Source organism: Melitaea cinxia, chromosome 4 (genome assembly GCF_905220565.1).
Source record: "Melitaea cinxia chromosome 4, ilMelCinx1.1, whole genome shotgun sequence".
Classification (NCBI taxonomy): Eukaryota; Metazoa; Arthropoda; class Insecta; order Lepidoptera; family Nymphalidae; genus Melitaea; species Melitaea cinxia.
Window position 1 is genome coordinate 15858463 of NC_059397.1, and position 121896 is coordinate 15980358.

The window sequence follows — 121896 nt, forward strand, 5'->3', positions numbered from 1 at the left end:
GTTATTGACCAATTTCAAACGAGTGACACATGTTTTATTTAAAAATGTTCTCGGCCTTTTGGCTAAGATAAAAAGTGTATATCTAATTTAAAAAACTCTAATATGGAAAATAAAACGGCGTAAGTAAATGAATTTAATTATATATGTAAAACAATATGCTCGTGTTGTGCTTTATATCTTGTCGCACATTAGATAATTGTAATTCTATCACGCATTGTTTGTTTGTTTTTTTTTTTTTTTTAATTTTTAAAATTTTTTGAAATTTGAATTTTTTTTTTTTTTTTGATTATTGATTTTACTTTTATTCTATTTAATTTTATTTTTAGTTATTGATTTTTTTAATTTAATTTTGTTTTGTTTTTTATTCTGAATGTTGTCTTGTCTTGTTGTACTAACCCAATATGGACTTATACTTTGGTCTAAAATAAAGTATTATTATTATTATTATTATTTAGAATAAGAAGCAACAGGGCGCAAATACGTTTTTTGTGTCATTATATGGCACACTTCACTCGACTTTTCGCATTTCCCGCTCTTCGTATACCGAAATTATATAATTATAATAGGGAAACGCCATGGTATAAAAAAATAGGCACCCGGTTTTATTTATTTTTTATTTATCGTCTTTCTCGTCGATAATATTGAAGACGAGAAGTTTCTCTTCCTAAAACGACAAAATTCGACAAAATTACGATGTCATGTTAGCTTCCGTAGAGATAAATATCACAGATCACTAAAATTTAATGATTATCTCTTCTTGACGTAACGAGAAGAGTATCGCGTGCACGCATGTTAGCTACTGTAGACATAGAGAGATAATACGAGAAAAGGGGTCGACAAAATTTTGTCGTGGCGTGCATGCTAGGCCTGCTGGTTTCCTTTTACATACGCCTTAACAGACAATGTTCGCTCTATTTTAATTATATTACTTTCTGTTACAGGATACAATAAACTATGATATTTTTCTATAGAAGAAAATATGTAAAGCAATTCATTAGAATTAATTATTGATTGGTGTAGCACAGAAATTTTACTAAAGGCTAAGGCTGTCTCAATTTCACTGAGTGTTATATATATTGAACGGAAATTATTAATAAACGTACTATATATACTCAAAACATAAGTGGAATATATTGAGTTTTCTTCTTTTGTCACCATGTCTTTCAACATACTTTCTACGCGTTTTAAACGTTCACTAATAATTAAAGAATTGTTATATAAAATTTCTGTACTATTAATAGAATAATCCAACATTTTGGAAACCAGGGTAATTTTATTATCGATTAAATTTTGTTTGTTATATAATTTGTTAATAAGATTATCATAGTAAAGCGCGTCTTCGTGATCTAAGTTACCAGTTATCGATTTTATAATAGAACTTACGGGATTAAGCAAACCTCATCGAAATCTTTTTGTTGGTGCTATCTGTTTTGCCTTTTCTATAGTTATATATTTTAAATATTCTACTTGCATTTTCATATTACTAAATTCATACATATAAGGTTTATCTATATTAATTACTCTATTAAAATCACTATACTTATTTATATTAAACTCTAAATCGACAAATATAGAACTTAAATCTAATACTTTTATAATTAACTACTTATTTTCTTGTTTATAGGCCTGACCTTGTTTGACAGGCAACAGGCCTGGGTTACCTTCAATCTTTTGAAGTTGAAGGGATTGGGTCTCCTTCATCATAGCCAGGGCGATTAAGCATCACCTGTGGATGTCGTTTTATATTTTTTAATGGAACCTTAGTTCTCCGCTTTCTAATCTTTACCGGCACTAAATTACGATTAATTATACGTTTGATACATTCTTTTATATTAATAGTGCCTTTCTTAAATAAGGAAATTATTATATTTGCAAAATCTTTCCTATGTTCCTGGTGTTCAAAATATATAAAATATTTAATTTTGGGCCGGATATACTCTTTAAGGGATTGTTTTATTAATTGTAAATTATTTAAGGGTAAGAAAACTTCAAGGATTTTCTGTTTTGACCTTATTAAATCTTTAACCTGAATTTCGTTTTTAAGCCACGAAAATACTAATATCTGATTAGGCTTAGTATTGATAGCTTCATGTAAAATTGGAATACTAGAAGAATCACGTTCTACATTTGAGTGGACTGTCTCAATACTAGTGCTAGAATCAGAATGATCTGGAGGTTCGATTTCAGATAAATCTCTAGGACTTGCTGATATTGTCGCCTCCGAGTCAGTTACAGTTAAAGTTCTAGAATCGTCTGTATTACATTTTGGGGATAATTCTAACATTGTGTCTATCTTTGTCACGTCACGTAAGTGTTCTTGGAGTTGAGATTCTCTATCATCAACATTTACTGACAAAGAAGTATTATCATCTGACTCTATAGCATTTAATTTTATACATATGGAAAAATTTTCTTCCTGTTCATCATTATCAAGGTCACTAGAATTTCCTTCGTCAGTCAGCTCGTCTGTTTGTTCTATATTGTATGTTACGTCATACATGTTGTAGTTATAATCATGAATATATGTTTTATTAATCGGGAAACTCGGTTTATTATTAGTTACCGTTCTCATTGAAACGTCATTTTGTCCTTGTCCGTCTGGTCTAAAATTATGCTTATAACCACATTGTGTCGGGGGTTTATAATGATTATTATTAAATGAAGGACGATACCCTAATTGTTGTACAGGACGATGTCCGTACTGAGGATTAACTCTTGGTGTTAGTATATGTGGTCCTTTCGGAATTTCATCTTTAAATTGATAAAAATTTGGACTAAAGCCTGTAAGCATTGGCATATGTGCCTTTTGATTTCCTTGAGGTATTCCAAATTTATATTGAGGTTGTTGATTGTATGAATTAAATGGCATAGGTATATTAGGTTTAGTAGAAAAATTTAATTTTGAATTTAATAAATTTGAAAATTCGTTACGTTGATTATACTGTTCGTAAAAGTTTAATTCTTCTAAAACAATACTTAATGCAGATTCTAACGATGTCGGTGATTTTAATCTAACTATTCTAACCATATTTTCGGGTAAATTATAAAGAAAAACGTTAAGGGATGTATTATTGTAAATGACTATTTTACTTTGCCTAATATCCTCGTTTAATATTTGACTAACCTTAGATAATAAAACAGAACGCACTGATTGAATTCTATTACAAAAATCAAGGTAACTTTCTCCTGATTTTATTTTTAAATTTTCTAATTCCATTGCGATACATTCTTCGCTTCGCGGATCTCCAAAATGTTGTATTAGTAAATCTTTAAATTCACTCCATGAAATAATATCCTCACGCTCACTGATAAGCGCGGCAGCGTCATCGACTAAGCGACTCGTGATACTATGCATAATATAGACATTTTGCTCCTCACTGCCTTGAAATTTATTGATTACATATTCACATTTTCTTATAAATAAGTTTAATTGACGTTTATCGCCACCAAAAAGAGGAATTAATTTTAATATTTCGTTTGGAATCAGAGTTATTTGTTCCATTTTTTTTTTATTGTTAATAAAAAGTTTTATAACTAAAATTATTAATTTTACACACAAATTATGTTAATAATATTTTAATGATTTTGAATTGAAATATTAAATTAATATATTAAACAATTTATTCAAATTATTTTTATCATTAGTACAATGTTTAATATTTAAATTAATTATTAACAAAAATACGTAAGAAAACCAGAAAACGTTATAATAGGAGAAGTCTTATCCCAAAATAACAAGAGACAGAAGGAAGGTGAAAAGTTCTACTCACCAACCGGTCACCAGCATCGCCAGCTCCTGGACTCCTCGATCACTGTCTTATTTATTTGGTTCGGGATTGTTTCTTACAGACCTTCGAAAGCCCAATTATTCGCTGATTTTGAAGACGAATTCTTAAGAACGAAGGCTGTAATTATTTTGAAACAATCCTACCGGCTGCGCCAGACAAGTTTACGGGAGCGCGAAAGGGCTTTTTAAAAAAATATTACATTAATTAAACTAAAACTATTTAATTAAAAATTAATTAAAATTACAGTGGACACGTCCGAACAGAATTACATGCTCTGGATTAATCGGCGATTTAATTCTAATAAAAGTTTCTCAAGACATATGATCCCAAAGCATGAGACAACGTGAGAAATCATTTGTTATTCCTATTCCGCTGATTAAGCATTTACTTGTATTGTTCTCATGCTTTGGTCCAACATAACTAGAAATAAAATAAACAAGCAACATTAACAATAATAATGTGAAACAACTCTATAGACATACATACATTCCTATATAGATAGATACATTATAAATTAACTATTTCATTACTTAATATAAAATAATCTGACACGCTCGTTAGGGCTTCGTAAACACTCGCACACATCTGCTGTGGCAGAAATATACATTAGTACCAACAAGAATGTAAAAAATGTAATTAACCTATTAATTTTGTTTTCCATTCTAAACAAAAAAAGCGTAGAACCTTTTTGGTTGAAACTTAATTTAAGTACATACATTTTTATCACTTCACAGCAAAAATCTCAAAATTATTTCCATTAAATGAAAATGTCAATTAAGCTCACTGCTGTGCAACGTTATCTTCTTCACGTAGGAAAAGGTTTGGTGCCTTATCCATCGCGGCTTGGCGGATAATTTCTTTCTAATGAGTGACGATCACTATGTAAGTGTCTATGATAATTGATAACAGCTGAAAGGCTAATATACATGAACACATTTACTCTGAGCGGATATCGAAGCCACGACCATCAGTGTGAACTCGGAACCTACCAGCGTATAGCATAAAATGTAGTATAAATATAAGTAGGTATATAAAACGTAAGCGTAGTAAGCGTAGCGTCACTACATCATAGCGGTTGGCATGTGCTTGTAGCTGGTTTTTTGTTATAAAATAATAATGATATTAAAAAATCAAAATCGAACACACATTTAATTGTAGTGCAACTTCTTTAGAGTTTGTTGTGTTGTCGTTGTGATTTAAAACTCGATAAAACGAAAATTACGCCACAATAAAGAAACAAACATAAATGTATAGGAGACAATGAGATAGTAGAATACATTACTTCTCAAAACGCGCAAGCGACGCGTTTTGAATGCCACTTACAACATTTTCACGAGATCATCGTCGATAGAAAAAAATCGCAACAACCTACCTTTATACGACTTTTAAGAAGTTTCACATCTGCCGTGTGTGAATTGCGCACACTTTTTAAAGAGCCGACGCCTATAAATTGATAAGTTCAAATTGTACTTCAGAGTCGACCGACCGACTTATTACGTCTTCTGAGCGTTACAGAAGAAAAATTAACATATAAAAACACATATTATACATAAATGTACATGAATTTGTTAAAACCATTTTCAATTACCATTTCAACAATAATGAATTTTCATATTATAATATATTTAATAGACTTACGTTCTAAATTTATTTGCGCCGAGTGCCTAGTTGTTGAGTTAAATTATTTTATAGAATCAAAATTTTCACGGGATTATTTGTACGAAATCACAATTAATAATGTATTAGTTATATAACGATACAATTTGGATTTTTTTTAGTTTGTTTATTGTAATTTCCTTTCATTCAGAGTAAGTAATAAAATATTACATAAATAAATAAAATATACGTTTTTTTGTGAGTTCGCGAATCTTTTAATAAATGAGGACAGGAACAACGAACATATAAACGTATGAAAAATTTAAAGCAGGTTTGACTTATTTGAATATAAATTCTATAGGAATGGATCCCGTCTGTTTCCGACTATTATTGCTCTCGTGCTACACTAGAAGCGAATTGCTACTGTGTTTTAAGGTACTATTTTTAGAGGCTTTATTTGTTTTCGAATTATTTTTGGAGCTTACTCCTTAAAAAAACAAATGATAAATTAGTAAAATCTACTGAACGAATAACCTCGTTATGTTTCTTATAACGCCATCTATCGCGTAAAGTCTAAAGGCGTAACAACGTTTTCTATTAATGCCATCTCGTCGTAACGTATTATCGATAGATGGCGTTATTTGATTCGTTTATTTACTATTTGATATGGTATTAATCTTTTTCTTAGACTAATAAGCCTTTTTGGTGTCTATTTAGAGAGTTGCCCTGAAGGAGTAAACTCCAGTCGTGCGTCGGAGCTGACACACACACTTTTTTTTACTAGGTAAGCGGATACTGTAGCTTTTGAAATTCAACAACACTAGAAGCATTGCAAGTGCTTTGCGAAACCTACCCCCGACACTCCCCATGAACTCTGAGAGAAGTGTTATTTGGCCATGATCTTCTGTAAGGTCTCTGAGGTACCTCAGACGGGCTGCTGCGAAAATATATTCTGCTGTGCTTTATTTTAATAAAGTTGTCGAAAGCCTTTGTTAAAATAAAATTAAAATATATCGGTTCATAAACGACGAAGTTATCTCTGAACATACATAATATATATATATATATATATATATATATATATATATATATATATATATATATATATATATATATAGTCGAATTCAGTCACCTCCTACTTTTTTGAAGTCGGTTAGTCAGATATACGATTTTTGTGAGTTGGCAACTGACATTGTGGTTGGTAAACTATTAATTTTATAAAGATTTTCAACCTACTATAAATAGTAATCCAGAAATGAGGTAGTAAAAGTGAAAAAAAAAATTAAAAGTCCTCTCCTGTAAAATTAAGAAATGAGCTGTTTCGACTTTGTTGCACCGAAGGTGCGATATATATATATCACTACATAGTATAAAACAAAGTCGCTTTCTCTGTCCCTATGTCCCTATGTATGCTTAAATCTTTAAAACTACGCAACGGATTTTGATGCGATTTTTTTTAAATAGATAGAGTGATCAAAGAGGAAGGTTTATATATATAAAACCATCCATTATCTCTCTAATCGCTACCAGGTAGTACAAATTTCAAAATATAAAAGTAGCCAAAAAATAATAACGTGCGGTGTGCCACAAGGGTCAGTTTTGGGCCTGTTGCTCTTTCTAATTTATATTAACTCCCTAAGTAGATTGAGACTCAACGGTGATCTATCACTATATGCGGATGATACAAGCCTGTTTTATTTCGGTGGCGAAATTGAACCAATCATTCAAGACGCGCAAGGTGATCTTAATATATTAAAAACGTGGTTTCAGTCTAACCTACTAACAATAAACCTATCGAAAACAAACTATGTCATTTTTACAGCAAAAAATAAAATAATACCTAATTTCGCACCTTTGAAAATTGATGATTTTGAAATAAAAAGAGTTACTAGTGAAAAGTATCTAGGGCTAATTTTGGATAATCAGCTGACTTGGAAATTACAATTGGAAAAAGTAAAATCAAAGTTAACATCACTTACTGGAGCACTACGCGGAATTGTTCACTGTCTACCACAAAAAGTACGCCACTTTATTTATAACTCTTTGGCAAAGCCACACATAGACTATTTGATAGAGATCTGGGGATCAGCTGCTAAAACTAATCTTAACACTCTTCAAGTCGCTCAAAACAAACTGGTTAAATTACTATTTCATTACGATTTCCTAACACCTTCAACTAAAATATATAAAGATACGAAAATACTTAACATTGAACAATCATACAAATACTATTCTTGCATACTTATAAGAAAAATTATAAATAAAGATGTACGTAGCACTTTAACTTTTACTAAAAAGAAAACTATACAAACAAAAATGTTGAGAAGTTCTAATGACCTAGTTCTACGCCCACCGAGAACAAATTACGGGAAAAGGAACATTACATATGAAAGTGTACAAATATATAATAAAATACCCACAGTTATTAAAGAAGCTAAAAGCATCCTGAAGTTTAAAAAATTGCTAAAAAATTATTTACAAAATCTAAAAATATAATAAAAACAATTATCACAACTACAAACAAAAATTATCATCTAAAATAATGAGTGGAAGTAATAACGTAAATGAAATAAATAAATAAATAATAATAATTAAGAAATAGGTTGCAAAACAATAAAAAAAAAAAACTACAAATTTATACATAAAAAAAATATACCTACAAAATATCAAAATAAAATTCTTAGTCTGCAAAAAAAATATTATTAAAAAACAAAGTCAATTTAATATTATTTACATATGTATATGTTTAAAAGACTCTCACTTTAAATCAAAGTAATAACGTTAAAATAACTAGGAAATAGGTTACAAAATCTCAATAAAAAATAAAGTAATTAATAAATAAAAACCTTAATTATATAATTTTAAAATCACACACATACGAGTAAATATATATTTCGCCTGGCCGCATCTAGTTTAACATTTGAAGATCTGTGTATTTGTTTTGTGTTTCGTCGCTTGCTGCTTTTGTTGCTTTTTTTTTACCACATAGTGACCGGTCTTACCATTGATGTAATGCGTTTCTACCCACTTTTTAACCGACTTCCAAAAAAGGAGGAGGTTCTCAATTCGACTGTATTTTTTTTTTTTTTTTTTTTATGTATGTTACATCAGAACTTTTGACTGGGTGGAGCGATTTCGACAAATTTTCTTTTAATCGAAAGGTGGTGTGTGCCAATTGGTCCCATTTAAATTTATTTGAGATCTAACAACTACTTTTCGAGCTATATCTAATAATGCGTTTTTACTTGACGCTTTTTTCGTCGACCTGCGTTGTATTATACCGCATAACTTTCTACTGGATGTACCGATTTGAATAATTCTTTTTTTGTTAGAAAGGGGATATACCTAGTTTAGTACCATGATATGGAAACCAGGATCTGATGATGGGATCCCAGAGAAATCGAGGGAAACTCTTGAAAATCCGCAATAACTTTTTACTGGGTGTACCGATTATGATAATTCTTTTTTAGTTGGAAAGGGGATATCCCTAGTTTGGTACCATGATAAGGAAAACAGGATCTGATGATGGGATCTCAGAGAAATCGAGGGAAACTCTCGAAAATCCGCAATAACTTTTTACTGGGTGTACCGATTTTAATAATTTTTAATTTAATCGAAAGCTGATGTTTGTCATGTCACATATAAATTTCATTGAGATCTGATAACTACTTTTTGAGTAATCTTTGATAACGCGCAGTTACTTGAGTATTTTTCCGTCGATCTACGTTGTATTACTCGTCGATGTAATTGAAGTCGGTTTTTTTTTTTGTTTGCGAGCAAACACAATTATTGGTTTTTGTGACGATATTGTATAATGAACTTTGTTTATTACCGACACGCTCGGCTAGAATTATTGTAAACTTGTAGATATTTAAAAATGTATTCTTTCTAATGTATTGTAGTATAGTAGTATACGTATAAGTAAGTTGTATACGTTCTAAGTATGTAGTATAGGTATGTTGTATACCTTATAAGCCTTATATTTAAATGTCAGTAATAAACATGCAGTTTTGCTATGAACACGTCTTTTTAAATTAACACTCCTCAGTCCCATCCGTACATGGCGACCCTGCAAGTTGACGCGGCGCGTTTTCTCTAAGTGTATCAAATAACCGAGAACAATGGAATTGCGGCGGCGAACTTTTATTAAAAAATAATAAAATGTGAACGGTGGACAGTATGATTCTAAAAACACGTGAGACTTAAGTTGTGGCGTGATGATAAAATCCAGTTATTTCATTAATTTTTTTTTATGAGAAGCTAGTGTGTTTACCTATACAAGTCCGTCATCATGTGCCACTCAAAAGTTGAGACATTTACAGCATATCAAGGCGCACATATCCTCTATGAATGTGTTGTTGATCGTTTCTACAAAAAATGTCACGAGAGCTGGATGAACAGCACTTTGCGAGATGAAATCATTCGCCAATCTGTGAGCCGTCGGTTCCGTGAAGCACGTGAACGAGGAGCCCGTCAATATGAGTCTGGAGCTGGACCGAACGTCTAATCGTCGATCGTCGAATCGTGAGTGTAATTGTGTGAGTAACTATAGTGAAGTGAAAGGTCATTAAAGTGTTTTTTTTTTTAACGCTAATAGTACCGCGTATACAGTGTGTATATCGAAATACCACTATATTTTTATTAATACTTTATGTTATTATTATTATTATTAATTTAGAAGAATATATTTCGTATCCTAAAGTCTTTAAGTTATTAATTTAGATATTATAATAAGGAGTTTAATTTGTTAAATTGTTTCGAACTTATAGAATAAATAAATGGATATTTTAGTTAAGTAATGGCTAATAGGTTAAAAGAAATATATGCAGAATTACAAATATTGGACTATCACTTGTTGGCCACAAGTGGACATGCTGGAATTCGACGTATGATTAATAATATTAGACAGAAATATTTTTGGACAGGATTAGTAAAGGATGTGACAGAGTTTGTACGAAAATGTGATCAATGCCAACGGCAAAAGCATTTTAAGTACATTAAAGAACCCATGGTGATTACCGAAACTAGCGGGTCATCATTTGATCGTATACTTGTAGATTTAGTAGGTCCTTTAGATAGAGATTTATATAACTATACTTATATACTTACTGTTCAGTGCAATTTAACGAAATTTATACAGGCTTATCCGCTCGAAAACAAGGAATCAAACACCGTTGCATCAACATTGGTAAGTAAATTTATTTTACAGCATGGCATACCTCGAGAAATTTTAAGTGACAGAGGCACCGAGTTCGTTTCGCAAACAATGCGTGAGGTTTGTAAAATTTTAAATATCAAACCTATGTTTTCCACCCCTTATCACCACGAAACAATAGGATCTTTAGAAAATAATCACAAACATTTAATATCATTTCTCAGAATTCAGACTAAAAATGAACCACGCGAGTGGAGCACATGGCTACCATATTGGTGTTTTGCCTATAACACTACAGTACATAGTGAAACCAAATATACTCCATATGAATTAGTTTATGGAAAACCTTGTAACATCCCTAGTAACTTAGTAAACTCTTTAGAGCCATTATATAATTATTCAAGTTATCCTCACGAACTTAAGTTTCGCTTACAAAAGTCTCAAATGCAAGCGAGAGAAAATTTATCTAAATCTAAGGATATGCGAAAATTAAGATATGATGGTTATGTTAATCCTATCTCATACAAAAAAGGAGATTTTGTTTTAATAAGAAATGAAAATAGAAAAAAAAATTTTTGATCCTCTTTATATCTGACCATATTTAGTTAAGGAAATTAACCCTAATGTAATAATCTTATACAAAGGTGCAGAGAAAACTGTACATAAAAACAACACTAAGTTGTATTATAATTAAGCATATATTATATTTCTTTCCTTTACTTAGTACTTATTTAGATAAGTAGTATAAGTTAATCAACCTATGTACCGACGCTTTTTATTAAAAAAAAAAATACTAATGTAATCTTACTGATTTTTTTTTTTGTTTCTCATTGAAGCTTTTATTTGTTTAAAACTAAAAAAAAATACAATTATTGTATTATTGCATTTTTTTTTCTTTTTTGGTTGGGCGTGTAGTATAGTAGTATACGTATAAGTAAGTTGTATACGTTCTAAGTATGTAGTATAGGTATGTTGTATACCTTATAAGCCTTATATTTAAATGTCAGTAATAAACATGCAGTTTTGCTATGAACACGTCTTTTTAAATTAACACTCCTCAGTCCCATCCGTACAGTATTTCTCATATAAGTGAATTGTTAATTCTTATGAGAATAAATATCTTTGACCTGAAAACCATCCATTAAATAGTGGAGAAACACTGTTGTTTTTGAGATTTCTAATGTGATGTCGTAAATAATTACATTTTTTTCGCTTACATTGCAAACGCAGGCTGAACCCTACGAGATTTATCAAAATAATGTACTAAGTATTGAACACATTAAAAAGGTCTACAGAAAACTTCGCTATGGTATCTGTCTATCTCTTATGGATATCCCACAAAAACATTTTTTCCCATTTACTTTTTACGACAAATAATGGCTAATTTTCGAAGCGATTTTAACCAATACAGCATTAATCCTTATCTAATTAAATACCTTAAATACATTGTTGATTTAATATAGATCTATATAGCCCTTTACAGCATATGATTTAAATGAATGTTTTTGAAGATATTATAGATTGAAAAATTGCGATACGTAGCGTTTGCGGCAGTTCCGGCCGGCTTTTACTCTAAAGTTAACGCGTGCGGGCCATGGGAAGTAATGAATAAATCAAAACTACTGGATCGATTTTAATCATTTTTTCAGTGACTGACATAGGCTATAATTATATTTTATACCCGTGCGAAGCCGGAGCGAGTCGCTAGTATATATATATTTTAATGTGTGCTCAGGGATAACTTCGTCGTTGATGAAAATATTTGATAATTCTTTTTTTGGTGGAAAGGAGATATCCCTGGTGTGGTAGCATGATAAGGAAACCAGGATCTGATGATGGGATCCTAGAGAAATCAAGGGAAACTCTCGAAAATCCGCATAACTTTACATTAACAACGTAATACTCAACATACTACTGGGTGTACTGATTTTGATGATTTTTAACTTAATCGAAAGCCGATGTTTATCATGTGGTCATATTTCATCGAGATCTGATTACAACTTTTGGAGTAATCTTTAATAATGCGTATTTCTTGACAATTTTTTCGTATACCTACGTTGTATTACTTGTCGATATAATTGAAGTCGTTTTTTTCGTTTGCCTGCAAATACAATTATTAATAATTAATTAACGCAAAATAAAAAAAAAAAAAAAAACGATAAATTAAAAATTGATACAAAATACACAATTACAACGCTTCAGCCTGTAATATCCCACTACTGGGCATAGGCCTCTTTCTCCATGTAGGTAAAGGATCAAAGCTTAATCCACCACGCTGCTCCAATGCGGGTTGGCGGATATATTCCCTACTAAGCGAGTAACGATCGCTATCAGATGTACATGATAACAACCGGGGCCGACGGCTTAAGGTGCTCTCCGAGGCACGGTGGGGAGACCCACAAGGACTGTACAAACACCCAGACCACGGCCAATACAAATGTTTGTCACGTGCGGGGATCGAACCCGCAACTGCCAGCGCAACAGGTATAATTCATGGCGTAACCGTTGCGCCAACGCGTGTCACACACAATTACAAGATTGAGAGTAATTGCTTCTCAAAAACTGACAGGCGCTCCAACAAATCATGTTTTTTTTTCTGAAAATCGTATTTAAATACGAATTACATTATTTATATAATATGAATGATATTTTTTTTACCGACAATAATAAAAAATAGAAATGAATATAAAAAATCAATAATAAAAAATAATTAAAAAATAATAATGATAAAATATGAATAATATTTTTCGATTTTACCGACACACACAATTACAAGATTGAGAGTAATTGCTTCTCAAAAACTGACAGGCGCTCCAACAAATCATGTTTTTTTTTCTGAAAATCGTATTTAAATACGAATTACATTATTTATATAATATGAATGATATTTTTTTTACCGACAATAATAAAAAATAGAAATGAATATAAAAAATCAATAATAAAAAATAATTAAAAAATAATAATGATAAAATATGAATAATATTTTTCGATTTTACCGACATAATAATAAAAAATAAGAACAGCCTATTTAAATAAAAAATAACGAGTGCAATTAGAAAAAGAAAAAGAAAAAATAATTGATCAGAGACATGGGGATTTGAACCATGATCTTCTCGGTTGATCCCGACTGGCCGATTTCCCACCGAGCTATTGCAACTAAATTGACAAATGCGAAATTTACCTTCGTATTCTAACGATATTTTTTTTCACTCCCTAAAAACAATGATAAAACGACATTTTCTAAAAATGAATCCTAGCTAGATAGATTTTTCTCCCCCGAAACCCCCTATATACTAAATTTTATGAAAATCGTTGGAGCCGTTTCCGAGATTCAGATTATATATATACATATATATATACAAGAATTGCTCGTTTAATAGTATAAGATTCTTATCTATTATTAGCAATAGTGTTTTGTGCCAGTTCACGGGTACTGTCCCATCAATGGATCATATAGAATGAAGCAATATAATTATGTAGATAAGTACGTGTTATTTTATAAGATTCTATTACAAAGTTGCGACAATACCATGTCTCACAATTGCTTAACAGAACACAATACATCTTTGTTTTATTCCTGTCTGTGGGTTTATAGCGTAGTTATCTATACTATAGTATTATAAAGCTAAAGATCTAAAATATTTTTTATCTCTATACTCGTTGCCTAATCTCTGAAATATCAGGACCAATTTCGACCGAACTTTTAGTTATCAATAGTGCTAATTAACCCTAAAAAGATGAAGTTGTTTTTTAGTACGGAAAAGATACACATGCGCCTAAGAGGTGCACAATTTTTTATGAATTTTTGTCAGTCTCGGAAACAAAAATAGTTATTTTTGGTCCACGGTTATTTAAATATGACGTATTTAATTTATCAACGATCTTTGATTTGTTTAAAGATTTTTAAATTTTTTTCAGGACAATTACATTTTCTTAGAACTTGTTTACAATTTTTTTCAACACAATAACTTTATATAATTCTGCTATAATTGAGTTTGAACCATCCTTTGAGTTTATACGGTAGACATCTCGAATATTCCCGTCATGCAGATCAACCTTTAATATTTTCTCGATATCTTTTAATGTATCGACCAAAATTTCTTTTATTTCTCCAATACTTTTTGAAATATTACGTGTTCCTAGTCCTGTGGCACGCATTTTCCTTTCTAGTCTTTCTATATTTTTTTTACAAGCTCGCTGATAGTTATTTTGTCTTGTTTCCTTTGCGATTCAAGGGTTGACATACGGGATACGAACTCACAATATTTAGTAGATAAAGTATCAACAGTTTTTACGTGCTCCTTAATATTTAAATCTTGAAAAGCTTAGGTATCTTGTTGATGAGAAAAAGAGACGAACATATCAGCACTGTTGCACGGAGTACTTAAATCGGCGCAGACATTCTTACGTTTTTTGCGCTCGCTAATATTTATACCAAACACAAGAAAATCGGGTGCGGAATCGCAATGTTGAAGCTTCGTTCCTGTAGTCGTACAACCTAAGCTAGTATATGTAAGTTGCATGCGTCTGCTCACCGTCATTGGTCGTACGGTAGATCGGTACGGTAGGTACGATCGATTGACATAATAATGAAGCGTATTGCGGGTAGGAGGTGCGTAGTAGGAGATTACATCGCGCGTTCAAATAATATTTGCAGAAAGCCTCTTAGTCGTGGACTTTGTGAAAATGAAAACTAAAAGTTAATTGCAAATAGAAGTATTTTTTTAATACGCTTATAATTGAAATGAACATCTACAAGTCTGGATTGATATTTAATTTACTTTTGGCTGTTTTATTGTAAAAAAATCCTATTTATATACCAAATATTCAAAAGTCAATTCAACCTATTAATAAAAAAATAAAACTAGATAAGAGTAAAAACGGATTGCATTGTTTATGACAACTGGTTGACGTAGTTTTCACAATGACACTGTTACACAAACGGTCGGGTTTTCCAACCCCTCTCGAAACTAATGTTTACATGGGCCATATAAACATTTTTACATGTATGGCTATATTTCATGTTAATGTTTTGTATGCATACTCTTAAAATTACAATAAAATTTTATTTACCTCATAAAACTTCCAGCTTTCCTCTTATTTTTATTTAAATTTACATATTAATTTATCTTGTTGTTTTAAGATAAACATTATTTTGTTTCTGATCCCATCAGTTTTTAAAGGTTCTTTCCCGATATTTTCCTCATTGAAGTATAATAAACAGAATGATTCATACTGTGTTATCTTTATATATTTCATGTTTAATGTTTATAACCACGGATAAGAGGTATATAAAGCAAGCCAGGGTATCGCAAGTTGCATTCAGTCTGAAAATATCATTTACTCGTACAATTGTTATTCATTTAAAAAATTAAGATGAAAGGATTTTTATTTATTTTCGCTATTGTAATGGCGCTGTTGTCTTTAACTTCGACAGTAATGTCTGAGGGTAAGTCTTTTAATTGTTTGTTTGTGAAATAGCATCGAAATAAATTTAAAAATCATATTGTTCTTAATAAATGTTATTAAAATTTATATAAATTGAAACAATTAAACAAAACTAAAATAAATTTGTTTATAGCAAATAGGTACGTCTCAAGCAAAAATTTACTATTTTATTTTTTTGTAATTGTTTTTGAATTGCTATTCAAACTTAAAAAATCTAAAGATAACTTTATTTTTCATACCTTATTAAATATAAAAACACTTAAAATTATAATATAATACATTAATATCTGTTTTTAATGATTAATAAACAGAGTATATACGTGTCTTAAGTGAATAATTCGAATATAGCTTCTTTTATTTATGTCATTTATCCATACTAATATTATAAATGCGAAAGTAACTATGTCTGTCTGTCTGTCTTTTGGGCTTCGCCAAAACTACTGAACCGCTTTAAATGAAATTTGGTACATAGATAGTCTAGAGCTTTATAAAGGACATAGGTTTTTATTGCGAAAAAAGGATGTAAAGGGTTGAAAGGTGGGGATGAAAAGCTGTATGGTAGTATCATCATTTTTAGAGCTAGAAGCTTGAAACTTGTTTTTGAGACTGTTAATTCGATATAAATAAATATGAAATTCAAAGTTTGTAAAAGTTTTTCACTTGAGGGTGTAAAATAACAATAGGGAATAGAGGATGAAAGTTTGTATGGAATGTGGAAGGTTTATGTGAGTGTTTTATAAGTTTGCCACAAGAGACAAAATATTAGAGCAGTTCTGATGTACCAAATAATTCAAAAGATATATACAAAAGATGCTTTCTAAATTCACTATTTCACGCGGACAAAGTCGCGATTACAACTAGTATAAAATGACTGGAATAAATGTTTAATTCACAATCTTGCAATTTCTTACTGGTTAGATACGTAATACTTAAGCACTATCTGGAATTATAATACAAATTAGATCACCATTAAATAAACACAGAGATACACACACAATCAAACACATACAAACACGATAAAATCATAAATATAAACGATAAATACAATAGAATTTATCTTATGATTACCGCATTATTACTAACAGCAAGGTCACGGTCCCTGTAATCTTGAATTACGGATAATGCGTAAGATCTCATATTTTTGTGTCAATATAAAATTGTATAACAACTCAATCTACACAATGGTCTGCGACAACTGATTAAGATAATATAAAATAAGAATTCATATTTATTTTTAGGTGTTTATTCGTAACATTAATAATAAAACAATAATTATATTTGCTATTTAATATAACTCATAACTACGGTCTTTTTAAAAAAAAAATTAATAAAAATATTTAAATGCAAGTGTTATGGAGTGTGTTTAGTCAAATCAAAATAATATACTATTAGTAAATCGTTTATTAATTCCCCTGACTACGAATAATTTAAGGTAAATTTTGCATAAATGTTATATAATACATATAAAGCGACAGTATTCGATTAGTTCGGATTGTAATAGCTTCACCCCGTAATATCCCACTACTGGACATAGGCCTCTTTCCCAATGTAGGAGAGGGATCAGAGCTTAATCCACCAGGCTGCTCCAATGCGGGTTGGAGAATGATAACAACCGGGACCGACGGCTCAGCGTTGCCGTGCCTAGAGGCACAGACCCACAAGGACTGCACAAAAACCCACACTACGGCAAACATCTGTATGGCCAATACAAATGTTTCTCATAGTAATAGATAATAATAACACAAAATAATATTTCTTTTTATTTACAGACTTAGAAGCCGGTCCTGTACTTCAAAGGTTGAAACGTGAAAATAAATGTGATTATTGGGAGTGCGATCGCCTCTGTCGCAGGCTGGAATTCCCCGGCGGAGCATGTGTTGGGAATAAGTGTGATTGTGATAAATTTTAGTTAACATCCTACAATTTCAATAATAAAATCGATTCACGTTAATGTTTATCTTTATTATATACATAAAGCTCAACACATTATATATGTATTAAAAGCTGTCTTAGATATAAATATGTAATTTCGTTACGATTCCATTGATTAAATTTAATTCAGAATAGACTCGTTAGCAGTTTTTGCTCTCTCGCACAGAAAATACCATCGGGATATTTAAAATGATTTTTAAACCTTTAAAACAACGCAAATACTCTCAAATTAAAAAGATTTTAGTATAATAATTAATCATAATAAATATCTCTTCATTTGCAATATAAACAAAAAGAAAAGTAAATATTTAATTATCTCGTATATTTTAACCTCTCATAAAACATTCTATATTTGTACGTGATTTTTTTTAAATATTAAGAGTTTGCAAGCTCTTCTGAACGACTAACGTTCAAAGACTTTATAATGTTTGTAATAGTTAGTAAAAAAGCAAAGTTTTCATAGTAAAAGTTATGTACAACAGACCGCGCTCTTGAAGTTCGAAGCTTAATAGAGCGAAAATATACTAAGAAAATGTCACAGTTCTAAAAATTATAAATCTTATTAAAAGTAAAATCAGAGTGAAATGTGTTTGATTACTATATTGGTAAATTGTCAAATATATTTACACATATATATATATATATATACCTATATACTTTATTAAATCTTGAAACATATTAATGGTACATATTAGGTACATATTAATGGTATTTTCTTTATACATACACACAGCAAACTATATACATACATTTACTTATTGTATCCTAGCCTCAAGAAATCATAAATATAATTTTAACACACAGTTTCATAAAATAACACACCGATTTATGTAAATGTTATTAAAAATGTCGAAAAGGACAAAAAAAAATATGTTCACCTTGACTGAATTCTCAACAAAATAACCGACGAGATGAGGTGGATGGAGTCTTTTTTACCCTTTTAGAAGGCACTTGCACCACCTGTGTTGCTTAAATTATGTAAATATTTTTAATTCAGAGTCGCGGGCTTTCATGTTTTAGCAAAACGAAATTTCTGGGTCAAATTGAAAGGGAGCCCTGATATAAGTAAATAATTCAGATGTTTTGTTATGATGGCATTCGAGGTGTAAACATAGACAATGTATTGTTTGAATCTTTAAACAGGGTTTAATTATTTACTGTTTGTATTTAAAAAGTTTATTTTGAATACATAATTGTAACTTTCTGCTTATTTCATAATAGTATTTTAAAAATAAAGATTAAAATATCGATTCATAATTTTATATAACCCTTATATAGATAGAGAAAGGGGATTTTGCCCAACAGTTGGATATTAAATTTATTATAATTCAGGTTAAATCAATTGAAAGTCAAACAAATACAAAATTTTAATTAAATTGTAAGGAAACTAAATTTCATGCGATCTCTTGAGTATTTACTCGTTTCATATACAGACAAAATTGCATTTGTATTATATTCACTTGAGCCACGATAGAAATGTTGTATTACTAAAGAATTCGTCATCTGCTCTTAATATTGCAGCAACATCGCCCGCCTCGGATTCCCTCTTACTTTATCATAAACATACCTGAAAACGTAGCGAATACGCCTAGAATGTAATATTCTTCGAATGGAATGAGATGGTCTACTATTTCATAAAAAAAAAAACTGACAATTTCAACGTATGATAGAGTGATTGACGTTTTGTTAAAATATCGAATACGTTCGATTCAGAACAGGTCAACGATGACAGATTTTTTTTTGTTTCCATTTGCACGTTAATTTATTTAACAAAGTGGAAAAAAATATTTTATATAAAATATTGCTAGGTTTTTAAAACTCGGTCTATGAATCTATATGAGAAGCTCTTTATGCATGTGTTTATAAAATTTGTTTTAACATTTTATGTGGATTTAATTTTCTTTAAAATGTTAATAAAGAAACATTTTGTTCATGTAATGTCGATTTAATAGGCTTAAGAAAACAGTCTTGACAGTCAGTCTCTTCAGTGACTTGTCTCTAAAAGATTCCTGCCTCAGTCAACATTTTAATTACAGTCATAATATATAACAATATCACATACAAAATCGTTATTATATTACACTTATACTAAAGGCAAAGATTTTATTTATTTAATATATATATATATATATATATATATATATATATATATATATATATATATACTTACTCTTGTATTCAAATTGCTTCAAGCTTGTACCGTAGTCACCGTGACGAACGAACAACCTAATACAATAACTCACTTCATACTGCGGGAAATTTATTATTCCTTTCCCGAATAACTATTTTTCGACTTTGTTTGAAAATGTGCGAATTTTATATGTATACGCGGATGTAGAATGTTAATTTTGTTTGGTTAATGTTACGAAAAATTTATAAAGTTAAAAATTAAGTGTTATTTAGATGTTTTAAATATTTTTAATGAAATGATTACAAACTCGTGCACTAACTTAAGTCTTTATGTCTTAAGATTGTTCCATAATATCCTTTTTTACTATCAAAGTAGAGGCTCGTTGTTTCCAAGTAGGTTTTATTTATAGTTTTAATTATACAGATATACGTTGACAAGTCATATTCAAATATGTGTAAATATATATTTGACAATTTACCAATATAGTAATCAAACACATTTCACTCTGATTTAACTTTTAATAAGATTTATAATTATTAGAACTGTGACATTTTCTATACAAATATTAATCAGTAGGTAAATTAAAAAAAATATTACATACGAAAGAGATTAATGATGATTATGTTTGCTCGCAAACGAAAAAAAAACGACTTCAATTACATCGGCAAGTAATACAACTTAAGTAGACGACAAAATAGTCAAGTAAATACACACTATCAAAGATTATATTAGATTAGAGACTAAATGACAAGAATTAGCTTTCAATTAAAGTAATAATCATCAAAATCGGTCCACCCAGTGAAACTTCTGAGGTAACATACATAAAAAAATACAATCGAATTGAGAACCTTTTCCTTTTTCGGAAGTCGATTAAAAAGAAGCAAAATAGTAAAGATGTAACCGGAAGTTAAGCCCAAAACTTATATCATTACAATTAGCTACTGCTTTAATTAATTATACTAAAAAAACGTAAAATATGATTTATTTTAAAAATAAATCAGGGACGAGTTTGGCTCGTCTTTAACACGACTCCTTAGATGGACGATAAAACGGAAGACTTGTAAGTTTAGTCAAGATAAGGTTTTACGCGGTCCTCTCTCGAGCCAATGCAAATTCCCCGCACTCCCTCCGCTATTCTCCTATCTAAAACCTATTCTTAAAACATTTGTCGTTTTGAATTTTTTTATTAATTTTGGCACTTCTTCGTGTTCTTTTTTCTTTCTATTTTAGCAAATTACTACTTTTAATTATTGCATCACATTTTTTTAAAATTTTCATTTAGATCAGTGAAATTTTGGTGTCAATATAAAAGTTTTTCAGTGTCATTCGAAATTTGATAGTTTAAAGAATAGCAAATATTTTTAAAAATTTAGCTGTCATATTTGAAGAGAAACCCGCATTGGAGCATCGTAGTGGATTAAGCTTTGATCCTTCCCCTACACGGAGCAAGAGGTCTATGCCCAGCAGTGGGATGTTACAGGAAGCGTAATTTGAATAGTATATTAATTTATATGAAATAAATGAAATAATGACAAAATATCTTATAAAAGTATTCACAACAAGCTATACGAACGAATCGAAAAAAAAAACATTTTAATCAATATTCTGTCTGAGGTATGCGACTGCTCTCTATATAGTATTTTAATAGCTTAAATAGTTAAATTAGCCATTCGTAGTTTGGGACATCAACATATAAATTCTACTAAAGTCATAGTATAAATAAATATGTGCAGGATAAACAGAACTGTTACTTTCTCGTATTGTAGAAAAATGTACTAGATCAACTTAACTTTGTCTTGCAGAATTTAGATACTACTAATAAATTCAAATATATGGTGTTCGTTAAAAGCAGCAGCTCAAAGAATTCAGTACATTTAATGTCATTAATCGTGGTAGGACTAAAAGGAAGATCAAACTGTCACACCCTCACTTGGAATGTCCCAATCAAAAGACATTACTATTACTGTCTAGTCCAGTGTCTAGTCAGCTGTCTTTCTCTGGATAGTTTTAGCTAAAAGTATCGATTTATTGGTGATAGTCGATTTATAGAACAGTCTTTAGACCACGCCTTAACTAATGATAACTCAGCTACGCGTTCTAAATTTAAAAAAATATCTATTATATAAAATAAATTCACAAAAATATCGTAATTTTTTAATTTTTAATATTAAAAGCATTTCTATTTATAATCAAAATAACCACCGTACTAGGTTACTCTAATTTAACGTTATTTTACTAAAAGCCTTTTTGTTAAACCTACTTAATCCATAGATTGGTCATTGTAATAATTATCTTAATAATTATATTATATACTTATATAAGTCTCAAAGTTCATTACAAATGTTGATACAAATACACTTCTTAAAATCACAGATGTGGGGTAATAAGCTTCATAGATTACATCGTAAAGAAAACTCTTAAGCACAAAGCTCACGAAGGGTTAGACCATTTCTAGCTAGCAATTATTTTTTTTAATTTGTAACTTTACTACTATTTCAACAGCACGTGTTTGAAAAAAACAAAGTATTCATCTAGAACTTGATAAAAAGTACCTTACCATTCATGATTTTTCAAAACAAACTTTCTAGAACTGAAAATAACAATAAATTCACATTTTTACTATTTTTAGAAATATTTATCTTTCTTATTACTTCTCATAATATACGCCACAGCTAAAATACATTTTTTAATCAACATTCCTATCAAAAAATGTACAATTATGTAGCATTTACTATTTGTTTTATCACAATAAGTTTAGGGTACTGCAACAGACTTGTTTGCTAGCTCTTTCAATGACAAAGGAACACATAAAACAAAACAGAAAAAAGGGTATTACACGTTAATTTAATATACGTTCACATTTTCGTTTCGTTCGGTCCCAAGTTGTGTACGAGAATAAAGAGTGATGTAATATTCACATCACTACATGCTTACTGCACGACTGTTTGTTCTCTTACTTATGTTGCTGCGGCTATACATAAACCCTTTGTTCTAAAGATATTTTCTTGACCCTGCACGTATGACAAGAATAACGTGTGTAAACTTGTAGATGTTTGAATAGGCGTATTTGGTTTAACTTAATACTACGTAAACCGTATGGTGTAAGCTTTTACACAATATAAACATCCACATTTCAGACGACATTCTCTGTTTTTACAGATTAGAGCGCTCGCAACTTATCTAGATTTGAAACATTTCCAACGCTCAAAGGACCACTGTCTGTGTACATTACACGACGCCTGTGTCAGATATGTATGCATGCTGCAAACTACGTATATATATTGATTTAGAATTAAGAATATTTAAAAATGTGTTTTTGTACTAAGCCAATTTTTTTAATAGAAAGGTAAAATATAAAATACGTTTGGTATTTTCGAACAATATTTTTCTATATTTAACTAGATTAAGTTTGTCATCATTATTATTATAATTCTGTTCTAAGCAGCTATAAATAAAAATGTTAATGTTCTCTCATAAACGAAAAAACTGTCTAGTCTATATTTTTTAAATAACATGTTACAATTTAACAGCAAGACCTATCTATAAATCACTACACGTTACCTGATAATACTTAGAAATGTACAAAAAGACATAATAACACAAACTCGTGAACGTGCTTACCACATCTGCAACCACAATATTAATATACTTAAAAAGATCTCTACATTTAAATACAAACAAAAAAAAACAAATGTACAAACAATTGTGAAATTTCGCTAGCCACGTTAAACTTATGAAATTAAACAAGCGTGTTTTCAAAACGTCCACACTAAATCTCATACGTATTATATGTGTTGTAAACCTCTGAATATATGAGTAATAAAGAGAATGCATCGAGTACTAAGCCGGCTCACGCTACGGAAACTCCCATCCGAAAACGTGCTTGCTTAAATACAATCCAACACATTAGGTTGTTAAGCTACTTAACAAACGGCGCAACACAGCGCTATAAAATGTACCTATTGTATACTGTTTCATGTCAAAAAAACGCTCTTTTGTTTATATTTTCTTCCAGTTATTATACCTAGCGACCCACCTCGGCTTCGCACAGATGCAATGCTGATACTAAATATAAAATAAATATTTCCAATGTAAGCGCAAAAAAATATGTTTATTTACGACATCACATTAGAAACCTCTAAAACTGTCAGTGTTTCTCTACTATATTATGCATGTATTATAAATATAAACCTTCCTCTATAATTACTCTATTTACTAAAGAAATCCGCATCAAAATCCGTTGCGTAGTTTTAAAGATCTAAGAATACAGACAGCGGGAAGCGACTTTGTTTTTTATACTACGGAATGATTAATCAAAAAGCCAAATGCTTCATAGATACTATTTAAAATGTACATATATATATATATATATAGACGAGACTTTGGATTATCACTACACAGTTGTTACGAGTAACTGAGATTACAAATGATTATTACTTTCTTATTTCTAATATAGCATCAATATTGGTATACATCGCTACATGTAGACGATAAGTCTTATAGAAATTTCCTGAATATTTGACGGTTGCACCTAAATAGTATAAGTTAAGCAGTAATTGAAAATTGTCTAACTTATGCTCGCCACTTGGGAACGTTTGCTTAAGACGTATATTAGTTTTGACTATACGTATTCCTTCCAGAAGCATTCACTGTTTATAAACTTAGACAATAGGTGTGCATATATAATAGGTGTATATATTATTTTGAATATTTAGAAAGGAATGCATGCTTGAGTTTAGCAAATGCAGATAGGGGGCCCAGCTCTATTATTAAGCTCCTATCATAGAGATAGTTTGTTATCTCCAAATCGGTTATTTCTGAAAATTTATGTAGCCTTCTGTTATATGGAGTCTGTCATGTCTGTAATATCAGTAACTCTGTACTTTATAAGAAGTCAGTAACTTATCTGCTACTCAATGTTTTGAGAGTTCTTAATACGATGAACTTTAGTACTTCAAATCGAAGTTTAGTTTGAAGCTGTTTTTAGTAAAATCAACTTCTTTTTTCAATTTAATCCATAGTTATAATACGAAATTAAATTGATAATTTAAATGAAAGCCATGAAATTCAAAAAGTTCTTCTTCATTTTCTTCTATAGTAGAAGTTCACTTACGTATTCAAATATTATATTAATAATACTCAATAAAATCAAACTTATATTATTATTCATCCATACAAATAAATATAGTTGTATTTGCTCGCAAACGCATCGCATCGACAAGTAATACAACGTAGGTAGACGAAAAAATAGTCAAGTAAATACGCGTTATCAAAGATTACTCAAAAATTTATTATCAAAACCCGATAAAATTTAAACGTGACCACATGATAAACATCAACTTTCGATTAAATTAAAAATCATCAAAAACGTAGATCGACGAAAAAATAATCGAATAAAAAACAACTTCAATTACATAGTATAATACGTAGATCGACGATAAAATTTTAGTTATCAAAGATTTCTCAAAAATTAATTATCAGATCTCGATAAAATTTATATTTGACCACATGATAAACATCAGCTTTCGATTAAATTAAAAATTATCAAAATAGTACACCCAATAAAACGTTATACGGATTTTCGAGAGTTTATCTCGATTTCTCTGGGATTTCATCATCAGATCCTAGTTTCCGTATCATGGTACCAAATTAGGGATATCTCCTTTCCAACAAAAAAAAATCAAAATTGGTACATCCAGTAAAAAGTTATGCAATATAATACAACGTAGGTCGACGAAAATAGCGTCAAGTAAAAACGCATTATTAGATATAACTCAAAAAATAGTTAATAGATCTCAAATAAATTTTAATGGGACCAAATGACACACGTCACTTTTCGATTAAAAAAAATTGTCGAAATCGGTCCACCCAGTCAAAAGTTCTGAAGTAACATACATAAAAAAAGTACAGTCGAATTGAAAACCTCCTCTTTTTTGGAAAGCGGTTCAAAATGGGAACTCCCACTCTGTTTGTAATATTAAAATAACCGCTTTTCACTAAATGCATATTAACCGCTTTTACTAGATGTTTACACGGTACATATACAAAAATAACATTTTTTACAATTTTTGTCTGTCTGTCTTTCTGTCTGTCTGTATGTCTGTCTGTCTGTCTGTTTGTTTGTTCCGGCTAATCTCTGAAACGTCTGGACCGACTTTGACGGGACTTTCACTGGCAGATAGCTGATGTAATAAGAAGTAACTTTACTACTACTTTTATTTAAGTTTATTTTTATAACTCTGCGAATTGAACATTAATTTTTTTTTTTAATATTACGCGGACGAAGTATAATATTTTGACCGCATTAAAATTTATTCAATAAGCTTTAATAAATTTCAAAATTCAAATTATATCGCTTCAGCCTGTAATATCCCACTACTGAGCATAGACCTCTTTCCCCATGTAGGAGAAGGATCAGAGCTTAATCCACCACGCTGCTCCAATGCGGCTTGGCGGATATATTCCCTACTATGAGTAATGATCGCTATCAGGCGTACATGATAACACCTGGGACCGACGGCTTAACGTGCTCTCCGAGGTACGGTGGGGAGACCCACAAGGACTGCACAAACACCCAGACCACGGCAAACATCACACACCATACATGGCCAATACAAATGTTTGTCACGTGCGGGATCGAACCCGCAACCGCCAGCGCAACAGGTTACAATCCATGGCTGTAACCGTTGCGCCAACGCGGCGTCAATTATATATTTCTTATAAATAATTCTTTGATTTTATATTATAACGAACCTTGATTAAATTTGAATAATTATTTCACTCTTAATTAAAATATATTTTGTTATTAATTACCTCATGTAATGTAATGTAATTTAAATTAATGTAAAACACTTATTGAAACATCTCATCCTTCACTTTACTAGATAACCACATATGAAGAATTATTTGAAAAGGAAATATTTACACAGTGCACCATGCAATGTTAACTAGGTGAGAATTTTTCGCAAATAAAATTAATAATACAATTGTAATTCAATTTCATTTATCGTTATTCAAACCAATTCACTGACATTTCAGTTCATCATTACAGCCTATACAGTCCACTGCTGGACATAGGCCTCCACAAGTTTACGTCAAAAATAACGTGTGTTTTGCCCATAGTCACCACGCTGGGCAGGCGGGTTGGTGACCGCAGTACTGGCTTTGTCGCACCAAAGACGCTGCTGCCCGTCTTCGGCCTGTGTATTTCAAAGCCAGCAGTTGGATGGCTATCCCGCCATCGGTCGGCTTCTTAAGTTCCAAGTGGAACCTTGTTATCCCTTAGTCGCCTCTTACGACACCCACGGGAAGAGAGGGGGTGGCTAAATTCTTTAGTGCCGTAGCCACACAGCACATTTCAGTTAATTTATTGTAACTATAGTTTAAATTTTTAATGAATGTAATTCAAGTAAATATATAATTATAAGAATATTTGTGATACCTGCTATCCGCAACTATGTATATTTAAAAAAAAAATGTGAAATAAAATTGAAATGAATTAAAAAATTAACATTGCATGCCTTGCAAAAGTTCAATTTCTAATTTATTAATAAAATGAACCGACTATAGAAAAGCATCGTAAATGTTGAAATGCTTCTCCAAGATTAGTGTTTTCAATCAGGTATAGTTTTTGTAACTTCGAGAAAAAAGTAAAAAAGTTCTTTCTATACAAATTTACTCCAATCTACACTTTACCTTGCTATTCTTTTCTTTGGAGTGCTATTTAGAGTTATAACACACTAGCTGTGCACCGCGGTTTCACCCGCGTTAATATGAGGAAAGTAGTTGCCTACAACCTTCCATACTATATCTCTATATCTTCTAATGATTGTCCCATAAAAATTCAACAAAATTATCAAAAAGAATTTGATCGCAAAAAATTGTCGTATTTAATAAAAAAATGTTTGGGTATTTCATATCTATCTGGGCGTTAGGTACTCGGACTCGGTAAACATGATTTTTCCCGCGTAAAACCCCGATTTAGCGGAAATTTCGGGATAAAAATGAGCCTATGTTTTGCCCCCCAACCTTTTTTGTTTTCTAATGACTATCCCATAAAAATCGGTTTAGCCGCTCCGAAGATAAGCCAACAGAAAGACAGACAGACAGGCAAAAATTAGAGACTGCGGTACGGTACGTGAATTGATGATTATAATAACAATAGTAACTACGAAAATGAAAAGAACGGATCGTCAGAGAATGTGTAGCATGTAAAACGTGCATTTCAAGACGTGCAATAAATGGGATTTGGTCCTAAATACAGCTCGACATTTCGAAATAGATAATATAGTGGCCCTGCGACTTGTCAAATCAAAGGGTTTGACGGTGCACACAATTTTTCATGTAAAGCTAGAACGTCAAGTTTGAATTTACGATCTAAATGACCAGTAAATACAGGCACCACGCGTGCCCAAAGAAATTTGTTCGTATACTGGAGCTAGTAAAAACCTGTATTCTTTAAGTAATTCCAAACACCTGTGTCTAATTTTTTTATTAGGTATACCTAATAAAAAAAGGAGAGGCAGAAACGAAAAAACGCAGAGGCGCGCGCAATACTTGATCATTATTTTACTGCGATGTTATTTTAAAACTGCGATATCTCCTGAGATACTCATTGAAATCGAATTATGTAAAAGGCTATTATGTTTTAAATTAAATCCTTATGATGAATAACGTATTTATTTAGATAAGGATTAATATCATGTTTATAAAAACATCTTCGCAAATAATGCATTATTTTAGAACAAACTTGGTTACCATAAAAAAGGTTATAGTGAGCCAGCCTTAAAAGATAGATATTTGCTGTCGCGGACTTGTTTTTAGAACTTTTAAAGAGGATCAATTCTGTTATACATGATTTTTGCGAAACTTTAACTGTTTTCACAGCGCACGCTGCGGAAGCTCTCAAAAGGAAAAAAGAACCCCCGATTTTGCAACATTCTTCATTGGTGCTCCGCTCCTTTTGGTCTTAGCGTGATGATATATAGCCTATAACCTTCCTCGATAAATGGGCTACCTAACACAAAAATAATTTTTCAATTCGGACCAGTGGTTTCTAAGATTAGCGCGTTCAAACAAACAAATAAACAAACTCTTCAATAATATAACTAGCTGTACGCTGCGCGCGTTGCTACGCTTTTTTTTGGTCGGACCAACTCATTTGTGGGCTCATGCACAACACTTTACTGAAGATCGTGATATGATCATATGCATAGTTTACGATTCTATAAAGGACAAACAGACAAACATTCATTTATATATATATATATATATATATATATATATATAGATTGGAGAATTAGAAATAAAATTCCTTACAAAGTCATATTTGTAAAATTTATTACAAAATTTAGAAAATATAGCTTTATTTCGTTTTAAAATACATTGAGCAAAAAACTACAAACACATATATAACAAAATTATAATATATTTTTTTTGTTTATTGTATATCATTGTGTGAATATTATTCTAATGGAAGTACTACTTACATACTTATTATACAAGTAATAATAAAAGCGTCTCGATGTGGTAACTACTACCATAAAAATCTGACAGAGTTATATGTTATTCGTTTATAAAATGCAATTACGAAATAAATACATCATGAAGATTAATTAAAAATGAATAAAAATATTACTCGTATTCAATTAATGATTTTAAAAATGTTTTATATTTATTCCATATTTGCATACATAATTTCCTAAACATCAATATGCAATATCGACGTCCAATAAGGTAGAAATAGATACTTTAAATTTTTCCCCTCATTTTCAATTATTCCGTAAAACTCCTATAACTTTATTTCCCTGAAACCTCATGATTTACGATCGTTACCACAATGTGCCCAATCACCCTAGCCCTTCTTTAGTTACAAATTTACCGACAACAGTATGAATAATTTATTTAAATTTATTTATCACTTCATAATTGTAAAACATAAAATTAGATATACATATGTATGTCATAACATTTTGGACTGAGATTTTGGATTACAATAATTTTCTTACCTAGTATCATCCAAAAATGGACTGCTGGAAGGTACAATTGAACACAATGAGAAAACACATTTAATTTGTACTGAATATTTTAATTACAATAGTTTTTTGTGATTGCTTAAGCGGTAGAGCGTTTTCGGTTAATTTTCTAACAAAACACGTATTAAATTTACGTTAACCTGTAGTTACTTAACTGATTTTAAAAAAAAGAAGATTTTTAGTTTTACTGTATATCACTCATAAAAATCCGATTTAAAGGGAAATGATAACGGTCAAGTTTAATACAAATAAAATTGCCTAGTACCTGATAAAATGATTGTATACAAACTTTTAACCTACTTATATTTACTTACAAATATAATTAACGTACAAAATGATATACATTATATTTAATAAAATACATATAGATTACCATATTTACAAAAAAAACATGACCAACTAAAAATTAACTTTGTACAAAGTAAAACTTCAAAAATATATTTACAATCGATATCATATTGATTTATTTAAAGCAATATTACAGCTGCTAACCTATGTCTTTTATCGGCGATTATGAAACTGCTACGTATCAAGTTTACTTTGACTACTAATTCGGGATGTTTCGCGGGATCCATCTTGTTTTAATCCATTGTCGCTAAGTACTGGTCGACCTGAAAAATATAAATATAAGTATAAGTTCGAGATATGTATGTCCTTAAAAAGATAATTATTTAACAATTTTGTTTTTGCAAGCGCGATTCCAAAAACTGTAGCTAACATTTTTATAAAGCAAGTGGATTAAATTAATCTCGCACCTGTAGGTAAAATTTTTACTAAAACACAGTTTATATATTATTTTTCAAAAGAGTAACTGCGGAGTTTCTTGCCGATTCTTCTCTGCAGAATCTACATTCCGAATCGATGTTAGCTTCACTTCGAAAATAACAATCATTTTACAATTTAAATTTGTAAAATTACGATTCAAAGGTGCTTTTTCAAGCCTATTTGCATAAAATTATTTTCGATTTGATTTGATAACGCACGCCAAAGACAAATGGTAGTAAAATATTCGAGATTGTATTCGAAAATCTTTTCAACGACATGTTTTTTTTTTTAAATATTTTTACTTTTACTATTTTAAAGTTAACTGATTTAAAAAAGGGAATATTTTATTTTACTTTAAACATTACATTACCTGAAATTTAGCACTTATGTATATCTCTCGAAAATGAAAAATTTAAGTAACATGACTTACTTATCATTCTGACTAGTATCTTTTCAATTCCATGCAGAGGAGACTCGAATAGAATACATAAAAATATGCCAAGAATGAATGTTAGGATTACATGCGAAATTGCATTGGCTGCCTGAAATTAACATAATAAAATACATTATTCAACACGTCAATTAAATAATGATAAGACTTCATAAATGAACTTCGAATTTTCCATTCTAATTTTAATTCCGGACCCCCAACACAGGAGAAAATCCAACTGGGGGCCGTTGAGGGTGAAGCGTTTATTTATAAAAAAAAATATCCATAATATTATAAATTTAAGTAATCCACCTCTTTAGTAATCGTATAAATACTTTCTTTTAAAAGTTCAAATATTGTAATTAAATATTATTAAAAAAAAAAAAAAAAACATAGATTAAATATTACATGACTGACAAAAAGAAGCGTTACTTTTAGTTAAATAACAAAAAAGGATTCCTTAGAAAATTACCATACAATAAGACTAATTACTTACTACTGTAAAGTAATTTGTGTGAAGGGGATGTCTCAATTGACCCACATAATACAACTCGATGATCCCGTTAACCAGATATGAACAGAAAGTCAATCTTGATATAGGCACGAGAAATTTCCATGACAGCAGTTTCCCTAAAATACCTGCAATCATTAAAAATTCATCATCATCATCATCATTTCAGCCTATTGCAGTCCACTGCTGGACATAGGCCTCCACAAGTTCGCGCTAAATATGGTGCGAACTCGTGTGTTTTGCCCATAGTCACCACGCTGGACAGCCGGGTTGACATTAAAAATTGCCTTGTATATATTGCTATACATTTATATATACTGAGTTAGTTTCGTTTAAATCAGACGTGTATTTCCAAAAGAACTTTATATTGTCTTTAAGAGACATTTCTACGTTGATTATAGCAGTTCCTAAGTAGTAGTATGACTAGCTTACGTAGTAAATTAAATTCTTGATAGTCTCGTAATGAACTGTAAGTTTTCTATCGCATCCACATCTTAGTTTTTCGCCTAGATCTAGAAATTAGACTTTTGGAAAACCACATTGGATAGCGAGGAGATTTTGATTTTGTCAGGGGCACATATTTCTCAATTTGTCGTTTAAGAGATTGTAAAATTTGTCAACAGCAAATTCGGAAGACGGATTGTCGAGTTCCGATGTCAAGTCTATATTACAAACATCCTAAATCTATAAAAATATATATTTACTAGCTGCTGCCCGTGACGTCGTCTGCGTGAACGCTATACAGCACCAAAAATACCTACGATTATACCTTTTAAAATAACATTCATTTACCCGTTTCTTTACATTTCATATCTACAGAAAAATCTCATAGATGTCGCTGCTTTAAAATTGTCTTGTCTACTTATATTCATTTAATTATGTTTATCGGCTTAGTTACTTATATTGCGTGATTTTTATAGTGTGAAGCTAGCTTATATAGCATGCTTATTAACATAATAACAACAACATTCAAATATGCGTCGTTATAATCCACGTTGTTACAGAATGCGTTGAGGAAATAAAGGTTCACTGCTCGTTCCGGTAGGTGATAATATGTAGCCTATATGTTGACCCGACTTCTTAATAATATTCGTGCCAAATTTAAAGTAAATCCATGCGGCACTTTTTGAGTTTATCCCGGACATACATACAGACAAACAGACAAACAGACAAAAATTCTAAAAACTATATTTTTGGCTTCGGTATCGATTGTAGATCACACCCCAAGTATTCTTTTAAAAAAATATTCGATGTACAGTTTTGACTTTCCTACCATTTTATTATATGTATAGATTCATTGTATTGGATCGTTATAATTATTTTTTGGACTATACAAAAACCATTAGCCTAAACCAAAATTGACATCATTTATAGACAAAATCTAAGATTGGTTATCAAACAATGACACAACTAATGATAAATACAATGTTAAAAACATTATTTTATTTTAATATTAACTATGGCATAGAAATCTATTGTATAATTTGATTAATGGCATTGTTTAATAATTTAAATACTTTAGTATATTATTAATATTCTTTCGCTAATAAAATCATTTAAAAAATAATATGAGTTTGATATTGCTATAAATACTTTACTGAGTATGCAAGGAGAATGAAACAAAACTAAATATTCCACTGAACTTTTCGTATATTTTTTTATTATCCTTTCCAAAATATATAGTTTGAAAATAAACTATTTTTTATCCTACGTTTTAATAAAAGTTATTTACTTATAAAAAATATGCACGTTAAAATTGCTACACGTGCTTTTCCCGCCGGCGATTTCAAATTAAAATGATTTATGGAATCCATTTATTTTAATATAGATTCTTAAAAAGATTTTTTTTAATCTGTGCAATGCGTCCGCATCCAGGTACATTATTAAAATATGATTGTTAGCTGGAAATTTGGTATGAGTTTTATATTTTATGTAAACTATTTGCAATTATTTTATTTTATTTTTTATATTTATAGCTAATTCTAATAATCGACATGGCGGTTATAATTTTAATCTTCTACGCGAAGATATTTAATTAAAAATAGTACCGTAATTCCTTTCTTTTCATAATATATAACCCGAAACGAATTAGAAACTGCCAAACAAAAAAATCGTAGAACTAGGGTTCCATCACGCGATAAAATAAATTAAACTATTTTAGTAATAAATGTTTCATTCTCCACCGTTTACAGACTTAAAAATTCTTGGCGCAGGTATCATGAATTATGTTAGTTTCTGTACTTCTCTTGCGAATTTCCTACGTGTCTTAGTTTTCAAACGTTATCCTGAGAACACTATCAATTTACACTACTGCTACTGTAGTTTTAAACATTATTATTATTTCTTTTATTCAGTATATTTTCTTAGGATTACATTTTTAAATATATTTATAAAAAAGACAAATAAAAATATTTAAAAATATAAAAATAGTAGTCCTCCGATGGCAGGTTGAGGCCCAGGCCACCGGTAGTTAAGGTTCCAGGCTGAGGAACCTCCTCACAATGCGGGCCGTTTCAAGCAACACTGCCTTTTGTATCTGACCCTTGATCCAACAGTCAAGTGAGAGTTTCTTAAGGTGTTGGTCGAAACTCTTCGCTAATAGACCATTAACCGATACAACAATAGGAACAATTATTGTTGAGTCTACATTCCACATGCCGGTAATCTCGTGGGCAAGGTCTAAATATTTACTTAATTTTTCTTTTTCGGCCTTTACGAGATTATCGTCATGTGGAACTGTAATGTCAACAATAATTGCTCGGCGCGCTGATCGGTCTACTAGCACTATATCAGGTTTATTGGCTGCAATAAACCTGTCAGTGACAATAGATCGATCCCAGTAGAGCAATGCACGACCATTCTCAAGAAATGGCGTTGGGCTATACCTATAATAAGGCAACTCATTTTCAACGAGGCCGTACCGAATTGCAAGTTGTTGGTGTATAATCCTGGCTACTTGGTTATGTCTATGCAAGTACTCACCGTTAGCAAGATGACTACAACCGGAAACAACATGTCTAATGGATTCTCCAGGCTTATGGCAAGCTCGGCATATGTCTGGAGTTCCATCTTTCATGATATGTTTCCGGTAGTTATTCGTCTTAATAACTTCGTCCATAATTGCACAGACAAAACCTTCGGTTTCTCCGAAGAGGTTCCCGTGTTGTAACCAGGATATAGAGCTGGGCTGGTCTACATCTGGGTCTGTCAGAACTTTGTAGAACCGGCCATGTAATTCCTTGCTCTTCCATACGGCCACGCGGTCAACGGTACGCATTACTATAGGCTTACGCCATTTCTCTTTGCCTAAGGACAGCGGAGTAAAGCCCCTATCAACTGCAACAACGTCCATGTGCATATCGTTTTTCATATTTAAAAAATACTCTCTGAGATAACACACCTCACGATTGTGGAGATTTTTAGCGTTTAAAAAGCCACGACCCCCACATTTTCGTGGGATGTATAATCTCATCACAGACGATCGAGGATGGTGTATTCGGTACGCTGTTAACAGTTTACGGACTTGGCGATCAAGGGTATCTAATTCCGTTTGAGTCCATCTCAAAATGCCAAAGGTATAGACGATTAAGGGCATAACCCAACTGTTAAAGGCACGCACCTTGTTACCGCCCGAAAGAAAGCTGTGGAGAACTTTCTTCAGCCGGCCAAAGAATCTTTCCTTTACCAGTTGTTTCATGGCTCCGTCATCAATGCCCAATGCCTCTGACATTCCGAGATATTTATAGGTTTCACCTTCGTTGAGAGATCTAAAAGACAAAGAGTTGTTAAGTTGTAAATTTTCTGATGATACAATTCTACCTCTTTCTACATGGATGACAGCGCATTTATCCACACCAAACTCTATTCTTATACAAGTGCTAAAGGTTTCTGTTATTTTTAACAACTTGTATAAGTCTGGTAGTTTGGATGCGAAAAGCTTCAAATCATCCATATAAAGTAGGTGAGAGATTGCTTTGCTTCCTCTACGAAGGTGAAAGCCCAACCTTGAATCCTCCAATAAAGTGCTTTTATTACATACATAATATATTTAATATACTATACATTAGATTTTATTTATTTATTTATCAAATAAACAATAATGTAGCTTATTTATTATAAATAACATTAAAAATCACGAAGGTTTATGACAATACTATTTAATAACTAATGAGACAATAAATTTAAATTAATCACACATTTATCCACCCTCCTATTAGAAGCAATTAATATAATAATAATAATGCCAATATAATAAACTTGCAACTTGCAATAATTAATATAATAAACTTGCGTTGTTGATTGCGCACTATTACCGACATATTTTTCATATACTACTTGTTAAAGGTTGCCTGGAAGAGATCACTATTATCGATAAGGCGGCCTTTGCATACATTACTTGTTTTTGTATCTAATCGTTCTGAAATATATTTTGTGTGTGTGTGTGTGTGCAATATAGTTTGATAAATAAATAAAAATAAATAAATAATAATTAAATAATACAGTAATTAAACACAAGTTACTTAGACCATGATCCGAGAATTAAAGGACAATATTGATATGAGGTATGCAGAAAAATATATCTTTGTGTTAATTGCAATATTGTATATTTTAATTGTAATGAAACAACTTTTTTCTGATTTTATCGCGGTTTTATTAAATTTAAAATTCCTGACGTTTTGGATACTTTAGAGCAACCATGGTCACGGACTATATTTTACTTTTTATTTTTTGATGTAACTAAAATTTTAAATACACATTAAAAATTAACTTCAAAAACTACTTCTTCAATTATTACTATTACTTCACCAATTCACGCAGAAATTCTGAATGATATTTTTTATATGTTTATTAAAATTCGTATCGATCAAAAGTATACAACGGTAACTTGACAGCATTATCATTCATTGTATGAAAATCATCAGGTTTCTCAACATCTGTTGATGATTTCTTAGGTTTAATTATTTACCTTTCATTTATATGTGTAGTGTATAAAATTTCATTAAAAATAATATTCAAATCGCATCAAACCATAACGAAGTACCTTAAATATTAATAACTTACCTCCATTTCCAGTGGCACAGGCCACAATCAACCAGCCGTTTGCGATACCCCAAGCGAATTTGTGTAATGATATATACGCAGCGGCTTCGATCCTACTGTACTGATACCAGTCTTGAAAGAAAACGGTAATAGAAAATGCTGTCACAGTTCCCAAGATGATACTCGTCAACCAACCGAAGATTTTTAGAACATTTGAAAGTTCGTATCTAGAAAAAAGACAACATTAATTTCGGTATCTTAGACTATGTCAATTTTTTTTAAGTCTAAAACCTTTTTTTTTTAATTAAGTTTGGTTCTGTGTCAGAAGCCTCCAGAAAATGAAGAGTTTCAATTGCTTAAAAGAGTTATATTTTGTTTAAGTAATTTTTATCGTTTATTATAAAATTATTTGACAACATTATAAGTCAATGAAATTACAACAAAGCATAAAATGAATGGCAATAAGCAGAGAGTTTTAAAGGGAAGATAAAATTTCAGTGGCAATAGATATAATTAAGTATGAAATCAGTTAAGTCACAACTAATTACTTAATGATGTTAAAAGAACACTAAAAATAGGTGTAACTAAAGTAATATAATCGAGACGCCGCGTTGGCGCAACGGTCACAGCCATGGATCGTACCTGTTGCGCTGGCGGTTTCGGGTTCGATCCCCGCAAATGACAACCATCTGTATTGGACATACAGGTGTTTTCCGTGGTCTGGGTGTTTGTGCAGTCCTTGTGGATCTCCCCACCGTGTCTCGGAGAGCACGTTAAGCCGTCCGTCCCGGTTTTTATCATGTACACCTGATAGCGATCGTTACTCATAGTAGGCAATATATCCGCCAATCCGCATTGAAGCAGTGTGGTGGACTAAGCTCTGATAACTTCTCCTACATGGGGAAAGAGGCCTATGCCCAGTAGTGGGATATTACAGGCTGATGCAGAAGCAGAAAGTAATATAAAGGTATTATAATAATAAATTAGCACACTTACTTTTCTGTTTGAATCCTATGCAATATATACCCTGTCAGTAAGCCCATGAAATATGGAGTCATCTTCATATGAGTTTTTACATAAGCATTGACAAAGTAAAAATTCGTAGCAAAGTCCCCGCACTCTCTGAAAAAAATATGTACAGGGTTAATGACCTAGTTATCCTTCATAATTTATTTACTTAGGAATGTACTTTTGATATGTATAGATAAGTTTACATTTTAGTTGTAGTTTTCAGTATTTCAAATAAATATAGGGAATACTTTGTTAGTAAATAAATTTGCTTAAAAATCAAAAAAAAAAACGTAACACTTTCATAAGCGGCACTTCAAATCAGCTAAAGCTAGACTATTTGTATTAAAATGTAATGTAAAAAATAATCTAAGGCTATCGAAAGCTGGAACTATAAAGATATTATAAAGAGGAATAATGAGGTCCTTAATCAAAAGTTTTATGATGTTCATGAAATATGTACCTTATGGCGCAATAAACATTTGCAATTAATTTCATTTTTAACCGACTTCAAAAAAGGAGGAGGTTACTCAATTCGACCGTATATATACTTATATATATGTATGTTCGAAGATAGCTTCGTCGTTTATGAACCGATTTTGATAAAATTTGTTTTTTGTTAGAAAGGAGATATCCTTGGTGTGGTACCATGATAAGGAAACCGGGATCTGATGATGGGATCCCAGATAAATCAAGGGAAACACGAAAATCCGCATAACTTTTTACTGGGTGTACCGATTTTAATGATTTTTAATTTAATCAAAAGCCGATGGTTACATTTAAATTTAATCGAGATCTGATTACAACTTTTGGAGTAATCTTTGATAATGCGTATTTACTTAACTAATTTTTCGTCTACCTACGTTGTAGTACTTGTTGATATAATTGAAGTCGATTTTTTTTTCGTTTTCCTGCAAACACAATCATATCACTAATATTACTTTTACAATTTAAAGCAAGACTAAAAATAAGCGACCAATATTTATATGTCATAACATTCAATCGCAAGTAAGACCGAAAGTAAAATCTATATGATAATATAACGAAAAACTAAGACAAAACATAGCCACATAATAGATTTGAAACCGCCGCGGGGAGAATCTAATATTTCGATACACGAACAAAAACTCAAATAGTAGCTTCAGGCTTTTAAAAACAACGTACTTAGCGAAAAGCAGCATCGTAGGGTCCAGACTATCTCTATATGTGATAACAGCTGGGATGATAAGGGAAACGATAGTTGCCAGCGCCGTGAGAATAGGACCGAATCGTCTCCAGTGCCACAGAGTGTAGATAAAGAACGGTGCCATGAAGAACATCTGCGTATCCACCGCTAAATACCAGGCTTGAAACATACACTGTGAAATAATGGTATAATGATAAGGTGAAATAACTTATATTTTACTATATAATGATAGTTTTGAAACACTTATTAAGTTTACAAATATGTATATGTAACTATTAAATGTGTATTTATTAAAATAAATGAGAGGGATAAATTCAAGGCCGACTAGTATTTCCTTGAAGAATTTTCCTAAATATGTATTTAGTATCGTAAAAAATTTCACATATCAAATTGGAACAAAAGTGCAATTTCCTCCAATGCGCTAATAGAGCAGAATGTAGTTCGTTACTTAATAACATAACGAGAGGTATTCGCCAAGCGTTGAAATATTCAATCAAAGTAAATATTTCCTTTCTAGACAAAAGGTTTTATGTATAAATGTAAAGATTTGTAGGCTTGTAACGGCTTCTACGCAAGACATGTGACTACATAATATGTAATATATTATACTATTATTAGATAAAGCTATGCGAATAACTCTTGAAGCTACGACCGATGCTTGTCAACAGAAAACATTCATAGAAACATTCCAAATCGATAGATTTATTTTAATTATAATTAAATTACTAAGCGATAAATAAATGTGCTGTCAACATCGAATCTGAAGTACTTTTGAGGCCTTATTAAATTATGCGAATCTTCAATTTTGAATTTATTAGTTATTGTTATATATTTGTTAGTTTTTTTATACTACTAAGTCGGGAAACCGATTAGCGATTACCGTAGCTTATAGGCGCCTGCAACAATAGAAGTATCAAACAAGCGTTGTCGACCCTATCTCCATTGCCCCTCAGGAGCTCCGGTCACCTTACTCACCATAGAAATACAACATTGCTTGAAAGCTTTGATACTTATCTGTGGTCTTCATAATGGTAAGGTCGAGGTACATCTCCAATCAAGCTGTTCCACATTTTGAATAGGATATGTTCTGCTATGCCCTACCAATCTTACGTAATTAGTGCATAATTATAATATAATTACCATCCTGTCGGTGTTTACGTAGTTATTAACAAATAATATATTAGCCCACCAGCTGTCGATGCATCTATCTTGCTCCAGTTTTAGTTTAGCGTCCCATAGCGGTCCTTCCCCGATTTTTGGTAACCACGTCATATAAAACAATAAAACTACCATGTAGGCTGGTGCTACCCTTGAAAAGAAAAAGAAATTATAAACACAGGTTATAATTATAGATATTTTGTTTCTATAATTCTCGTGAAAATTTTATACATTACACAATAAATAGGTTTTCTCAATTCAAAACACTGCTGTGTTGTTACGACAGTAAAGAATACAGCCCATCGCCTCTCTTTCCGTGGGTGTCGTAAGAGGTGACCGAGGGATAACATAGATCCACTACCACCTTGGAACTTAAAAAACCGACGGATAGCGGTTAACCATCCAACTACTAGCTTTGAAATACACAGGTCGAAAACGGGCAGCAGCCTCTTCGCTGAGACAAAACCAGCCCTGCAGTCACCAACCCGCCTGCCCAGCGTGGTGTCTATGGGCAAAACATATAAGTTCACCCCATTTTGCCACATCTTAGGGAGGCCTATGTCCAGCAGTGGACTGCGATAGGATGAAGTGAATTTAAAAACATATACGAGTATATTTCACACAACATATTTACCACAATTACTAAAATACAATAATTTGAATATAGAACAACATTTCGTAATAAAAGTCGAATGAACAGTAAATTCTCACCTAATATAGCGGAAAATCAATATTGGCAATACGTTCAAACGGCCTCTTCGTTTGTCCAGCTCAATAAGCAAGAGCCGGCAAAAGAGAAATGCACTCAGGAATAGAAAACTATCCACTATCAACGGGTTGTTCACAAGGAAAGCGTTCATCGGATCACGGACGAGCTGGAAATATAAAACAAATTTAAGATTTCGTATGTAACATGATGAAAGTTTAATCATAAAATAAAATTATTGTAACAATTTTAGCGTCAATATTGATAATTCCAATTGGCGCTACGATTTGTGGTAAAATTTGTTTGGTTCGAGTGATCATGTTATGTCACTCTGCTCATAGTGATTATCTGGGGGTCGGTTGCTATCATAAGTAGTGTATAAAGTTCATTATTCCTTTTAGAGAAGTTATCTGCCAAGCCGCAGTGGAGTTTTATACTAAATTACGTCCCATCCCTACTCCTGTATACAGGAGGATTGATGAGATACGTGATAAAGTGATTGATATAGTATAGATAAGAGAATTACAGTTCTAAGTACTAATTGATTGATTGAATGCGATTGCATGAATAAAAGAAGTTAAACCATCAATTAATTAATTAGTTAACTGGAGTTTCTGGGTCTAGAAATTCTAAAAGAATTTCAAACAAAAGGTGAAACATATTTCGTTGAGAACTTTGAATATATAAATAAATCAATCAATCGCATTAATCATTACTAAAGCGTATTTTGAAAAATACTTACTTGATCCCATGAATCGGCGTCCATGACAGGGCCGCTTCCAATGAACGCACAGGCATGACCCGCTACTATAAATAGCATTGCTAAACCTCTGATTCCATTGACACATTCTAACCCGAGGAGGTTGTTATGTTTCGTTGATAATATCTTCTTAAAATTGTTGATAAGTGAAAACGAAATGATCAGATCACGGACTGGGCTGCTGTTTTTTGTACCACAGTGAAACGTGTATATTTCGAAGATTGTAGTTACTACGAGGACCATCAAGAAGAATACAATTATGCCTCTGAAAGCAAAAACAAATAAACGAATAAAATAAAGCTAAATGTCTTTACAAACAGCGCTCCTTGGTTACATCCGCGTAGTTTCCAATTAGTAGGAACATTGTCATGAAAAGCAGACCATGTGTATTATCACAGGATGTCCAGTTATCAACGTTCCAATTTCATCATATTCAGTTTACTAATTTCACCAACTTTCCAAATTTGTTTTTCACCAACTTTCGCATATACAATACTATCAGATTTAGCAAGAGATATCAATAACATACTTGAAAAAATATGTAAATAATAGATAAAAATTTTCAACTACAAATCTGTATTACAGAAATATAACGTAATTTCATAACATGTCCAACTGCCATTACCTACGAAAAACTTTCCTTAGGAAAAACATCTGTAACAGACATGAAAATAATAAGTTTTTTATAAAGAACGCTAAGTCTTACATAAAGAAAATTCTTTTTATAAAACAATAAAAGCCAAAAAACGATATTATTTAAACATTTATCAATTAGCTTGCATAGTTCATTGTCTAAACTATTTTTTAATTTAAAATACATTAGTGGGACTTTGCCAATCGTTTTAATGTATTTCAGTAACATAAAAAAATTAAAAATGTTTCTAGTTATCAAATATTTTCAATTAACTCTTTCGATCTCATTTTCATTCTTAAAAAAATTAAATTCAAATTTATAATAAAGTTATTCCAGTTGATAATATTCTGCATAAAATACAATTTGAAAGACTGGCAGTTAATTTTTCAATCTAAGTCTTCGAAAGAATTTACAAAGTAAAAAAAAAAAACAAAAATGCTGTTAAATATGATGAAAACATAGGCATTGGAAACAAATGAATGTGTATTTATTGGACGTAAAAAAATATCCTAATAATTGGCGTAATATCTTGAATCTCTCAGAAGCGTTTGAGATTAAACTAATTCAGTTACTAAAACTTCTTCTTCCAGATTAATAGCTTCCACTAATTTTAAAAAAGGAGCTATGCTCGTCAATGCTAGAATGGAGAATACAGGTAGGAGATTTATAGATATTAGTAAGACTTACATAAAAACAATATCAAGTTTGTCAACTGTCAGAGGTTTTCTAGTGTAGCAGTCCCTCTCGGTAACAACAACACCAGTAGAGTTGCCCACAGTATGAGAGAGCACGTCACTAACAAAACCCTCTACTGCACTCGCGTCACATGCGCTTGGGACGCACACGGCCCACCGAAGTGTTTCACCCCTTCCAGTTCTGATCTAAAAATAATATATATCAATTAATGTGTACGCTTGAGCCTGTAATATCTACTGGGCATAGGCCTCTTTTTCCATGTAGGAGAAGGATCAGAGCTTAATCCACCACGCTGCTTCAATGCGGGTTGGCCGATATATTCCCTACTATAATGATCGCTATTAGGTGATACATGTGATTACATGATAACAAACGGGACCGACGGCTTTACGTGCTCTCCGAGGCACGGTGGGGAGACCCACAAGGACTGCACAAACACCCAAACCACGGCAAATACCTGTATGGCCAATAATAACTTAAATATAAGCTCAACCATTCTTTTATTTGTATCAGTAATATTATTTTTTTTTTCTAGGTGTACGTTCGTGTGTGTGACCCAAGTAAAGCTATAATTTAATTTAGTTCGTCTATGTAGTTATATGAATGGATTAGTTTTACATTTGTAAATCTCATCGATTATACGTTAGAAGAAACAATGCTTAATTCCCATAGCAGGTTTATGTTTTAACACTATAAATATTAAAATACAGATTTTCATAAATTAAGACACAATTTAGCTATATCCTAAATAATATTAGGTATAAACCATATAAACATTTAACTTATAAAATCAGAACGTAACTTTACTCGAAACGGGACCAGGGGCGGAATGCACATCACTCATTTTATAAGCCACAAGAAGAAGGAAGGAACCAAACACACCTAACCAAAATAAAGCCTTTTTTACTGTAATTGTTTGAAATTTTTATACATTTTTCGTTAATAAAAACCATTTCATGCGTTAGTACTTACAACTTCGATCTCCGCACATGACACTGTTTGGGCAATTGGGTATATGTAATGTGTGTGCTTTGATACTAAGTACAGAATTCACGTACTACTCGAGACATTGAGTGCGAAACGCTTATTAGATTATTTATTTACAAACCAAAATTAACACATGTATCTCTTTTAAAGGAAAGAAAAATATTGAAAATATTTTTTGTGTAGAAGTCACTAACGAGGTGAAGATTAAGTTATTTTTTTTTTGGGTGCACATTCATTATAATAATGTTCTGAGAATTCTGGTTATCGTCGTCATAAAATTTGGCAATGGTTTTGCAAATATATGGTTAACAAATAACCAATTATTTTGTTATATAACTCACTTGACACAGTTAAAAAAAAAACATCAACATCAATTCGTCTATAATCGACACACAATTGTCTTAAACTCTTCAAGCACGATCTCGTCCTTTCGTCCCAAGTAAAAAAGTGGTTTCAGTCAATGAGACATTCAAATTTTACTTTGACAAAAAAAATCTACCTACAAAATTTTATATAATTATATTTTTAAATTATCATTATTTTAAAATTTCGTTTGTTACGAGTAACTAGTCACTGTTATAAAGAACAATCATTTATTTGTGGCATCGATCATTTAAAATTGTCGAAAAGCAATAAGCGCACAAATGTTGCGTTCCGAAAATAAAATCCTAAAAAATTAACAAACTTGTTCAACCCCAGAACAAATCACTATTTTTTAATTGGATACACATAACAATTTATTGGACAAATGATATACTATCGTATTCTAAATTTGAAATAGTTTAGTAATTAATTAACAATATAATAAATTAATAAATTCAATAACTGTAACAATGATAACGCATCATTAGATATGTTAGCCAATTTATTAATTAATCTGCAAACATGATCAGTTAATAATTTATATATTTTACGTACTTATTTGCTTTTACCCACATTTGTTATTACTTCCCTCCGCTATTAGTTTTGTAATTTTATAAGCTAAAATTAAAAAAAAGGTTTTTCAAAACAGACCAACTGATTCTGGACATCGCATAATCGAACAGTCTCTTCGATAGATAATTTAAGTATTATAAAAGATCTGATTGATCCATCAAGATCCAATCGTTATCATATAACTTTGCATAAATACTTACCAAATACTCATTTAGTTCAAGAAAATATAGTTTTACTTTATAAAATGAAGATAGAGTTTTATAAAACTCACGAAGTATAATATTAGAAAAGCATTGTCCGGAACCTTAATTTAGGTAGCAAGCAATAAGCTTTCCAGCCTCGCAGTACTCAAAGGAAACGGTGTCGGTCATAGTCGAGAGACGCTTCAGAGCTTGTAGCTTTGTGTCCATTCAGCTTATTATGTGGAAAACAACGCACGAACTATTTGTTCTCAGTTCTGTGACCGAGTGGTGTTTATGAGCCATTTTAGCCCGACGTTAGTACGGTAAAAAATTACAGCACAACAGTCGGGTTAGGTCTAGGAGACCCGAATTAAAAGTAATCGTAATTTCAATATTAAAAAAGATTTTTGTTTAATATTGCAATGATTGAATAGAACGAATTTTAGAGAAAAATAAATACGTTAAACTCTTAGTATTATTTTAATGGCAAAGCTATGAAAGAATGGCAATAGCGAAACAAAATAGACACCACATAAGACACGTGATGTGATGTGATTTGATAGAAATAAAATCTAAATAAAACATAAACTTGCTGCAACATGTTACCTAATATGATACTTGTGAATAATATCTATAGTTTGGCTAAGAATAATATACCGTATTAATTTTTATAAGTCAATATTATCACCCTGACTATTTGCACTGTCTTTGCAGAATAATATTGCGTGCTCGTATTTTATACAATTCTTACATATATTACTAACTTTCCTGTTGTTTTGTTTTGTTGTTCATGAAAATATGACTGATGACATAGATTAATCAGAGGTTTATTGTGACTATCATCAGATACATTTCGATCGGCGTCTCTTTCTTGGCTGCGAAAACTCAGGTGATTTTCGTCGTCTTCATGTTCTGACAAAAATAATCTTTGTATTTCGAGTCGGATTGTTGGAATGTATATTTCGCCGCCCTTCGCGTTTTTATTTGTCTATAACTTTAAAAAGTAAAAAATTCGTTTGTTCTAAAGGAATTAAATAAATCAGTCGAAACATATTAAGTATGGCGCGAAATTCCGACATCGACTAACCATCGCTGCAGGTGCAATAAAATTAAATGGGAATGTGTAGAGAGGAGTAGGGACCGCTAGCTCTGTAGACTGAGAAGTATGGTAAGCTCACATAGAAATTTCATGAAATACAGACACTTTAAAATATCGCGGGTCTAATTGACCCAACTGTGCGGTCGCTAGGTTAAAACTAATGGACGTTTAGCGACCTATTTGAAAAGCCTCTACTGCTTCAAATTGCTCCTGCATCCAGGTTACAATTTAGAGCATCTATTTGAACCGTACTACGTTTCTTTGTTGCAATTTATATCAAAAAGTTGGATATAGGTTTCTTTTTGTTGTCATGGAAAGCAATCCAAGTTTTTTTTTTATATATTTAATTTATTTCTACTATGTATTGGAAAAATACCTACATTTATATAATAAGCGCTCGTGGAAAAAAGAACATATCATATATGCAGGCGCTTATATTAAAGTTTTTTTTTTAAAAGAATAACACGAATTTTAAATAATATTGCTTACAATGCGAAACGGTCTTATATCTTAACGGTAATTAATCATGTTTCCTTATTTTAAAAACAAGACGAAAGTATACACAATTCCAAATTTTATTTCAATATAGCGGTATAATAATTAAATCACCTATTTAACTCATATTGAAAATGTTGTGTACAAGTTTTTTCTCGTCGACTATAGTCATCGTCTCTCAACTCAAGCTATCCTCATTTGTCCAAGATTTTAACTATTTCATTATTCCACTAAAAATTCCCTCATTTGACAAATTTTTTGAAATAAGTTCTTAAAAAATTATTACTAATTTTTGTTATATACATTTTTTGTCTTATTTTTATTAAAATAGAAATCAAGCTATTTATTTATTTTCATATTGCTTTATAACTACAACAAATATGCGAATCAATTCTTAGTCTTTTTTATAAGCGTGTGTACTTAACATTATCGATTCAGACGGTAAGCCATTATAATTCTCGACGGCGCTTCATCGCGTCATAGATTCATGACAGCCTTTTTTGTTTCCGGTAAGTCGTTTACATCTAGAACATTCAAATACCGTATCAGAATATTTTAATAAATTGATCTTTGTTACTTTGTATCTTTGTTCTTTATTATTCAGATTAGAACAACACAGAACAAAGGCTGTGTCCACATTCTTCTAACAATGTCTCCTTCTCAGAGCCACATCTTCATATTTAAGAATTTTTCCCAAGATTATTTTTACCATTGCCTATTTTTATATGCTTGGTCTAAGTAAAAAAGTATTTATTATTGAAAGTATTAAAATTATACACATCGATAATAATAAAAAAAAATTACTTTACTATTTACTTTTGGTTTTTCACAAAAAGGACACCAAAACCTTCATAATTAAACAGCTACTATAGGCGTGTTTGTATTTAGTGACATATCAAGAAACCGTACTGGATTAGTACTGTTCAACAATAATTAAAAAAAAATGTTTCGCTTTTTGAGAATAAAATGAAACTAATTTGATATAGAACTTCCATCGTAGCTTAATAGCTTGTTAAAAGTAATTATGACAACGTAATGGGAGAAATAATGGCCGGCCCAGCCGCTTTCATTCCGAACTTTAGCAAAACTATTACAGGTACGCCAACGCCAATTAATATGAGAAAATCGTAGTTGATTCTAAAAACAGTAAATATATAATACATACGTATAATTATTTGATGGTGATAAAAGCAATTACTTTTTAAGAAGATAAGACTTTTAAAATGAAGGTTCTAGTTATATTTCAAGCATCTTTAAAACCAATCACTGTTGATTTTACTCTTTATTCATAGAATGGAAATAATTGAAGAAATTAACATGACGTGTTGAGTTTAGTTAATTTTAAAAGAAAATTCGTACACTTTTTGTAACATTATCTTAATATTATGTACTTCAGGTTTATCATAGATCCGATTTTTAATTAATAAATCTGATATAACCGAAAAAAACGAAACCCACAATTTTAGCTTTTGACTTAGTAATGTTATTCGTTTTACATTTTGACATTTCGGTAATTTTCATTATAATAAAACATAACAAAGTTAAATTTGTCATCATTAGGTATTAGATTAACTAACATTAAGTGTTAGTTGTAACGTTAATCGTTACGCTAAATGCCTTTTTGAATTTCACCCCAGTCGGGTAAAATTAATGGAACTAAAGTCCGCTTAACTCATCTTGGCACGCAGCTCTACGTTTGCGTGTACTTGTAAATTTAGATTTGTGTGTCAGTCAATCGTTGTGTGAGCAACACGTGTTTTATTGTTTTGTATACATGACAGCCATTTTGTCTTAAAAATGTTTTTATTTTAAGTTTAGATAAAAATTTAACTGAAATGTGCATTATGGAAAATGTATTTGTTTTTATCTATAGGAATTTGGAGCATATATAGGGAAATGCACCAAGACAAATTGACCAATAATTAAATCTTCTTATGTACATCTTTATTTAGTTAAGCGACGTCTCTTTTCTTTTTTCATAAAATAACAGCTAAATATTATTATCCTCAAGTAGTGTGTGTTGGTGCTTAGACTAGTCTGAGCTACTACAGAAAGGGTAGGGTTGGCAACGAGTTTGTAGTGCTCGTAATGCTTAGCGTTCGATCGGTCACGGTATCCTCTCACCATCACGCAGATCGTAAGCTGGTTTATCATCCATTAGTATAAAAAACTTACTTTTTTGGATTCTTCACTCCGACGCCATTTGATTGTCGCTAAGCAATACTGTCCTTCTATATTCACCCCCTCCCCTGACTCTTTGATACCAACACACTCATCGAAGTTACCCATGTGGTAGGAAGAGCCGAAGAGTAGTCCTTGGGGTGACTTGGCTGACGCATCGAACACTAGAACAAATAATTTCTACATAAATAACTAAACGATCTGCGCTAATTTTGCACTATTACTTATATCGTATGATGCATACATTTTTATCTTTTTAATAGCTTATGCTGTATTTTTTATTTTAAAATAATTTATTATTTTTACTTTATTTTCTTTTTAATAAGTAAAATATTTTTTATAGCCAGAATTCAATTTCATATATTTATTTGTACATAAACTCATGTCTTTGTAACGACAACAACAAACTGTAATATAAAAGTTATGAAGTTATATTCTATCCTTTTATTTTTAAATCATAAAAGAAATACATTTAATCTAAATATATTATAATATATATTCATCTAATATAATGTTTTAATAACTTTAAAAGATATTACAATATTATATCATGTTCTTCTATAAGCAATTTAAGTTTTGTCAGAACAAACAAAAGGATTATTTATAAAATTATAAGAAAAGCTTATCAACAGAAGGGAAAAATGATCCTGTTTTACCACAACTTATAAACAACGCTTTTTCAATTCACAGGTCGAGAATGATTATACATATCAAAGACACAAAGCAGATCTTCATGATGACTGAGAGAAAATATGTCACAAAATGATTTAGTATATCAGATAGTCCTATCAGAAACCTGTGAAACAGACCGTAAATTAATATTTTTTGCAGTTATGTTATAGAATAGATTTTTTTGAATACGGGCGCAAAAAGACAACAGATTATTAATTGCTTTTCTCAAGAAAAATATACATCGGAATCATTGTTGATTTATCCTACAAACAAATGAAATCGAAGTTGTTAGTTCAAACCCAAGCTTATTTAATCACTGAGCCCTGACGTCTCGCCAGTTTGCAAATAATCTAAAATAACAACGGCAAATATGGCAACGTTATATGCACATATAAAGATATTACAAATGTTTGTTTAACGATTTATCTGCAATAACATTTGCAAAACCAAATTGCAATTACCTGACCATCGTTTAAGATTCAGCCTGTAATATCACATTGCTAGGCATAACCGTACTGTGTGGCTACGGTACTAAAGAATATAGCCACCCCCTCTCTTCCCGTGGGTGTCGTAAGAGGCGACTAAGGGATAACACAGTTCCGCTACCACCTTGGAACTTAAAAAGCCGACCGGTGGCGGGATAACCATCCAACTGCTGGCTTTGAAATACACAGGCCGAAGACGGGTAGCAGCGTCTTCGGTGCGACAAAGCCAGCCCTGCGGTCACCAACCCGCCTGCCCAGCGTGGTGACTATGGGCAAAACACATGAGTTCACGTTATTTTTGGCGTAAACTTGTGGAGGTCTATGTCTAGCAGTGGACTGTATAGGCTGTAATGATGAGGCATAACCCCTTTTACCCATATAAGAGAAAGATTAGAACTTAATCCACCAAGCTGCTCAGGTATGTTTGATAACAACCGGAACCGACAGCTTAACATGTTCTCCGAGGCACCGTAAGGACCCACAAGGACATACAAAGAGACCGGAAATAAATATTTGTATAAACACATTAACCAATATTTCCACAGATACAATACACTTAAATACTGCGGAACATTTTATTTTTCACCAATTTGGTATTGCACCAAAAAAAATGTTATGAGTTGTAATGTATAATTAGTGTTTAGATATATCTTATTACTTGAAAATGAGTTAATTGTTCACTACACAACTCGCAAAGGTACAAACTTAAACAACAAATGCATTTACGTTAGAAAATTCTCTTTTCGGTACAAATAAAGTATTGATTTTTACCAATGTTGGTTGAAAGCAAGGCCTTAACACTGGAGAACTTCGCATGGATATAGTATAATATGTAATGTAATCCACTCATACAAAATTGATAACTTCTCAAAATCGATCAGCTTTAGCTTCGGGTGCCTCCGGCTACTATCAAATGAATATTCGAGTAACCTACTCTGTAAAGCACGAGCCTAAGCTTCAATTGGTTGTGTCACACGAAAAAGAAAAGTAAACAATACGTTAGTATTTTTGACACATTATTATTTTTTTGTGATAAAACCAACTTCGAACAAAACTTTGACGGGTTGCGATTGCCATTACTACCATAAAATTATTATAACAAAGTATTACTTAATTTTTTTCACAATAAAAATTAAAACTTCTATCGTAATTTTTTTTCGCTAACAGGCTTGTAAAAAAGAAGAATAAGATACACTTAGGCGAATTCAGAAGTTGAAAATACTTCATCGCTAACAAACAGAGACTTATACCGTCTGGTTAGAAAACATATGTCCATCTTTGATTCAAAATAAATTTTAGTTCTCAAGTAGATCTCATTAATATAAACTATCAAAACGCATATTAATTAAGAATTTAATCGGCTAAACATTACCTACGTTAACTTCTCTATTATTATGTTGTAAGGTTAGCTGAGGGTCGAGTTATGTATATTAGCATACCTTAATTACGTAACTAAGATATTCCATGACAATCCCATATTAAAAGATGTTTAATACGTAAAACTCCTTAGTTTTTGAATATTGTAAGGACGCGATACAAACTACTATTATTATAAGCTGAAGAGTTCGTATGTTTATTTTAGCGCGCTAATCTCTGGAACTTTTTTATATATACAACTAGGTAGGTAAACAAGCATACGGCTCACCTGATGGTAAGCGATCACCGTAGCCTATAGACGCTTGCAACACCATAAACATCGCAAGCGCATTATTTCAATAAATCTTTTAGAATATAACATTGCAACGAACTTATGATCACAAAAAATTAAAAGTTGATTTTGTTGCCTTAGTATTAGCTAAGTTTATGAATCATTACGAAATAAAAATACATTATCTCTAAGGCAATTTTATAAAGATAAACTTTGTATTTAACAGCATTTAATTTCAACGCATAATTTAGGAGATAATGTAAATTCAAATCTAATGTCGTTGAGTCGCGCCGTGCGTGTTAGTAGTCTGAGTTTGTGAAAAATATTTAAGTAATTTTTTTCTTCAAACTAACGCGGGTGAAACCGCAGAACAAAGCAAGTCTATAAATGTAATATATGTGTACAAATATATAGTACCAACATAGTACATACACATAGAAGTATATTATGTACTGCCGAAGCGAGTACGAAATATACATAGATAAAGTACTGTACGTTTTGTTATTATTACCAGAAGCTTCCTCCACTTTTATGAATTCATACATTTTGTGTCTGAAAATTGTGTTTTAATTTGTACAAGAAGTACAAAAATCTGCACAGTTCGATGTTCTTGGAAAAACCTATTGATATAAAACAAAATTAATTATTCATTAATTATACTTGATTGTACATCACAAAGAGTTTTTTTTGTTGTTTATTTTTATTACTGCGGTAAAAATATGTTACAAACTAAAATGTATACAATTTAATACATAGTGTAATGCTACGATGGTTAAAACTATACATATAAAAATTCCATTATTACATCTGTAGTCTTAACAAATACAAATCATACTTAACTGTAACTGAAAAGAAAGAGTGGAACACGTTTAAATAAACAGCAATTAAAAAATAATACAGATATTTACTAGTAATAATTGTTTTTACTAATAACTAATACAGACATTTATTTTGACAACTTTAAAAATTAATTGTCCATTTTAGTATATTTCCATTTAGGAACAAATCAATAATTTTTTGGCTTAACCCAAATGGTCACACATAGGCTTAAAATAACATGTGCACTTTGATTTAAGCTTACCTCAAACTCCAGTTGCTAAATCAATCGGTGCGGAGTTACCAAAAAACCTATTAAGTAAAATAGGATAAAACCCTGTCTTAAGATACACTGCCGTACTCAATGCTCTTTCTTTAAATCCGCAAAAGTCGGTAGCAATAAAAATAAAGATTTTATTTAACAGGAAAAAAGAAAAAAACTGCTTCAAGTGTATGTTGGGATCACACTGTAAGACTCATCATAGCATAGATACAGTGTTTAATATTACAGTTGTTAAGCTCAAATCAAAATTACGTTTCTTTCACTTAATTATCAACTTTATTCCATATTTTATTTATAAATTATTTATCGTAATTTCACGTCCACTTACGATATCACGAAAACCTAAGCCCCGGGAGAGAGTGATGAGCAGTGGAATTCTAATAATGGACCCGATGATGCCCTTTCAGTGCGGTACCCTATAAACGTTCAAAAAATATCGCCTGCCATTAGATGGTCATAAAATGGAAGTAAAAGTTCACGTGATGGCGTGGACAGGCAAACGTAGGCTTTTTATGAATAGATATTTTGCCTGCTTTTGACAAGCCCGCTGACCCCGTTTTGTAGTTTCTTTCTGCTCTGAGGTTGTGGGTTCGATTACCACCCCGAGTCTGGGTGTATGTATTTATATGTATGTCTATCGAAAAAAAAATAATATATATATATATATATATATGTAAGCTATACCAGTCGGCTGTTACCTATAACACTTTTAATTATACGCCACGTTCACAGACGACTGCAATGCTTTTACTTTTAGCCTTAGTGGCTTCTGCAACGTCACATAAATATCAGAGATCTCAGAAAGAAAGCCCCATGTATTAAAAAGTGTTAAAACTGATTGTGAACCCTTATAAATTATAATTAAGTACATAAATATTTATGACTTTAATGTTTTTACTCGCGCCTAACTACTCGGCTCAGGCTTCCTTTTTTAACTACAAATTTAGGTACAATATATAAGATACATACCGTTTGACGTTAAGCGGATACCATAGTTTACGCCTACAATACCAGAAGCGTCCTAGCCACAATCCTCTCCAGGAGCTCTGGCTATCTTACTAACCGCAGAACAACAACACTGCGTGAAAGCAGTTTTACAGCTGTGATCTTCTTTAATATTGAGGTACTTGTACAATCAGTAAGCACAAAATTATAAGCAAGATATTTCCGGCTGTCCTCAATGTTACGCTATATGATCGTATCTTGTTCATTAAAAAGAACACAATTCAAGATTAATGTTACACAGTGAATTAATTAACAATTATGCCTCAACAACTTCATCCTTCACAATGACGAAACGATAAATATATTTTTACTAGCAGGTGCCCGCGGCTTCTGCCTCGTGGACGACGCATTTTTTTTTTAATATTCATATTTTTAACCGACTTCAAAAAAGGAGGAGGTTACTCAATTCGACCGTACATATATATATATATATATATATATATATATATATATATGTGTGTGTGTGTGTGTGTGTGTGTGTGTGTTCGGGGATAACTTCGTTGTTTACGGAACGTTTATGAACCGTCGTTTATAATTCTTTTTTTTTTTGAAAAAGGAGATAGCCCAAGTGGTTCCATGATGAGAAAACCAGGATCCGATGATGGGAACCCAGAGAAATCGAGGGATACCCTCGAAAACCGTAGTGATGACTACTGCTTTTGTAAAAAAAAAATTATGTCTACTTTCGTTATATTCGATTAATTATATTTAATTATAGTCGATGTAATTGAAGTCAGTTTTTCGTTTGCGAGCAAACACAATTTTAACCCTTATGACGTTCTACAAAGTATCAGAAACCTTAAACAATATGAATGAATCGGTAAAATCGTTCTCAAGCTATGGTGTGACCAAAGGAAATAAGGATTACTTTTTATATATAGACTAGCTGACCTGGCGAACTTCGTACCGCCCAATTTTTTTTTCTTAAATATTACAATCACATATATCTAAATAAAATATAGTCTATCTTTCAAGTTGGATCAAATGGCACACGGTGTGCAAATTTGATTAAAATCGGTTAAGTAGCTTAGGAGTCCATCGCGGGCAAACAACGTGACGCATAATTTATATGTTAAGATAACACTTAACATGTGTATGTAAATCAAAATTATGTTTTACAAAACTTTTCAAAAGCTTTGTTTACAAATTCTCGTTAAATATTATTGTTTGTTTTAAATTAATGATTGTTTTATCGCCACTAAACAACTGCCTATTCATAATTCAGATTTGAGAAAATTTATATTCAAATATTTTATTACAATTTGTTGGCAATAAACTAATGACGAATGTTATAAACAACTATCGTAACATTTATGTAAATAAATGTCTCATGACAAGCATTATATTTAGATAAACTTCAATTTATACTAGAAACCATATATCGGTCAAATATTCGGGTTTTGCTATTTACTAAGAAAACTTAATTGCCTCTCTAACTTCGAGATAACTGATGTCCTTAACAAACATGAGTACACGCATACATTTAAGTTAGCTATTACTTTTATAAGTTTTTCCTGGTTAACTAAGACATACACCTATACGATAACATGAAAAATATATCTTTTGTTTGACCATTTTTTAATTAAATTATACACATTAATTGTACTTGCTTGTTTTACTTGATTGTACAGCTATGCTTTGTACTAAATATTTGAAACTATCCATGTTACTATTAGAACAAAGGAATAAATTATCTATTAACATTAGCATAATGCGTTTATAAGTGTATACTAAACAAGTTAATATCAAGGTTTACAAAGGCAAATATATTGTCTGTCTCTTGTATTATATAAATAAATTCTTTGAAGCTTTTTGTCAAACAAAGATGTTAAATCCTTCAATGAATTGCGGAAAACGTAATCCCTCACTTTAACCTCATTATTAATGCTTTCCGATTGACATTGATGGCTTGGGTACAACTTATAGGGATAAATATAATTTTATTTGTTTCTCTGATTTTAAGTATTTTTATATCTTACAAAATATTTGCCTGTCATCTATTAGCTTGATCAGTAGTGATTTCAAGAAACAAGAACTTTGTATTGGAAACTTAATACTAAGATTATTTTTCAATATTAATTTAGCATTGTGTTCTATTTATGGAAAAAATAATCAAATAAATATGTTTAACGTTCATAATTTTTTTAAACACACGCGATCGTCAGTTTCTAAAGTACTAAGGTAAAAAGTAAGGTTTCTAAAGCAGAAACCTTACACCTGTAGCTAGTACAGGTAACTTTGGGTTTTTGATAAATCTATATTTATTAACCTACAGCCTTACACCACACAGAATTTTTCACGTAAGTATTCCTTCCCATACTAAAAGTGTACGCGTTTACCTGCGCACGGTCTGTGGGACCGAAAGTATTAAAGCTATTTAAGTAGATTATTTAGTAAAATATCTTTCAATCGAGAAAAAATATTATCTAACTTTATGACACGTATATACAGACATATGTTGCACATAAGAACGATTGCGCTTTACTGATTTGAAGTTAGCCACGAATGTGAAACTATCAAACAATCCATAGTGCTTACATAAACCGTCTTTTAAAAAAATAAGCAAATGTATATCATCGGTCTGACAGACCAACGCGTGGGCATAGGAAGGTTAATACATCCAGCAGCTGGAAGCATGGTCACTGCAAACTTGAACTGAGGTAGGGCATATTCTAAAAACTAAAAAACTTTGTAGTGAAGACGTTATTTTAATCAAAATTATTAACATTTTATAAAACTATGCCAAGAGGTAGTTATGTTTAAAAATTTAAGAAAAAATAAATGCCGAACTTTAGTCGTTAGAAACTTTATCTTTTCAAACTCGAGCTCTGGTAATAGAGATAAAAATCACGATAATTAACTTCTAAATATATTGAAACCCTAATTACTTAAAAATTTAACAAGTTAATTAAATATACAAAACTTAATACGTTAAACTTGACAAATATTAGTTTGTTTAATTGTTTATTTAACACTATAACACTTTATTGTAGGTGAAGAAAATATAAAAATACTACTTTTATTTATTGCATACTGTTGAATTTTAAAAAGCTCTATCAGCGATAGGAAAAGTACGCCACTTAACTTTTAGCCTCAAAATTCTGGACCATCAAGGCTATGTGATCTTACATTACTTTTTATTATGCCCGTAATCTTTTCTAATTTTTCAAGTCTTATTATGTAATAATAATAATTTACTCTTTATTGTACACATAAAAAGATGTTTACAATTTATATAACAATACGCAAAAAGAAATGTACAACAGGCGGTTTTGTCGCTAAGCAGCAATCTCTTCCAGACAACCTGTGTGGAGGAAAAAATGTAAACAAACGGAAAATTTATACTAACTTATTTTGTAGGTAATCCATTAGTAAAGATTTTATATTGTTTTTTATATATCTGGTGTCATCTATATTTGACCATTTTTAAGAATACGAAATACTGGTTAGCAAATAAATTAATTTAGCAATCGCCATAATGAAAAAAAAGATCTAAGTAACAAGCACAGGCGCAGAATATTAAATGATAATAGAATTTCACTACACGTATCCTTGACGATATATTAACCAAATGCTTTGAAACAGTTATGTTACAAAATAAATGTACGGTTACAAAATAGTACGTAATTTTGAAGTCATCACATACGCTTGACAAGAATTCATGTATCTATTGTTCAAGTTACTTTTAAATAGAAAAAGAAATAACTTTGGATTATACTCCCATATAACTAACACAATTGTTTAATTTTTGATGTGACAACGTCTAATAAATCGGTGAACGCCAGCTGCATGCACGAAAAAGGATGATTCATTATAGAGTTACGCTCATTGTCGCGTTGCGCTCATTGTACGCTTGCGCCGCATCTATCTCCCTTCCACTCGATGGTCTATGCGTTCAAGATGTTTTGTTATGACGTTAAACTATCATCTATAAACCAACTTTACAGGCAACCAATTTTATTTATTTTTTGAAGTTATATGTAATTACAATTACATCACACATATTCGAGTGTAAATAATCAAAAGTTGACGAATACTACATTCATGGCTAAGAGGATTTCCATTCGTCGCGTTACGTAACAAAGAAAACTTCTTAGGAATAACAGCTTTAATCCTTCTAGCCGAAGCACCTTTCCCTAAATGGGAAAATAGGTGATATCTCAAATCTATCACGTTTCTCCGCTTTAGATTGTGACGAACATTAGATTGTAACGAGGTGAAAGTGGCGTGGTAGGAAGAGGTTACCCTCAGAGTAAACGCCCAAATCCAATGAATGAATTTAGAAGATTTACAGCAACATATCCAATGTAATTACTCAGAGTGCCTAATGGCAATATATTTTTAAAGAGTTGTTCTGATAAGTTGCACCTTGAACAGATTCAGAAACAGAGAGGGCGCTGAACAGCAACTTGTATACAGGCTTCAAGAAATAGCGTCTGTGAGCGCAATATAAAACTAAGAAACATCGTATTGTCATTGTACATTTTTTTTTCTTATAACATACACACACGGTCGTCTGTTACTATGGTAAGCAACTTAATGTTTGTGTTACAGGTAACAGCCGACTGTTATAACTATTTTTTATATAAATATACATAGAAATAATACATATACAAATATTACACCCAGACTCAGGCGGGAATCGAACCCGCAACCCGCGGCATAGAAAGCAGGGCACAAACTGCACCAACGGGCTAGTCAATTCAATATTGCTATATATACAAAAATTGAGCTATTAACAATTTAACATCTATAAATTATTAACAATGCGTAATATAACTAGAAAATCGACGAACCAAAACGTCTTCCATGTCTACAATTATCAAACGATACGAAGTATCTAACAGTATATAAATAATTCGTCTAGTTAACTTTTCCGTCGTTTTAGTTTAAGATTTATCATGTTCTCAAATACAAAGCCCGGCTTATTTTGATCTGCGGTGTTAAACAAAGTTGTATAGTGATTGATTAATTCGTCGTACAAATCAAAATTTACGGAAATGTTCAAATGACAACTAAGTATAAACACTATTTAAAATCTGAATATTTATGTTTTTTAAGAAAATTAAAAGTTTTAAAAAGGGAAATATACAAGTAATTACCAAAACTTGTTTATATCAACACTTGATCGACTACAATTTTGTGTGCATTGATATTCCATTATCCATAACGGTGACAATTCAAATCCTAAAACCGAGTATGTTAGGACACCCATTATACATATAGAGTATTTTTACTACTTAGAAAAAATATTCTCGTTATTGTAACCAAAATGATGGACATAGATAATTAGTTACATAAGAATGATAAGATAGAGTGCAATTTGAATATCTGATTTGATTGATCTATCTGTTGTTGTGTCTAAATAAATAAAAATTAAAAATATATTTAAAAGACGAGCTTAGTATAAAATATTATTTAATTTAAAATTAAAATAAACTTATCTTTTTATTTCTTGTAAATCTTAAATTGAAATTGGAATTAAAAATATAAATAACTATTTTTGTCATGGCTGTAACTTATACTAATCTAGGACATATTTGGCTCGCTCTATTTTTTATTTATTGTTTACTTGGATTATTTAAATAAGCCATTTACCATTCTAGATCAGTGAAGAAGTGGCAACAAATTTCATATTTTTGGACGTTGTTCTAATATTTTCTATTGTTAAAAGCAAAAAAGTACCTATATATGTACACAAAATACTGGCGCCCTTTCACATAAAACCTTTTGAAGTCATTACGATGAAACTTGATATGTAAGCGTATGCAGCTAAAAATATTTAAAAAAAAAATATGTGCGCTGCATTTTTTACCGATGTTTTCTAGGAATCGAAATTAATATGGACAAGAGTGCAACAGTGTAACTTTAACAGTTAGTCAGTACAGAGCTTAAATTCAATAAAACATTTGTTAACATTTAACTTTTTACCTGAAAAATATTATATTTTCCTTTGAAATAAATCAGGACGCTTCAAAGCCAGTATCAATATTCATTGTTATGTAATAAAACAAATAAAAACAATCTCTTTATAACAAAAACAATTCAAAATAAATATTTACCAGGAATATAAAAAGAATGGACTCCGACATAATCTATCACAGGCAAGACTCCGCGAGGTGAATCAGATAATGTAAATGAGCTGCTGGATGTCATCATAAAAGTCAGCTTTGTGCTTTATTTAAAGTTAATAAAAATTTATACCAAGGGTTTCTATGTTTGAAAAACAATCTTGTACTTTCTTGGAGTTAATAATAATATATCTAGCATAAATTAATATAAATACGAAAAATTTATCTAAGAATATTTTACAGTATTAGTTTTTATTTGATAGGTGACATAGGAGACATTACCAAAAAATTTTAAACATTCTTGAAACAGTTTTTTTAGATATTTTGCAATATAGGTATAATTTACACGTTTGAAATTTAAAATGCATCGTGACATAAATGTGTTTGCCATACTTTTTTTGACGACGTCATAATTCATGCTATTTTAGTGTCATCATCATCATCATTACAGCCTATACAGTCCACTGCTGGACATAGGCCTCCACAAGTTTACGCCAAAAATAACGTGAACTCATGTGTTTTGCCCATAGTCACCACGCTTGGCAAGCGGGTTGGTGACCGCAGTACTGGCTTTGTCGCACCGAAGACGCCGCTGCCCGTCTTCGGCCTGTGTGTTTCAAAGCCAGCGGTAAGATGGTTATCCCGCCACCGGTCGGCTTTTTAAGTTCCAAGGTGGTAGCGGAACTATGTAATCCCTTAGTCGCCTCTTACGACACTCATGGGAAGAGAGGGGGTGGCTATATTCTTTAGTACCGTAGCCACACAGCACTATTATTAGTATTTTAGTGTGAACATTATCAAAATACAGACATAAACACACTTATGTCTGTATTTTTCTCATAGCATCTTTGAATTTGCAGTCAATAAAAGTCTCATTATAAATAACATACTGACAAATTGCTGAAAACGAATCTACCATGACCACTGAGGATCTGAAGTACTTTAAGGATTTCAAATTATTTAATATCGCTGGCTTTCATGCGAAACATATGACTGGATTTGTTATGGTCGATCTAATTTTCTTGCTGGTCTTCCTCAGCAGGATCAGGATTCGGAATCGGTAGAGTTTTTACATAAACTATAATTAATTTATTCAATATTGCTTTCGAAGCCTACTTGGATTATGATTTTTTTTTACTTTGGCGTTGTTTTTTTTTTAAATTATAACACCGTCATAATATAGTCATACCATCACTCTACTTGTATAACTAAAGGTCTGTTGGGCCTTTTTCATAATGGTGGAACATAAATGCACGTTCACACATCGTCTCGCGTTTCAACGAAACTCGTTAACAGTCCCTCTGCGAATGTCCTTGACGCCAATGAATGCCTAAACAGACATTTGGGGATGCTAGTCACATGAAGACGGCATGCAAGTGTGATATTGACCTAAATTGTGTAATATGCCTAATTGATTTCAAATTTTATTACACGTATTTTTTTTTTTATTTAAAAATGAAAAAAAAAATGGTTTTAGTAATTACTTACTACTATAATAATACTTTTTATACTATCTAAGTTATTTAGTGTCTTTAAAATTATTGACGTACATTTTTAAAGTTACTTACAAGGTAAGTAAATTGGTAGATAATATTTTTTTATACATTTTTATATGATCCTATAATATTAATATACATAATAAAAATTGTCATAAAACACTTGTATTGCATAGTCACGTTGACGATGTAACACAATTAATAGTAATGAACTATATTTTTAATTGGTCTATACAAATACATGAAAATCAAAAGTCAGATCTAGAGCAGCTACAAAAAATACAATTTTTATTTTTAAAATACTTTTTTGAAGTTTATCCACAATTTATTGATTTAATGCTCTAAAATAAAACCTCTTCACAAATATTTCTAGAATGGATTGACAAATCATGATTAAAAGCTCTTCACATTTTCATAAGTTTTTCTTTGTTACATGAGAGTATGATTATTATATTCGTTTACCATTAAATATTTATAAATTATAATCACAGTCAAACAATGTATTTTAGAATTTTTTATTTATTTTTTCATACTCATTCATCAATCTTATGTATTTTTTTAATGTGGCAATGATTAAGTTGTCAAAGATAAACGTTTAAGACTTAATCATCTATTGATAAAGTTAGATTTGTTTGAAATAAAACAACTTTATTATACATACGATTATGATGAATAATATGACCATGTTATTCTTAAGCTGTTTACGTAGAATAACATTCATCATATATTTATTATTTACTTGACAAAACTCTTCAGTTTAACATGAAGTGATATTTTAAAAATAAATAAAAGAAATTGTTGCAGTAATTTTGGTATATTTATTTATTTCTAAGGCTACATATTGGTGGTCATACTAAATATATATTACTATACGAGTAGATACACATATAAAACTACTAACAACTTAATTACTACCCTGATTTTAGATGAAATGTCATCATGAAATGTGTGTGAAAAAAGTTATATGAAATTTTAAAAGCATTAAAAATCCTGAAGAAAGTCAACAAATTACAATACACACATACAAATACATTTATCTTTATATTTTTTGTACAAAATTTTAGTATTAAAGACTGAAAAATGCGATTTTTTTTTTGAGTTGTCGTTGTCGTTCTTGGTTACTGCTCTACTTATATGTTTATAATCACAAGCAGTCAGCCTTTTATTGGTTGTATATTATTTCTTATAGTATACAACAATTTCTTATAATGTATAAAAAACATGAAGTAATACGCTTCAGCCTGTAATATTCCACTGCTGGGCATAGGCCTCACCACGCTGCTCCAATGCGGCTTGGCGGATATATTCCCTATTATGAGTAACGATCGCTCTCAAGTGTACATGATAACAACCGGGACCGATGGCTTAACGTCCTCTCCGAGGCACGGCGAGGAGACCCACAAGGACTGCACAAACACCCAGACCGCGGCAAACAACTATATGGCCGATACAAATGTTTGTAATGTACGGGGATCGAACCCGTAACCGTCAGCGCAACAGCCACAACCTAGTGCTGTGACCACTGCACCAACGCGTCGTCGGTGTATAGAGTAATAATACCCAAATATTTTTTTAGACCTTAAAAATAACAACTAAAACCATGTGATTGTATGTAATGTAGAAGCAAACGTACAGAAAGACAAATAAAATTCTAAATATAATTAATTGTTTGGGATTCAATTGCTATCGTAATATTATGTACAGACATCGGCCAGCTACAATTTTATTGATAGCATAAAAATGATTGTAGACATATCATTACCAATAGTTGTCAGTTCGTATTAATATTATCTATTTTAATCACCATGGGAACCATCACTTATTCAATTTCATTCATCATTACAGCCTATACAGTCCACTGCTGGACATAGGCCTCCACAAGTTTACGCCAAAAATAACGTGAACTCATGTGTGTTGCCCATAGTCACCACGCTGGGCAGGCGGGTTGGTGACCGCAGTACTGGCTTTGTCGCACCGAAGACGCTACTGCCCGTCTTTAGCCTGTGTAATTCAAAGCCAGCAGTCGGATGGTTAACCCGCCACCGGTCGGCTTTTTAAGTTCCAAGGTGGTAGCGGAACCGTGTTATCCCTCAGTCGCCTCTTACGACACCCACGGGAAGAGAGGGGGTGGCCATATTCTTTAGTACCGTAGCCACACAGTACTATTCAATATATTCAATTTCATTACCCTAGTCTTGTTCGATTCATCATCACCGAGTTGAAACTTCTGAAGGCAGAATAATAAAATGTAGTGATAGAATCCTTCATTAACAGTAACATTTTATGAAATACATTTTTGAAGCTCTTTTCGCTTTTACTTTTAAGTGTTTTTGAGTGTAGAAACATTATTACTTGGACGAAACCCGTGGGCAACACCAGGTAAATAGTTCGATTAGTAATAATATTAATGTTACAAGGATATCTATAATTGACAATTGTTATTCTGAATACGTTTCTGTGATTACCGATAATAAGCAAATTACTAATAACATCAAGGCTATTAAGATTCGATCCAGTCGGATAACTTGGCTTTTGCATATCGTCAATAGTATTTGCCATTTTGGGTTATTGCTCCAGCTATACGGCATCTTCGGGCATTGTACCAGTCTTTGCTGAACAGTTCTTAGTGTTCTAAGAACTGGTAGTCACCTATTTACAGATTGGCAGTTCTGGACTACAGTCCAATGTACGAAATTTGGCTTAGGATCAATAAATATATACACGTGTTATGTTTGAAATCAAATCCCGTGAATATACTTTTTACTGTTGACTTTTTTTATTTACCTGTTCTTTTGTTTTGTGTGTGCGAGCGTATGTGTGTTTGTGTGTATGTATGTGCGTGTGTCAGTATTAATATTTCCTTAAAGAGCATTTAGTAATGTAAACAATAATATTACATATTAACTACCGATACACCGACATTATCTAATTGATCACCAACCATTTAGAATTCGATTACACAACAATGGTGCCTATATTTCGATCATATGCGTCAGGTGTTATTATGAATGCACGTCATTTATAAGCTTCGCTTCACTGTCATAATATTAATCAGCGGAATTGGCTAATTTAGCTGAATCGCATTAGCTAACAATTAGGACGATCGATGAAGGTTGCTTATATTAAACGATACGAAAATATTACGATACCGAGACATATTTGAAATACGACCTGCGTTCATTTCATTTCTACTAGCTTTGTACTTTTTTCATTTGTTTTTTATATCTATACAAATAAATAGAATTAGAGCGTCTGCTTGTAATACTAAAATAACCGTCTTTTTTTTACTAAATGCACGGTAACACACGATACATATAACAAAATAGCATTTTTGACAATTTTTGTCTGTCTGTCTGTCTGTTTGTTCTGGCTAATCTCTGAAACGGCTGGACCGATTTTGACGGGACTTTCATTGGCAGATAGCTGATGTAATAAGGAGTAACTAAGGCTTCTTTTATTTTAGAAACTTATTTATTTTATAACTCGGCGAACTGAACAATAACTTTTTTGTTAAATTCCACGCAGACGAAGTCACGGCACACGGGCGGGTTTTAAAATTAAGTCCCTGTGTAACTCTCAAAGCAATAAAAATCTACTTAGAGTATAAGAAAGTTTTCACTGTGGTTTTCATAAGCAAGTATAATGTCTAACAATTAATCACTATTAACAAAAAAAATATTAATACAAATATTAAATTAAGTATTCCAAAATTAATAAAAACGTATCGTAGTCGGTACGTCGTCTCTAAGTATAAAACGCTCGTATTATGCTTAGTCTTTAGCGGGCAAATATTTTTGGTATGTGCAAGCTAAGTTGATATGCAAGACGCGTACGATAGTCATTGTTTCACAACGGATTGTTCTAGAATGCAACGTCAGACGTAAAATACTGGCTCGGGCTTGTATAGCCACCATCTGGATACCTCCATCTGGCACATATTCGATAAATAAAACAAGTATGAATTGTTAAACTAGCTTATTTTTGTCCGATCTTTATATCATGTGACATTTAAAAACTAATCTCTTAAAAAGTAGGGAATAAGCAACCTTATTTTATTTTTTGTTTGTTTTCGTTTGTTTCTTTTTTTTTTCAAGTTTTTATGGAATCTTCGCTCTGTTCGTAAAACCTGCATAAATATATAATTATGTTACTAGCTGACCCCGCAAACGTTGTTTTGCCATATATTTTATTTACTCCTTAATCCCCCCTCCCCCTCCTTATAACTTAGAGGTATGAAAAGTAAATGTTAGCCGATTCTCAGACCTACCAGATATGAACACAAAATTATATAAAAATCGGTCCAGCCGTTTCGGAGGAGTATGGTAACTAACATTGTGACACGAGAATATTATATATAAGACCAGCAAAACTGTCATGCAGTGAAGTCTTTTTTAATACAAAAAAAAAACATTCTTTTTTGTACATATAATTGAAAATATAACTTCTTTGTGAATTTCGACATAGATAGGTACAAACTCAGGGTACAAAACTGTTGGAAATTAAACAAACCTCGTTTCATGAAATACGAGGAGTTTTGAACTAAATACTAAAGGCCGATAAAAAAAAAAAAAAAAAAAAACATTAACCCGCCACTGGTATCGTAGACTTGACTACGTACATAGTACCTTGTCTTTGACATAAATTTTTTAAAAAGTTATTCATCATTTTCAACTCACCTGGTCTCGCAGACATTTAAGTCACCACTGTAGGGTTAAATATAAGCAAACATGCATGTTTAATGTATTTTTATTTTTATTTTTCTTTTTAAAGTTCATGACTGTATCAGAGCAAAAAGTGCTGGTACTCGAGCAACTGCTTGCATGATATTAATAATTACATGCATATAAGTTTGTACTCACTTATATGCTTTTAGTGTAAAAAATGCTATAAAATGAAACTCTTTATACCTTATCTTGTTTAAGTACTTTAATCTTAGCGCTTCGCTGCAATCACAGATTATTTATAGTAGTAAAAAAGCGTTTACAATGGAACACGTCATGTACAAAAACGAAGTCAGATTTAACATAGAATATGTTCGAACCACAGATCAATCTTCAGTTCTGAATTGTTCTAAATTTAACTATTTATTTTTACTAATGAAATTAAGATAGATGAATTTGACGACTTGTAAGCACAGTATTTATTTATAGCAACTGTCAATACCAATACCTCTTTTTTAATCGACTTCCAAAAAAGAAGGAGGTTCTCAATTCGACTGTATTTTTTTTTATGTATGTTACTTCAGAACTTTTGACTGGGTGGAGCGATTTCAACAAATTTTCTTTTAATCGAAAGGTGGTGGGTGTCATTTGGTCCCATTTAAATTTATTTGAGATCTAACAATTACTTTTTCGTCGACAAGACGAAAAGAGATATCCCTTGTTTGGTACCATGATAAGAAAACCAGGATCTGATGATGGGATCCCAGACAAATCGAGGGAAACTCTTGAAAATCCGCATAACTTTTTACTCGGTGTACCGATTTTGACGATTTTTAATTTAATCGAAAGCAGATGTTTATTATGTGGTCACATTTAAATTTCATCGAGATCTGATTACAACTTTTGGAGTAATCTTTGTTAATGTGTATTTAGTTGACTATATTTTCGTCTACCTACGTTGTATTACTTGTCAATATAATTGAAGTCGGTTTTTCTTCGTTTACCTGCAAACACAATTATATACTACTAGGTCGGCAAACAAACGTACGGCTCAGCTGAAGATAAGCAATTACCGTAGCTTATAGACGCCTACACCACCAGAAGCATTGCAAGCGCGTTGCCGACCACACCTTAGACTCACCTTACTCACCAACAGGAACACAATACTGCTTGAAAACAGTATTATTAGCTGTGGTTTCCTTATCATGATACCAAACTAGGAATATCTCCTTTACAACAAAAAAAAGAATTATCAAAATCGGTTCATAAACGACGGAGTTATCCCCGAACATACACATAAATAATATATATACGGTCGAATTGATTAACCTCCTCCTTTTTTTGAAGTCGGTTACTAAGTATCTAAAACTATTAAAAATTATAAAATACAAAACAATGTGTCACAAAATGTGATCATTTTAAATGCAATGTGTAAGTGCAACAATTTTTCTATATACTATAACAAATAATAAGAATTCATCGATTGGATAGCATATAAAAATTATTTACTAATACTACAATACTCTTAATAGAAACTAATCATTTTCAAAATTCAAAAACAGTGCCGTAATTGTTTTGTTTCACTACTTATTTATCAAATAGTATTTATTATAAATACTTAATTAAATATCGCTTCAACCTGTAATATCCCACTACTGGGCATAGGCCTCTTTTCCCATGGGAGAAAGATCAGAGCTTAATCTACCACGCTGCTCCAATGCAGGTTGGCGGATATATACTATGAGTAACGATCGCTATCAGGTGTACATGATAACAACCAGGACCGACGGCTTAACGTGCTCTCCGAGGCACGGTGGGGAGACCCACAAGGACTGCACAAACACCCAGACCACGGCAAACACCTGTATAGCCAATACAAATGTTTGTCATGTGCGGGGATCGAACCCAAAACTGCCGACGCAACAGATACAATCCATGGCTGTAACCGTTGCGCCAACGCGGCGTCTTATACTACGCTACGGAATATAAATTAGCATTCTTTTAATTATTATACTTGCCTATTCCGGCCAATCATATTTACTTACTTGATATTTAATTTAATTTTAAACGCAAAACTAAAACAAACACTGGTGTGTAACGAAACTCTTTAAACGTCATTAACAGTACTCGAAACGGGAAGTTTTGATGACGTAACACATCGACTAATTTATCGGTGGAGCCTTTAAATGGTTTGATTGACGATAAATGTGCGAGTAAATATTTAACAAACCACATCTGAAAACAAATTTTACTGGAAAGGAATAAATAATATAGGGTGCTACAGAACCTGAATTTATATTAGTAATTAAAAAAAAATGGATTTCCTTGTTTTACATATTAAGTTTCAAGAAGAAGGATTAGGACAAATGTTCAGTTTTAGAATCTATTGTCTTAACATTACATTATAATTAAAAAAATAAATAAATAAATTATTAATTTTGGAAAAGAAAGATCAGCTTAAACGTTCCCAATACCTCCCTCCGTATGTATTAAGACTAAAAATTTAGATTTTAATGAATTGATAAACATGGAACACATTGATATTTAAAATAAACATCGGATGTATTTGACATTAGACACCTGGTTTATATTCACATGGTTATGGTTTTATTATTCTGATGTGCATAGCTTCAATGGAATATGCATCGAACTTATTCTAGGACCTGTTGAATGGGGGATTAGGCTTATCATTTGCTGGAATCAACGGTGTTATAGACTTGTCTATTGAAATATAATTGAGTGTTTTGTTGGGCTGTGTAAACGTTTAAATCAACATTATTCGACTATTTGACACTTTGATATAAATGCACTAGACAAATCATTTTAACCGCTAGATTTATTGTTTTCGGTTACATTTATTTACATAGATTTATCTATAGTATTTATAATATTCCTGTTTCTCCGAATATTTGCATTGTCGAGAATCAATTACGAATAGTAAGTAAGTAAGAAGTAGTAAGTTTTAATAACTTCTGAGACATTGCCCCATTCAGTGATTTCTGATGACTATTACTAATTATTATTTAGTTTGATGAGATGGAGATTTCCTCAATCCAGTCAAAATCAAGCATTGCCATCACCGACCATGAATTTACTTTGTATATAAATTAACATTTGAAAATCTTACACTTCCGGTATTTGACCTAGAATTGTTTAGTTAAAACCCACGTTTATTGGGTTTGTTTATTGGATCATAGCAGTTCTTAAATTACACGTGTAATAGCTATGAGTATACACTATCTTGTTTTTCCCACTTACTAATAATTAGATTTTATTTATTTCAATCTTATCATGTAAAATTCGAAACATTTTTTTTGACGTGCACTTAAAGCCTTAGACTATAAGGCTCATTAGTTTTATTTTTAAGATGAAAAAATTATATTTCTCAATTGTACCTAACAACCCACCCTATGACAAATTCCATCTTATTTTTTATTTACCCAAAAATTTCTTTTTGCAAGTTGGCTCGAGGTGTAGACGACTAGTGATTGCTAAAAAGAAATACCTCTAATGTCTAATGCTACAATTCCATTTTAGAATTCCTACTTTTCCGGCATTGCCTTATATATCAAAACTTGATCAATTACAACATACATTCAAGTTAATGTGCTGCAATCACCAAATTCCTAGACATTGCTAGACTTTCTTAATACATGGAAACCTATATATGCACGAAAACTTCTTTTGGCTTTAAAGAAAAACAAGTTTAAAAATTATAATAATAATTTGTGTCGTATACTGTCTGCTTGTTACTTGCCGTGTTCAAACAAATGACTAACGTCTCATTTATTCTTATATAAAAAAACTTCAGTTTATCACGCTACTCTACAGCAGGATATTGACGTGATAATAAACATTTTTTTACTACATTCAACGGAATCGATTGTCTTTAGCTTGGATCCTTAAGAAAAGTTCAAAATCAAAATCGAATTCCAATATTCGAAAAACAAAAACCGACTTATCCCCTATAAATAAATGAAACTAACAGACTTTCTGATTCTTTTACAAACAAACCGATGCCAGTATTTGTAATCAAATAGAATGCAATCGTATGAGGCATTTTAACTACGACACGAGCTGGCAAAATGCCCGAAACTACGTAAATTTAGCTGGTCTTGCGTTGCACAGCATTCTCATAGCCAAACCATTGAATTGAACTGACAATTGATTCAAGCGATTTTAGAGTAACATTATTAATAGTGGGAGTCACGATTAGGACAATTAACCAAGACCATGGACTTGCTACATTATCGTTTATTACGCATTATGCTAATATAATTTTTTTCTGTTACTCTAACAAAAAAAAAGTTTGTGTGTCAGCACAGATGCACGACTGGAGTTTACTCCTTTAGATTGACGGTCTAAATAGGCATAAAAAGAAGATTAATACCATATCTCATATTTTCCATACCGGCGGCCATATTTCATTAAAAAATTAACAAATTTACAAAAAAAAACCAGCTGTAATTTCATAGTTTATGACGACTTGATTATAGTGAATAACTTGCTTAAGAAGAAGCCATACAAAAATCCCACAAAACTGATAAAAATAATTACAACAAACCATCAGCAGTTTGAAACATCACAAGAAAAATAAGACTGAATTCATAACGTCGGCTAAATTAATATATGTCACATTTAATTTTATTAAAAACGCTTAATATACAAAATTTGAATTTTTACTTTTTACTACTTCTTCTATAAAATAAATATTTTCAGTTTTAAAACAATATTTAAATTTTATTACGTAGTAATCGTTTTACCAATATTACAATACCAAACTTAAGTATCAACAAACACTTTTATTGGCATTGGTCTTAGTCGGACAAAATAAGAGCGAATTCAAATGAGATGATGACAAATACTAGTTTTTAAACTTTCACGGTCACTATCAATCTGTGTTATCAACGCTTTTACTTATACGTAAATCGCCGTCAACATCGTCGAATTATGGGAAGTTACAAAATGACTATCGCGGTAAAGCGGTATCATTACAGCCTATACAGTCCACTGCTGGACATAGGCCTCCACAAGTTTACGCCAAAAATAACGTGAACTCATGTGTTTTGCCCATAGTCACCACGCTGGGCAGGCGGGTTGGTGACCGCAGTACTGGCTTTGTCGCACCGAAGACGCTGCTGCCCGTCTTCGGTCTGTGTATTTCAAAGCCAGCAGTTGGATGGTTATCCCGCCATCGGTCGGCTTCTTAAGTTCCAAGATGGTTGTGGAACCTTGTTATCCCTTAGTCGCCTCTTAGGACACCCACAGGAAGAGAGGGGGTGGCTAAATTCTTTAGTGCCAGCAGTAGCCACACAGCACCCGTAGCCACACAGCACAAAAAAGGTAAAGCGGTAAATACCGTATTAATAAAAATATTGACGTCAAATAATGAAAAAAATTTTTAATCTACAATAAACAGTAAACGCTTCACACTCAACGGCCCCCAGCAAGATTTTCTCCTGGCTCGGGGGTCCGGAAACACACACAATATACAAGCACAAATGCCCAGACCACGACAAACATCTATATGACCAATACAAATATTTGTCGTGAGCGGGGATCGAACCCGCGACCGCCAGGGCATCAGCCAGTGGATACGTTAAATTACTTATCAATTTCTAAGTTATTATTGAAGTTTTTATATGTTTACTTAAATAAACTATTCTTAAAATCTATATGTTCAGCGAAATAATTATTGTAAAAGCATTTAAAATTAATTTATAAGAAAAAATAGTTGTAATCGAAAATAATTATGTTTGCTCGCAAACGAAAAAAAGTCTTCAGCTACATAAACAAGTAATATAATGTAAGTAGACGATATTATAGCCAAATAAATTATTAAAGATAACCTTAAAAATCACTCATCAGATCTCGATTAAATTTCAATTAAGCAACTTGACAACAACCACCTTTCGAATGAAAAAAGAATCATCGAAATCGGTCCACCAAGTACAAAGTTATGAAAAACATATAAAAAGAACCAAAAAAAATACAGTCAAATCGAGAATTGCATAAATTATTATAAATGTAATGACATACATATTTAATACATCTATATAAATAAAAATGAATGAATGTCTGTAGGTCCTTTATAGAATCGTAAACTATGCGTTTGATCATGTCAAGTACTTCAGCAAAGTATTGTGCATAAGCCCAAAAAGGTTTCTGAATTGGTACGACCAAAAAAAAGCGCGGCAACGCGCGCAAGGTACAACTACGAGTAGTATTTAATAAAGTATGTCAATGTAAAAACAAACAAAACAACGGACTTCAATTACATCGACTAGTAATACAAAGTAAGTAGACTAAAGAATAGTCAAGTCATTGCGAGTTATCAAAGATTACTCCAAAAATTATTATCAGATCACAACCAAATTTTAATAAGACCACAAGACAAGTATCAGCTTTCGAACATTATAAAAATCAATAAAATCACTTTATCTGGTGAAAAGTCATGCGGTATAACACAACGTAGGAAGTACTTCTTAGATCTCAATTAAATTTAAATGGGACCACGTGATACGCGCCATCTTTCGATTAAATATATAATAAATATATTTAAAATTGGTCCACCCGGTCAAAAGTTCTGAGGTAATATATATTTTTAAAAAATCAATTGAATTGAGAACCTGCTAGAAAAACATTTAATGGAAAATGGGATTTAACTAATCAGTAAAGTGTAACATCGATTTGACAATCTCAAAAACTGAATATTAGAACATTTTCAATATTATAACATTTACCACGTCTTCAGAATCAAAATTCTGAAGACATGGAAAATATTATATTAAGTTAAAAAACAGTATTTGTTTAAAGTACGGAAATTCAATCTTCTGTGATATTTGTTTTGATTCGTTTCAATTTAAAAAAATATCAGGAAATAAAATGACGGAACTTGTTAGTTTGACGAGAACTTAGTCTAACCAAGCAATTATAACATTATGCCTTTCAATGTCAAAATTTCATAATTATGTAGTTAAATTTACTGGTTAAAATAAATCTGATTTATGAGAATTGAATTTGAAGATTTAACCTCTCGATCCATGCTTCTAAAGCAAATCCTATTTGACTAGGGCAGTTTTTTTTATAACTAAATCGAGTAAGCGATTATCGTAGCTTATAAACGTCACAAACCAGTGCAAGCATCGCAAGTGCGTTGCAGACCCTACCCCCCCCCCCACACACACCCGAACTCTGGTCAACAACACCGCTTGAAAGCAGTATTATTTAAATGTGATCTTCAGTAAGGTCAAGGTACTTCACCAGTCAGGCAGCTCCAGATTTTGAGCAGGATATTTCTTGCTGTGCCGTAGGGCAGACGTCTAATAATCTGCAGATTCTAAGCAAATTCGCAACTAATATATTACAATCAAGGCTTATTAATGATTTAGAATATAGCTAGTTGTTTGAAACTTGAAACTCGTATCGCACGACTATCGTTGACATTTATTTCCGTCTGATTCGTGACAAAGAACCTTGAATATCTAATAAAATTAATTGACTCGCCCGCCTGGTTATAATTTTGTACACACATAAATTATATATTTATTATAAATGTATAAACGTATATTTATAAACATATGTTTATGGACTCGTTTATTTCGATCCTACCAAGAATCTTATTTTTCTTGCGTAATAATCTTATGTCCATGAGGAAATCGATGATGTTATTATTTGTACTACATATATATTTTTTAATAAAATATTTTTTTTTTTTATAAGTTGTTATATTACATACTTTTTATACATTTAAACTTAAAAAAATAATCGCACTGTAGCAGCTTGTGACTGTCTCGTTACAGGGCAAAGGCCTATTAAGGCTTTAAAGAAGTAATAAGAAAAAAGATTACACTGAGAATAAAATTATTATTTTCATAACTGTGTTCCTAAGATATCAACACATATTCGAAAATAACTAGGTATGTATATTCAATAAGGTCATCGAAAATTGCTTTTTCAATTATCAAAAACCGTTATTTTACTACCGATATAGTTATTTTATCAACAGCTGTTTGCCGTTATTATTTAAATCTTGTCCGTATACAGTTTGACAAATTATTATACGTTATAACTTAAAACCAGATCAACCCAACCCACGCATTTTATCTTTTCTATCTTTATACTATTTAGTACAATTATGAAGCTTTGACTAATAAAACCTTTGACATAAACATTAAATTGACTTATTGATAATGTTTACTAAGTACTATAATCTTACAGTTCCTTTAAAATTATAAAACAGGCTCTAATATAAAGCAGTAGGTATTTGATGACTGTCGCTATTTATAGGTGGCTAAAAAAAAAATAAAGTCGAGACTTGCCGACAGTGGTTTGCATTTAGCGCCCAGTCCCTTTTCATGTACCTACTTATTATTATTGCAGAGTACAGCTGTCTGGAAACTTCTATGGATATTAAGTTCATCCAGTAGTAACTTGTTTTATGATCTTACAAGGACCTAGAAGATTCTGCAAAATTCTGGAAAAATAAACGATTTTTTTTTTGATTTTTTTTTATCTATTCTTATTTTGGTGTAAAAATTAATCTGTTTTTTCTTTAATCTTACACTTTCAAGTACTTCAAAAAATGATGCATTACATGTGCATTGTTGAAGTGGGAGGTAAAGTCACACGCTTGTATCACTCCTGGCTATACTTGCAGGCATCCATACCGATAATCACTTACTATCAGGCTGACCGTATACTTTTTTTGCCACTCTAGTGTAAAATAATGCTACAACTAACGTCGTTATTAAATAATTTAAATTAGAAGTAGTTGAACAAAATGATAATCAAACTTGTAATCAACGATCTCTAATCTTAATCATAACATCCATATAAACTTTTTAAAGTAATCTAACATGTTACGTCGTAACTTCTAAACGTGTTTCCGTCGACATGATTAATTTATACAGGCGATTAAATTCGCATACTTAAAAAAAATACATATATTAAAAACTGTATAATTGTTAGCAAAATACTGGTTATTTTGCTAAAACATTAAAACCGTACCTGTGTAATCAAAATTATTAGTTCTTAAGTATTCGTAATATTAGGTATATGTGTAGGGTGTTAGGTATAGGTGTAATGTTAAGTGTATTTATCAATATCTTATTAATTATTCTTCAACATGACGATTTCATGATGTTACAGTAATATATTATACCTACGTAATTAAATAAAACATTTTATATTGTCAGACGTAGAATTTGACTGTTCCCATTTCGTTAGTCTTCACCACGATTTCAAATAATCAGATTTTATATTGACAAAGTAATGCTAATGTCCGACACAGAGTTTATTGACCTTTCCCTTCTTTTTTATTTTACCTTTCAAACTGGAATACAGTTCTAAGCATTATTGCTACGCACAAATATAACTGGTTCCTCTGTCTCTGAGTCCTGAGATCGTAACGACAGATCACACAAAAATAAGTAAACAATATAATAATATAAGTTAACAAAAATTAATAGTAGTTGTTCAAATTATAACGCTTATTTTTTATTAAAAAAAAATTATAATTGATTTAGTCCATATAACTTATTGTTCCAATTCTAATAATAATAATAGCTCGCTAAAAGTTTTAAAATATTACGAGAAAGTAAAAAGAAATAGCTACAAAAGTCAGTTTCAAGTTTATAACCTTCCTAACCGCTAACTGGTTGTCTGGAGGATCGACTCTCATTAACAAAGCAAAAATATTGACAATTTAAGATAATTTTATATAATACTAAAAATATTAAATCAGGTCAAGTGTAACCTATCCTTTCGAAAAGTGCTGTATTTATTTTACTACGGTATTTAACATACATTCGATTCATACAATACATTCGATTAGTCGATATCATAATCATCCGGTCATTAAATTTTCACACAAAATTTTTTGGATTAACCAGATATGAAATGTCAAATTAAAATAATATCCACATATAAATTAAAAGCATTTGATAAGCACACTTTAAGAGAAAATGGAGTTGGAGTTACTCTTCTCCTAAATGGACAAAGAGGTCTATGCCCGGTCGTAGTATACTAAATAAAAAAACGACTATTATTTTACATTTTCAGGATTTTATACAATTATCAAAAATAAATAAAAAGGTTTTATATATCGTTTTATGTAGTATTAAATATTCTTTAATTTAGTCTTTATTTCATGAAGCTAGGTCAGGTACTTTCGAAGATATTGAAGATTTTCTAAGCGACCCATTTTCTTTTGCGGTCCAGTGTTTATTAACGACCTCAGTTCTCATCTGTAAATTTATTCTCTAGAAAGATAATGAGTATTCATAAAATTCGCACCATTTTCCCTCGAGTACAATTTGTATTTGACTTATGAATAATTTTTTAAACTTTCTTGACTAGACTGAGACTAAAAAGTGATTTTAATTTGTATTGTATTTTATCCTTTCATAAAAACTTTGACTTGAGTTTTTTTTAGTATTTTTTAAATCTTTGTGCTTTGGCCGGTAGTATACGCTTGTAAGAATAGTGTAATAAAATTGTATAGTGTTGGTGTTTAAAAATCTTTGTAATACTACCCCTACACTATCATATATAGTAAACAGTGTACTGACCTATTAAGATGATGCAAACTGGCGGAATAGACAAATTCGTTTTTTTACTGTTATAGAATGTTGTTACTTTATAAATAAATTAAAATATATTGTTGAAAACTGTTTAAAAGACTATATCAGCCAGGAGATATTTTTTTACGTCAAGATTATTAATCTATAACTAGTGGTAGCCTAGTGGTCGAAATTCGAATATAATTAATTTAAATTATAAGTAAGCATTCGGAATCCGCAGAGAGCAATCGTCAAGAAACTCTGGAGTAACCACAGACATCATAATTCCATCATATATTTGACACACACACACACACACACACACGCATATATAGAGTAGAGTAGAGTATATACTCTTTTATTTATTATTATAAAAGTATAGTCTGACAACAGAACCTTAATAATGTTCACACTTATCATCATCATCATTACAGCCTATACAGTCCACTGCTGGACACAGGCCTCCACAAGTTTACGCCAAAAATAACGTGAACTCATGTGTTTTGCCATAGTCACCACGCTGGGCAGGCGGGTTGGTGACCGCAGTACTGGCTTTGTCGCACCGAAGACGCTGATGCCCGTCTTCGGCCTGTGTATTTCAAAGCCAGCAGTTGGGTGGTTATTCCGCCACCAGTCGGCATATATATAAATATACTTTTAAACTAAATTGTCTTAGAAGAAATATTATAAGAAAAAATTTTAATATTTTAAAATATATATGCAATTATCACTATCATAAAAATGCAACTTAAAGTAATAAATGTTCATAAAAATAAACGAGTTAAAAAACCCATATTTAACAATAAAGTAAGTGAAATGGACTTTCATCACACGTGCAGACCTTAATATATGTATATAATCAGTTATTATTTTAAATATATAAAATTCTAATAAGGAAGTTAGTTTCATATAAAAAAATTGTTGAGAAGATAATCCTGCTTATCTGAACAGGAAACACTTACACCACAAAACATATGATAACATAATGCCAAAAATCCGTATGGCTTATACAAACATTTGTCACTAACGCAAATCAAACTAGCGAACGTTTTTGCAACAGCCAGCTGTTGTGACCATTGCGCCAATTCATCGTCAATTCGTAGTCGTCATTATTTAAACAATTATCAACTTTATTAGTACTAAATAAATTTTAATAAAATCACATATACATCGAAATTCTAAAGAATAAGTAACTAGGATTCTCCTTCCCACCACCCTCCACCTCTCTACTACTCTAAGTTTCTCTAAGTATATGTAACTGTGGTTCCAACAATGCAAGTAAATCTACAATATAAGGCATAAATTAAGCTGCAATTTTTGATCGCTTCAGCCTGTAATATTCCACTGCTGGGCATAATCCTCTTTCCCCATGTAAGACAAGGATCAGAGCTTAATCCATCACGCTGCTCGAATGCGGGTTGGTGGATATATTCCCTACTATGAGTAACAATCGCTATCAGGTGTACATGATAGCGACCTACGGCTTAACGTGCTTTGAGGCACGGTGAAGAGACCCAATAATATTCGAACACAAGTTAAGAGATACCTGTATATATGTTTTATTTAGAATACGTTTAAAAACAAGAACTGTAGCAAAAATTGTAAGTACTATAAAAAATTAAGTATTTTTATATCTTCATTTTCCATTAGCTTAGTCCGTGCTAAACGTATTTTTAGTACGAATAATATCAACACTAATCCTACCGATCAGAAAGCAACGGTAATTATATACTTATAGTTTTTGCAGCTTTAGTATTAGCTAAACTTGTATAAACTCCGAACCTACGGTTTAAAACGTGAATGAAGTAAAATAATTATAACCACAAATAATGTTATCTCTTTGTTTGAGTTCGCAATGTGGCTACAAGATAGTTGAGTGTAGAATTAGACAAACATATATTTTCATACTTTTTGTACATTTGTAAATATTTTTCAGTGTTCAGATGATAGTTTAATTTAGAAAGTCGAGGAAACAGCTTCAAAATAATGCCTGTAATGCTAATGTTTAGTCTAAAATTCTAAGACGCTCCTAATAATCTATCCAATTTGAAAATACATTGATCCCTTAATGAGCTTTTTATATATAGAGTTTCAGATTTTCCTAATTCTTTAGTTATAATAAATATTCAGTATATACATACAAATAGCGTAATTTTATAATATTATTTATATTTATATTATAAATATATACACAATACACACGTTACACGTTTACATACACATATTATATACGTTTCTAAATTCATTAATCATCCGTTATGATAAGTGTTAGCGGAATGAGTCAACTATTTACTATGACCGTGTAATTTTATTTAATTAACACACTAAAGAACACTTAAATACACGTAAATACTGTAATTTTATAATAACGCTGAAAAACAATATAAACGAGATAATTTGTTTATTAGTTTTGTTTACTAATAAATATGAAAATAATGAAACACGTGGTAACTATAAATAAAAATTATAAATACTATTTTACATTCTTAATAACAAAATAAATGTTTGCGTGAACACTTTTTCTTTTACAAATACAACCCTTAAACATTTAAGTATGTACGTATTATCTTCACCACTATATTGAACACATCAAAATGTAAGCTTGAAAGTGACAACCCTCAATTGTAAATAATAATGTAATACAGAGAAACAATTAACAAACATAAAGCAATTTAACCTACGAAACAAACAAGAAGTCAGAGACATTATTAATACAGCTATTTAAATAAATAATTATATATTTACTATGTTTCAATATGTTACTCGACCTTCAAGACATAAGGGCGTCATTACAAGGCGAAGGTTATCTTTAATTAGCTTTTACGATTAATTAAAACTTATTAAGTCTAGTGATTGTAATTTTTTATTTTCACTTTTATTATGTGTGAAAAGTCATTATGTTATGAAATTTTATTTCGTATATTTTTACTTACTCAGCAATGTTTTTAGCAAATATACAATGTACATATATGTGACATTGTCGCACACAACTAACAAACAAATAAGCTCATCTGGCCGCTATTATTTGCCCGATAGACCCTTATCTAAATCTCAAGGGTTACAGAAATTTTTCTATATCGTAAATATATCTAAAATTTATTCTTCAAATTACTAGAATTTTTATAGAATGAATAGAATAAAATAATGTTTTTTTTTTTTTATTTGAAGTTAATGAAATTTTCTTTCCAGAAATTTTAAAATAAATGTGTAGTGTAAAATAAATAACATACTATGATCAAAAGCAAAGCTCTGAAGTCAAACTTATAACGTATAAAGGCCTAGAAGCGTACTAGGACTTTACATATGAAATTAGCAATTTGTCGAACAGGCCGCTTTGAACTCTAATATAACTTTGTTAAAAATTCCAGAATTAAATTAGAGATTCATTTGTTTTCGCTCCATTTAATTTTGATTTGACACCGTTTTATTTACAATATAAAAAAAAAACTTAAAATATAGCGTAATTTAGAAATACGATTTCCATCACCGGACCAGTGCCCCAAAAATAGCTCGAATGATTAATAGGAATGAATAATATTTTTGGGAGCACATTTCCAAAGGACCAAGTTTTTATTATTTTGTAAAATTTGATCTACAGAATAAAGCTACCTTAGAAATATACCATGTGTGTGATAATACATGTTTCAGTAATTAATTTTAATTAAAATAATGTTCAAAAATTTTTTTGCGGTAACCTTGCTTTAGTAAACACATGACCAGTTTCTATAAACCCGTTATGCATATATATTATAGTTTAATACGGTAAAATACCGTAAGTATAATAAGATTTATTATATCATAATACATTGTAACTATTTATTTTTATATAATAACATTTTGAAAATGTTTTATATAAGAAGGCTCTTATCAAACATTCCATAAAAATATTATTTTTCTTTTTGAAGCAAGAATAAATTTTATTGAGTGATGTTCAACAATCGTATCTATTATAAATAAATCATTTTTTTCTCCAGATAAGGATACATGTAGCTTTAAGTAACATAACATTCAATTATTAGTCGTACTGACGACCGCTCTGGTTTAATTGTGCGTGTGCCGTGTCGACGGTACCTAAACACCGACGGTCGCGGGTTGTTATTTGTGTTTATACAAATATTTATTTCTGGTCTGGTTGTTAGTCCTTGTGGGTCTCACCACTGTACCTCAGAGAGCACGTTAAGCTGTCGGTCCCAGTTGTTATCATGTAGACCTGATAGCATCGTTTCTCATAGTAGGGAATATATCCGCCAACCCGCATTGGAGCAGCGTGGTGGATTAAGCTCTGATCCTTCTCTTACATGGGGAAAGAGGCCTATGCTTAACAGTAGGATATTGCAGGCTGAAGCAAAATTATTAATCATTCATAAAACATATACAAACCAAAAAAATTTAAGTATAGTAAAAAAATAATCGTACATTATTTTGTACTAGATATTAACGTTTATTCAAACTATTTGAAACAATTGTATTGTTTTTATTACTTAACTACCTTTACCTTTTTTCGATTCAGATACAAATTTTAAAATTAAAAAATAACATTTTCTGTCATAAAATTTATTTGACAGCATCCGTAAACAAACTTTATGCATAAAATCATTTAGATATTAAAATTTATTGTAAATATTAAATGTTGCAAAATCGTGTTTATAAAATTTTTGGGTAATCGAAACAGTCCACAAACAATGTGTATTGACACACAGGTAAAACCCCGCAACGACTAGCGTAGTATAATTGGTTTTTTTTTTTTTTTAAATATATTTAGTTGTTTTTTTCTTATTGTGATGTTTATGTATTTACAAACAATGTATGATGATCACGATATATTGTGTGCTTAATAAACAAACAGCGCCTTAAAATTCGATATACCATCGATACGTAATTGAAGCCAAAAAATACATTCATTGTATTAATGAAACATTTAAAACACTCATTAATACACAAAAATGTTTTCGCAAACAAATTAAACATTGCAAAGAATTCAGTCGGTTTTAACTCTCATAGTAAAATCATCATTATTTGTTTACATTTTTCGTCACGTTTCATTTGGTGACGTTATTTGATTAAGGTCAATTATTTATATAAACAGTATGTTTTTATTCAATCTTTTACCTTTAGTGAAAAAGTGATAAAAGTGTATTCCGTAGTTTCCTAGTAGTATAGTAGTCAACTACTTTATCCCTTTTAGCTGACCTTAAATTTTGTATATGTAGATGTAAATACCGTTCCCACACATAGGTAAAAAAATTGTATTATATATATATATATATATATATATATATATATATATATATATATATATATATATATATATATATATATTAACAATTACTACATATATTTATACAATCTCATATATTTTCGATGTACAGACAGCGATCCGTTACAAATATACTTGAAACTAATTCCATATTATTTCCATCACAGTTAACTCTGCAAATTAGCAATAAAATAATGAGAGACAGATGTAATAAATTTCGTACTTTATATATATCTAGTGCGGAGACATATTGCAATTATTTAAAGTTTTGATATAATAACAAGACCCAATGACCTACTCTTGTTTAAGCGTGCCATTTAAGTCTCATTTTGTAAATAAAAACCTTGTAGCCAATATAAAATACTTGAAATAAGTAATCACGGTGATTCCATCATAATTGTCATTTGCGTACAATCTTTTTATTTACATAAACACTTTCATCTGAATGATTTCTGTATTTTTTTCTGTAAAAGTACTAAACAATCATCCGTCATCCATCATTTTTAAGAAACAAAGAACAAAGTACAGTCGTTAAAAATCATTTCAATTCATCTATACTATGTAAACTATAAAATTAACTCCAAAAAATAAAATAAGAATATATTTAAAAAACAGGATTCAAGATATAAAAAATACAGCTGTAGTTATTTTATTTCAATTCGATTTTATGGAAGATTATAGAATTTTAATAACCTCTATTATGCGTAAATGTTAATAACGTTATTTTATTTGTTAGGGAAATAAAAAGGATATATAAACTGATTCACTAAATCCGCTATACTCAAACTATTACTAGCTACTTTGTCAAAACTATTTTTTTTATTAATAAAGTAACTACATTGTTAACTTGGAATTACGTTTTAATTAAAACCTAAATAATTCTGAAGAATTGCTTGCAGCTCGCGACACCATGACACACACGTGATGTGTATGTGGCCCCTATAAAAAAAGAGGGAGTGTGGCCGCACTAAATCCTAAAACTAATAATTAAAAGATTTAAACTTTAAATCCCAAAAACCAATTTGTTTATATTTTATGTAATAAATTATTAAATTTAAAATTCAAAATCCATAATTGTACACAACTCTTTGGCCTTCGCTCAATATTATTTAATATTAACAGATTGCAAATAATTTATCATCAGATTTAAAATTCTCAAAAAACATTTAATTACTCAAGGAAACGAGCTTTCGATCAATATAATTATTACTATTATAAAATATTTAAAGTCAAAAAAGTTATATACATATTTCTGGTTTAAAGCAAAATTATTAATAAATTATAAATAAAAACATTTATTTCAGATGATTAAAGTCAGACAAGGGGAGACGAAACCAGACATTTACAGACATTTTCAGTTAATTTCAATTTTTACACGATTCTGGTTTAATAATACAAGTACTTGTTTAAACTTCTGAGCTTCAAATTATCTCGACTTAAATTTTCTTATACTAAATGCGATATTTTTTTCCTTTATCTATCTATGTACACCAACTTCTTTGACGTTTAATCGAGGAGTTAGTGATGATATGATCATGATCTCTGGAGGTAAGTCATACGCTTCAGCCGGTAATATCCCACTACTGGGCATAGGCCTCTTTCACCATGTAGGAGAAGGATCGGAGCTTAATTCACCACGCTGCTCCAATGCAGGTTAGTGGATATATTCCTATGAGTATAGTTGAGTTAGTATTGCTATGAGTAACGATCGCTATCAGGTGTACATGATAACAACCGGGACCGACGGTTTAACGTGACCCATAAGAACTGCACAAACACCCAGACCACAGCAAACATCTGTATGGCCAATACAAATGTTTGTCATGTGCGGGGATCGAACCCGCAACCGCCAGCGCAACAGTAGCCAGGTAGTACAGGTAAACCATAGAGTAGTTGTTTTTGTCTTTATAATAAAACAATATAAATATATTAAATAAAAAAAATTACCATAAAAAACATGTTTCGACTAGAAAATCGTATATTTATAAATATTACTAAAACAAATATATATATATATATATATATATATATATATATATATATATTATTCACGATCCGCTTTCCATAGCAGTGTAAGTTTTAGAAACCAACATAAAAGATTTTATTACTAGCGTTATGTGTAAATAAAGTTGTTTGCATTAAGATAACAAATCTATAAAAGTTACTTAAATGTAATATAAATGAATCATTGTATTCGAATAATATTAGTGTTTATATTCTATCATCGTATTCAATCACCAACGTATAAATGAAACATGCATTTACTGTATTGTATGACCCGCGCAGTGCATATGCAAGCAGTTTACTGTAAATACTATTCAAGAATACATTATCTTACTCTATTGTTTTAATTTTGATTTAACAATGAAAAGTTCTTTATATTTTCATCACAATGTTCTCATGAAGTATATGAAAAGGCGATCTAGTCTAAGCTAGGACCACGTGCGTATAATCTAAATCAAAAAACTGACGTCAGCTTGATTAAGATCTACTGTTTAATGACGAAAATTTGTATCACCTAAAAATTGCGTGCCAATTAATTTTTTTATTAAAACAGTATATTAAAGTGAACTAGTACGTGTGTAGTTTATTTACTTTTGATTAAGATGGAAATATATTAATGAAAAAAAATCTGAGTTAAAATCATTTTTATCAATGTGATGCACATGCGCTTCGCATACCAAAACAAAAAAAAATACTGCATGGCTCGCCGCGGTCAATCGCCCCTGCTACTACTAAAGGGTACGAGAATAAAAGGTTATTAAACTTAAATTTGTATTACCAGAACCTTCGAAGTTACCTTCGACTCTTAAATATTTTAAAATGTTAACAGTCCCCTTCGATAAACGATTTTAGAAACGTATTGGAACAAGTTTAAGAAACAACAGTATTGAAAATAAGTTTGTAAAATAATTATATAAATGCAATAGATGAATTGTTAACAAAAATGAAAAAAAAATAATATATCTGTCAACTTTTCTAACTGATCCAACATTAAAACAATAAAATCTCCTATTTCAAAACGAAATAAATAAGATAGATATAAATATTCCAAACTACTACAGTCAAAGGCCAAACAACACTGCCTTTAAATAACATCCGCATTTTCATCTTTTCTTTTTGATAAAAAACTTCCACCATTTATCAATGTGATTAAAATTTGAAAATAACTGCAACAAATTGAAGATCGTAACGTTTAGCGTAGAAATATTTAACCATTTCATCATCCTTGAAGTTAATGAAAACCTATTTAATTACAAACAGTAGAAAACCTTTTTCAATGTTAATTCTATTATTGTGCGTTTTAAGGAAAACTCTCATCGATAAACAATCATTAACACTACTCGCCTTGATAATTTCATGGAATAAAAAAAAATCAGATTCACATTTTAGCATTACATTTTTTTTTTTTTTTTCATTTATTGGACAGGCTTTTAATAGTTATCTATATTATATATTTTAATAGTTATATAGAATCGGTTTGTCACAACATTGATATTTAATATCCACATAAAGATATGCGATTTAAAATGACCATTGGTATATAACTTCCGCTTAAATTGGTAGTGCCATTTGAATATTTTACTGGCGCATGTTATGTCGTTAAAGTAACGTATGGAACATTACTACTATAGCTTTTAAAGTATTAAGGATTAATTCATAATTATATGAATAAAAAGAATAAAAAAGTACGAGTAGTTCTATTATATAGTAATAAAAAAGTAATACTTACTTTGCAAAGCCCATCTCTTGTTCAAGATAAGTCCATCAAGAAACCTATAGCCCTGTTCCCTGCAGGCTTTCTCCTTCACGTTGGCAACTGCACTTGTTAGGGATAGCAGATCACTGGCGAGAACCACCGAAGAGGCATAGTCAGGGGACTCATTTACTGCATTCACTTTAGGTGCCTCATTTCTACCAGCTCCATCATCATAAACATTGTATCCCGAATCTGGTTCGGTTTTAATATCGTACAAGTCATGTTTCAACTTTTCTGCTAGCTTAGCAACTAGATCCCTATCGATGCCTAGTTTTTGAGCGGTTTGATTCAACCGATCTATATCTCGCGGTTCTATGCTACTGGTCGTATTTAAGAAAGATGTCAGTCTTTTCAAAACGTGTTGGTCGGTGTTTGTGTTGTTAGGAGATATTTCGATGGCGGACACCGCGCACGCGATCGTGAATAGCGCTCCGATAGAGATCATAGTGAAGGCGTGCGCACGCGCCGATTCTGTTTACCGACTGATGCACAACCTTCGAGGCTTGATCAATGAAACAAACTGAGTAAGCGCTTTGTCCGCATAGTGTCCTGTGACCATTACCCTATTATAATTGCTTCATTGTTCGATTACGCCGACGTCATTTTGAGTGACAGTGTGATAGAAGAATATTTTATAGTAAACTCTTTTAAAATATTTGATTAAATAAAATATTTTAATCCATTCATTCTTTATAGTATAATGATAATTGAATACATCTAATAATATAGCTAATTGTAATAAATAGTCCTTAATTTTAGGGTTCCGTGGAACCCTTATAGGATAACTTTGTTGTCCGTCTGTCTGTCAAGAACCTTTTTCTCAGAAACACGTTGAAGTATCAAGCTGAAATTCATATTAAATACTCAAGTCTACTGTTTCTAGGAGCTGAGAAGAAATCAAACCTTTAACCAACGTAATCAAAAGATACAGCTGTTTAAGCTGCAAATTTTCGAAACTCGCAAAGGAATCAAAGCCTAAATGGTACTTCCCGTGACCTCAGAATCTTAAAATTTGGTATGAAGCAACGTCTTACAGCACAAATAAAGGAAAAATTGCGAAAAGCTTAAATTTTTTGTTACCTAATATAATAAAAATATTTTTCATAATTTTGTTTGTAGAGTACCTTGGTACACGAGTCCGACTCGCACTTGCCCGTTTTTTTTATATTTTACTACTTTAAGCTATTATATTCAAAATGTATATAGCAAAAATGGCATTGTACTTTATAAATAAATAAGACAATTTTAACTTTTACATTAAGGTTTTTAAATCTTCCAAATTATGTACGTAATGCTCTATTATTTTAATGATATTTTTGCAATCAATAGAAATAAAAATTCATTGCCCTTTGTTGCTTAGTGCAAAACTCGAAATCCTAGAGCCATTCGGGTTATTTTGTTTTCTAGCTTCCTAATAATTTGTAGAAAGTTCTTACGGAATGAAAAAAAATCATACAAATTGTATTTGTAAAAATTTAAAATTTTTGAAAACGTAATTGTCTTGTTCAACTTCTGGCATTCAAAAGTATGCAAGATAGATCGACGACTGTCGGCTTAGCTAGTATGCAATGAAATAATTTATATTTTTACCCAATAAACAATTACCTACCAAAAATTGAATTACACAAGCTATACGGTAATTTATTGGACTTTTTATCTTATTAAAAATTACATATTGGAAAAAAAATACATTTATTCTTGTTATTGCAAAGTTGAAAAATTCGCTTCAAAAATGTAATTTTTTTCGATTGGATTTTTTAAAGAAAACCTTATAACCTCTTTCAAAGCGGTGGTAGATTTAATTCATATTAAACTTTATCATTTGTAGGAATTATATGATTATGATTTTAATGATATTTGAATATATCGTACACATCCTTGTATACAAGTGTTGTTGTATACTTAAATGAAAAAATATTTAACGGTTTCGATATACCAGATACTTTTCACCTCTATAACTTTATTTGATAAAAATTCAACGTAAAAAATAAATACATGGGATTTGTATTTTCTTTTTGGCCTTTGATTTTAATGCTCTTGAATTCAAATTATTTTACCAAGTATTCAATAATGGTTTTCACGCATAACGGTTTGTGTCTAAATGCGGAAAACCGAGCCCACAACAAAACAAAAAAAAAAACAATAATGGTATATTAGTCAATTATACTTAACAGTTTTTCGATTATTATTTTGAGTTTCACTTCAAGTATTTAAAGGTTTCAGACATAAAAAAAATAAATAAAAAATGATAAATGAGTATTTTTTTTATTTAAATAATAAATTTCTTATCTATTATATCGATGATATTGACTCCCCGACCTCTCGTTACCATTCGCTGTCCATTCCCATTCGTCTAAATCCTGATCATTTGTAAATGACCTTCTCGTTATATAATTTCTCCTTTCATCCCAAAAATTTTCCCCTGATTCTTCTTCGGCTTGTTCTTCTTCAATAATCTCTAAATCTTCATCATCTAATCTTTCCAAGATTTCTTCCTCTAAAACCTCATCATCTTCTTCTTCTAAAATCTCTTCTAAGCCATCATTAATATCCCTCTGTATCTCGTATTCAACTTCAACTTCTGGGATCTCTTCTAATACTTCCCTATGGGCTAGAAACGTTCTTTTTACTTGAGGGGCTTCCTTTGTATTCTCATTTTGCTCAGTCTGTACTTCGTTTTCTTTATTATTCTGTATCTGGTTTTCATCAGATGCTTTTTTATCGTCTGCTTCTTCACCAGTTTTAGATTCAAATGATATTTTTGGTAACGACTGAAGTGGAATCACCAATGCTATCGTTAAAACAATCGATGTTAACAATATTACTAATACTTCTTGAAGATCAATCTGGAAAATCAGAACATTATTTAAATAGTTATTTTAATTGTTTCGTTACTTTAAGTTAGTTAATTAGTACTTTGAACACTTCCTAATGATAAAAATAATGTTTGGTACCTTTTAGCATTAGTTTTATATTTAATAAAATTTCTAAAAAATCTTAAAATAGAACACAAATTACCACTGTCAGAAGAGAAAATTCCTTTGGAGCTCTTGTAGTGGCAGTATTCGTGAGATAAACGATGAATTGTGTTAAATACAACGCGTAGGAAATTCGACTTATAAAAATAAGTGGGCGACAACTCAGCAAACGTAATAAAATAGCTGAAACAATATTTGAATTCAATAAAATATTGAAACATATCTTATATATCAAAACTATTCTTATAAATCATAATTTTCTAAAAAAAATTTAAGTTTATAACCTATTAAGAATCTTTCTTAGAAATAAAAATTTAATTTACCTCGAAATAAAATTACATTTAACTAGTGTCTACTAGATATTTTTATTTATTTATTCGGTATTTGGAAAAAACATATTTTTTGTTATTTTTGAACATACCCGAATGTTGGTTGTGTACGCCGTAGACCAACCAAGCAATAGCTAACGCCATTGCTATTGGAGCTAATGTTGCGTATATCGATGCAAATGTGACGTCATAACGGTATTCCAGGTAGCCCGAGTCCCCACCCGCCCACAGAACCAGTCCCATTAGCGTACCACAGGTGAACCAACCCAGGATATTCATAAGCTGAAATAAATTGTAAAACTATGTATTACACTTAAATTACATCCTATTACAATATAGTTTTAGTAATAAAAATAAAACTGAACATTTATGATCTTTAATTATTACAATTAAATTGATTATTGTGATGTCGTCATAAAACGCAAAATGTTATATTTTCAAGCACCACTTTCTGTGTAGTGGATACAAACCATATTATCTAGAATATATGACTAGTTGCTTAATTTATTTAACATATTTACAATTCACAACTTAAGAACTAAATGTTTACAGATAGTTATGGTACATATCATGTCAGCGTAGAATGGTGCCAATAATACTGGCAGCATTTTCCCGTTGAATCGTTATGCCGATTTTTTGGCCAAAAATGTACCAGCCCTCGAAGTGTCACCAGTTGAGGCAATAATGCGAGTATTATTTAATCACTTTAACTTCAAAACCATGAAATTTAGATTTTTTTCTAGAAAAGCTAATCTAATAATATATAAAAGTGCTAATAAAGTGTTGGTAGTTATAAATATTTCATACCTTACTCTGATTCGAAGGATTTCTCAGCACAAGTCCCAAACTGATTCCTATAAAGTATGGCGTACAGCGGTGAAAGATTGAGATGTAGCTCAAACGACCAGTTCGATACAACTGGCTAACACTGCAACAAAATACATATATTTAATATATTTCTAAATTTTGATCCCAAGTTTTTTTAATACTCTGTTGTGGTCCGATTACTCTCTTCAATAGTTTTTTTACAAGCCCTATTAACTGGCTACGGTAGTAAAGAATATAGCCACCCGCTCTTTTCCCATGGGTGTCGTAAGAGACGACTAAGGAATAACACAGTTCCACTACCATCTTGGAACTTAAAAAGCCGACCGATGGTGGGATAACCATTCAACTGCTGGCTGTGAAATACACAGGCCGAAGACGAGCACTAGCGTCTATGGTGCGACAAAGCCAGCCCGCCCAGCGTGGTGACTATGGGCAACATACATGAGTTCAAGCCATTCTTAGCGTGAACTTGTGGAGGCCTATATCCAGCAGTGGATTGTGATAGGCTGAAATGATGAATGATGATGATTATTTTTAACATCAAGTCATTTACCTAAAAAATGCTTTGGATGCAAAGCAAAGGTTTTCAGCCAATTTATACAAATAACAACTTATCATAGAAGTATCATAGTTATTATAATATATATGCATATAAATATGATATAACTTTCACAATAATTTCAAACCACGCCAATTGCAAGCTGAATACATCAAAAATTTAATTCGACATATTTTAAGGAAAGGTTGTATGAGGTATTCCATCAAATATTTAACTACTCTGTATTTTCATTTTATATGGATCTGTAATCTCCAGTTCCTGTTATCCTAGTACATAAATTAAATATTTGATAGCCAATTTTCTTACTCAGATTTAAAATAACAATAAATAATTTATAATCGCGATTCTTTATTTATTATTAATCTATCGTGACCTTACAACATAACTGGTCAGATATCAATAAAATTTTGTAGAATTAATAAAATTATAAAATATTATTCAAAAACATATTGTTAGTCCCCAAAACTCGTCAATTTTAAAACTTAAAAAGAAATATTACTATGATCGGACATGGTAATGTAATCTTACTAGCTATTACACGCAGCTTGGGGTCACATTTATACGGTTAAAATAAACTAAGTTAATAAATCACATATCGTATTCTATTTCTTTTCCAGAAAGATACAATTACTCTTGTAAAATACGCTGGAAGCAGGTACTATTGTGTAATGCAACCGATTTTTATTTTAAATATATATATTTATACATTAAATATGTTTATACAGATATTTACTAAAATGAACTCATTACTGATTGGGTTAAACACTACTTGTTGAAACTTGAGGGCAGTGTTATTTGTCTGTGATCTTTTATTAATTTTAAACAAAATTAACAATAATGGTTTACTTTAGTTTATATATGATGTATAAATATTTGAAAATCAACTTACAGTCCAAGAATTTAATCAACAATTCACCAATAAATATTTAATCCAACTAACAACATTCCAATAGTCCTAGTCATTTAAGAGAAATATTAATAAAGCTGACATTCTATGTTGTTTGGCTCGGATATCCTAACAATTTGATTAACAGTAATGAATGCAAAGTACGTCTGTGTCAAATAAGAGAAAAGCCACAGACATTATAAAGACAGCATACAACAAGCACAAACCTTTTCACTTTTAACTAATATGTGTAGAATTTACAAAAAAAAAAAAACTTAGCTTTTTTTTAACCGACTTCCAAAAAAGGAGGAGGTTCTCAATTCGACTGTAGTTTTTTTTATGTATGTTACATCAGAACTTTTCGTCGACCTACATTGTATTATACCGCATAACTTTCTACTGGATGTACCGATTTTGATAATTGTTTTTTTGTTGGAAAGAAGATATCCCTAGTTTAGTACCATGATAAGGAAACCAGGATCTGATTATGGTATCCTAGAGAAATCGATGGAAACTCTTGAAAATCCGCAATAACTTTTTACTGGGTGTACCGATTTTAATAATTTTTAATTTAATCGAAAGCTGATGTTTATCATGTTGTCACATTTAAATTTTATCGAGATCTATTAACTACTTTTTGAGTAATCTTTGATAACGCGTAGTTACTTGACTATTTTTTCGTCGACCTACGTTGTATTACTCGTCGATATAATTGAAGTCGGTTTTTTTTTCGTTTGCAAGCAAACACAATTATTTTAATAAAACAATATTTACACTTAACGGCTTGCAGTTGAATAAGGATCCACATTGCTACTAAGATAGGGCACAGCAGAACATAACCTGCTCAAAATCTAGAACATCCCGAATGAGGAAGTACCCTTACCTTACAGAAGCTATGCTGCTTAATTAAATAAATAATGACGTTGGCGCAACGGTTACAGCCATGGATTGTACCTGTTGCGTCGGCGGTTGTGGGTTCGATCCCCGCACATGACAAACATTTGTATTGGCCATACAGGTGTTTGCCATGGTCTAGGTGTTTGTGCAGTCCTTGTGGGTCTCCCCACCGTGCCTCGGAGAGCACGTTAAGCTGTCGGTCCCGGTTGTTATCATGTACACCTGATAGCGATCGTTACTCATAGTAGGGAATATATCCGCTGTGATCTTTCTCCTACATGGTGAAAGAGGCCCATGCCCAGTAGTGAGATATTACAGACTGAAGCTAGAAAGCGAGAATGCTGCTTGCAAGCAGTGTTGTGTCCCTGTAGTGAGTAAGGTGACCAGAGCTCCTGCGGGTGTGGCTGACGTCTACAGGCTACGATAATCGCTTACCATCAAGTGATCGGTACGCTTATTTGCTGAGTTGTATAAAAAATCCTGTATAAGGTGTCTAAAATCACATATACAATACAAAAACAAATGCCTAAACCGCACAAATAATATCTGTATAGCCCGTGATAGCTACTGCATTAATCATTTGTAGTGACCACTGCACCACCGCGAGGTTTTATATATATTGAGTTTATATTTTTAGTGGGCGAATAAAAATAGTCGTTTGTTATTTTGTCTATTAAAAAATGTAAAAAAAAAACTTATTGAACGTGTTTTTTTTATATTTTGTATAAATAAGTAACTTTTCCTGTTAGCAGAAAAATTACCTTGTTTTAAATTTATCTCATGTATAACATGTGAATTTTTTAAAAGTAATATTTGTATTTTTTAAAAGTAATATTTAATTTTGTTTTGTTACTAAATATAACTTTATAATTGGTTTATAAATTTCACAAACACTAAAAAATTTTTAAAAAAGGAAATAATACTTTTAAAAAAATGGTTTACTTTAGTTAGAATTTGGTTCACCATACATACATACCTCACTCCGTGGTAAGCAAGTGCAGTAAGACGGTGATCCCTAAATGTAGTGTATCTCGAATACGCTGATAATAGATGAAGGACTGGCATCATGGTAGTAGAGAATGGCACTTCAGCCTGTATGGCCCAAAGGATCAGTCCTCCTATGAATGTGAGCTGGAAATCTAGTGCCATGTGGTGAGTTTGTGGAGCACACTGGAAAAAAACGATATTGCAATGAGTTTTATGGCCTGAAGTCACGGTTTCACAGTAGGGATCGGAATATTTTCTTAATATTTACAACCTATAGCAGCCTTTCCCAAAGTGGGCGATAACGCCTTTTTGTGGACGCTGCAAGTCTAAAGGAGGGCGACACGAGACCCAGAAAAAAATGGTGGAGGTGTGTAGAGACACATTAGTTTTTATATTAGAATCGATTATATTTGTTTTATTTTGAATAAAAGATCTCTGTCTCAATACTAGAAATTTGCGTTTCAATGATCATTCTAATTGGCAGGTGTAGCCTGTAACAGTTAACTTGAGACATCGGCGCCGCTGTGTACTACCTACTGCGCTCAGGTCTCAAGATAACTCTTGAGGGTTATAGTAAAAGTCTCTTTTACAATTAATGTTTAATCTCCGTTAATATAGCTCGCAATAATTAATTTAATTTGGAGTTATAGTGGTTTTTAAGTTGGTGAAAAAATGGGGGCCCCCCCATTTTTACTATACAATAATTTATTCTCAAAGTGGGCAATAGACAAAATAAGTTTGGGAGCCCCTGACCTATAGAATAGATGTGCTCATATCTTTATGAAAATAATTATATTATGTATCGTCAAAAACGTTTTAATTTTTTTTTTCTGCTAGTTCATATACATATAAACTATTTCTATAATTTTGATGATAAAAAAAAGCCGGAAACGCCAAATTCTTGTATACGAAAGAAATTAGACATTGAATTTATATTCAATGTCAATCGTCTAAACGATGAGTATGTTAACATAATTATCCTTACCATATCCTCAAAACCGTAATAATTCTGGACATATAACAAATTCCACCACCACCCTTGACGACATACTTCCGCATTTTTCGTCACCAAAGCACCCCACATTGGTCCAGAAGAAATGTCATCCCACACGTAAGCATAAAAGAGTACCACGGCTAGAAGTGCTGGAGTTAGCCTGAAAGGAAGTGGAAACAACTTATTTTCACAAAATTCAGATTGCTAAGGTAAAAGTGTAGGCAACTTAACGCTGTGCTAGCACAGTCTCTGACATTGCTTGTCACGTATTTTGTACTCGTACACATTTTGTAACAGATGTATAGAACATGAATATTTGGTAATGAAGGTAGTATGGGCTGTTCTTTTTTTACACGAAGTAATAATACTTTATTATTATCACTAATTATTATTATAAGTCATTCATCATTATCATCATCATTACAGCCTATACAGTCCACTGCTGGACATAGGCCTCCACAAGTTTACGCCAAAAATAACGTGAACTCATGTGTTTTGCCCATAGTCACCACGCTTTGCAGGCGGGTTGGTGACCGCAGTATTGGCTTTGTCGCACCGAAGACGCTGCTGCCCGTCTTCGGCCTGTGTATTTTAAAGCCAGCAATTGGATGGTTATCCCGCCATCGGTCGGCTTCTTAAGTTCCAAGATGGTTGTGGAACCTTGTTATCCCTTAGTCGCCTCTTACGACACCCACGGGAAGAGAGGGGGTGGCTAAATTCTTTAGTGCCGTAGCCACACAGCACATAAGTCATTATTATATATTTAACATATAGCAACATTATACTAATATATATGTGTAAAAAGACACTGTCATGTGATTTTATTTGATTGGAATAAACGTATATTACATCTTGTTTTCTAAAGTTTACGCGAATTTTACTCGGATATTTTTTTCGGTTATTAACTTTCAGCATCGTTTAGTCTATACTAAGCGGTGCTATCCCGAAAGCATCATGGGATCAATGAACAATTCCGATTCTACCCCAAGAGTCAACTATAACCGAAATGCTAGTAAACCTCACAATATTTTAAATTGAGTTTTCAATTTTTTATAATCTTTACCTGACATATCTCGAAAGCAACTTTGATGCTACTGTGTCATCGGTAGACTTGCGATACGATGTCAAAGTTCCGCTGAGGAGTAAGAAGCAGTCTGTGAACATCCAACCAGCTCGGCACCAGGACAACAACGGTGACGTGAAAACCTTAAAAAAAACAACAATACTCTACAATCTATAAATATAATATTATTAATATATATTAAAACTATTCTCTTCACTAATGTTATCATAGAAAAATTTCAATAAAGAATAATCAAGTCAAGAATAAAATATCTATCTATATTTCGTATAATTTAAAGCCAATTTCACGTCTCTATGGATTTCTTAGATGAAATTACAAATGTGATTAAATGAAGCCTAAGTAAATAAAGTATTTTAATAATACTTAATTTAGACAAAATCTCTTTTGTTTTTAGAATATAAAAAATATTTTTTTTTAATACATATATTATTTTTCTACGTTACGTTTCGTTTAATACATTTCTAACATAGTATTAATTATGTACAACATCCCTTAAAATTACGATGAAAATTCTCATCGTAAGCTTAAGCTGAATAAAGCCTTTAGAACCGGGCATTTTCTATTAATTCCTTTGTATAAATTTTAATTCCCAACTCTATTATACTTGTAATGAACATTGAAAATAGATGAAATCTATTTTGTTATATTTATTACATTTTCTATGTAAATTAGACAGCTTTCCTCCGAACTGCTTCAATCAACATTAAAATTGCCTCTGAATTAAAATGACTAAGTGCCTAGACGATTTTATTAGCAAGAATAAGTATATTCGCGATAAATAATAAAACATTGTTCTTAATACAAATACTTATTGATATTTTAAACTTAACTTATTGTAATATCAGGTACATTACTTTTAGTTTGGACTTTCGAACTTTTCGGAACGAAGTCTATCCTGGTTAAGAGATGATTTTGAAAGATAGACATGCTTTTTTGATGGCATTCATGCGTTAAAAATTCGTTTATACTTACAATATTCTAGTAATATCTTACGATCATTATACTGACGTAAAGTGGTTCTGGGTGTCGTAATAACTCTCCGTTACACGAAATCCTAATAGAATTCTAGTAGATAAAGTTTATCATCGATCGTTACTCATAGTATGGAATATAACCACCAACCCGCATTGGAGAAGCGCGGTGGATTAAGCACTGATCCTTCTACATATGGGAAAAGAGACCTATGCCCAGCAGTGGGATATTAGAGGGTGACGCGTCGATAAAGATTCACTAAACCAACAACATTTTGCAAAATTTCTAGTTTTAATTCGAGGGATAACCCTTTCTCTAAGGGATAATTCATATTTTCTAATTTCAAACAAACAAATATTTAAAAATAACAGAAGAATGTAGTGTGCTATGTAGCTTTATAAAATTTTCCGAAATGTGTTTACTGAACAAACAGTCGAACAGGATAATGAACTAGGCTCAATATCTTTTAGAAAGAAATAAAAAAAAAGAAGAACATCGAAACAAAAACAAGTCGACGATCTTAAAAATACTAGCTGATGATTTGTAATTTCGTATGCAATTCATATTATGTTAATAAAACCCCGATGCAAGAAAACATACATTACACTACACTGACAAATAAAAAAATGTTTTTAAAATTGTTAACATATTTTTTACAACATCAAAATTTCAAGAAATTTAACTTAGAAAACTTTATTAAAATCTGTTCAATAGTTTTGCCGTAACGACAGAGATCTGTGGCATGACCCCAATCATATTACTTATATAAGTATTCGGGGAATAATTAAACATTACACGATTAATCCCAATTAATCAATAATTCAGTTAACATGTGGATTAATATAATTATTTTATTAAACAAATTTACGATCGTGTGATATGACATTAATGTTGAATATAATTGATATTAACCGTTTCATTTATTAAGCTTCACATTGAAATAGCTTTACAAAACATAATTTGCTACTATAATTTAAACAGGCGTCGCGTTTTTGTATAAAAATATATTATATTTTAAAACTAATTATGTTACATAACAGTATGGACGCGGAACCAGATTATTCTTTCAATTTGAAGAGGAAAAAATTACTTAATCTCAATTTTTTAATTTTAATAATAACATATAAGTCTACAGAGTTCAAAGACACCGATATATCTTAATAAAATCCTGTATGCATATGATTTAGACTTATTAATTGTAAAAACAAACCTCACTTAGCTTGATTCGATTGGTATAAGGTGTTAAGGCGACTGGTAGAAACTTGTGGGCGACCAATAGCGCTACCGTGGCGAGGGCTCGGAGTCCATGAATGCAAGCAATTTCGTCTTTACTCGGTGGTGCTATTAATTTACTTAGCGAATTGTATAACGAAAAGGAACATAAAAATCCACCTGCAATCAAATAAGAAGTAATGTTGTTTTAAAAACTGATTTGTTAAGTAAAATTAAAATGTGACGTTGAATGTGACGTGTGTAGTGGTGCGAGTAGTCACCTAAAACACCGATGGTTTGCGGGTTCGTTTCCAGCTCATGAAGGATATTTGTAATTGTACAAATAGTTCTTTCCGGTTTGGATGTCTATCCTTGTGTTGATCTCCCCACCGTGCCTCGGAGAGCGCGTTAAGCTGTCGGTACCGGTTGTTATCATAAATATCTGATAACGATCGTTACTCATAGTAGGAAATATATCCGCCGTGGAGCAACGTGGTGGATTAAGCTCCAATCCTTCTCCTCAACGGAGAAATAGGCTGTGCCCAGCAGTGGGACGTTAGAGGCTGAATGCTATGCGATACGTATGTGAGGTACACAGCGGAGTACAGCTAATTTTATAATATAGCTGACCCGGCGATCTTGGGACCGTTTTTTTTTTTCGTGAATATATCGACACTTTTTTTTTTATTTTCCGTTAGACAACCCTGACAAGAACGAATATAACAAAAAAGATTTATCTAATTTAGTGCCGTCAGTCGTTCAGAAGTTATGCGCATACTTACATTTCGGTGATAAATTTAGTAGTATATATATATATATTTATATTAGTAGTTGTATATATCGCCGAAATAATATATATAATAAATTCAAATGCTGACTAGATTGCAAATATCTCCCGCTGCTCGGGAGTAGTGAACTTACACGAATCTTATCGAAGGCCTAGTTCGAAAACACCGAACATCCTAACATCAAACGACATGTAGCTACATACGCTTGCCAGGCTTTGCGTTTACTGGCTCTTAGGGTCTGTTTTAGTTAGCTGGATTTTAATAAAGTTTATCTAACACGTAGTTTAAAGATAGATATATATATATATATACTGATATTTCATAAAAATAACATTTTATTATTTAGCAGTTTTACATGCATTCATAAAAAATAACGATTATCCGTCTACCGATAGAATTGCTTATAAATGTTTGATTAGCGATATTCTTCCTTGATATTCATCATTTACTTCACCAATAATGTTATATAAGGTAATGGTGATATTACGATCATAAAAAATAAATCAACATACGTTTTATGACTTATTGGCACATTTTTTTCTAGACCAACATAAAAAGAAAATTCCACACAATTGGAATAGCAATAAAAATGTAGTTTAGTAAAACTTTGTTTTTATTTTTGAATTTTAATAGCGTTTTTCTTTAGTTTTAGTTATGTCTTGTTTTATCCAGACTGATAAGTATATATTTGATAGTTTTAATAAACTGTTATTATTTCCTATAGTTACGAAACTTTCTACTAACTTTGACCGCATTTATTAATCCTGGTAGCATTGAAAGCCATTAAACTAAAACTAGAAGAAGTTGATTTCTTGGCAATAGCGCCATTATCTTTGCTATTAGCAATATACATAGCAGTTAACTCCAATCAATAGTAATATGGATGGAGTGGATTAAGCCCTTCTCATACACGGAGAAGCAGTCCTATTACTTTTAAAGGTTGGATCAATCAATCAATCAATAATAGTATATTTAACTTGTTTTATTAAATCGTCAGCGTTTCGATGCTCAAAATAAGCATGTCTAATTAAGCTAAGACATTAGTTTTTTTTTTTACGCAGAGAAAATCTTCAAGAAGCCCGGCTCTTGGGGTACAAACGGGTTATGTGGGATTCTTACCCACTAAAACCTCTGCGATGGTCGTCGACACGAAATTGGAGGAGCTACGGGATCGCTTGCGCATGCGAATACGCTGCTCCACCCGTGACTCGTTCCACCCGAGATTATTGGAGCCCGTCCTAGAGGGCAAGTATTATAATGCTCCCACCAAACTGCTCGTTTGAGCAAGCAACAGCACGAGGCCATTCCGGCTGCCACTGGGGTGTTCAAGAACGAACGTGCGAGTCCCCTCTCACGCGTCTACAGCCCGAAAGGGGGGGTAAGCCCAATTTATTGTGCCCCGGGCATTGAGGGTTCAAATAAGCGATGATGCCTTCGTCCTCCACGTCGAGATAGATCGGTCCTCTCTCGATCTCTCCCAGATGACTCTTTCTGGGACATAACAGTCTCACAGAAGGAGATCATGGCTTTCCACGCTGATTCCTTTTGGAACGTCGCTGACACAACAGCTCGCAACGATCTTGCCCGGTTTCTCGGACCAGGATTTGACGCTCACAGTACCAAGCCGGGCACAACTCTAGCGTGTGCTGTGCAGAATCTTGATCTGCGAACACATTAGCTAGCTTAACTGCTCAAACGCAATAAAAGTTTTTTTTTTCACTTTATTTTGTTTATATTTTTTTGCATTTTTTAAATCTCGTTAAATACAGTTTGATTTAACTTATTAGGGTACTTTTTATATTTATAGTTAGTCAATCTAGTCTTATAACAAAAGTAATTAAGTATTAAAACAGTATATAAAACTAAAAAAGTAAATTGTTTAAAAGCAATCGATGCCAATGTTAAAATACAAACATCTCTTCATCAAATCACTTCTCTGGCCTATCATCTTGTCCTTAAAGTAACATAAAACCGCCTTACCGTTAGTTCAGTCAACTCCCTCAGCTATGAAAATAAAAATATCAAAAACTCTCGAGCGTAAAACTCGATGTGACGTAAAACTGTCGTCGGCCCAATTTACATAATAAATTATTTCGTTCGTTGATTTAGAAAAGAACTCCAAGTTTCTAACTGGGGTTTTTGAGGCTTCGAAATTTATTTATGTAAATACAAATTTCGCGGGACACCGGCGTTGTAAAAAAAAATCGAGGTCTTCACGTGCGTCGTGGGGTACTAAACAGCGATTTTATTTATTTTTTACAAGCGAGCCGATCCCGTTTTTCCCATTTTTTATGATATTATAAAAGCTTCGACGTTTACGAAACGGTTTTCTCGAAAGATTTAATTACATATCACTTTTATGAAATCAAATCATTTAGGCCTTTCTAAATATTAACTTTCGCTTTGTTAACTTATATTTCAAAAGTTATAATTAAATTGTTTACGGCTCGGGAGTTTGGCTTAAAAGTTTATTTCACATTTAATATATTCGGACGAGGATATATTTTACCACAATATAGTAAATGCCTTTTCTTAAAATGTATATAAATTATATAATATGTATATTTTATAAGAATGAATAAAATTATATTTTTTTTTAATCCCTTTTGTAAAAAGTTAACTTTATTACGACGACGGGCGCAGCGTTCCCAGTAGGAAAGGTTAGGTCGTCAAAACGAACTTCATAGGTCAAAGCACTAGGTATTGCGCTGGCCACGGGTTTGATCCCCTCTTTCGACAAACAAATGTATATTTGTATTTCCGGACTCCGGACACGAAGTTCCTACTGAGGGCCGTTGAGTGTAAGACGCTTATTCAATTCATTAAATTCTTCAAAAATTTATGTTATGTTTATTTTTGTAGTTTACCCGTTAAGAATCAATTTTAATTTAATATATTAAACGAATGACCTCGTAACGTTTTTGTGCGTAATCTATCAGAACCTAATAGGTTTTAGGTAGACGGCGTTATTTAATTCATTTATTTACCATTTGATATGGTATTAATATTTTTCTTAGGCTAGTAAGCCTTTTTGTGCCTATTTAGACAGTCGATCTGAAGGAATAAACTCCAGTCGTGCGTTCTATTTAATAGTGTATTAATTTATAAAGGTGTAAAGACAGCATAGCCTTCATTAAATTTATGACCCAGTGTAGCGTTGAAAAGAATATCGTCTTTTTAACCGACTTCAAAAATATAAGGAGGTTACTCAATTCGAGCATATATATATATATATATATATATATATATATATATTTATGTATGTTCGGGAATAACTTCGTCGCTTATTTACTGATTTTGATAATTCTTTTGTTGGAAAGGGGATATCCCTGGTGTGGTACCATGATAAGAAAACCAGGATCTGATGATGAGATCCCAGAGAAATCGAGGGAAACTCTCGAAAATCCGCATAACTTTTTACTGGGTGTACCGATTTTGATAATTTTTAATTTCATCGAAAGCCGATGTTTATCATGTGGTCACATTTACATTTAAACGAGATCTGATTTCAACTTTTGGAGTAATCTTTGATAATGCGTATTTACTTCACGATTTTTTCGTCTACCTACGTTGTATTACTTGTCGATATAATTGAAGTCGTTTTTTTTCGTCCTCTTGTTTGTAACTGTTGTCTTGTATTGCTCACACTGTAAAACGAATTAGTTTCATATTGATATGTAACGGTTTCAATAGACGAAATGAAATGTTAAACTTTTTGAAGTAAATCGTCTTTACGTACGCTTGACTTGGGGAGTAAGCTGGAGAATGTGTAACGAGAGCGTTACGAAAAGTGTGATCGGGCGAGGCCAACGGAAGTTGAGAGGGAGATATAAGTTAGTGAAGATAGAAAGAGAGATAGTTACGTCCAGCCTTCGGTCGTGTGATCTAAAGCACACTCATTTTTTCCTTTATTTTTCAGTGTTTGTAAAAATAAAATATAACTTTGTAACCAATATATTATTCGAAAACAGATATTATCGTACTTAGCCTTAAAAATATATGCAAAATACTTATAGTATATATAGTTTTTGACGAGAAGTAATTTCCATTCTGAATAGCTCAAAGCTCTGATATGGCAGGCAAAATTTAATTTATGATTTTATTCAACTATACGAGAGCAACAAACATTCATTAAACGCTAGTTTCTTTGTAAAATGAAATAAAATCAACGAGGAAAAATCGATAACTACTTATTTCATACAACTAAGCTAGGTAGAATATCGTCTTTAAAAATGAATAAGAGTAATAAATAATAAACGCTTCACAATCAACGGCCTCCAGTAGGCTTTTCTATTTTGTTGGGCATGCGAAAATACATACAATCACAAACGCCCAGACCACGAAAAAAATGTATATGGCCAATACAAATGATCGAACCAGCGACCTTCAGCGCAACAGCCACTGCTGTGAACGCTGCGCTAATGCGTCGTCAAAGTAGAATATCTACATAGATACATAAAGAATCATTGTAACTTTTTTTTACTTGCTTGTATGTAATTGAAAACTCTACGTATATTTTCACAGGTATTATTTATATGAGTATACTAATTTTAATAACAAGACGTTACAACTTAGATTCTCAAATAAAAAAGCAAGGCAGTGTTTGTCTCTAAAAAATACTATCAAATCCCTGCTGAAAAATGTTAAAATCAATATTGCACATTTTGCTCGCTGGACTAGCGAGCAAAACTAGACACACAACAAATAATATATGTAATAATATTCGATGCAGTATAAGGCTGGCTGCACATCCGGCGACTTCATTGTAGACGTGTAAGCGTTGATATGTATTTAACTACTTTTAAATATTAAAAAGAGATCCTCATAAGATTACTATAATATTTTTAACACAACAGATTACAAATTATACATAATTTGTAAATTTCTGAAATTCGATCTAGATACCGATATTTATATATACCCCCGGCTTATAAATTCGGGTTTGTTGCATCAGCCGTTTGCCAGAACTAACCTAAAAAAATTCTCTGCCATATCCCATATATCGAAGATATATAATAGCATATGTGACAAAGTGGATGTTTTTAATGATAAATTACCTACCTGCCTTCAAAAAAGTTGTTTTGGGATTGCTGAGGGATTAATTACTTATAAATGGTTTTTGTGTTTGCTGTTTATGTTTGTTTTTTAACTTACTACATCTATTTTTAATTATACTTATCTGTATTTCAATTTGTAGATATATTATTTTAATAATACTAGTATTACATATGTTTTTGTGCATGTTGTGACAATTTGAAATGTTGCGATTTAAGCTTAATTATAGTACCTATAGTTTTTATGTGAAAATTGTAATGTTGCAACTACTGTTTGTCCAAATGAATAAATAAATAAATACCCAAAAGAAATTGACATACATACAGAAACACTATACATATTGATGTTTTCAAGAGTTTACTTATTTTCTTGAGATTTCGCCATTACATCGTAATCCAGTTATGGAATCTCTTGAAATAAAAAGGTTTTTAATTATCGACCATTGAATAAGTTGCCAGTGAAAATTTAAAAACATACAGATATACATCTTTTTTATTTGCGTAAAAATTGACATAAAACGATAACATGGCAAATTTCACTAAGGCAAAAGAATGCAAGCAAGGCAGCTGGCCTTACTCTGGGTAAATTTATTTCATTATAATTTAAGCCTTAACTTTTTTATTTATTTATTTATTTATTTATTCAATATTATTAACATAAATCGCTAAATATTAAATAATAACAAAAATAAACGTTCAGTTTATCAGGGGCCTAACATCGCTAGTGCTATAAATCATTCCTGTGTCGGGTCACGCATTGATAAATATGTTGCTGAACCGTTTGTACCAGACAATTAGTTGTCTTGATTCGACGTACTGCGACGACAATTTGAAGACCTATGTGTAAATCATACTGATTAAAATTGCTCGACTCTGTATCGATTTGAATCACAATCAACTTAAACTCTCGTTGCCTAATTTAGGTTAAGGTGACAGAGGTATGTATGAACGAATAACTTTAAAATTAAAGATAATTGATTTAATGTATTTTGAATATGTTATTTAACTAAAGATCAAGTACTCAAGTAAAGAATAATAAAATTTAATTTTGATGATAGTAGAATCGTTCCTTTTACTGGTCCGTTGGTGCAGTTGGCAGTGACCCTGTTATTCGGTTCAGGGTCATGGTTTTGATTCCCGCACGAAACATATGTGTAGCACGTATACATATATGAATTTATTTTTAAAAATTTTACATATACATTATTTTACATTATATATAGCATGGTACCTAAATTTGGGTGTTTTGTTAATAATTTTAAAGAATTTAACATGTTATAATACGAAACACCTATGTGTATTTCTTTGCAAAATCAATTTTAATTTAGCTTTTGTTTTTAGCTAAGATAATAAATTTCTAAATAATACTTTATTTTTTCTCAAAATCGACTACTCCGTAAAGTACCACGAGAGTAGTTGGTTATACACGCACATTAAAAAACCATTCTTGATAGACATGTAAATAATACCACCGAACGGCATAATTGTACAATATTGGTTCACACGTAACCACACGTAAAAGCGCCATGGATTGTGCCTGTTGCGCTGGCGGTTGTGGGTTCGATCCCCGCACATGACAAACATTTGTATTGGCCATACAGGTATTTGCTATAGTCTGGGTGTTTGTGCAGTCCTTGTGGGTCTCCCCACCGTGCCTCGGAGAGCACGTTAAGCCGTCGGTCCCGGTTGTTATCATGTACACCTACCTGATAGCGATCCTTACTCATAATGCATTGGAGCAGCATGGTGGATTAAGCTCTGAACCTTCTCCTACATGGTGAAAGAGGCCTATACCCAGTAGTGGGATATTACAGGCTGAAGCGTAAGCGTAAGTAATATGTAGATTTTATGAATTTCTGTCTTTGATTAATAGCTTATTATTATTAGAATGTAAGCAATTTTTACATTAAAATGTTATTTTAATACATTATAATTCTTTTTTTTTTTAATTATGTAAAATTCTATTTAAATAAATCTATATTGTTATGTTTTATTTCATTGAAATAATGATCTATTTACCACCATTTCTTAGAGCATCTTCGAACTTTTTTGATTAATTTTAATGTGAAAAATATACACATTTAAATATCTATTTCTACATTTACTTGTAAGAAGTTAAACACAAAATAACGGATAACGAATAAAATAATAACTTGAATTTGTAGTAAAAAAGTACCACTGCTTAAGAAATCAGTAAAAACAGAATTTTGGCACACAACCTCCCTTTGGTGTTTTAACAAGGCTGAATAGTCCGCTCCAATCTTTATACAGCTGAACTTTCAACGCAGAAAAAGTTACAAATTTAAACAACTTAGTTTACATACTTAAAAATAATCTTGTAAGATCGAACTTATAAGCCTTTATGAAGTATTAAACAAGAATTTTGTTTGTGTCTATTTGTATTATTTTAAATTCTAATAAAGCTGCGAGTATGTCGAATATCATTCTTGAACTTATTATGACAAAGGTTATTTTATATTACAGGCCAACCAAATTAGAATATACTCGTATACTATCAGGATTTCATAGTAAAACGTTATTTAAAAATAATAACATCGTAACACGTAATTACAGATTAAAGAGATATAACATTACACACAAAGTATACGACGTATCATCTCAATTTTATTTACTTTCATTTGATATTTAAAAGAGTTATTTGAATAAATATTTTTTTTATGTTCCAATGTGTTACATGTTTTCTTATATAAGAGTGTCATTAGAAAACTAGAGATCATCTTTAATTAGCTTTTATGATTAATTAGAAAATACTAAATCAACGATGATCATTATTTTTCTTTTACTATGTGTAATAGCGTTTTAAGTATTTCAGTAAAAAGTTATTAATTCATTATTATTTTTTACCATCGAATACCACTACATTTATAAGATATTTTTATTCGCATATATTAATTTTAAAATTCTAGTTTATTAATCGAGGAGAAACAGGTCCTACTGACCTATTCGACCTCCCGCTATCAAAATCTATTTATAGTGTCATCCGTCAAATAGCGTTATCCGCAACTAGTAAAACAGGTCCTTAATGTTTTATAAATCTTTGTGGGAGTCCATTTTATCTTACAGATTAAACAATAGGTGCACAAAGGTCTTGATGTCACTTATGGCTTAATGTAGTAATACATGATTGCAAAATAGTAACGTGCGTACCACTCATTATATGTCCGTATTTAATTAGTTAATATTTACATATTGCATCGTACTCCGTTAACTCGAATTGGAGCAGCGTAGTGGATTCTCCGGGGGTACTGTACGATATACTGCTCTAGCCGGTGACCCCCCGTGGGAGCTTGTGGCGGAGGTCCTTGCCAAGACCTACTGACACGTCTCAGGTAGAAGGGTTCTCAGTGAGAACCCTTCGTTGGACGGGATCTTACGGGTGCGCCGGGTAGAGCAGAAGCACTAATGCGGAGGTGGGGGGAAGACCTGGTGGAGCAGCCATATGGCACTCGCGTAACGGCTGCCTTGCACCTGGTCCTTGAGCGGTGGATGCGCCGCAAGCCCTTCACCTTCCGTCTGACGCAGGTTCTCACCGGGCATGGCTACTTTGTTGACTGCTTGTGTCAGACAGCCCACAGGGAGCCGACGACTGGATGTCTCGATTGTGGCGCAGCGGTGGCCTCGACCCAGTACACCCTCGAGGTGGGCGGCGCTGCGTCGCGATCTGATGACAGTTTTCGGAGGGGACTTGTCACTGCCGAGCGTCAGCACCGCGATGCTCGGCGACGACGAGTCCTGGAAGGCGGTGGTCTCCTTCTGCGAGACAGTAATGTCTCAGAAGGAGAATGACGAGCGGGTGAGAGGAGAGGCCGCCGACGAGGCCTCCCTCCGAAGGCGACGAACAGGGGTGCGTAGGAGGCGCTACTTAATGCACCTCTAATAACGCCCCCTATGCCTGTGTCGGGCCGGGATGGGAACCCGGTCCTGCAAGACACGGCGTCGTAGGGATTGTTCAGAGGTGAGCCGGACAGTCCCCATGGAGGAGAAGTCAGACCTTTTCGCCGAGAACAGCCTGTCGCTGGAGGGATCCTGTTGCCTGCAGATCTGGCACTCTCCAATTATAGCGACTGATGGCTCCCGCAGGGGTTTGGTCGGTATTGCACCCCCAAGTGCTGAGCGTGGTGGATTAAGCTCTGATCCTTCTCTTACATGGGGAAAGAGACGTATGCCCAGCAGTGGGATATTATAGGATAATGCGAAGCATTGTACTACTTTTATGAATGATCACGTGATATTATATAGCCTAGGTTTAAACTAGTTAGTAGTTGGTTGAACTATTTGTAAGGTTAAATCGACATTTATACAAACAGATCATTAATATTAAACAAAAGGATGTATCGTATTATTTATTTTTTTAATGGAATATAATACTCATAACTATTGTTTCCAAAGAAATGTACGTGTATAACGAACCCATTAAGAGACATCGTTATTTTAGATTTTGTACAAAAAAAAATTATGACAAATACGCATTAAGAGTTATATTATTTTTTTAGCTTAAACAATCGATAAATTTTAATGCTCATTTTTATGTATATTTAGGTATTGTTATTTTACCAACTCTAAATTAAAAAGTATGTTGCATTACCTCGCAATTTTACTAAGAAATTTAATATTATATAAAAAAAATCGTAAATAATTTATTATGTACTTACAAAATACTGAAATTATATACTGAAATTATTTAATGGATATTATAATTATTTGGACAACTAGAAACGATAATTTTGCATTTAATTAATTGTACGTTTCACACAATTTATACAATTATTGTACGTATATTATGTCACATACTCGTATCAATATCGAATTTCTGTATTTGTTTTACATTTTTTTTTGCCATTAAATCATATACACGAAAATACTGTAGCTAAAAATTTATTTTCGCAATGCTCACAGCAAAGCGAATATTTATTCGAATGTGATGGTTTTAGATATAAGCCTAGTAATTTTTTGAATAACACACACAATCCTACTGTAACGAATATATTAGATGCAAAGGATAGACAAGGATAGAGATAAATATAGGTTTTAAATTTAACTGAAAATTGAGACACATTTTTAGGATTTCATGATCACACATCTGTTCATAACCGTGAAGTCTCCAACATCGTTGATATACCAGGAGGTTCAAAATAACAAACGCGGTAAATCCCGAATAAATACCAGAAATAGTTGAACATCTATTTCATAATTTACTAAACTAATTCTCTATAAATATATAAATGCTTTTTTTAAACATCAACTTAGATGAAACTACATAATATGTCATCTAGTTTTTTCTTATACAACTAAGTCGCGTAAACAAACGGACAGCTCAGCTATAGCGATTATCGTAGCCTATAGACGCCTGCAATACCAGAAGCATGGCAAGCGCGTTGCCGACCTTATCCCCAATCCCTCACCGGGGATCTAGTCACCTTACTTGATATTACTCGAGCAGTATTATTTAATTTTGATAGTCTATCCCCCAGTGGGCTGCTCCACATTTTGAGAAAGATATTTACTGCTATGCCCTACCTCAAAATAACAAAAGTAGTAATATTCTTATGAAAATTAAGTCAATCTCTGTATTCACCTGAGGAGTGTTTCTCTTTTATAACTGTTTCATCATTTTCCTTTTTTTCACTATCTTCATCCACCTTATCTTTATCACCAGTTTCCTCAGATCTATTTCTTGCGAGGTAATCCTGTAGTGTTGCCAATAAAACTATTATAACTACTATCGCGTACAATGATCTGCAATAAAAAATAAAATTATTTAATTTTATTTGGGGTTAATACTTACATTTAATTATAAGACTATTATTTTATTTAAATAGTGTTCAATTATTATTTTTTTAGGTACACCTATATTGTGTTCTTATTTTTTTCTGAATATTAATAAAACTTTTTTTTAATTAGCCAAAAATGCCGAACATCTTTTAATTTATTGTTGTGATACGGTTTCATAATTTTTTTCACTTTTTTTTTTTTTTTTATGTCACTAGGTCAACAAACAAGCGTACGGCTCACCTGATGGTAAGCGATTACCGTAGCTTATAGACGCCTGCAACACCAGAAGCATCGCAAGCGCGTTGCCGACCCAATCCCCAATCCCCCCAGGAGCTCTGGTCACCTTACTCACCAACAGGAACACAATACTGCTTGAAAACAGTATTATTTAGCTGTGATCTTCTGTAAGGTACTTTATATATTATGTATACATGTTTTGTATATTTTTTTGTAAATTGGCATCAAGCGCGTTACCGACTTTATCCGCGCTGTTAATACACCATTATTCAGGATTTTTGAACACCTCATTCCCCCAAAGGAACACAACTCTTCATTTTAACAGTATTATTTCACTTTAATCTACTGTATAATATTTTGTCGAGATTATTTTCTGCTGAGTTTTACCTCAATCAAAGCCACTTTTTTACAATCTTCGTTCACATTTATTATGGGAGAAAATATAAATTCAAAAGACACAGAAATGTTAAAGGTAGACTGAAGTAAGTTAACGATCCTCGGATACAAAACTCTAAATAATACGAACATAACGAAACGTAATTTAAACAAAGCCCCAACATTATGAAACCTTCTTACTACCTAAATATCATTTTAATTTTATGTTCGAAATTCAAAGGTTATATTCAAAGGTTTACAAAAACCGTTCACACCGGTTTTACACAAACGTTCGTCTGTTCCTATAGTAAGCAACTTAATGCTTGTGTTACAACAATTTTTTTTTTTTGATAAATATACATAGAAATAATACATATATAAATATATAAATACAAATATTATATTACACCTAAACTTTTGCGGGAATCGAAACCGCAACCCGCGGCAGAGAAAGCAGGGCCACTACAAACTGCGCCAACGGGCTAGTCGTCATTATAATATAAGTGATAAATAATTGTGTTTGCAGGCAAACGAAGAAAAATCGACTTCAATTATATCGACAAGTAATAGTAAAAATTTAAGCGGATTTTCGAGAGTTTCCCTCGATTTCTCTGGGATTCCATCATCAGATCCTGGTTTCCTTATCATGGTACCAAACTAGGGATATTTCCTTTCCAACAAAAAAGAATTATCAAAATCGGTTCATAAACGACGGAATTATCCCCGATCATACATAAAAAATAATATATATATACGGTCGAATTGAGAACCTCCTCCTTTTTTTGAAGTCGGTTAAAAACATTGAAGCGAACAACACTTCTGCATTGTATCCAGTGGTCATATAGAGTTTGAAATTAGACAATAAATAATTATATTTTATATGTTAATTTCAGAACTATTTGTAAGACATTGTTAGCTTTATGTTGTAAATTAACAAACTACTTGACAAACGACTTACCATTTACTGTGATTAGATGTTATAAGTCAAAGTATTTTTTGTATCATTATTTTCACAGAATTATTTATTATAAATGGTTTAACATAAAAAGTTAATAATTTATTTTATTTAATTATATTACTCGTATCGAGTCTAAATTGTTGTTTATACCACATCATATGTAACAACGACAAATCCCTACTTCTTTACGATCGCCTCCCTTTCTGTAGAAAAACTAATACAAATTTTCTTCTATAACGCTTCTTGAGCGTAACCATAAATACATGAAAAACACTGCTAACTAATTTAATTTTTCTTTGTCAACAAATTTAGTGAAATAAATTGCTATATATCTATGTTTATACCGAAAAAAATTTAATACGAGCTAATAAAATAAGGGCAGAAACCTGTTCATCGTAAACATTTTATTTTGTTACCACAAATCACAACATTGTATCTTTATGGGGAAGGTTATCTTTTTCAATATCAAATTTATTACGGTTTTCTCAATCTTTATGAACCGGGAAGATATTTTAAAATGATAATACCGAAGAAATCTGTAAAATTTGACAAAGTTTCGTAATAATTGATGGATATCCATCGGAGGTTGGACAAATATTTACTAAAAAAATAACTGACAAATTTTTTAGTTTTGGTATAAATGTGACTGGCTTATCGAATTAAAGACGTGATTTGGAGTGACAAATCTGTCATATCATATGAATACTAGCCGACCCCCCTTAATCTTCACCCCCCCCCCCTTATAACTTAGGGGTACGAAAAGTGAGATGAGAGAGATGTTGACCGATTCTCAGACCTACACAATATGTACACAAAATTTCATAAAAATCGGTCCATCCGTTTCGGAGGATTGGACGCTAATTAGCATTGTGACACGAGAATTTTATATATAAGATATTTCGATAATTTAATCACGTGGTGATCTCAAATGATTTCTTTACATCTTGGCTGACTAGTGTAATTAATTTCTATCTATACTAAAGATATATACCATTACTCTGTGTAGTAAGAGATATATTTTAATCTATGTGAATATATATTAATCACAAAATGTACATGAGTCCCACCGATACTTTAATTACTAACACCAGAAATTTGCATTCTAAAAGAACTAAGTCAATGAACATGCAAACTATGTGTCAATTACCAAATACTCAATATGATCTTTAAAGTTTATTAACTAAAAAACTAATAAAATATCAGACAGCAAGATAAAGAATAAATTAAAATTAATTTGTTATGCATTCATATCTTATAGCAATATTTCTAATTACACTATGATCGTTAAAAAATAGGCAACTATGACGCATATCGCAACACACTCAAATAATTTAAATCCTATGCTTCCCGTTGACCTCGAATTTTAGGAAATATAAATTTACCTAAATAACAAGTTATCAAAGAATAAGTAAAGTATGGAAATAATAATAAAAAAAAAATATTTATTTTTTTATTTTTGGAACGTAAAAAGTTTTACCCCATTATTTTTAAACGAGTCAGGTTTAGGTATGTTCAAGTTCTACTCAACAAAAAATATATATATATTGTGGATACAATTCATTTTTTTTTCTTTTTTTACTCACTTATGAGCTATGTTTGAGTACAATAATTTTGTCTCCTTACAGAAAAAAAATACTATTCTTTGCAGGAATATGTTCCCCTAGCGTCAATGTCACGTAGAACGGAAAAAACACTATAAAATTTTAAATAATTACAAAATATAACCTTTACCTTACCTACCTTATTATAATATAACCTTTTTTTATGATTCAGAACTTTCTATTACAATCCCATTATTGTAATTTTAATAAAAAGTATTGAGTTTTCAAAATATTACATGTGATAATACTATAGTTCGATGTAGCTACACGCATGAGTATCTGAGTCACTTGAATAACTACACTAACACGCAACGGTATATAGTTGAGGTACAGACTGAACAGACGTTACATTTCTGCAATTACTCGATCAAATTGGGATACTCTGGGGATAGATGTTGAATAATTTTGTAAAGTGTAAAACTTATCTTGGGAAAGCTCATACTAAGCAAGAGCAAATATAAATTACAATGGAATTGTACATTAAGATGCAACTTTCATTATTTTATTACATAGGAAGCAGTAATTTACAGTGTGACAATTTTGTTTAAATAAACATGAGCAGGATAATAAATGTGTTTAATTACTTTTTTTGTCATGTAACACTTCCATTTTTTTAAGTTCATCTGTGCTAAGTAAATGATTGTGTTTTAGCTAAAAGTTTAAGTTAAAGGCCAGTCCAAAATTAACTCAATTAATATTCTATAAAATACTTCCAGATTCATAAATAAAAAGTTACACGAAACATTAAGAGCTTTGTTCAAGGCTCAGTTACCTTCATGTTCGCAAAACGGTCCGTTTACAAAACGAATAGCTTCGTTTATGTAAGGACCGAAACTAAATGGTCATTTAAAACACAGAAGTTGTAATTCGGTATTTAAATTTAGACGTCCTACTAATGAATACTTAAGAATCAATTACCACATCTAAAACAAACTTACAGCGTTAATATCGTCGGCATGTCAAGCCAATCCTTCCACCAGTTTGCGCCTTTCCACACATGGCAATCCATTTCGTCGACTTTCACTTTGACACTTATCCCGGTCTTGTATTGATAGTGTTTGATTGCATCCCTGAGAACCACCTCAACGTCCTCTGGACCGCAAGGTGCTGGGACGCATACTCCCCAACTCAGTGTCGAGAAACGCGGTACAAAGTGACCTGGCTAAACAAATTATAACACTGTTAAGGATATAGACAAACACGTACTTATGAAATAAAAAAAAAACATTAAATTTCTTTTGCTCATTTGGCAAACTCTCTGAATATCAGTTTTTGACATAAATAAGTGTCCCAGTGAAAGTGTGATTAGGTCTTAGGCAAAAAATTTGAGTCTACTGGTTCGACTCTTAATGAAAAACCTGCAGAACAACCAATGTCAACAGAACAGAATAAACAATGAAAGAAGTTAGAACTCCCGTACAGCATAATCCTGGCCTATAACTCACAAGCAATCAGGTGAACTTGCTGTTTTCCGAACATCTTTGACGAAAGATTTAAGATTTTAGCCGTATAAAACTTAACTAATACAGACTCTTAACCCAAATGAGATTACACACTATTTTTTTACACGTAACAAAAATGGTATCTTTAGACATAAATAAATGGTTCTGTTCTGTGTTATACAAAAGTGGGTCTATAATACAAAAGGACAACTGTCCGTTTGTATGTGAAATGTGTGTTTAACATTATATATAACTAAACAGTGTATAAAAAGACTTACGTACTTAAAACGCTAAAAGACATATTTTTAAAATACCTTTTATCTATGATAAAAGCTACTATAAGATTTTTATTTCCTAGAAAACAAAAAAGAAGTTACCCAAGAAAAGGTAAAAAAGCTTCAGTGCTGTCCTCGAGGACTTTTGGAATCAGATGATGCCACGAGCGTAACAGCTCGCTTAATTACAGTAATGAGGACTCGTAAAAATGTAATATGTCACTGACACCGATCTTTACTTGCTTAGGCCTTATAACAATTAAATTGAACGAAGCACCTGATGTATTGTTTTATTTAATTAGCTTAATGTTTGTAAAAAATGATAATATTTAAAATCGATGTTTATCTATGAAATATTGTATCGGAAATTAGTAACATATGTATATTGGATTAAAACTCACATCATCAATTCTACTCTTGAAAATATTCCTCGCTTGTGCCAGATGAACTGGCACTTCTAAATCCGTATGTTCAGCTTTCACATCGACCATGGCCAGGCAATACTTTCCCTGTATTTTGACAATACTTCCTGTGTCTAATTGGACTCTAGCTCGTACACCCAAACATTGGTCGAAGTCGCCTAACTGTATGCCATTACCTTGTAACAAACCCGAGGGAATCTTCGCAGTTGCATCGAGCACTGTAATGAAAAATTCCACTTTTGTTCAACTATGCAAACCCTTTGGGAACGGTCCGCAAACAGAAATGGAGCACTCAAGGGCACTTATATGTCCATTGTGTCTGTATTTTTTATGAAACCACGTTTTAAAAAGAATTTTATGACTGTGTCAACTTTTACTGTACACAGTTATACAGTGGCTAGTTTTTAGTGTTTGACTACACACTATTTGGAGTTAACCCAAGTCTGCTGTTATTTTAAATACTATTCTCATTAAAATTATTATTCTGTACAAAACAGAAAACTGTATGCGTATCTATTCTCAGAATTTAAATTATAAACAAACAAATATATCAGTATGTTTTAATGTATAATAAGCTTTACAAAATACGAGTATACTTTAGACGGAAAACTGTAAAAGTAAATATTGATTAAATACGTTTTTCGCAATTATTTATAATATTTTATGTTGTTCTTTAGATTCTAATCTTAATGTAAGTGCTACAGAAAACTTAGTTCAGCATGTGTGAATAAAGAAAAAAATAATAACCTGAGTCTATAGAAATTAATATCAATGGGTATGTTATTTAAAAGAGACACAAAAAATATTCTAAACGATAGTATTCATAGTCATACTATAATGCTTTTAATAAAATGTTTAGTATTGATCAACAACAAGACTTTGGTGTACTTACATTTTAATTTAGTTAGGCAGAGAGAACGTGTATCATTTAAGTAACAATTTTAAGTATTTGTGAAAGTGTACATGAATTAATAAAGAAATGGAGGTTCAAATTTCACACATTTAACAATTAATTATAATTTATTTTAATAATTGTAATATACTTACTATTTAAGGCCCATATTTTTGTACCACGTAACTGTCTTAACAATATTTGACCATGACGCCGACATTCAGGATTATGAATGCGTGAAAAATTCGGTGCAAATGAAGGGAAAAATGCATAAAAATCTTCAAATTCACTTTGTAATAAATTTCGTCTAACCAAAGCTTCTGAAAGGTGTTGTACACGTGCTTCTTTGCTGTCGCTTTTTGTTACACTTTCTTGTTTATCAACTTTTAATTCTTCAAAATGTTTTGACTTTTTCGTTTCTATGTTAATTTTTGTCCTTTCAGCATTCTCATCTGTTTCAGATACGGCTTGACTTTCTTTTAATTTTTGGGTGGTTATTTTAACATCAGCTTTCTTTGATCTAATTTTTTCTTTATCTATTAAATCCTCTTTTACTTTTAATCCAAGTTTAGCGCCTTCAGGCTTGACTATGAATGACTCTTTACTTGAAAAATCTTTCGTTTTCTCCTCATTTGTTGGTTTTGTTTGAACAGAGCTTTTAAAATTTTTCTTGTCTTCTTCTTTGTGAATATTACCTTCTTGTTTCAACTTGTTTACTTCTTGTTTCAAAGGTTTTAATAATTCATCTTTGGATTTCAGGCTTTCTTTTAAAATTTCTTTCGGAGGCAACACGTCTATCTTTTTCTTTGGATCGGTTTTCGGCACAGTTGTTACAAGTTTAATTTTACTAACATCATCCTTATCGTCAAATTTTATGTTGATTTTTTCCGTAATAGCAGCTTTAGGTTTGGCAGTGGCAGTAACATCTTTATGTAAATGTTCTCTAGGTTTAACTATCTTTTTACTTTCGGCTGAACCACTTTTTTTAGAGTCTTTTTTATTATAGTCGTCATATTCGTCATCGTCTTCGACATCACTGTCATTGTCGTCGTCGTCAAAGTCTAAAATCAATGAAGCTTTTTTAGTTCTAGCTTTAAGGTGTAAATTTGAAGACAGTTCAACACTTTTAAACTTGGATTTATCTAAATTTTCTTCACTCAAATCATTACCATTATCTTCATTTTCTTCTTCAGTAACATTATAGTGATCAAAACTAGTTTTACTTAACTTTTCATCAATCAAATATCGCTTGTCTTTTTGAATTTTCTTAATATCATCGTACGAACGCTTCACGCTCTCTTTTTTAAAACTATGCGTAATTGGGTCAAGGTTAAGGTCGTTCACATCACAATCTTTACATTTATGTTTTCTAAATTCCGATTTAACTTCGTGGGAAACTCCAGGTAAGCGAACACGGAATGCGCTTATCACTGTCACTAATAAAGGTATTGCAAATATAATTAGAGCTAGCGTCCGACTGAGGCACACCATGGCCGACGCGTGAGACGCTCACGGCGCCATCATACGTTCGACTGAAACGTACTTTAGCGATTTGGCCCGTTGCTATTTCCGTCACACTCGCAGCTCTTCACTGAACATCTACGGGTGTTTCATTGATGGTAGTGAACTTCGCAAGGGTATATAATTCTTGTTTCTTATCAAAAATGCTTAGTTACAAAATATACATATTTTCCCGGCCGGAGTTAATTCGAGTGTACGGACGCACGGCCACAGTTTATGGCTAACAGCCAAGATTGGTGTAAAAATAGTGTTGCAGAGGCGATTGTCCGGCCCGTGAGTCCAATTGATGACGACTGGATTGATTAAATTACATTAAAGTGATTGATTGACATAAACTAGCAAATACCGTAATCGTGATAAATTGTAAAAAAATGTGTTTGAAAAGATATGTACCTATATATTCTAATATATTTAATTTACATGAATATTAATTTCTTACTGTGTAATTTTTTATATCTACTGTCTACTATAGCATTTACAAAATATTGTCGACATTACCTTATTACCCGACTGCAAACGAAGGGTTATGTTTTTATTTTAGTTTTATTTTTAAGTACTTAAAAAACGTACTAAGTCTAAAATCTGTGTGCTGTGTGGTTATTTTAATAAAGAATAAAGCCCGCCCTTCTACCCGTGGGTGTCGTAAGAGGCGACTAAAGGATAACACAGTTCCACTACCACCATGGAATTTAAAAAGCCGACCGATGGTGACATAACCATCCAACTGCTGACTTTGAAAGGCATATGCCGAGGATGAACAGCAGCGTTTTCAGTGCGATAAAGCCGGCCTGCGGTTACCAACCCGCCTACTCAGCGTTCACGCCATTTTTCGCGCGAACTTGGGGAGGACTATGTCCAGCAGTGGACTGCGACAGGCTTAATGTTAAAGCATAAAATCTATTCAAATGTCAAGCCAGGCTTAGGCCCTCTGCTACTGATTTTAGCACGCATTTTAAGATTGTAATCAATGATTTGCTAATCGAAAATTATAGTTATACTAGCTGACCCCGCAATCGTTGTTTTGCCATATATGTTATTAACTCCCTTAATCCCCCCCCTTACAACTTCGGGGTATGAAAAATAGTTGTTGTTCGATTCTCAGACCTACCCGATATACACACAAAATTTCATGAGAATCGGTCAAGCCGCTTCGAAGGAGTTTAACTACAAACACCGCGACACGAGAATTTTATATATTAGACTAGCTGACTCGGCAAACGTTGTCTTGCCGCTAAACGCTATTTAAAAATAGGGGTTGATCGTAGAGGAAAAAAAGATTATTTTTCTAAAAATTAAAAAAAAATTAGGGGTGGCCTACCCTTAACATTTAGGGGGATGAAAAATAGATGTTGTTTGATTCTCAGACCTACCCAATATGCACGCAAAATTTCATGAGAATCGGTTAAGCCGTTTCCAAAAATTTTATATATTAGATTGATTGCGATAATAAATTAAAAATTCAAAATGACTTCTCTCCTATAAACTATAATTATGCTATGTACGTGTATATTTCCTATACACATTGCACCAGATATTGACAAACAGCAGCAAAATATGATAGCATGGATAGAAAAAAACAGTTGACACATTACCTGGATTTTAAATGTATAAAACAAAAATAAAATGTTTTTGAATTAATCTCTATTTATTTGTAATTCTTTAAAACAATAGCATGTGAAGGTCTGTGCCATCAATTGTGTCTTTGTACTAATCCCGCTTTCGCCCTTGTAGACTTTCGCAATCGATTGGCACTCATCAAAAACTGATGTAAGATTAACTTTGTTTATACAATTGTAATACTTATATTAATTTCAATTAAGTCACAATTTCACTGTTCAAATTCAATATTTTATTAAATATATTATGACTCATGTGATAGAACAATAATTAAGCGACTGGTTTTGAAAATTCTATAATAATATAAATAATAATCACAGATCGTTTTAAACTTTATTAATAGATATAAATTTGGTGGGCTATTTTAAGAAAGATTAACTCTCACGATTAGTCGTTTATTATCGTTCTCATTAGCATTGGTATGATCTTTAAAGAAAGTATTATATACCATATTTACGTTTTGAAGGCTAGATATTGTAGATATGGCGCTGGCGAAATATAGCTTTGTCTTTCAATCTTTCACTTCTATATCGACCTCAACCGAGTGATTTAAATTCACCATTGTTATAATTCTTGCTTCGCTTACAAATCGATTATGATTTACAAAATAATTTTAAAGTTTGAATGGTCAAATTGATCAAAATTTTGCATCATTCAAATATGTGCCATTGTATGTTTAAAAAATGTTGGTCTTTATTTTTCTTTTGCTTTTTGACTTTTTTAATACTTTTCATGTTTTGGAATATTTTTAAATTTGAAATATAGATTACAAAACTGAAAAAATACAATCGAAGTCACCAATTGTTTTGTATTTTTTAACTGTCCGTATAGCGAGAGAATCGCCAGATAAATTGAAATGAAACTCGCTAGCTGTGTAATAGTTTTAACCTCGATCAATAACAAAAATATAGTGAAAAATAATATTGAAAGAGCACAATAAAAATGCTAGGTATTTTAACAATCTTTTTACTTTTTAACGATGTCTTTAGAAAGAATAATCGTTCTGGATTTTTTAATTGATTAAGACATTCGATTATGTTTATTATATGTAATATACTCGTATAATATATTATATGTAATACAAGCGAAAAAAAAAACAAATATATCTTCTATATAAAGAAAGCTATATTCCATGGATTCGTACAAATAAATGTACAAAAACAGGAAATAAAAAGTAAGCTAATATCACCACTTGTTATTTTTACTCTCTTCAATTTTCTTGAAATGTTTTTATTAATTCCTAATTGATGTATAATACGATTAGTAAGCGCTTCCAACTGAAATACATATTAGATAAGTTTACTATTAAATAAAATATCAGCAAATATACAAAAAAAAAAACATACAAACGAACATAATAATTCTTACTCCATTAGAGCGTTTTAAAAATTGAATGTAACAATCACTTACTTTTAATTGTAAATATATATATTTTAATTAGAATTTGTTTAACAATTAAGAAAATAAAATTCATTGTATCATTTGAGGTCGTCGGAAAATATCAATGATAAAAATAATATACCTATCCATCTATTTTTATGGATTTTCTAATTTTTTTCCTCCACATCCTCCTCTAAAAATAACAACAGAATATTCACTAAGCGTCGGAGTTAGATGCTATTTTACTAAGATCTTGCTCTTCAACTACTACTACTACTATACTGTGTATTTTGTTTTTATAGTATAGTACAGAGGTATAAATTGCGTTAACAAAGTAGTTCATTGATATATGCTGTAGGACTCCAAAAATGCAAAGTTCGCAAACTTTTCTCAAAGTAACGGTTAATTTTTATACGCGTGGCAATTAATTTCTATTTTTATAAAACAACCATAAGTGTACTTTCCAACTATTTTTTCATTTGTTACATTAGTTTTAAAAATCGTTTGTTTCGCTTGCAGTGCTACTACAGTCATATGAAATAATCAGCAAATAAATAAACAAAAATACACATAAATCTGTAACAACTAGAATATTTTCTATTTTCAAGGAATTCAAGACAAAATGTCTTACTGAGACTTATAATAATATATATATTAATATTCCGCTGAATAGTCTCAGTTATCATATTAATAATATGGAAAAACAAGTTTTGTTTCTACGATATTTCGAGAATATAAAAACTACTGTACTGATTGGATATAAGTTCAATGTCATATTATAAGTTGTGTCGCGTGCTTAGATTCAGGACGAAATGCCGAATATCTGATGTCATGATATTGGGAGATCAGAGTATAATAAATTTGACTTCGGTCACTTTGACAATTTGGTTAAATATAATTGCTGTTACAGCATTAACGAAATATAATGCAAAATAAATTTATGTAAATAAAAATGATAATCTGTTGTTTGATACCAAACTCGAAAACAACTGGTCTAATTGAACTGATTCTTTTTCTTCTTGTAATTATTAAATGTATGTACAAGCCTTTTACAGCAAGAGAAATTGGAAAAATTGGATGAAAATTGCTCAAAAATATAAAAATGTTCATCAAAGCGGGAACTTTAGTATAACAATTAAAAAAAAAAAAACAAAAAAAAGAAAGAAAAAAAAAAACAAATTATAATAATACCTGATTGTACACAGATTAATGTTATGAGTCAAATACCTTTACGGTGCATAATATGCCTCTCAAAGGGTCAAGGTTCTCGTACAAGTCCATTTGCGTTCTTCACCTTTTTACGAAATTTCTTGTTTTCTATATTTAAAATCTATACTTAAAAAACAATATGTTTCTGCCTAACTGACTGACTGGCTATGGATATCTGAAACCCAAACCCTTAATAATAATGAAAAAGGAAAGTTGTTAAGGCTGTTTTGTCATTTCCAAAGCGGAATTATGAATATTGGGATATTAATTGATGAATACTTGAATAGGTTTCGCCAATTTTTTTTTTGCAATTCAAGGCATGAAATCATCCGAACTCTGTTATGTTTGATATTAAAAGAAAAAAAGAACAGAAAAGAAAATAGTATTTTCATTAGGAAACAAATACTTCTTGTTAGGGACGTGAAACACAATTTGGAAGATTAATTTATTTAATGTTTAATTTCAATTTATAACTTCTGGGTGACTTTAATGAATTTCCAAAACATCAATAACAACTTTTTGGTGAAATTGTATTAAAGACACCAATATATATGTTTTTATTTTATTATTAACAAAATTGTTGTAGAAAGTATAGTAAAAATTAATTAATGAATTCAAGAATATCAATTTCACACAATTAGGCGATTTTGTGATTAAGCTCAATGTAAAAAAGCAAGAATATTATAAATAAAGCGCTTATGAGATATTTAAATTAAATTGCAACCTTTAACCTTACGTATAAAATAAGAATCTTTTACCTCAACCGTTAAGTGTCGACCTTGACTCACTTACACTTTCACTATCCATCGTGTGTTTATTTACGATAAAAATGTCATATAGCATGTAAAATGAAAAAAAAAAAAAAAATTATTAAAGATTATAATTATTAAGATATCATACAATCTTGAGTTTAACAATGCCTTTCCCACGTTATTCAAACTATATTTATTTTAACTAATGGCAGCTTTATCTATAGATGCATTATCACTTGTAACTTCTATTAATTCTGTCACTGTTAATTCTCTATTCAAA

At 31.5% G+C, this 121896-nt stretch overlaps 2 protein-coding genes and 2 long non-coding RNA genes across 4 annotated transcripts; 2 read left to right on the forward strand and 2 right to left on the reverse strand.

Annotated features, from left to right (window-relative positions):
• Positions 1 to 15782: 15782 nt before the first annotated feature.
• LOC123670306 lies at positions 15783 to 17938 on the forward strand. Its single transcript, XR_006745896.1, has 2 exons — positions 15783 to 15988; positions 17757 to 17938. It is a non-coding gene; the product is annotated as an uncharacterized LOC123670306 (long non-coding RNA).
• Positions 17939 to 30520: 12582 nt separating this feature from the next.
• On the reverse strand, positions 30521 to 86090 carry LOC123670308 (nose resistant to fluoxetine protein 6). Its single transcript, XM_045603812.1, has 12 exons — positions 85548 to 86090; positions 48853 to 49022; positions 42970 to 43163; positions 41631 to 41913; positions 40894 to 41057; positions 40165 to 40333; positions 39003 to 39196; positions 37827 to 37952; positions 36852 to 37057; positions 31776 to 31918; positions 31280 to 31391; positions 30521 to 30695 (listed from the first exon to the last, which is right to left on the reverse strand). Exons 1-12 carry the CDS (start codon positions 86017 to 86019, stop codon positions 30607 to 30609), a joined length of 2322 nt encoding a protein of 773 aa, XP_045459768.1. The 5' UTR covers positions 86020 to 86090; the 3' UTR covers positions 30521 to 30606.
• Positions 54737 to 63842, forward strand: LOC123670310. The gene is made up of 3 exons (XR_006745897.1): positions 54737 to 54838; positions 59053 to 59059; positions 63831 to 63842. It is a non-coding gene; the product is annotated as an uncharacterized LOC123670310 (long non-coding RNA).
• A 1485-nt stretch (positions 86091 to 87575) lies between the features above and the next one.
• On the reverse strand, positions 87576 to 116900 carry LOC123670309. The gene is made up of 12 exons (XM_045603813.1): positions 115293 to 116900; positions 114225 to 114463; positions 113045 to 113268; positions 108739 to 108899; positions 97299 to 97480; positions 95096 to 95238; positions 94024 to 94192; positions 93028 to 93221; positions 89689 to 89809; positions 88974 to 89163; positions 88593 to 88735; positions 87576 to 88420 (listed from the first exon to the last, which is right to left on the reverse strand). Exons 1-12 carry the CDS (start codon positions 116626 to 116628, stop codon positions 87860 to 87862), a joined length of 3663 nt encoding a protein of 1220 aa, XP_045459769.1. The 5' UTR covers positions 116629 to 116900; the 3' UTR covers positions 87576 to 87859.
• Positions 116901 to 121896: the final 4996 nt, after the last annotated feature.

Excerpts from the sequence above, each read along its gene's own strand:
- LOC123670308 (XM_045603812.1), bottom strand. The coding sequence starts at position 86,019 with ATGATCTCTATCGGAGCGCTATTCACGATCGCGTGCGCGGTGTCCGCC. Across the intron at positions 49,023-85,547 it reads CAAGAGATGGGCTTTGCAAA|TGTTCGATGCGTCAGCCAAG; the intron begins GTAAGTATTACT and ends TATTTGTTCTAG. Across the intron at positions 41,914-42,969 it reads AAACTTGATATTGTTTTTAT|AGGCATAATTGTATTCTTCT; the intron begins GTAAGTCTTACT and ends TTTTGCTTTCAG.
- LOC123670309 (XM_045603813.1), bottom strand. The coding sequence starts at position 116,628 with ATGGTGTGCCTCAGTCGGACGCTAGCTCTAATTATATTTGCAATACCT. Across the intron at positions 108,900-113,044 it reads ATGCCGACGATATTAACGCT|ATCATTGTACGCGATAGTAG; the intron begins GTAAGTTTGTTT and ends TTTTTATTGCAG. Across the intron at positions 89,164-89,688 it reads ATCCTTCGAATCAGAGTAAG|CTTATGAATATCCTGGGTTG; the intron begins GTATGAAATATT and ends AATTTATTTCAG.